This window comes from Vidua macroura, chromosome 24, assembly GCF_024509145.1.
Source record: "Vidua macroura isolate BioBank_ID:100142 chromosome 24, ASM2450914v1, whole genome shotgun sequence".
Taxonomy (NCBI): Eukaryota; Metazoa; Chordata; class Aves; order Passeriformes; family Viduidae; genus Vidua; species Vidua macroura.
In genome coordinates this window covers 3,433,786-3,555,681 of record NC_071594.1, presented here as the reverse complement: position 1 = coordinate 3,555,681, position 121,896 = coordinate 3,433,786, and the positions used below count along the sequence as shown (strand labels likewise).

The 121,896-nt window shown below is 45.5% G+C and overlaps 2 protein-coding genes and 3 long non-coding RNA genes across 8 annotated transcripts; 3 read left to right on the top strand and 2 right to left on the bottom strand.

Moving 5' to 3' along the window:
* The first annotated feature begins 1,087 nt into the window (after window positions 1-1,087).
* On the top strand, window positions 1,088-7,503 carry LOC128818606 (uncharacterized). Its single transcript, XR_008440523.1, has 3 exons — window positions 1,088-1,238; window positions 6,574-6,743; window positions 7,377-7,503. It is a non-coding gene; the product is annotated as an uncharacterized LOC128818606 (long non-coding RNA).
* On the bottom strand, window positions 1,316-26,077 carry TSPAN2 (tetraspanin 2). Of its 2 annotated transcripts, none has more exons than XM_053998083.1 (8): window positions 25,934-26,076; window positions 23,568-23,670; window positions 10,028-10,125; window positions 9,513-9,587; window positions 8,897-8,998; window positions 7,611-7,685; window positions 6,799-6,882; window positions 1,316-5,280 (listed from the first exon to the last, which is right to left on the bottom strand). In XM_053998083.1, the coding sequence occupies exons 1-8, from the start codon at window positions 26,000-26,002 to the stop codon at window positions 5,215-5,217; spliced, it is 672 nt and encodes a 223-aa protein (XP_053854058.1). In that variant the 5' UTR covers window positions 26,003-26,076; the 3' UTR covers window positions 1,316-5,214. The 2 variants fall into 2 exon arrangements, with proteins under 2 accessions (XP_053854058.1, XP_053854059.1); XM_053998084.1 differs by lacking the exon at window positions 1,316-5,280 and adding an exon at window positions 6,549-6,569 and having other exon boundaries at window positions 25,934-26,077.
* A 2,463-nt stretch (window positions 26,078-28,540) lies between these two features.
* LOC128818557 (uncharacterized) lies at window positions 28,541-62,174 on the top strand. 3 transcript variants are annotated; one of them, XR_008440512.1, is made up of 5 exons: window positions 28,541-28,748; window positions 31,023-31,130; window positions 32,203-32,371; window positions 37,952-38,041; window positions 62,024-62,174. It is a non-coding gene; the product is annotated as an uncharacterized LOC128818557 (long non-coding RNA). The 3 variants fall into 3 exon arrangements; XR_008440510.1 differs by lacking the exon at window positions 62,024-62,174 and adding an exon at window positions 42,974-43,152; XR_008440511.1 differs by lacking the exon at window positions 62,024-62,174 and adding an exon at window positions 42,970-43,152.
* On the bottom strand, window positions 55,204-81,619 carry NGF (nerve growth factor). The gene is made up of 3 exons (XM_053997986.1): window positions 81,246-81,619; window positions 59,018-59,145; window positions 55,204-56,060 (listed from the first exon to the last, which is right to left on the bottom strand). The coding sequence occupies exon 3, from the start codon at window positions 56,047-56,049 to the stop codon at window positions 55,333-55,335; it is 717 nt and encodes a 238-aa protein (XP_053853961.1). The 5' UTR covers window positions 56,050-56,060; window positions 59,018-59,145; window positions 81,246-81,619; the 3' UTR covers window positions 55,204-55,332.
* Window positions 72,133-74,442, top strand: LOC128818558 (uncharacterized). The gene is made up of 2 exons (XR_008440513.1): window positions 72,133-72,255; window positions 74,158-74,442. It is a non-coding gene; the product is annotated as an uncharacterized LOC128818558 (long non-coding RNA).
* Window positions 81,620-121,896: the final 40,277 nt, after the last annotated feature.

Sequence of the window (121,896 nt, the reverse complement as noted above, 5' to 3'; positions counted from 1 at the left end):
TTTAAGACCACAGGCTCATTGATAAATCCCTGTTCAGGGGATGACTCCTTCCAGACACGTGTTTGTTACCTTCCACTCATCCTAAGACGGTTTCCACATAACTCAGCGATGGATTTGCAGGCCATCCAAACAGCCTCGCCTCGTGTCCGTACCTCAGTCCGGGTGGGGAGAGCGCAGAACGGGCGGGGGGGGGCCGGGGCTGGAGCCGCGTCTGCTCCCGGCGCTCCCCTCCCGCGGCAGGTGCTCAGAGAAGCAGAAACCCGGACGCATCCACATGTGGAGCACGGAGCAGGAGAAGGAGAAGCAGGAGAAGGAGAAGCAGAAGGAGGCCGCGCTACCCCCGTTCCCCGCGGCGGAAGGAGCGGCCCGCGCTCCGTGCCCGCGGGGCCTGCGGCGACACCCCCGGCCCCCAGGGGGCGCTGTGGCGAGGGCGCTGAGGGGCGGCCCCGCCTGTACCGGCCCGCGGGACAGCGCCGCGGGGAAAGCGGCGTGGGCAGCCTTTGAGGGGGGACTCTGCCCCTCTGCCCCGCTCAGGTGAGACCCCACTGCAGAGCTGCCTCCAGCCCTGGGCGCCCAGCACAGGAAAGGAGCTGGAGCCAGTCCAGAGGACGTACCAGGATGATCAGAGGGATGGAGCAGGGGAGGAAAGGGTAGGAAATTGGAATTGTCCAGTCTGGAGAACTGGAGAAGAGAAACTTCGGGGTGACCTCATTGTAGCCTTCCAGTACCAGAAGTAAGACTACAAGGGGGAATGGCTTCACACAGACAGTAGGTTTAGACTGGATATTAGGAAGACATCCCTCCCTGTGAGGGTGCTGAGGTCCTGGCACAGGGTGCCCAGAGAAGCTGGGGCTGCCCCTGGATCCCTGAAAATGTCCAAGTCCAGGCTGGACAGGGCTTGGAGCAGCCTGGGACAGTGGGAAGAGCTTTAAGGTCCCTTCCCGCCCAGACCATTGTGAGATTGTGGCACCGCCCCGCCTGCAGCGCGAGCAGCCAATGGGGAGCGAGCATTGTCCGCTGTCCCGCCCACAGTGGGCGGGGCCTCACCGGCATGCGGGTCCCTGAGGGGAATTGCGGCGGTGCCGGCTTTGGATCCCGGCGGGTCCTGATCCTGATCCTGGTTCTGATCCTAATCCCGGTCCCAATCCCGGTCCCCAGTCCGGGGCCCGGCCTGCCTGGCTGGCCGAGAGCTGCTCCGTCCATGAGCTGGAGCCCACCCGCTGTCCTGGATGCAGCAGGTGAGGCGGAGGCAGCCCCGGGGTGCCCTCAGGGCCTGGGGGAGCTCTGGCCGCACGGATCGAGTTCTCTCCGGGAGTCGTTTATTCCAGGTTATTTTTATTAGGAAGTTGTTTCAAATTCAAGACACAAAGCCGATAAAACGCCACTTCAGAACACATCATAGGGAAGTGAAAGCTATTTTCAGCCACAGAGTTAAGTTTGTTTTCTTTCAAAGCAAGAGGTAATTCTGCCACAGACTTGGCAGCATGAACCGAAACGCCATTTCTGTCCAAAATCAGAATTTATGCTGTACCATACACATTATCCAGGAAGTGGTTAGTGTTTTGGAGAACCTCGTGGCTGGAGCACCAATAGAGAGGAAAAAGATTGAAAAGCTTTATTTATGTACATTTTCCATGAACAGCATCCGATGCTGTTAATCCATAGCCTGCAAAGGCTGTACAATACAGCATTTGAGGGCTTAAGACAACTAAATTTCCTTTTCAAGACACATGAAACGTGTTTTGTTATAAAACTATCAGTATCAAGACAAGTGAAATATGACTCTTCATTGTGAGGGCTGAGCTTCATCAGCTGCTGTGTGATTTCTGAGAGGTACCAAAACTGGCTGAGGTTTCCCTGTGAAAAAGGAAGCTCCCACTGAAATCAGTAACTTAGAAAAATTAGACAAATGTGAAATGTGAATAAGGATGTTTAGAGACACAGTAAGGGCTTCAACGACTTACATCTTTATGCTGTGGAACAAACTGACAGGAGAACGAGAAAATGTGTGTGATGTGCTTTCAAACTTGAATCACCTGGAGGGATCTGATCTTTTGTCACTTTCCTCTGACACAGGTGCAAGGGACAGGATAAATGGGTATTTTTGCTGCCTGATGTGGCAGTAACTCTGAAAAAATACCTTCAGTTACTAAGATGCAGAGAAAACTGCAATTATATTAAGCACCTCACAACAGCAGGAAACTACAAAGACCTTTATCCCTGGATTCTGTTAAAGGCACTAGTATATGAATAACATTTTGATTTCCAGCTTAATTTATACCAATAACTTAGAGAACTAGACTAGTACCAGGTATTGTCCTGTTCCTGGTATGCAGTGCAAGTATCCCCTAGACCTAAATAACTGCAACCCTAGAGCTTATGCAGGACTGCTCAGAAAATTAATGCTTTCTTTAGAGGAAGAAAAAAACCAAATCACAAACCCAAAACACTTCAGCAGAAAGTTTGGTGGGTCATGTCTGAATTTACAGAAGGTTTTTTTCTACCACTTTTTCCCGTTTTCCTAAGGCACTGGGGTGGTTTTGTATTTCTGGGGGAGTGGAGGGCTGGGGAAGCAACAGCAGGTTCTGCAAGCTGCCTTGGCATTCAGTGCATCTCAAAGCAGGAGTGGGCATCTTCCAACTTACTCAAGACATAATAAATAAAAAGATAAACACTGGTCCTGTCATTACATTCTGGTGCTATGAATTTGAGGAGTGTGTAGACGTGTTTAAAATGCACAGAATACTGTCATTATGAGGGGGAATGTAACGCAAGGAAATTGCTTTATTTGCAATCCATTTCTATCCCTGTAGGACAACAGTCTTGGAACCTGAACCACTGGCTCTGGTGCTATTTTTACTGATTTTCCTGGAAAACTGGCTTGTTCTGAGTGGCAAAAATGACATTCTATAAGAGTTTCTTCTTTCTGCCAGGACTACCTTGGGACAACACACCCCAGCTGGGCACTACCCCATCATCTCTTCAGAGCACAGCCATTGTAGGGACAGTCTCAGGTACACCTGGGAGCCAGGACATTGCTTTGCTGGCTGCTGTGTTAAACTGATTTCTAAGGTTCAGCTTGAGACCCTCATGGATTTGCTGCCACTGCTGTTCTCCCAGCTGAGCCTGTCTTAGGAGCGAGCAGCAGATCAGGGCCTGTTTCCTGTGCTGGTTCTTGCAGAATGAGGTCCCATGCCCTGTTTTTAATTAACATCCATTGCTAATTGCCTGTGACAGAGTGACACAAGCCTCACTCTTTTCTGGTGTGTGATTTCATGTGTCCCTGCCAGTCTAAAACTCAGCCTGGACATGGCTCAGTCAGCAGTGCCTGCCGTGCCCAGCTCTTAGTGCAGTGCCACAGCTCTGGCTGGACGATTGGAAAAGAGAAATCCATGTAAAAGACAGCAGGATGTGTCAATTAAACCAGAGACTTGGAGCAGCAGCACTACCCCAAGTCCTGAAGTGACAGAAAACTGATGGGAATTTGAGTTTCTTTGGGAAATAAGAGATAAAAAATAAATAAGATAAAGGGTGGTATATCCCACACAGACATGTGCACTAAAATACACAGATTTCCTGAAATCCCGTTTTGTTCCACTGTTTTTCAGTGGAACAAGGACCCCATGACTTGTAAATTCCAAGGCTTCTTTGACAATGGTCTACTGGAATGTGTAGTTTAACTGAACTTCTCCCCAGCATGTATGGAACAACTGCATCAGGAATCTGAACTGGTGATCACCAGATATCTGCTGCTAAGGGGGTATAGTTAGCAAAAAGCTGTTCTCTGAAACTGTGAATTATCTTGAGTAAGCCAAAAATTAAGAGATCCTGAGCCTTTGATATAACTTATTTTTCTGGGGACAACCTTTCTCCTTTCTAGGCTGGTTCAAAAGGAACATTCTCTTATGAATAAATATGACAAATAGAAAAATTAAAATATAGGAAAAAACTATGTAAACACAAGCCCTGAGGTATTTCAAGCACACAGTGTAATGTTTATACCTGACAAGCAATCTAAAGGTGCCAGTAAGAAAACTTCATGGCTCTGTAAAAATGTCCCATCTTTCTTTCTTGCCTTCTGCCCCCAGGAAAGGGGCGAGAGGTTGAGGTAAGAGCCCCGTGGAAGCTGTGATAGTCACAGAAACAGAAACTGAGGATTTTAAAGTGCTGTGTGTCTTTTTCTGACCGCTTTCACTCTTTGTTTGGCTTCCACAGGCCAGTTAGATTCTCCAGAGATCTGACAAAGGGGCTGCTTTTCTGGACCTAGGCTCCACTCCTGCACCAGTTCGTAGCCACAGTGAAGCTTTTGGGACAAAAGGGCTGCTGAATGTGGATTTTAGTGGCCCCTTGAACTCACAGTTGGGTTTTTTGGTGTATCTCAGCCTAGCTTGGGAAGCTTAAGCACACTTTGCACTGCAGTTGGTCCCAAATGACTGCTGGTCTTGCCAGCTTCCCACCTCTTTCCCCCTCTTCCTTTAGCCTGGATCTCCTTGGACGTGTTTTCTCCCCCAGAGCTTTCTGCATTTGCATGAAGGGTCCAGTCCTACAAAAAATAAATACCTAGTCTCTGCATGACAGTGAAGTCAGTGGGTCTACTCTTCAAGTTTCCTGGAGCAGGCCCTTAGGCATTAATTGTTTTTTAAAATAAAGTACAATTTTATTAGTTCTGCTCTGTTTGGGCTTTGGAAAATAAAGTCACAACATGGTTCATAGGTCTTACTTTTTACAATGGCATTTGTCCCTCTGCTAATTCTTGGCAAACAGGGGCTTGGTGTGAGAGGATTCTGAGCACTGTGTCCCTGGGGGATGTGCACACACAACATGTTCCATCTGCAGATATTTACCTGGACAGGTACTGCACATCCAGGGACCTGCTCACATCCAGATGTGTTTGTAAGGAAACACATGCATATGCTTACACAAAGTCTATACATGTGTAAACTCTTAATTGCACATATACAAACATTAAAAATCAAATTAGTCTTAGATGCACCTTTGCTCTTTTTTCATTAAAAAGGACATTTTAAACCCCTTTTTTTGTTCACTTCAGTTTTACTGTAACTAATACAATTCACCTGATCACCTAACGGGATATTTTCCTCTCAGTATGTTAAAACACTGATTAAAATGCATTACAATTATTAAATTGGGTAGAAGAGCACTTCTTGTAAGCTTAGTCTGGAACTCCTGGGGCATAGCTGTGCAGTGACAGTTTTAGATCATTTCTCTCATGTTACGGATCGTACAGCACAGAACCATGCTGAATATCATGCCAAAGATCTAGAAGAGAAGGGATGTGATTTAGGGATCCACTTACAAAACAGTTACAAAACAATTTGCATATCAGACAATCTGAAGGTCCCTATGGCAGAGTAGTGACTGCTTCCATCTACAAACCCCAAAACACCAGGCAATGGAGGAGGTTTCACTGATTTTATGGGCTCACACTGGTTTCACTGTTCTTTGTTCTAAATGTCCAGCCAAGCACAACTGCCCCAAATATTCATGTTACTAACATCAATTTAAGTCACATAATAACTGTGACTATTGGTGGTATGCCGGTATTGCACAGGAGTGTTCTGAGTTTTAGAATGCTTCTGCATGGACTATGACACACATTTGAGTAAGAGCAGGGGGTGATTGCAGAGCCCCCGGAGCTGGTGCTGAGCTCTGAATAGTTCCTGTGCTCAAGAGCCAGACTATACATTAAATCTAAACCCCCACTCGTGTCAGGGAACTTGTTCACTAGAGGGAATGATAAAAGCAGAGAACACTGGGTGTTGCCAGAGGTTCTGCTTTCTTGCCACAGGTCAGTTCTTCAAAGCAGCTGCCTCCTGAGGCTGCACTGCTAAGGGTGGGAGATGGGCAGTTTAAGCACTGGGTTCATGTCCCCTCCCCACACATGTCCCTAAGGACGAGCACAGCTGAGCTCTCACAGCCCAGCAAGTGGCAGAAACAAGCACAGAAAAGGTGCACGTGCATTTCTGCTGCTGAAGAGGTTGTGGTCACTTCAGGACCTTCGCTGTGTCTGAGGTGGGGATCCAAGGGGACATGATCCCAGTTCTGGTGTGTCCATGATGTTACTGATCTCTGTCCCACCCCTGCTGTATTTTTGAGTCCCTTCATGTTTCATACAAACCCCAGGATTGTTTAATTTCCACACCATGGTTTCTGTTACCAGCAGAAACTCTTCAGCTGCTTTTCAGTGTCCACATAAATCTGTGAACGTCCTGCTCTTCCCAGCAGCTAAGGGACTGTTTCTTTACTAATATTGTGGCTCCTCATGCTGCTGGTGTCTGACTCTGAAAGAAGTCATGGCACAGACGTGCTGGAAAAAGCTTTGAGCTAAAGCCTGGTGAGCCCCAGCCTGCCGGTCCTGCTGTATCCTTGGGACAGGGTGACATCTATTGGTCACAGTTCTAGTAGGTACTCTCTATTCCTCATGGCAAACTAAGGAATGTATCCTAAAGGATTTAAAGCGTCAGACTGCAGTTGTTTTGCAATGCATTAAATGCTGCTACAGCCTTTTGCTTTTCAGTTTGGTTCATGTGCACTCTGCTCTCCTACGCCTAGAACAAAAGAAGATTACCATTACTTTGGACCCTGTCTAAGGACATAAAATGAACTTGAAAAGCAGTCACACAGCTCTGATGGGGGCAATTCCCAGAGAGAAGACACACTGGAAGCAAGAAGAATTGAGGAATTTCACCAGTTGCTGCAAAATACCTTCCACAAAGCATTGAGTAAGGGACAGGGTACTGGGCTCAAGGAGAGATTGGAGAACATGGATTTACTCACTGTGATGCTAGCAATTGCAATTCCAACAATTCCAACTAAGCGCAGCTGAGTATCAATTACATTCTGAATTTCAACCAGGCAGTTCTGTTAAAAACAAAATTAAAGTATTTTTTATGCCTGGAAATCTAAATTTCAATCAATTCTATCAGCTATTTTCACTGAGCAACAGATAGACGCAAAAATATAGTACAGTCCCCATTCTAATTCTTGCATATAAACCTTGGGTTTTGCTGGACAATTTTCCCAGCATCTTCCCTTTTCTGGGGAGGCATCTGTACCTCTTGCCTGGAGAGGCTGACACATACAAGTAATTTTCTTACACTCAGTTTTCTCCCTAAATTTAAACTCATTTATATAACAGGCCATGCTAAATCAGGAGGTTTGCTGCTTCATTTTGACATTGAACTCACAAGCAGATTCCAGAAAAGACAGAAATTACAGAAATATCTTTCTTAACACCAATGAAGTTTCTAGTCAGGAGGCTCCATGCATGACTAAGGCGGGCACTTGCCAAAATCCACCCTCCATGGGGAATTTGGGGTCCTGTTCTGTTCCCTCCTTCTCCCTTTTCCTTTCAGATGGTGCAATATTGTCTCAGCTACCATGGAATGCAACAAACAAGTGTCATGACTGAGGGCAATATGACCTCCAGCTTAATTCTGCCTCCACTCTTCTCCATTCCATAAGGAATTTCATGCTGGAATTTGCAAGGTAAAAAGAACTTCCTTTCTTTTACTTACAGAATGTCTCCAATTTTACTAAAAAACTGACATGAAGAAGTGATTAGAACAAGCAGGACAGAGGACACTTGCCTTTGGCAGCTGGATGTTCTCTGGACAGGGTAATCCTGTTTGTTGTTCCACATTACCTTTACCACAGCACTGGAGCTGAATGAGAGAGAGATGGAGGATCAAAGAGGGGGAAACCACAGGCTGTTTCATACTGAAAGTCAGTTATTATTTTGTCCTGGTTTAGGGACATACTTTCATACTGAAGGTGAGACAATCAATAACTAAAAAAAGAATCTGTACAGATCAAATAATAACCTTATTCTCTGTATTTAAACTGCTGCTTCTGGTAGAGTTCCAACTGCATGGGACAAAATTCTCAAAAATTAGTTTCAATTGTCTGAGGCCACAGCAAACAGACACATTTGTATTAACAACAATGTCCAGAAGGGATTTTTATTACTGTATTTCATAACAAAGCAAACAAGTGGATTTGGGAAAAGCAGATCCCTGGCTTACAAGAAAACAGGAGTTGTTAAAGGGAAAATGCAGAAAGTTCAAGTATCACATACAGAATTATGGGCAATGCACAAAAACTACATCAGAGAATGCTGGAATTTTATTTCTGACACAACATCGTGCTGGGTTTGGAGACAGTAATAAATCAGAGTTTCAGAGTTTTGTTTTTCCTGTTTGCCTATCTCCCACAAAATGCTTGGAATTCCTCTTTGGGTCAGAAATAAGAGCTATGGGAGAAGGACAAAAGGGTCTGAGGTTGTGAAATGTTTGTTCTAAAGAACGTGGGAATTGCTGTAAGGAGCAACAAAGCTTGGGTTTGCTCTCCATGGGAGGCAGTGTAGATCCAGGATGGACACAAACAGGATTAAAGCAGTCATAGGTTGTAACTCTGATTCAGGCATTCACTTTTTGGGTGGCCTGAACTATGTCACACATGTGCTTTTGGTCTTTCACTGACTTGGTTCAACCACACTGTAGGTCCTGGGACACAGATCATGTTTTCTCTGACAGATGCAGAGGGATGCAGACATTTCTCCCTCTCTCTGCATTTGCGAGTATTTATCTGTGGATTTCAATATCCAGAAGGGCCATAACAGTAATTTCTTCTGCACACAAAGACCAGAAGCATCAGAAATTTCAAAGCCTGGCTAACTGCACTTTCAAATGTAGAGATCCAAAAACTAGAATTCTGGCAGAGCCCTCAGGAAACTCTCAGGGTTGTGAGCCTCTGACTGGATTTTCAGTACATTCAGTTCTATCTTGCCATACCTCAGAGGGAGGAATTCTGGATTCTAATGGGCAGTGTGACAGTGGAGCAGTGGAGGGAGGTGTTAAGGTGGAGGAGTACTCACAGCCACATGGTAGCGATAGATGGTACTGTTGACCTTCCCCACTGGGTTTTTCATGTAGTCCTCATAAGCATCTTCGTAGATTTTCTGGGCTTCCTGTATTGCCTGCAGAAATCAGACTTTCTAAGTGAGTTGCAAATCAGTCTTACCCCTGATCCAAGACTTTCACCTTGTGTTCTCAACCTCCAGAGCAAAAAGTAAAGCCTGGTAAACAGGTATGGTGACTCAAAAGCCAGAAGGGTTTGTGGCCATTCAGAGGGTCAGAGTGTTCATAGGCTCTATTCTGTGCTTTGGTTAAACACTCTTGAGTTGGGCAAGTTCAGTGCTGAAATTTGTTTGCCCTTCTCCCAGGCAATACCCTCTTTTCATACAGCTCCCTTTGATGTTTCCTTCAAGGCTGAACCCCCACACGCCCACTTTTTCTTGAACAGAGGAGACAAAAACTTCATCCTATTCCAAACTTGTGATAACACAAGCTGTCATTGTCTCCAGATAAGAATGTTCAGAGAGTCTTGCAAGGAAAAGTCTCCTGGAGAGTTTTCCTATGGAAGAGCCAGGTCAGTGGGCACTGGAATCCCTAACTACCCCATTATTACATCAGAGGCTGTTTGCTACTTACCACTTTCTTGCCTATGAAGGCAAATACTCCAGCAGTGACCTCACCTGCAAATATCACCAACAGGCAAGCAAAGAACTGCAGAGGAAGGAGAGAATCTCACATGAGTGTAGCTTGTTCATGGGGGCTGCCAGCCAGCCCCTTCTCCTCCCCAGGTGTCAACAGCCCACCCTGAACCAAAGCTCCTGAGGAGGCTCTGCACAGGGCTGCCAAGGCAGATTCCTTGTCACATTCAAACAAAGGGAAAATGGCAAAGATGTGGCTCAGAGGGAACTTCAGGAAAACCAGACAGTAATTCCAGGATACATCACAAGGGACAAGCAAGGGCATCTCTGCACGTATGCCAGCTCTGCAGTAGCATGGTGGCTGCTGAGTCCAGAGAAGCTGGATGAGCCAATAAAAGGACATAAGACCTTCCAGGTGTTGGACTGTAAAGATCTTTCCATTAATGACACCAAGCACTGAATGCTTTGGATGGTTTCCCTGCACAGCCCAGGCCCTGGAAATCTTTTACTCACAGTTCCAATTAAGCACTGGGACTCCCGTGCTGCTCCACAGCACCCGAAAAATCCAACTGCTGACATGATGGCCCCTGCTCCCACCAGTACATAGAGTCCTGTGGAAATCAGAGCCAGGCAACAATTTCAGGAGGTTTCTCTTCCCAAAACCTGCTACCTATTCATCAGCCCCACCCATTTACAGCTATAACAAGGTCTTTGGCTCTCACAAAACTGGTTACACAGAAAAGGTTCTCTGACCATAGGAGGAAAGCAATACTTTCTTCAGAATTCTTGGAGAATTAAATAAGACAATTTGAGATTAGCTCAGTTAGAGCATGGTGCTAAAAAAACAACTTTGCAGGTTTGATTCCTGGATGGACCATGCATTAGGAGTTGGACCTGATGATCCTTGTTGGTCCATCCCTTCCAACTGAGAATAATCTGTGATAAGAATCTGTGACTTCCACCTTCCTGTCCCAGGGACAGCTCAGTGCAGAAAGAACAAGCCCCATACCATCCAGAACCCCCTTACACCTCTGCCATAAGCAATGTAAGGCAAAAAAAAAGCCCAGCTTTGCTAGAAGGCTTATTTCTGGGAAACCTGGGGCTGGAAATGTGCTTTACTGTTCTGCAGTGGGGGAACTGAAAGGAACATGGGAGATGGCAGCATAGCCCCATACAGATCTAGGACCCCAGCTGTAACCTGACACCTAGAAATACTCTTGCTAAACAGGTGTTTTGGTTTTGTTTTTATTTTTTGTATGGGTTTTATCTAGAACAAAAGGAAACCAGAGTACAAAGTTTTTCTTTCCTCACTTGTGAATGTACATTTTTGATCTTTGCTTGGGCAACACTCGGGTTCCTGTGGGGGTCAGCTCCCACCAGACCACAACCACGGGGCTGTGCCTTGGTTCTGGTACCGTGTTGGTGTAATTCTACTCCTTGCCCTGTGCAGGACGTGCAGAAATCTGCCATGCTGAGCCACTGCTGGGGAAAAGAGCTTCATCTTGCTTCTCCTCGTGTCCTTCTGGTGAGGGACAGTGGAGCTGCAGGCAGAGTGCACTAGAGGGCACAGTGAGCCTGGCTCCCAGCCTGGACTACCCAAGCTTCCAATGAGAGCCTTTAGTGTGCTCAGTTACCGGTGCAAACATACTGTAACATCCGACCCAGGGTGAGCAGAGCTGCTGGCGTTTGCTGTTAGCAGGCCTTGTGTAACCTGGACTAGAAGATCCTACAGATGACAGTTTGCAATTGCTAGGAAAATGTAAAACCAGTCAATGTTTGAGTGCAGCGCTTCCATCCAGCTGCTCTGCCTCCATCCAGCTGCTCTGCCTCATTGGTGCAGCCTGCTCGGGGAAGGCAAACTCCTGCCTGCTGCCCATTCACTGCCACATCACCCCTCAGTTTCTGTGTCTATCTCAGTTATTGTGATCCTTCTCCTCCCCTCCCTTCCTCCTTCTGCCCCAGTTCCTGCTGAGAGATACATTCTGATAAATAGCAATAAAACAAGTAATATGGCTTTGCCCTACTAATTGTAATATACACGGTGCTGGGGGGATGCTGTTTGCTGTCTGTGTTGGCAGCTCTTATTCCATGTTTTCTGGATTTTTAATACTCAGCCACCTGTGACTTCCTGGGACTGAGCATTCTTCAGCATTCTGGTACTTGTACATATTCACAGCACTGTTTTTTACTGCTGTACAAAGATATTTATGGCTCAGGGGAGAAAAGTCAGCCAGCCCTAGTGGAAGATGAATTGGAAAAGACAAAAACCCTCGCTCAGGTGCAGAACCTGGTGCTCACCAGCCAAACACCAACACTGCCATTTCCTGGGATCTCCATGGTAACAAACACAGTGTAATTACAAAGATGTTTCCTGGACGTATTCAGTGTGTCACTCCCTACTCCTGTCCCTGTACTTATCAGGCCATTTAGCAAAGATAAATTGGAGTAAGGAGACAGGAAAGGACTCTCTTCCCGTTTCTTTTTGTTATTTGCAGCTAGGAAAGACACAGCTCGGTGAGTCTGGGGGTGAAACCACTTTCAGTAATTTGGATTTGCATTTGTCAGAGGAACAGCCTGAGCATTTCACTCGCATGACTCAGAGCTAAACCACTACCTCAATGAGAACTTCCCTTTTAAGGCGTGTTACAGGAAGAACTCACACCACTCACTAAACAAAAGCTGAGCCCCACAGCAAGCCAGCCAAGAGTTAAAATCCACCTTCTTCCATCTTCTGCTCAGGAGAGTTCATCCCACTTTGTCCTTTCTCAGCCTGGGACTACCACTCGCTGATACCCAGCTATTTCTAGATAGAAAATAATGTTGACACTTAAAATTTCCACAAAAATAAGGATATTTTTACTTTTCTACTATATATACACACATGTAATCTTTCACACAGAAATGAAACTTGTGATTTTGGGGTTGTCCTGAGGCCAGGACTTGGCCTCATTGATCCTTGTGGATCCCTTCCAATTGTGAATATTCCATGAGACACATGAAGAGTAGCTTGAAAAAAACTCAAAAGGGGCCAAATTACTTCTCAGCTTGCAGTGAGAGGTTTCCCAGCACCCACATCCAGGGATGCTCAGTGGAAGATGACTTCCAGGAAGGATGTCTGTCAGAGATGGAAATGTTATAATTTATGGCTTAAACATCTTCAGGAAGGACTTTTGCCTATTGTAGCAAAACTGTATTATAAAAGCTGCAGAGAACACCACCACATCCTGACTAAGGCCCTGCTCATTACTCGAGATAAGACAGAGTGGCTCAGCTCAACGCTGGGGATACATTCCCAGAGGGATCCAGCCCAGCACCTTCGCGGCGGAGACCGCAGCCCCGGGGCTATCAGCGGCCAGGCTCGCACAGAGCCTCGCACCAAAGGGCGGGAGGAGGAGAGGTTTTAGTGTGCGGTGCAAAACCCCCTCTGGTCAGAGGCAGTGAGCAGCCATCCCCCGCTGGGCACAGGAGCCCAGCTGTGCGCCCTGCAGCCCGGGAAAAGCCTGGGCAGCAGAGTATGGCCCCCCAGAGGGGTCCCCAGACCCTGCACATGATGAGACAGATCCAGAGCCTTGCGAGGGACCGTGGCAAACCTGGCCCCCCTCAGGGGGCACGGGGCATTCCCACCAGCCCGAGACATTTATTAATCCACTAACTCTAGACTTTGCGGTGGCAGAGGACGCTCACCACTCAGAGGAGCAGGTGGAGGGGAGACATCGTTGGGACCCTCGGGTGGGTGATATGCTTCTGCCTAACCCCTGCTGTTGGGGTCAGCTGGCGAGACCCCAACAGTGTGAAAGTCCTTTTTCCCCTAGCCTGGCAGCTGAAGAAGAGGTCTGGAATGTGTGAAGTCGAGTTTTCAAGGTTGTTTATTTTTTTTTATCTAAAACTTTCTCTCTCTGACCCACCGAGGTCCGCCTGGTACAGAAGCCACAGCAGTATCTACTGAGTCCCACGTGTCTCTCACATTATAAACTCAAAATTACGTGTACCATGTTTACAGTTCCTGTACCAATATCTCACTTCGATGTTGGACAGTGTGTCCCTATCCTAAACCAACAGAAAAGTGTCACCATCACACCAAGACATGAAGGACAAGAAGAAGGGAAAGAAGGCTAGGACACACCCAGATTCCTCCATCTTGTACCCCTGAATCACATTCTAAAAACCCCAAAATTCTACTTTTCCACCCTGTGTCAATTCACCTATCACACTACTCAAACCCTTTTGGCTTGTAATTCCTCATACAGAGTTGGCAGCCTCTCCCACGGGCTAGAATCGAAGCCACAGGTGTTTTTGACTTCTTGCCAAGGTCCCCGAGCCCCCTGCCAGGGTCTGGAGACAGCCAGGGCAGCCAGAGGGGTGTCCTGGACTCTGACACCCTGCCACTCTCTCCGTGGCCGCACCACCCCCTGCCTTTTTGTTTTCTATTTCTTTCTTTTGTCTTTCTTTCTCTTTGCCTATTTTACTATTAAATAAAATATATCATTTTTTTGGCACCAACATCTAACCTCATTTGGTTTTTATAATGTTCCTTAGTAGATAAGGTAGATTTGGAACATTTGCATCACATTTAGAATATTTCTGGGTTTGATCCGTTTTATTCACAGACTTAATTTTCCTTGCTCTTCTGTGTTTAAATCAGTTTGTAACAATATCAAAGCTGTAGATGCAGAAATATCTTGGATGGTGTAAGTATGTAAGAAGGATCTGGTGTTTCTTTTCCTAGTGGGCTGTACATAGCAACGTTCACCTCATGTTCACCTCAAATTCTTGATAAGAACAGACCTAAATTTAAAGTGAGACTCTCCAGAGAGAAAAAAAAGCAAAGGGTGGCAATGTCTGGCACACAGCCCTTGGAATCCCAGCCCTACCTAGAGCCATGAAGCAATGAGAGCTGTCAGGGCCAGCAGTGCAAATCCAGACATTTGGTGGTTAATATCACACCTTTCCTTCAATAGTATCCAGTGTCAGAAGTACCTCAGCTTCACTAAAACCCATTCCTTCCTAAAAAGCAGGATGGAAAGCCTTAATCAGCTTCTATTCATCAGCACTTCCATTGTAAAGTACAAAGCCTTGGCATGGCCTCCAACTTGGCATCTACAGCACAGCAGGGAAACAAAAAAAAAAAGTCAGTTTATAGCCACAAAATGGAACACGTTTGAAAGCTACAAACTGACACAGAAAATTCACCACAAAGCTCAACATGGCGAAAAGAATTGTGTGAGTCAGGTCAGGGTAGAGAGCTTGTTTTGGTGAGTGGAAAATGATGAGAAGAGTGTCCAGCTGCAGCTTTTTGTGCAGCAGGAGGAAAAAAGCACAAGGTGGAAAGGAAGCAAAGGTTTGTGGCCTTTGTGAATTTTTTCCTCTCACCTCTTGTTGCCTCTGTTCATCTCCTGCAATTCTGCTCTTTGGTCTGTGTGTGCTCACGAAAAGGAGAGAGGGCTGGCACCTAAACTGAGAGCAGGGAATGCAGAGAGCAGGAACTCTGCCGTGGCATCGAGGAGGGCCAAACTGGCCCCAGAGTCAGAGCTCTGCCATCTGTAATTGCCCACTCTTGGAATATTTATTCCACCTGCATTTAGGACCCACAAACAGGTCACTCTCAGCCCCTGAATGCAAAGGGATGAAGAGGCACATTCTAAAGATTAAAAATCCATGTGTAAATCTGACAGAAAATTGGTTGATTTAGGCAGACACAGCCAGTGCACTGATTACTGAGGGGGTTCTGGAGCAAATAGCGGCTTCTTTATAACCACAAAAGGATGAAAAACAACGTGTCATAGGACTGGGGATTTTTGAACAGAGCCTATTCTCTTAACTCTTTTCTTTTCTTTTCGTCTCTTTTTTTTTTTTTTTTTGTGAGGAAATATTGAGGTTTTGGGGTGTGGTTTGTTTTGCTGTGCTGACCCCCCTCCTCCCCGCCCAGTTTTTTTATAGATGTGAAGAGAAATGAAGACTTCTCCTTTTAGCAGTGAGTCAAGTGAGAGAACACCTGATAAAAAATTGATTTCCCTCCTGGCTGTAATGTAGTGAGTGTAAGAGGGGAAGAGGGGAATCCCCTTCTTCTGCCATTGTTTTACTTTGCAAAGACAAATTTGGAAAGCCATAAAGCAGCAGCTTTTCTGTATATTTGAGTTTTTGATTCATCCCACGGGGAAAATCATTCTTTCCTGAAAGGAAAATGTCAAATAGGGGCATTCCCTGTGAAAATTCCAAAAGGAGGGATTCCCATTTTCTAGCAGACTCTGCTTTGCATTACAAAGTGAATTAAATGTTATCTGGCAGTCTCAGAGCATCCTGTGGCTCCCAGTAGTGAAGAATGGTAAATCCACAACTCAGCAGATCTCAGGATCAGCCTCAGTGCTCGTGGCACACAGTCCTTCCCTGAGATACTGTCTCCTCTGGAGATAAGGTCACATCCCTTCTTGGGCTGCACTTGGAGACAGGAGATCTGCAAGTCTGAAAAAACACCTTAAAAAGGATCAAGGGATTCTGTGTGTTATTTCTAAGTGTACAAATTCTCTGTGATTAGCAATGCTACAGAATTCCATCCCTTTAGACCAGATAGAAGGATGGAATTTTATAGCTACTGGCTGTACTATATTTGTATGTATATCAAGAGTGAGAGAAGGATCAGCCTGGGCTGGAAGAGGTGTAATTTCAGATTCTGGAAGAGAACCCACTCCCACAGCTACTTTTGTTTGTTTGTTTGTTTGTTTTTCCCCCAAATCTTACTGAAGGTTTGAGGCACAAATCCTTGCCAAAGAGCAGGAGCAGACAAACACACCCTGTCTCTGTCTGGCTTTATTTCACATGGGTTTCTTGTTTACCTGGCTGCTATGGGCACTTTCCATTTGAAATAATTCTCCTTTTTTTTCCTCTCTTTTGGGCTGAGTAAATAACACTGAACAAACCCCCAACTGTTCCTACTCCACAGAGAGAACAAGCAGCTCTGTTCTGGGGGTGAGGGACCCAGCAACAGCAATGGCAGAGCCCGGGACCCAGACAGGGCTTGAAGGGATTTTCCTGGGGTTGTGTGTTCCTTGCAGCCCAGGAGGCAGATGTCCTCCTCCACGGAAGGACTGAGGCTCTCCAGCCCTTAGGAGAGCACCAAGGAACTTCTAGCACAGACACACTCCTGGAAAATATGAGAAACACACGTAGGAGTTGGAAAAAAAAAACGTCCAGACAGGGACAGTTGTGTGTGTGGCACCAAACTCAGCTCCTGAAACAGGCTTGTTACTAGAAATTTCCATTGTATATTTATTTATAAAATACATTTACAGAACTGGAGAAAAGTTGCAGAGGCCTCTAAAGTGACATGAATTTCTGGAGAAGTGGAACATACCCTCAATTTGAGTATAATGGATATATCTGATTAAGTGTCTGGTGTGAATTCAGCAGAGATTTCGTGGTTAATCTTCCTGGAACCACAAAAGCATTACAGGCACCGGCAGTTTGGAAGCTACTGCTGATGCACAAGTCCTGAATTTCAACTTAAAAGCAGCCTCACTGTAATGTAACATCCTAGTCCAGTTCCTCCCTTTCCCACAGAACACCAGCCCTTGCTACATATCTTGCTCACGTGCATCCCAGAACCCTAAATAATTATGGCCCAGATTCACTCGAGGCAGTGCTCCCAAAGCTGTTCCCAAAGGCTCTGTCAGTGCCTGCCACCCCCACAGACTGCTCTGAACTCAGGTGTCACCAGCACACCTGTGCCAGCTGGAGCTGTCCTACCATGGCTGAACTTCACAGACCCCCGTGGCAAAGGATTCACATGTAATGATGTGAATAGTGTGGGAAAACTTCCTCACTTGGGAGCTGTTCAAAGTGCACGCTGTGGTCAGAAGCACATGGTCAAATGTCTCGGTACTTTTTCTAGTTTTGTTGCACCCATTTTGACTAGATAGAGCATTCAGGACACTGAGTGCACTGGAAATGTACACAATGACATTAAGACTTTTCAGCTGGATTCCCAATTCCTTTCTTCATATTTCCTGACATGTATATGCATGTTTGGCTGCAGTAAGCAAAGCACTTTGTTGTCAGGAGCAATTGATAGTGAGTCTAAGATCATGTTCATGTGTGGTTGTAGCTAATTTAAAGTCTGTCAGTGTTTGTACTGCTTACATTATCTGTTACCACTTGCATCACTTTGTTGATACTGTATTTCTTCTGCCTTTGGAGTACTCGGTCATTTGGTATTCTGAAATCCTCTCGTGATTCTCTGCAATCCTCTCTAGATTAGGACACTGGATAATCCTGTGTGTGCATGAGCCAGCTCAATCCAAACCCACCTGAAGATGTTTTTGAACTGACAAGCCCCAAAAAGGAGCCTGAGGGCTTTTTGGTTGCTGGTTTGGTTTTTTTTTTTTCAGCAGACAAAACACTTTCCTCTCAATGCTTCAAAGTGGACAGTCCAAATGTATTTACAGCTCTGTCAGAGTGAACCACAGCACAGGACATTTCCCTCACAGGATTTGTAATGGGTTATACTGGTTTGCTTGTTATGTAGAAACTGCTTCAGAGTATGTAGAACTCTCTTAAAGAGACTCTGTGTGAAAAAGGAGCCTGAGCAACCCTGGAGTGTGGGGTGCTGCTCCAATAAGAGGAATCATGGAATCATGGAATGGTTTGTGTTAGAAGGCTCCTTAAAGATTATGTAGTCCCAGCTCCCTGTCATGGGACACCATCCACTGTCCCAGGCTGCTCCAAGGCCCATCCAGCCTGGCCTTGGACACTTCCAGGGATCCAGGGGCAGCCACAGCTGCTCTGGGCACCCTGTGCCAGGGCCTCAGCACCCTCTGAGGTTGTACATTAATGTAACCAGCCACATCCTGGGGGCATCCAGGGATGGAAAGTACCTTGATGCCCTTTTCCTTCCCGCAGGACCAGCGGCAGGTTTATCCCCAGTCACCTCCTGCAGGTGGCCCTTTCTAGAGAGCTCCCAGTGTTGCTGTGGTGAGCTCTGGGCTGGGCTGGGCAGCCTGACCAGAACAGGGATCCTGGAGCCTGGGTGCTCCCCGAGGGGCCTCAGGGCACCCCGGGCACTCGGTGCTGGCAGGGCTCAGCAGTCACAGCAGTGCCACCAGTGAGCAGGAACCAGGGTGGCTTCCAGCTGCCTCGAGGAGAAGGAAATGGGGTAACTGTGGGTTCGGCTGCTGCTGTGGGGTGGGACTGGCTGACTTTTACACAGCTACAGCAGGGAGAGGAGGGTGGGAGAAGCCACCCAGGAGGACAATTTAATAGGCAAAAAGCCTAAAGTGCATTATCTTCCTTAAGTGATTAAAGAAAAAAAAGCCTCCTGAACCTCAGCATCTTGCAAATATACAGCAATCACTCTGAGGCAGATGGAGAGATTGTCACATTAGGCTAAATTAGCTTGTTTGGTCAGAATTGCCTTTATTCTTCCCTTTATTCTGCCAGGGGGAATACTAACTCTTAGGAACTGCTGCAAGGATCTGTGATCCACAACAGAAACTGAGGACTTTAGAACAACTTCCATTTTGAGTAAGGTTTTCTCAGGGGGTGGTAGTGGTGGTTTCATATTTTTAAAGCCAATTTCCAGTGCAGCAGCTTCCGTTTTCCACTATCAGCCTTTTCTAAACCACTCTTCCTGGGCGGCAGAAAAGGAGAGCTGCACACAAGATGATAGGAAGAAAGAAATTTCATTGCTTAGGTCTTAAGTACAGACTAAAAGCCTCTCCAACACATGATGGCAGGGTCATTTAATGCTCTTCTTGTGGTTGCTCATCTCTACAGAGTGGCTGCTTTGCCAATAGCTCTCATTTTAAAGGCTAGTAGAGTTTGAGAGGTGGTGGATTAAGCAGAGAAAATCCTGTTGACTAAGGGTATAGTGCTTGACTCCAAAATACATGAATAGAACTTGAACAAAGAGAGGCACAGGAGCAGAGAACTGCAGTTCACATGGATGGAACTCCAGCCAACTCCTGTTTGTATGGGCATCCACTGCTATGGAGAAAAACTACTAATATCCTTCAGCTCCAGACATGACTTCATATCCTAAGGCACGCTCCATCCACGTACCTTTCAAAGCCAGCAGCATCACTCCTGCTCTCACTGACCCCAAGGAAAAGCCACAGTCACCCTAAAACTTTTGTCCACAGCTGTTTTGGCCCTGATGGATGCCTGGACCACAGACTGAATCATGGGACTGAAAGAAAGAGAACAGAACAGAGCATAGGAGGGTTGTGAGCTCTGGCTGTGCAGGAGAAGCAACATTTCAGGGCTGAGAAAGAGCCACCCAGACTGATTTGTTTGCATTCATCAGGTTTTGTTACCATTCCTGAGGGGGTTCGTTGAGTACACACACTTGACTTTTATTGGTGCTGGCAGGGATGGGACCCTCTGCACTTCATTTCTGAGGAATAGAGTTTGTCCTGCTTGTTGCCCTTCGCCCACCAAAAGCAGAGATGGAAGAATGGGGATCTGGAACTGATCCTTAAGAAGTCCCCACGTCAGTTTTTGCTGCACAAGTGCTCTACTTGCACTCAGCAGCACTTCGTCTGTACTACTGTGCTTCAGTTATTCTTAACATTAAGAACAGCAGTACTACAAGGAATTAATTAAGGACCAATTAATTGTGAGACAGCAATGCTGACCCCCTGGCTTCCCACAAGCATCTTACTTCCTTCTGACTGTTGCAGACCTTCATGCCCAGTAAAAAATTTCCCAGTCTTGGTACAGGACTCATCCATAAGGATGAGAAATCCAAGAGAATTTCCTTAATTCCCCAGATCTTTTCTCCATTTGATCAGTGCAGTGTCACTGATCAAATCAGAGAACTCAGATAAAAAGGTATCTGCCAGCTATGGACCTTTGCTGAAATTATCCTTTTTTCTTTCATTTTTTTCTCTCTCAAGTGCAGCTAAGAGAGGAATCTATGAACTCTACCAGAGCTGAACTGCAGCTGAACAGGGAAGCCACAGTTTTGCTTCATCACTTGAAGCACAGGCACAAAAACTGTACTGTGAGATGGAGTAACATAAAAATATATCACACGGTAGAGGGAACTCCAAAAGCTGGGGAGCTACAGGGAGAGGATGTCCAATTTTAGGAGCCTGCTCCAGTGTAAGATATGTCTGGTAAAATGGTTGGAGGCTGCGTGGGTCAAAGTGTTCCAATTCCAACCTTTTCTGTTGTAGGTTTTTCACTGCAAACTGCAGTGGGGAATATGGGTCACCAAACACAAAACCACAAGCAACAGAAAGCGAGGAACACATATGTGCTTGCCCACAGCACTGCTGCCTGTAAGCTGTTCCCCAACCAACAAAAACATCTCAGTGGCTGGAAAAGATGAACAGGCCTGGTTGCCAAGTCATGGCCTGAACTATTCCAGGGGCAGAAAAGACAGCTGGGCTGCTGGTAAAGAACAGAGCTATTTAAGGAGACTCACTCTGGCCTAATGGAAAATGCAAGGATAGAATTATCAATTATTTTACACTAACCCAACATTTCAGATCCAGGAAAAAAACAATCACAAGGAAGCAGAAGAGAGAAGCTGGTTAGATTCGGCTGGCAGCTCAATCCAGGTACAGAAAGAGCAGAATGTACTGCCCTTTAGAAGAAAGAAAATTAACTGTTTTCAGAAGATGGTGATTCTGGAGTGTTTCAGCCTACAAGGCAAACTCCAAATGCACCTGCACGGTTGTTCCAAGCACTGACACAAAGTTGATGTGATCACAGGGCCTTGGGTTATCACAAGGAGCCACAAAAGCCATCAGTGGAACTGAGATAAAGAAATTATTTTTTGATGTATAGCTATATGCTGATATTTTAAGTCATACTGCTGATCTGCTTTCTCTTTCAGCCCTCAGGGCAGCTGCTCCTGCTGTGCTGTACAGTGTTCCATATTAAGAATTCCTATGCAAAACCCTGGCTGCCACCCAGAAGGCATGTTAGAGAGCAAACACACAGAGCCAAATAAACAACAGTCCCAGAGACTCTGAGAAAGGCCCAATACACAACTGCCAAGGGGGACTCCGAGCTGAAATCTCCTCGAGAAGGAAAGCTCTTCAGCATGACCTTCAAATGCAGCTTTGTCTGCTGCAAACCCCACTGTAACTGAACTTCTCCCTGTCCTTTTACCATGGCCTTGCTCCCAGACTGTTCTCAGCACAGCCTCAGCTGTGCCATCAGATGCTCAGGAGTCACAACAGCATTTAGCACGGCTTGTAATGAGGGATGGAGGGCAGCAGAAAACTCTTTGGTTTTCTTTCACAGGAATGCTCTGATCAGTGCCGTTTACAAAAAAGGACAAAAGCTTTGCTTTAGAATTCAGTCCAAAGAGAAAGTTTAAAAGAATTCTGAACATCTCTGTGCCCTGTTCCTTAGCACTTCCTCTCACAGTTACATATTTCAACAGGCAGCTCTATAAATACCTGTGGCAGCCCAAAAGCTGAATGTCATGGTGTCTGATGAAACTTTTACAAGAACATTCCTCAGGACTTCCCAAAATTAACAACTTTGAACAACTTTTGTAATTTCTATTCAGGGCAGAAGCAGACTACATCTTTTGGAGACTTAAATACACATGCACCAAAGAATATCTTGTTTACACCGTGTGTTCTAGGCTGTTCTGGAGTTGTGGTGCTTATTCACAACACAGGATGTAGCACTTTCTGCCTTCCAACAAACCAGCAGCACTTGATTTTGAAAGCCAGAACATCCTTTTGTCTTGTTTGTTCTCCTGGGACAAACACAAGTGGATCAGGCAGGGAAGCATTCCAATCCACAGCACAGGGAATTCAGCAGGTATAAACTGGAACTGGATATGAAGTTGGTCCAATGTGCTACTGTCATAGCAGTTCAGATGTAAGAGAAAAAGTAAATAATACTTCCTGGCTCTCTGTGTCAGTGGAGGTGCTGCAATGTGTTTTACAATAACCCTCAGGTCCCAAACAATGTTTTCATCTGAATGGTTTTATTCAGCCTCACAAAATCCTAGGGGAACATTGCTGGAAATAACATTCTCTCCCATCTATTCCCACGGCTGCACAGCCAGTTCTGTGCCTCTAGCCTGGCTGCAGATGTTAAACAAACCTGGGCCTGGGGCTGTGGTGGATCTCAGTCAAAGCCTCCACTGAGAGCACTGGGGTATTTAAGGTAACTGCACAATCTTGGAGTGACAGGTAACTGCTGGAGGACCCCTCTGATCAACTCCCAGTCCTTCCATCCTGTCAGAGTGCCTTGATGGCCAGGGTAGGACCCGGTATTCACTCACACTTGGCATTTGTAGATGGCAAAAAATGTTGGCATCAATGGGATTTTATTGGGTCCATCTCTAGGGGTGATGTATTAAACAGAAAAAAGTCCAACTTTTCTGGTGTAAGGGTGTGTTACAGTTGCCAGGGACAGAGAGCTGCAGTTGCTGGCAGTCCCAGACAGCTGCTATTTAAGGGTATCTATAAATATGAAGCACAAGTCCCAAAAACCCATCTGGAAATCCCAGGGAGAAAAAAGTTATCTTAAATGCTAAAATTAGATGTGACTAATCCCAGTTCTATGGGCACAGGAACTAGCTGATTCCTGCCCAGGTTGGACAAACAGCTCCTGAGATGACTGAACACCAGGTAGTATCACTTTTTAGCTGTGGAAGGATTTGCTTTGGTACTTTGGTCTCATTGAGGCCTCCACAGGGAGAAGTGCTGAGCAGAATTTTGCTGCTGTCCTGGTTCTGGGAACATTCTGAAAAGACACTTGTTTTGTTGGCTGGCAGCTGCACAGAAAACTCTGGAGGGATATACTGGTGATCCCCACAAGTCTCTGACCTGTCTCACCTTCTATTCTGAGAGTATTAGCACAATTCACTTAGGATATGTGGGGACTGGATCAAATCCAGGAGATTAGTTAGGTCTAAGGAAGTGGATGTCAAGCAGAGAAAGGTCAAAAGCCATCACACACATGGCACACAGCACCACAATGTCCAGTTTTGTGTAGGTCAGCCCAGAAATTGTTGACCAAGGTGTGTCACCTGCCCCAGGATGCAACCAAGGCTGGAGGCTGCCGCCCTCCCAGCATTGTAACTTACCCATGAAGAAAAGTTCCGGGGACTTTTTGTCTGTAGCAAACTCTGCCATGGGCCCACCAAACCGCAGCCACAGCCCGAAGGCAATGACAGCCAGTCCTGCCAGCTGCAACACAAACAGAGCAGTCAGGGCTGCAGCGACAAACACTACAGAGCGTCACAGCAGTGTCTTGGCACCTTGTGCTTTCTTGAAATCCCACAGCTCAGAATTGCACTGTCAGAAGATTCATGCAGCACTTGCCAGGGTCTGATAACAACAAATTCCTGTTACAGTGCAAGGTACTTCTTTCTTTCAGCTCTTCAGTGTAGTGGTGCTTCTGAACTTACTAGTGACTCTAAAAGCTTGTCAGTCATTTAATTATCAAAACTGGGCCTGAATTGTCATGAGAAATGGAGGGGGGCAGGGGACCCCCACCAAAACTAGGAGGTACAAGGATTGTTACTGGGTAGATATCTTGGATCACAGAAATTACAAACCAGTGATAGAAGCTATCAAGTGCAAGGAAAAAATTCCCTTTAATGTGAACAAGACCAGGTCACAAAGGAGTGTCACAGCATGTTGTTTGAGGGGAAAGATCTACAGTCAGAGGTTTCAGCCTCACCACGTGCCAGACAGATCATCAGCCTGCCAGGCAGTGCTGTGTGACCTGGCAGAGAACTCCAGCATCCCTCAGGAGCAGAGCTGTGTGCCCTGCAGGCAGCTCCAGCATCCCTCAGGAGCAGAGCTGTGTCCTGCAGGCAGCTCCAGCATCCCTCAGGAGCAGAGCTGTGTGCCCTGCAGGCAGCTCCAGCATCCCTCAGGAGCAGAGCTGTGTGCCCTGCAGGCAGCTCCAGCATCCCTCAGGAGCAGAGCTGTGTGCCCTGCAGGCAGCTCCAGCATCCCTCAGGAGCAGAGCTGTGCCCTGCAGGCAGCTCCAGCATCCCTCAGGAGCAGAGCTGTGTGCCCTGCAGGCAGCTCCAGCATCCCTCAGGAGCAGAGCTGTGCCCTGCAGGCAGCTCCAGCATCCCTCAGGAGCAGAGCTGTGTGCCCTGCAGGCAGCTCCAGCATCCCTCAGGAGCAGGCACAGTGTCCTGCTGCTGTCCAGGCCCAGAGCCTCAGCCTGTGGCACCTGCACAACCTGGACAAGGCTCACAAACACCTGCTGCTTCCCATGTGGGTGCCAGCTGGGCACGGTGCTCCCCTAACCTGTCCTGCATTCCCTGGCACTTGATCCATTGGCAGAGCTCCACAAGCCAAGAGAGCCGGCAATTGTACAGCTGGAGAGCTCGGGACCACGGCTTTCCTCACAGATGTGTCCTAGCAGAGGGTGAGGGTCACCTGCCACCCTGTCACAGCACGGGGACCTCCCCGTTGGCAGCCTTGGGCTGCCAGGGCCTCTCCAGTCTGTGGAGTGCCCCTGGCAGTTTGGGATGAATGTCCCAGCCAGCTGAGGAGATGGGTCCTTCCATCTCAGCAAAAAGGCAGATAACAAAACACAGTACTTGTCACTTTTGAGAAACAAATAACACAAAGCTTTGTCCTTCTGCTGCCTTGCAGCTGCAGCTGGGCAGCAGTCACACTGCCCCTCCAGCTCGAGCACAGCAGCACTGTGTCCCCGGAGCACGCAGTGCTGTCACCACGAGGAAACAGCCTTTGGTTTAACTGTGCTTCAAGCATAAAGAAGACAAAAGCCCAAAACTGCTTGGTCCAGAGAGGCTGAACAGGATGACTTTGTGGCTTCTTTTAAAAAGACCCCAGTGAATCAGAAGGAAAGAAAAAGACATTTAAGAAGATAACATTGCTGATTGTTTTCTGGAAAGCTGAAGGGAGAACAGAGCATGAGGGAAAGTGAGAGAAGAGAAAGCGTGAATTCAGCAGCATGGAACTGTGAGACTATTGAAAAGGTGCAATGAGGGGAGAATGGACACAGCATTCCCTAAATCTCTCGGGGTGATGCGAGGACTTTGTCTTAGGATGATCTTGTAGCAGCTGTTTGCTCCCTATTTGAAATGACATTAGTATAAAGCACTGTGATGCTGTGAAATGTTCTGCTCACTGCACTGTACTGGGGGAACCTCTGCCAGCCTCCTCCTGCAGCCGCGTGGTTGCCGGGGAAATGATCGCTACTTTAAATGATCCGTTTAGGCAGATGCTGTCTCTGCTCAGCAATGTCATCTTACACCGAGCCGGTGCTTTCCCAGGCAGAGCGGCATCTCCCTAGGAGCGAGCAGAAGCCGGGAGCGCTGCCCGGGCGCTCCCGCAGCCTCAGCTCGGGCAGCCGATCCCGCAGGGCTGCCCGGAGGGAGCCGCGCCCGTGCCACCCGCCCGACCCTCGGCCCCCGCACCCGCAGCAGGTGCCCGGCCCCGCTCCGCCCGGCGCGGCGCTCACCCAGAAGGTCAGGTTGAAGATGAAGAGCAGGATCTTGATGCAGCGCATCCCCCCATAGCCCACGCCCATGGCGGGCGCTCCGGCAGCAGCTCCCGCGGCGCCTCGGCCCGACTCCGGCGGGGCGGCCCCGGGGGCAGGTGCGGGGCCGGGCGGGGCCCGGGCGGATCCGCCGACCTGGGCCCGCCCCGGGGCGGACTTTGTGCCCGGCGCCGTGCCCGGGGGTTCCCGCGGCCGCAGCTGCCCGGGCGGGGCACAGGCGGGGCCGGGCACCGCGTTGGCTCCGTGAAATCCCTCTCGGCGTCCCGTGCGTCTCTGAAAGACGCTCAGATCTTGCAGATGCTGCCCACAAAATTACAGGCAGGATCAAGAATGTGATGTCGTTAAACTTGTCCTGGTTCATAGCCATAGCTAAGAGCCCCTCAAGTTCATTTTCCAGTCATCTATTTGTTCTCTAATTTGACCCAAAATGCTGACTCTGCGGTCAGAATCTTGAAGGGGTTTTTTCAGCTGCTCCTTCGAGGTCTCCAGGATCTCTGAGTCCAAAGTTGCCTGTGGGGCTTTGAGACGGAGCACGAGGTAAGGTTGTGCCTCTGGAAAAGTGGGGTTTCTACGTTAAACTTTTCCTCTCCTTATTTAACAAATAAAACACTTATTTCCTATTTATTTTCGTTTGTGCTCTAGTCATAACTGTAGAGTTATAGCTATTCAGATTATTTTCAGGTTTTGAATAAATTTTCCCTGAGGTGTGTATGGAAACCATGCAAAAATGTGTGGGAAAAGATGTTTGGTGTTGTTATTTCAAATTACACTCATCTAATGACGCAATAATACCAAAGGATGTTGGAGGTGGTTTCCTTTTTCACTCACTTTGCTCTTCATTTTCAGCTGTGTTAAAGCCTGGCCATATTTTGGAAAAATAATTCCAAACAGTTTATTTTAATTGCAATGACAGAGTTTAATTAAGAATATCTTATTCCATTTGCAATGAATTGCAATGAAATACACTTTATTGGTTTAGTTGTTTGGTTTGTTTTTTTTTTTTAAAGAAACATTGAACCTACCTTATAACTCAGTGTAAAACCCCACATTTCCCTTTATTTGCTTCCGTGATGCTCTGTTATATGGTGTTGACCTACCAGGTCCAATGTATTCCTTCTAAAATAACAAAAGCATGAATGCATTTGAATAATCAAAATAACTTCAAGAGAATGAAATGCATCAAACAGTAGCAAAAGTCTTCATTATCCTCTGATACATTTGAAGCAGAGGAAAAACGAGAGAGTGGTTTTGCCTTGGATTGTGATGGCAACAAAAATAAATAGGTTTTTTTAGAAGTCTTTTATTAGGCTTTTCTTTTCTCTAGTAATTTTCATGCTGATTTTCTCTAAAAGTGTAGGAATGAAGCATTCAGCCTTCATAAGTAGTAGGTCTCCTTCCCACATGGTTCTTGCAATGAATTAATCTCAAGGTGCTGCTTTTTAGCACGTGGTTCTTGGCATCTGTCAGAGGCACCTCACAGCTTCCTCCAGCACTGCCCAGGGGTCACACAGGGTTGGGTGCCCGGGGAGCTTCAGGCCGTGTTGGGTGCCCAGGGGCAAAGAGTTGGCAAAAAGTCACTGATGGGGCTTTGCTGGGCTTGGTTTTAGGGCCAGTGAGCTGCAGTGTCTTCATAAACAACTTGGATCAGGACTCAAAGGGATACTGAGAAATTCTGCTGACAACACGAACCTGGGAAGAGCTGTTGACTCCCTTGGAGGCAGAGAGATCTTGATAAATGTGGGGGCTGGGCAATCACCAACCATGTGGAGTTTAACAAGGGCAAGTGCTGAATTCTGCACCTGGAGAGCTGCAGGACCTGGTAACCCTGGATGTGCGGGCAGACTGGGGAGTGAGACTCTGGAAAGCAGTGCTGTGGAAAGGCACCTGGGGTCCTGGCGATGGCAAGTTGGATCTGAGTCAGTGTGCCCCGGAGCCAGGTGGGACATCCATGGCAAGCTGGATCTGAGTCAGTGTGCCCTGGAGCCAGGAGGGACATCCATGGCAAGCTGGATCTGAGTCAGTGTGCCCCGGAGCCAGGAGGGACATCCATGGCAAGCTGGATCTGAGTCAGTGTGCCCTGGAGCCAGGAGGGACATCCATGGCAAGCTGGATCTGAGTCAGTGTGCCCCGGAGCCAGGAGGGACATCCATGGCAAGCTGGATCTGAGTCAGTGTGCCCTGGAGCCAGGAGGGACATCCATGGCAAGTTGGATCTGAGTCAGTGTGCCCTGGAACCAGGAGGGACATCCATGGCAAGCTGGATCTCAGTCAGTGTGCCCCGGAGCCAGGAGGGACATCCCTGTCCTGGGGGCACCAGGCACGGAGGCATCACAGGCTGGGTGAGGGAGGGATTGCCCGGCTCTGCTCTGGGCTGGGGCAGCCTCGCCGCCAGTGCTGGGGTCAGTTTTGGGTGTCACAAAATGAGAAGGATATAAAGTTGCTGGAGCTGTCCAAAGGAGGGACACGAGGGTGGTGAGGGATCTCGAGGGGCCACTCGAGGAGCGGCTGAGGGCACTTGGTTTGTTCAACATGAACGAGCCTGAGGTCAGAGCTCAGCGGGGGCCGCAGCTCCTCCCGAGGGACAGCGGAGGGACAGCTCCGATCTCTGTGAGCAGGGACAGGACCCAGGGAAGGGCTGGAGCTGTGTGAGGGCAGGGTCAGGCTGGAGATCAGGGAAAGGGTGCTGGGCACTGCCCAGGCTCCCCGGGGAACGGGCACGGCCCCGAGGCTGCCAGAGCTCCAGGAGAGTTCGGACAACGCTCCCAGTGATGCACAGGGTGAGATTTAGGGCTGTCTGTGCAGGGCAGGGGTGGATGATCCCTGCGGGCCCCAGGACGCTCCTGGGCTCCGTGGCGGCGCCGCGGTTCCCGCTCGGGCCCTCACGGCGCGGCCGTGCCGCGGGCGGCAGCGCCCCCTGGCGGTTGGGCCGTGCCCGGCGCGTCCCTCACGGCCCGCGGTCAGGGCTCGTCAGGCCCAGGCTCCCGGCTCAGCGAGGGCTCTCTGCGGAGAAGCGCAAAGGTGGGCAGTGCTCTCATTTCGCAGCCTACTCGGAACAAATCAGTATCGTTAAGGGAAGTAGACAGGCATTGAATTGTCAATAGGATTATCAGATTGTGAAGGAGGCATTTGCTTCTTAGACAATTCACAGTGTTATTCCATGAGCTGCTGTAGTTAGTCCTGTTTGCTGGGAAGAGTGACATTTCCATCTGGAACATGTCCAGCTTCAAATTGCATGGATTTTATTGCTTTTTATATTCAAGACCCTTCTGTTATCAAAGTGTCCTTTCCCCTTGGGGTTCTTAGATGAAACAAGCATGTGGTTATTTGTAACAGACTTCAAGTCTGGCAATTTCTTTGCCGTTAGATTTAAATTATGCAGATCCTGGGGCAAAGACTACTTGGTTTTGGTTATTTTCTGATTGCAGACCATGCAAGGAAACTTTTCAGCCAAGTGTTACCCAACTGTACACTAGGTGTTCAGATACTGCTAAACACATGGAATTACTTGTAGTGACAGATGGATAAGAAACTGTCCTTGCTAGAGCAAGTGCTGTTTAATTTCAATTACTAAAAGAAAGCCTGAGTTATTATTCCCATAAATATCATCCTGACTTGAGAATTAAAATATTTTTAAATGTATTTGGGTAAAGGGAGGGGGTGAATGTTACCATTTTCCTTCCAGATCTGACCTACCCTTCCTCTGTTTTTCAGTCTTCCAAATGGTTCTCTGGTAACCTATTAACCTTTCAGATATCAGGAGAGCACAATATTCTTTTTCCTTTCCGGTGTTTGACTGTTTCCTATGTGGTTTACAATTCCAGTTTTATGCTTTATGAACAGCAAAACTAAGAGTGTTTCTTACTCTGCAGAGGATTGTTCAGATTTCATAGAATTAAAGATTAAAATTATAGAATGGTTTGGGTTGGAAGGGACCTTAAAGCTCATTCAGTCCCATCCCTTGCCAAGGGACACCTTCATTCTCCCAGGTTCCTCCAAGCCCCATCCAGCCTGGCCTTGGACACTTCCAGGGAACCAGGGACAGCCACAGCTGCTCTGGGCACCCTGTGCCAGGGTCTCACCACCCTCACAGGGAAGGATTTATCCCCAGTATCCCACCTAACCCTGCCCTGTGCCAGTTTAAAACATTCCCCCTTGTCCTATGTGCTTCCTGTTTCTCAGATGCTTCTGTGCATGATAAACTCAAATTCCTTGTTCAGGGTCCAAAATAAGCCTTCAGAGTAACATCAGCCAGGGAGTGAGGAGGAGCTTCCTTAATAAAAATAATCTTATTCCTTGACTTAAATATTCAATTTACGTGGAACTACAACTGATTTTAAATTCCAAGCAAACAGCCCCAAACCCATACTGGACTCCCATTCTTCCAGGGACAATGAAACTTGCATCATACCTTTGGCATTTGTGTTGCTGTTTCCATTTCCACTGAGTAATTGCCGGAATTCTGGGCCTGGCAGCTCTGTCTCTGTCTCCGAATGCAGCTCAGGAATTGCTCCCTGGAATACAAAGGAGGTCAGAAGGGACTGTATTTCTCCAAGTGTCTGGGCAAATCCTCTGCTCCTTTGTTTCCTTCCATACTTTTATTTTTTTTTTTTTATATATATATATTTACTTGCTTTGCATCAGGCACTTGCATGCTGGGTCAGTCTGCAAAGCTCACACAGGGCTGTTGAGAGCTGCTTGGATGCCCTGGCAAATGCACTGGCCTTGTTTTCTTTTTTCAGGAGTGTTCAGAATATGCTGTGCTTCAAATCCCAGCCTGTCTCTGAAAGCTGCTTCTCAGAAAATGCATTGCAAGGGTGTAAAACCCCAGAATCCTGTCATTCCTACAGCAAGCATTATCTGGATATTATTTCTAGTATCACCCCTTATAGGCCAAGGTGGGAAGGAAGATAGAGGAACACCAAATTTCCTTTTCTGTTGTGTTCCAACAAGCCTTTCCCAGTCCCAGCTTGGCATTTTGAGTCCCCTCCCAGCTCTCCACTAAATAAATGAGAGGGGTTCATCCAATTACCAGTTTTATTCTCTCTCTGCAGATTCCTTCTCCTCTTGGGCCTGGTTTCTCTCTACTCAGGTAGATGTGAGCTGCACAATCCCACTTGGATTCAGCAACTCTTCCTGCTGAGTCCCTCTGCAAGGTGCAGGTGAGTGGTGCCTGACACTTCCCCAGATGATCATTGTGTGTGTGATTTTGGTGGGCAGGAACACAGGATGACCTGTTTGCAGGCTCTTGCAACAGGCACAGCCTGCACAGCCTCTAAGATGTGGGTGTTCCAAAGGAACATCCCCACTAAATCTTCCCCTGCCAAGGGAAGGACGCTTCCATATCATAGTTCAGCATCTCTACCCCGCTCAGGTGAGACCCCACCTGCAGAGCTGCCTCCAGCCCTGGGGGCCCAGCACAGGAGGGACCTGAAGCTGCTGGAGCCAGTCCAGAGGAGGCACCGGGATGATCAGAGGGCTGGAGCAGCTCTGCTGGGAGGAAAGGCTTGAGATTTGGGATTGTTCAGCCTGGGGAAGAGAAGCTTTGGGGTGACCATTTTGTGGCCTTACAGGAGCTGAAGGGCTCCTGAAAGATGGAGAGAGACAAGGTCCTGGAGTGACAGGACAAGAGGAATGGCTTCCCACTGCCAGAGGGCAGGGATGGGTGGGATATTGGGTAGGAATTGTTCCCTGGGAGGGTGGGCAGGCCCTGGCACAGGTGCCCAGAGCAGCTGTGGCTGCCCCTGGATCCCTGGCAGTGCCCAAGGCCAGGTAGGACAGGGCTTGGAGCAACCTGGAATACTGGAAGGTGTTCTTGCCCATGGCATGGGGTTGAATGAGAGGGATATTAAGGTCCTTTCCTGCCCAAACCAGTCTGGGATTCTGTGATGTGGTAAGAGCTGGAGTTGCTGTCCATAGGAAGAGCCCCTTTCACACATTTTTGCTATAGCAATATCCCATTCTCAGCAGTGGAGTTTCCTTGACCAAAACACAGAACTGCTAGAGAGGAACTTTTGTCCCTGGTTAATGTTGCCTCTGGACATGAAGTAGACTTTGAAAAAGCAAGCTTAGTTGTTTTTGCTCCCCATTAATCAGTAGCACATTCTGGGCAGTTGATGTTGATTTATCCATGAACCATCTCTGACAAAATGTAATGAATGCTCATGAAATGTTTTAATTTGGCATCATTTCCCTGGAAGGATTAGAAAACTAAGAAGATGCTTTGTTTCCCAGGAAACCTGGCCTGGAAGATAATAACATGATCTGTCAAACTGTGAAAAACACTAAGGAAAACCAGGTTATCAGAACTGTTGCTCAAGTTTAGTAGAAGGAATTCTGTTACGTGTGAAGACTGAGGTCTTTTTGAGCTAATCTGGCTGTTTGGGTCAGCATGGAAAATGAGGTATGGAACTGATTCCATGGTGACTCACAGGGGGTCTGGGACAGCTGGACAGGGATTAATTCATTTTGCCCAGTCCAAAGAGTCTCTGCTGTGGATTACAGTGGGAGCAGTTCCCAGGAGAAGGAGGTCCCTGCTTGCACGTGGATATTTCTCCTGTATTTACAGCCTTCCCAGTGAGAAGGACTGACACTTTTATCCTCATTCTTACAGACCAAACACCTTGAGACACTGCCTGCTCTCATTGCCCAGTGACAGAGAAAAGGCTTTTTTCCCAGAACTTTTGTGTGTTCATTGCCTCTGGACCCAGGAGGCTTCCACAGGTCCAGGGGACACGTAACACAACCAGTGTGGAGTGGAGATTTTCTGCAGAGATTGGGCCACTGGAGTGATCCCAGAACTATAAGTTCTTGAGTCTGGTCCTAGCTCAGCCCTGTGGTTTGCTCCCATATAATCTGTTGTTCTCTTTAGGGAATTAAAATCTAATACATATAAAAGGGTCTAAGAGTGACTTATTTCATAGTGCTCTGGGACTGTTTATTACAGAAAGCCTATTAAAAAGCTCTGCTAATCTCTGAGCTGTATTCCATCATCTTTTCCAACCTTAATGATTCTAGGAGCTAGAGGAGGATGTGCAGCTTTGCCCTTAGCCTGGAAAGTAGCAACAGCAGAAACCCAGGGAGCTGTACAGAGCTCCAAACACTGCCAGCCATTCCAGGAATACCCCTGGGGCTATCCCCTGGGGGCACGTGGAATTTCATGCAGTCAGCAGGAGGTCCCAAAGGCCCTGACTCACAATCTGCATCACAGGAGGGAACAAGCTGTTGCTGCTGTCTTCACTTGAAAATTGTTTGAGCCAAGTAGGAAAAGGAAACTGCTCTAAAGGGCAATGGAAAAAAAGAAAGTTACTCAAATTCAAAGCTTATGCCTCAGGATCAAGGAAGTTTACTAGACAGGTTTTAAACTGCACATTTCTGTGGTACTTCAAAAATGCATCACGGCTGGAATGTGAAATCAGAGAAGTGAGTGGTGAAACGTGCCACGTCCTCTCTGCTTTCACTTGACTGCCATCGGGGACTGGGCTGATTTGCAACACCATGAGAAATACCAGTTCCACCAGTGAGGTCTGGGAGCCGGGTCAGCTCCCGGGAGGGAGGGATGCGTTGCTGGGTGTGCTCCCTCCTCCCTGGCTGCAGGTCAGAGCTGCGGCCAGCTGGCAGGAGATGAAGATTTCACTGACAGCAGGGGCTGAGTGGCACTTGCAGGATTTGCATCTCCTTGTGGTGGTGGAGGGGGTAGCCGGCAGACAGCAGAAATCCTTAAAGAGAAGTGTCTTCCACGAAACTGCTTTGAGCTGGGAACTGATGGAAGTTTAGGCATTTTTTCAAGTTTCAGTATAAGGACAGCAACAGCAGAGGATGTATGAACTGTAGCAGGTGCTCAGTATCACAGAGCAATTCTCCCTGAAAACCAAGGCAAAGGGAAATCTGAACACGTTTGTGGCCTTTAAGGAGGTAACCCTGTTGGTTAAACAAAAGAAAATAAGGGAACTGAAAAAGCCTAGAAAGCCCATTTATTTTCCTATTTCTCTGAATATTGATGGCTTTCCATCAGGAAAGGCAGCTTTTACAACAAACAGACAAATAACACTATGGAGTCTAAAAGCTTTGTCATAATTAACATTTGGTTATTGTTGTATCTGGGGCACCACCATGCTGCCTACTCTGCCCTTGCTATGAAATGTGATTTTCTCTTGGCACAGAAAAACTGCCTGTGTTGTATCAGAAGAATATTTGGACACAGAATTCAGTTATCTGAGGGAAGTTTTGGTTTCTGATCAAAGAAATCATCACTCCAACATGTTTACTATAAATGGTTTTGTTAATTTTTTGGGAAGATTTCTCTGCTATTTAATCTGTCCTGCAGGCCACAGGATGGCAGGGGCTCCACTCGAGTTAAACTGGTGGCAGCAGTGCCTTTCTCCTGCTCCTCCTCCTCACTGCAGGAGTGAGGAGTCAATTTCTTTGCTTGGCTGCACCTTGAATTCAATGGTTTTAACTCAGCTCCTTCACATGCACCATCAGTGTTGGGGGAACTTTGGGGTCCAGGGCCTCAGCACTGATTAAGTGTAAAATTATCCCTGCAGGCTGAGCTGCTGAGGACAGAATCCCAGTCAGGCTGAGGAGTCCAAAGAGCTTTTCTGAATTCTACCCCAAGTTACTCCTTTGCAAGGACAAAACAGAAGGGAAAGGTCCAAAAAGAGCTTTATTGTGTGACTGGTTTCTTCTCAAATAAACAAAAATGCTGCTGAGTTTTCCATTTTCCATGGAAATTTGCTAGAAAGCAGGGGAACTGAGGAGAGGAGGAACTTTAAAAAATTATGTATCCAAAGCTATTCTTGTGCTATTTATACAAAGCCTTTGCATCTGAAGCTGCATGTTAGAGAGGTACAAAATGTCCTTCCAGAGCAAATGTACTCAGACTAATTCAGACATATTTGGCAACTCATAAAGGTGTTTAACTGTTCATGGATCTGGGTAGAAAAGTCAAGTACTTTTGACTTTAAGACTGAAATCAGATGCTAATAGTGACTGATGTTTATCTCAAGAACCTGCCACTAAGACCAAAATGTCTATTTTTATGCTAAGTCAAATCAACCCATGTCTAAAATCACTATTTATTGCATGTTAACTACAGAAAACTTCACTTAGTTTTATAAACCTTCTCCCCTCCCTCAGTTCCTATTAAACCCTGTAAGAAACAGTCATAAGGACTGTTAAAATATTTGCAGTGTGGAAAACTATTAGCAGGTGTGGAAAGGTAAATCATGGCAGTACCAGGACGCAATTCCTATTTCACATGGATCCCTATTTCAGTCATGAAAGCATCTCATTTTCTGTCCCATTCACATGAGTGCTGCTTTTCTGCTTCTGGCTGGAACACTTGAAGGAAATATATTGATGTGATTGTGGTGTGATGCTGTTTGGGTACAAGAAGAGAAAATTTCCATCAAGGAGAGCTGATCTGAGCACAGCTGCTGCTGCTGCTTGGAAACTTGCCAGTGTTTTAAATAGACTTCTACATTTTCCCAGGTCTAAGAAGTAACAGAAAAGGCTGTTAAGAGTGGAGTAGGATTAAGTGTTTAGGGAAAATTAGAGGAAAGGTATTGGAGTTTTCGTGCCTGGCTGTGAAGGGCAGAGGAGAATTGGAGAAACCCATTTCCAGTGCTCCAATCTGTGTAACCACGAGCCAAGGGACACGACTCTTCCTTTGAAATCATCCCACAGCTCAGCCTGCCCTTATTTCCATTATTCTTACTCTAAATTTTCTTCTTCTGATCTTCTTAAAACAAACATCACTGAATTCCAGCAGGCCAAACTGGGAATGTGCTCCTCCTATTCCTACCCTTACATTCCCAAGCTGTTTCCTTTAGCATTTACTGGCAGCTGCCCATAAAGTGGACAGGCCATGGGTGCTACCAGAACATACATTTATTTCTCTGGCATTTCTTTCAAGTCAGCTCTGAGAATTTCACTACTATGCAAGATGTCTGAAACAATATCAGTCCCCAGCCTGTGCTCTTCCCATCTCCACCTTCAGTCTGGAAAAAACAAACCCATTTGGTGCCTGAGTCTGTTCGCTCACATGGTGCGCACACGACTGCAGCTAAATCAGAATTAGCTAAAACAGGAAGCTTATTTCAAAGCCTGTGCAGCCCAGCCAGGAAAGCTTCCAGAAACATGTGCTCCGAGATGATCTCAGCACGTTCATTATTCAGACTGTGAATAGCTTTAAAAGGGCCAAATTTCTTCGGGTTGAATCAGCTAGGAAAGTAATTCAAATGGAGCAGTAAGGATCGCTTGAGGAGTTCAGGAAATGTTTGTTGGAGCCACTAAAAATGCAGGAGGTAGAAAAATAAAATCGACTTTGATAAATATGTATTAAAAGTTTGGGCTTATAAGAAACTGGAAAAGTAAATAAAAGTACCACATTTTTTTTTGTACAACAGTGATGCTCTAAACCCTTTTATATCAAGAAAAACCATCCAGTAACAGCAACACTCCACAAGCAGATAAATTAGTCATGAAAATATCAGACATGTTGAGTAAATTTTGCTGTTTTGGGGATAAAGTGAAAGTAGCCATAACTCTAATTCAGGAATTTTATTTAAAAAAATCACAATCACTATCAATTTTGCAGTCAACCTGTTTTTCACAGTGGCTTAAGTCATGAAATTCTATGGATCTATAGAAATACTTCAAACCAAAGACAAACCCTCTCATTTCATACCAAAAACTCGGGAAAAGCACAGACTGGATGTTCTGAAACCACACTAGAGGGCACTTGAGCTGCTTCTTGTTGAGTAGATAAAGGTCAGAGTAGTAGGATGCTTATCCAGGAGCAGCAGTGGACTGAATTGAACATGGGAATTATCAGGATTTATCAATATTCAGTTGCTAGAATAATCAGGGATTTCCCCCAACAGCCTAATGGGGAGGAATAGGTGTGAATTTCCAGGTCTAAATTTTGCTTGTAAGTACTGTAAGCAATTAGGAGGAAATAATGTAAAAATTGCTGATTGATTGCAATAGTGTTTTGTCTTTGTACATAGATCAACCACAGAAATGTGGGATGCTTTGGGAGTTTCAAAGAAAATCTAGTTTCAAACAGAGCAAATGTCTGGAGAGCTGAGCTGCTCTTTGCTCCCATTGTAGTAGTCTTGCTCCTGTCCTGTCCCCATTTGGAGTGTGATGCCCTAAAATGATTGATTTTGTGGGAATGGAACCAACAGCACTTGGCAGCCTTTCTGTAAAGTATCCATAATAAACATTGAAGGCTAGGAAGGTAGTGAAGACCCCACTGCTTATAACCCACTTCCAGAGGTTTGGTTAAAAAAAAAAATCAGTATGTTGATCTGGTTCCCAATGTGGAAAACACCCACAGAAGTCTGAGTGTGTTTAGCTGGAGCAAAGGAAACTCAGGGGGAATTTCTGGCTCTGCACAACTCCCAGACAGGAGGGAACAGCCGGGAGTCGGGCTCTGCTCCCAGGGAACAGGGACAGGAGGAGAGGGAACGGCCTCAGGCTGGGCCAGGGGAGGTTTAGATTGGATATTGGGGAAATTTTTTTCACTGAAAGAGTGATCAGACACTGGCACAGCTGCCCAGGGCTGTGGTGGAATCACCTGAAGTGTTCCAAAGTCATGTGGCTGTCACCTGGGGACAGGGGTTAGTGGTGAACACAGCGGTGCTGGGGGAGGGGCTGGACTTGATCATCCTAAAAGGCTTTTCCAGCTGAATGATTCCATGATTCTCTGATCTCTCAGGGATCAAGACCTCCCTGCCTTTGGTCCTGGGCCCCACGTTTCAAGGTCCTGGAGCTCAGAGCAGCTCCTGGGCACCTTCCCTGCCTGTGCAGAGCTCAGGTGGGCTCAGGTGCTGCTGCACAGCCCCAGTGGCATCTCATTTCCTGCAGATGACCATGATGTGTTTGTAAAGCAAACTCTGCTGGAGAACTGGCTGCCTCTGAAGCAGGAGGCACTGGAATGGCTGAGTTTCAAACAATTCTCCTTTTTCCCTGACAGGCACAACCAAACTCCAGCTCTCAGCAGCTTCACTCTGTCATCGCTGAACAAAGCTGCAATTAAATTTCTGGGCAATTTACAGACTTTCTGGTAAGTCAGGTTTCTCATGAAGGACATGGACTCTTTGTATGTACTGTGGAACACCCAGTTGTTTGTGTATCACACTCCTCCCAGTCACAGGGAATTGCTGGCCAGTTTTGTGACCTTTCTGTCTGTGTTTGCTGTTCCTCAGCCTCTCGTCTTTCCCCTTCCTGTGCCCTTGTGAGACCCCACCTGCAGCAGTTCTTAAAAGAACTACAGTTAAATTGCTACCCTACCCCTTCTGCCTTTCAGTACATGTTTCCTCATGAGTATCCAGGCACAGTGGGGGTTTTCCTGCTCCCAGCAGTGAGGTAGGACGTGTTTGTTGACAGGCTGACACGTGCAGCACGTCCTTGCAGCAAGGACAAGCTGTGTGCAGAGGAAAAAGCCTTGGGAGAGCTGGACAAGCCCTCACAGGATCCAGGAGCCACCTCAGACCTCTCTTGCATTCCATTCAAATGCCAGGTGTGCTCTTGTGATGTGGCTCCAGGAGCAAGAAGGCACGGAGTGAGGCAGGAGCACCTCCATCCGTGTTTCCATGAGGAGAGGGGGAGGATGTCTCGTGGCAGATGCTGCCTTTGCTTTTTTGGAGCACTATTGGGTTGTGCTTGGAACCTGTTAATGAGATTAATGCAAAAGCTGAGTGGGATGGAGTGGATGGAGACACAGATCTGGTTTTTACTACTGACATATTGATCTAATCTTCCCATGCTTTCCATGTATATCCTGGATATTTGTGGCATAAGAGCACACCACTAGAAATACTGAGCACCCAAATCCTCCAATTTTTATCACTTTTGTAAAGCTCCTCTTTGAAGTATCTTGAAGGGAATTTTTTGCAGTTTAGTTATAATCAGAATTTAGAGCACATGGGTAATAAAAGGAGTTATTCTGCAGTAACCTCCTGAATGGTAACAGTGCTGTGTACAGGGGAACTTGTCTGTCTAAAAGAGGCACATTCTTTAAAACTGAATAAATTTTACCTCCCTAGGAGGAGATTTCTGTGCCTGAAATAAGAAGAAATTACCTTCCTTCTGCTGGGTGGAGATTTTGTAAATATATTTTGTTGTTGTTGGGTTTTAAAATTAATTTTATGTTGTTTTTTTTAAGCCAATACCATAACTTGAAGTTTTTGGTGAACTCCCTCCTTGCCAAGTGTTTTTGGGTGAAATTGAGAACAGAAATGCAAGTTTAGTGAAATTCTGAGGCTAATGATTTTGTTCTTTAACTTAAATTAGATTGTTTCCATGACAATCCTTCAGTTAATTGCACTTAAGCCACTTAATACCACAGTTTCTTCTGGGCTTCCTGTGCTGATGCATGTGTGGCCTGACAGGAGCTTTCTTAGCAAAACAGCTGAAATTGCATCAGGGAGGACTCAGAATAAGGAAAGGAAAAGAGAAAAGAGCAAGAATAAGAGAACAATGGACAATAAGTGTAGTGTGACCCAAACTGCTGGGATGCACATGGAGCTGGAGGATGAGTTAGGCACAAAGGAAGGAATGAGAGCAAAAACTTCTCCCCTGGGTTCAAAGCTCCTGGTAAAAGCATAGGAGAGACCCTCCAGTTGCTGAGGTCAAACATGGAGGAGATGACTGGGTAGAGATTTAGGATGTTTGGAACTGTCAACTTTCCAATTAAATTACAAAACAGTGCTCTGAACATGGAGAAAGTCCATATCATGCCATATGACTTGATTCAGACAAGAGGTAAATTTTAAAAGTAGCGCATGGGCAGAGTTGGCAACAGATCTGGACTCAGAATTTTGACCTGTTACTGTTACATAAACAATATGGAATTGTTTCTCTAAGCTGTGTGGCTGAAGAAAACAAGATGGATGGGAGTCAAGATCTGTGAGAATTTTCTGGAAGTCAGTCCTTTTCCTTGGATGTTTTTGGTAATATAACCTGCACAAGTTCTCTGTGCTTCTTAGTGCCTTGTCAAGTGAAATTGGGTGATGTTGTGTTGGCCAATATTTTCTTTTACATAACCTGGACAATGTAATGGGAACTCTGTCAGGAATTTATGAATGACAACAAAGCTGTAAAATGCTGCCAGAATGGGGGAGGACAGAACTCAAATTACAAATGACAGATTAGGGAAAACCTCTAAAAGAGTAGCTACAACTTAATCACAGCATAGAAGATCATGGATTAGTGTAGAAATAAACATCATCACGGGAGCAGCATTGGCAGCAAATGGCCAGGTAAGGTCTGCAGTGAGGAACTTGGGAGATGCTGCGAGCTGAGCTGAAAATGTTGCAGGGAAGGAGGCAACCCCTGGTTAATGTGGACAGGTCCCTGTTTGGGGGTGACCATGACAATCAGCACTCACAGCCCCTGTGGGGTTCTGCTCCCCATGAAAGGTGGGGACCACTAGGGGACAATCCAGACCAACTTTCAGCTCTCTGATCCCTCTTGGAGCTGTAAACATGAGATCATTCCAGGAGATCTCCTGCATATGTCCTACATATGTCTCAAGTCTTCACTGTGAACTCTGCAAATACTGCAAAGAATAATATAAAAGCACAGCCCTGATGAGATGATATCAGAATGTAGGAAAAAAGCTTAGAATGTAGGGGAAAAAAATTCCAAGTGACAAAAGCTGGATGAATGTGGAAACTTGCTCCTTCATAGCTTTGTGACTGGAATCCTGCTTTCTATCTTTCTTTGGCTGTCCTGTTTGATTGCTCAGAAATGGGGGAAGTCTAAACCCATTTCCTTGATTCTTACAGTCAGAATCTTAATGTTTTTTTCCCAGCCTTCCCCTGCACTTGCAGGCCAGGTAAGTAACTTCTCACGGATGCTTGGGGTGATTCAGGCTGCCTTGCAAAATTGCTGGTGCTGTTCAAAAGCTGCTGGAAATCACAGGATTTCTGGTGCCTCTGATGTTGGCTTGTATCTGCCTTTCTTCTGTGACTTTCACAGGTCCTTGAGAATTAAGAACTTCTGCTGGAATTGAGGTGGTGTGGGAGGGTCACCATTCCCAAGTCTTTTTTCTTTCCACCCACATCTCTTGGGTGTTTCTCTGCCTGTTGGTCATGTGTCAGTCATGCCCTGTTGCAAACACTTGGGGAGACACAGATTTGTTCTGGCTCAGGATGTTTTAATGCTTTTGAGGTAAAAAAATTACATTTTTACTGTAAAGATAGGATGATCCACCAACCTTTCCTGCTCTGATGACTGCCAGCTTCTCCTGATCCTGCAGAGGGAAGGGCATGGGTAGGGTGGGTTTAGATCAGGTGTTAGGAAGGAATTGTTCCCTGTGAGGGTGGGCAGGCCCTGGCACAGGGTGCCCAGAGCAGCTGTGGCTGCCCCTGGATCCCTGGAATGTCCAAGGCCAGGCTGGACAGGGCTTGGAGCAGCCTGGGACAGTGGAAGGTGTCCCTGCTGATGGCAGGGGTGGCACTGGATGAGCTTTAAGTTCCCTTCCAACCCAAACCATTCTGTGGTTCTACAATTTCATGACCCCATCAATACAATGCTTATTATTGAACATTTAATTTTTTTTTTTTTCTGAGCAGTAACTTCAGCATCTGCTTTTGGTGGCTTCAGTGAATTCTGGGCTGAACTCAGATATCAGGGTACTCTTGGTCCTGTATTCCTGGTGAGATGTCAACCAGTGTCAGGGTTTGCCTGCTTGGAATGACCCTGAAATTCTAAAAGTCCTTTTTCCCCTAGCCCAGCAGCCAAAGAAGAGGTCTGGAATGCTTGAAGTCGAGTTTTCAAGATTGTTTATTTTTTCTTATCTAAAACTTTCTCTCTCTGACCCACCGAGGTCTGCCTAGTACAGAAGCCACAGCAGTCTGCGTGCCCTCTCGTTTACCTTTTATATCAAAAGTTATGTACAGTCTGTTTATAACAATGTACCAATATCTCACATCTATGTTGGACAGTGTGTCCCTATCCTAAACCAACAGAAAAGTGTCACCATCACACCAGGACATGGAGGACAAGAAGAAGGGAAAGAAGGCTAGGACATGCATGCCCAGATTCCTCCATCTTGTACCCCTGAATCACATTCTAAAAACCCCAAAATTCTACTTTTCCACCCTGTGTCAATTCACCTATCACACTACTCAAACCCTTTCACCTTGTAATTCCTCATACAGAGTTGGCAGCCTCTCCCACGGGCTAGAATTGAAGCCACAGGTGTTTTTGACTTCTTGCCAAGGTCCCCGAGCCCCCTGCCAGGGTCTGGAGACAGCCAGGGCAGCCAGAGGGGTGTCCTGGACTCTGACAAACCAACATTTCAATGTGTATTGAGCCCTGCCTGATAAACCTGGCAAATTACAGCTTCCCTATAAACACCACTTTGCATAGCAAATACTTTTCAATCGGTATCATCTGTCTTGCAGGTTTTGTTTCTTCCAGGATAACAAACCCCTCCTCTGTTTGCAAGAGTTTTTGCTCTTTCCAAGAGTTGCAAACTATTTACTGAGGCTACAGCCTCAGTAAAAAGAACCATACGGCTGAGTTCAGATCCTCCAAGGAGGAATATGGCTGGAAGCAGCTCAGGTCTCTGCACTGAGCTGTTAAGAATGAGCTTCCAAGTTTCTAATCAAAAGCTGAAACCAGATGGAAGTAAAATGTGAGGAATAATATGAAAAATATGTTTCTGAGGAGATCAAATGGAAGAAAGAAAATGAAAATGTTCTCAACTGACTGCAGGGTTCCTTCAGAAGCAGCTTTGGAGGTGTCTCCTCGTTTGTCCTACACCTTTATTTTGTCCCTAGCTGCACCCAGGTGAAGCCTGTGGAGCTGGAGTTCCTGCCAGCACTGAGTAGCTCAGGTTTTCTGTGTTACTAAATCAGATTTAGGAACCTAACTGGTTTTCTGTGCTCTCCAAATGCTCTCCCTGCAGTAAGCAGCTGAAATGACAATAATTGTAGGTGCCAGCTCTGCAGGTAAAACTCTGTTCTTGTTTCTTTTTTTGAGGCAGTTAGGATGAATTTCTCTGAAGAGCACGATTTTGAAGGACCTGAAACTTCCTGATCTGAAGATCCAACAATTCAAGAAGGAGAAGGGAAAATAAATAATTAAATCTGTCTGACAAGCAAGATGTGTCCTTATTCAGAGAACAGGAATACCATTCTTTCCTTCTTTGGGGAATACATGAACAGAAAAATGAACCCGGAGACAATAACATAAGAGTGTTGTCAAAGTATTCCAAAAAATAACTGAGACTTGTGCAGATGCCAAGTCTAACTTTGGCTGATTCTCTTTTTTAGGAATGTTGTAGAGCAATTTTCTGAATTCTATTAATATAACAAGCAAACAGACTATGGATGCTCTGGATCTACATTGTGGGAAGTAAAGGTGATTTCTTGGAGATTTTATAGAGGCCAAGAGCCTGCATGCTTTTGAAATGTGAACTTAAATGTTATTTATAAATTAAAAGATGGTTAAAAGTTTAGGGAAGGGAAAGAGGGGCCCAAGGCCTGTGGAATATGCTGGTGATGGTATAGGATGTGTTCAGGCCATAATGAGGGATGATAACAACAATAAAATCTGTTTATTCCAGCCATGGCAGGGAGGATGGAGAGGGGAGGTCTGTCCATGGCTCTGAGTTGATTCCTTTCTGTAGCACCTTGCCTCCTGCTACAGCAGCTCTGTGTGAATGTACATTGCTGTGTCCTTCTGCAAAATTAGGATGGGAGTGAACTCTGAACCTTCCACCACTGAAGTGCATTTGTCTTTCCCAGATGTGGTTTCCCAGGCTCCTGGTAACACTGGGCATCCTCAAGCTCCTTGCAGGGCTGACAGTTTGGGTGGTGAGCTCCAATACAGGAGCCTGAAATGTTTATTTGACTCCTTGCTCATTCCCAGCTCCCCCAGTGTCTTACATTTATAAAGGAAGAGGCTAAACAGAGGCACAGATACTTTTACAGTAATACCAAAATCCTGTTTAGGTGCTAAAAGCAGCTGGCTTTGACAAAGCTAAGGTTTTTGGGTTTGCTGCTGTTGGCTCAGGGGTCCTATATTTCTTATCTCTGTTTTTTTCCTGTTTTCTTTTCCTATGCTGGTAAAATGAACCAAGAGCCTTGAACTTTTCCCCCTCTTTTGGGGACCAGACTCTCCCAAAGGCACCACAAGTCCCAGGTTGAGAGCAGTGGGCTCAGCTTTCCCCTGTTACTGCTCCAAACCAGCCCTCAGCTGGAGCCTGAGCCTCTGTCTGCAGTGTCAGAGCTGTTATGGAGGAGCCCCACCACCTTCTGCTGCTTCCATCACACTGGGAAAATCAATAAAAGAAATTTCACTTTGACCTCTGGCTTAGAGAGGAAGGCAACTTAAACACTAAGAATAAACATAAAATGGAGGAAAATTGAAGCACTACCAAGTCACTCTTACGTATTCTGTTTATCTTTTGCTGTTGATCAGACTCTGCTTGACAAAGGATCTTCTGTGCCTTCACAGCAAAGATGTGAATGAAAGGAACAGGAATTTAACAACACCAGTGAATTAGTTCTTGTAATGTTACCTGTCAGCAGTGGCAGACAAGAAGCTATCTCCAGATGATTTCAATTTCATACATCTTCTATCTTCTAAACAGCTTTAGGTAATATTGCAGCAATCAAAGAGGGTAGGAAAAGCTGAGTAACAGTGTCACCTGAGTCAGGAAATGCATTCCTAAGCATGCTGTCACAATATGACTGCAGGAATGCAGATTTAATGAACTTCTAACAATATATGTGCCAGATTTCCAGGCAGAATTCCTATTTTAGTGTTGTGTGGATGTGTGCAGAAAGTACTCAAAGCAATGTGCTGGAGCAGGGAGGAACAAAAATTAATAAAACTCATTTGAAGTGGCTAAAAAGGCAAGGCTGTGCAGGTTGCAAAGTCTTCATTCAAAGTGAAGGCAAAGGCAAAAATGCCTTTGAGAGTAGAAATATTTTGAATGAGAAGCACAGCCTTGAGTGGAATCTGCAAACTGAATGAGTCCAAACAACTCTCACAGAAGAAGAAAGGGGAAACCAGAAGGAAGGAGACAAAAACCCAAGCAACTCTTGGGAAATGTTGCTCCAAAGTAGTTGATGAGGAGAAATGAGTAGGGGCTTAAATTTTTAAGGCCTCAGAGGCTGGTTAAGCTCTGGCTGGTGCAGCACACTGGAGGTGCTAAGACCATGCTCCTGCTTCCAATTTCATGCTGCATTTGCACTTTCCAGCTCTCAGCCCGACGTGCTCATCTCTCCTGCTGGACCACTGAATTAGGAGTAGCCTTTAGTTAAATATTTCCTAAAGCTCTTGAAACCTAAAATCTAGTGGGTCAGGAGAGAGCTTTTGATACCTTCCTTTCCTGATCTCACCATGTTTCTCCTTCTTTCTGGTTTCCATTTCATGATGTTTGAGTAACACGAGCTGAACCAAATGGTTGGTACTGGAGATCTTAGAATTCCACAGTGGTTTGGGTTGGGAGGGACCTTAAAGCTCATTCAGTTCCAATCCCAACACCTTCCACTATCCCAGGTTGCTCCAACCTGGCCTTGGACACTTCCAGGGATCTCTGGAAGTGAGATCTTCTTTTTTGTTCCAATTCTTATTACTCTTTCTTTTAATTATTATTAATAATTTTTTTATTTATACCCTTTTAATGTTTTAAACCTACTTTACCTTTCTCCTAATCCTATCTCACAACAAAAAATAAGCGTATTAATAATTAACCAACACCAAACCCACCACATTCTTTAAAACATTAGCCAAAATAAATCTCAAAATAAACAAAATCTCAAATTAACAAACCAAAACCACTACACAGGGGCAGCCACAGCTTCTCTGAGCAGCCTGTGCCAGGGCCTCCCCACCCTCCCAGGGAAGAACATGAATCTGGCTGCACATTTGCTGGATGCTCCCATTTTTTTTGCTCCCTAAAACCAGACAGAGCATTCCACAACTCCTCCCTGTGGCACATTTCTCCAGGCCTGGCTGTAACCTTGCCTTCTGTCCTAGGCAGACCACAGGCACATCTCTCAGGAGTGTTCTTTGCTGCAGGACTTTGTCTAAACATTTTCCCACTGGATCTAATCCAGTCTGGGATCGCAACTGTCGTGAGAATGCAACAAATCATTCTGGGAAGTATCTAATTTTGCCCCTATTGGTCAAAGCAATGTTTATGCACAGCCAGAGCCACATGACAGAGGAGAGGGTACTCTTGAACCCTGTTAGCAATGTGTACTAAAAAAATACCAGAGCTCCCAAGTTTTTGTATGAGTAAATGGCAAAACTACTGTTTCCTAGTTTGAACAACTCCTGATTTGAACATCACTGGAAAAAAGCCAGGAAAGCAACTGGAGTCAGCCCAGAAACATTTTTTATCCTTGTGGCTGCTTTATTTAATCAATAAACAAACAAACAAACAAAACTCCTCAACAAACCAACAACAAAACCTTTTCAAAAATGTACTTTTTCTTTGAAAGGGTGTTTTAGGGCTTTACAATGATGCTTGAGATGTGGTACTTACACAGAGACTGCCAGGGAAATGTGGAACATAAAATAAATGCTACAAGTGCATGTGGTTTTGCTCATTTTCAGTCCTGCCTCAAATACATAACTGAGTAAATAAAACATTGTTCAGTTCCTCTGAACAGAAGGAGCTCCTTCACATTTCCCAGGTGTCTGCAAAGGGCCAGCCTTGCAGAGAGCTCTCTTTAGCAGTTTTCCAGTGGAGGGGACTGCAGAGCTCTCACACATCCAGGGCAAATAGCCAAGAAATGGATTATTTCCATGGCTTGCTCTGAGTCCTTGAAGGGGTGGCTTTACCTCCAGGTCTAACTGAGGCTTAGCTGAAAAACAAAGCATTAAATATGTACCTGAGGGGAAGATCTGAGGCAGCTGAGTGACAGAGGCTGTGTCAGGGAAGAGGGAAGCAGCCTGTTCTGCAGGAGCTCTGCAGGGTAAAATGTCTTTGTTCCCCCAGCCACCACTTCATCAGAAACACTAAAACTGGCTGGGGTGCTCCTGCCTCCAGCTGCCATTTCACTTTAGGGTATTGACAGGGAAGATCCTTTGGGAAGGAATAAAACGTGGTTTGAAGGCTCAGATTGATGAAACACCCACCCTGTGCATGGTCACCTCTTGGGGAGAGTCACAGCATCTCCTGGGTGACAATTTGAGAAACAAATGAAGGTTTATGGCACGAGGTGCAAAGCAGGTAAGTGAAATATATTGCAAAAAATAGGAAAAATGGAATGAGAGCTGCTGCTGTTGAGGAGCATTTTAGAAATAATATTAATAAGCAAGATCCTGAGCACACACACACACAAAAAAGTCAGTGAAAATATGAAAATAAAAGATATATAAGAATGGGATGGAGAAAATTGGCTAAACCAAAACAGAAACTGGGCAATGCTGAGAAAGTGACAGTGTGAAATGTTTGTTGAATCACTTTTGATGCTCAAACACAAGATCCTGTTACAACTGGTTAACACAAACCTAGGGCTGGTTGATGGATGGGAAGATAAGTGCTGTATACTTGTCTGAAGAATGATGGGTTGTTATGAACATTAAGAATAAACTATTACAATCAACACCATTATTCAGCCCAGTGCTGAGGGAGCCAGAACAGATCTAGTTTGCAAAAATCACGTTTATTAATTTGATTCTCCCTGTTTGCCCTCACATGGCTTTGATGTTCCAAAGTCAGTGTTTAAGCCTTACTGATGACAGCTGTATTGGGAGTTATTAATCACCAAATGAATCATCTGTTCACTCACATCAGACAATGTCTAAGCAGTTTGATAAAGCTTAAGGTGATTTGAGTTTAGGGAAGATTAGATAAATAATATTTTTTTTCAATTTGTTCCAAATCCGTTGTAAATAAGATAATCTATATCTTAAATTCTCCAAATAAATGTCTGGCTATTTTTAAGCAAATCAGAAAATTAGGACCTGTAATGTCTTTAATACATCGGTGAAATAGAAGCAATTTGTATTTCAAGTGCAGTTTTCAAGAAAGTTTTTGGGTTGGTTATACTTGAGGTGCTGGGGACTCCATCTTGCATTTTCAGAAAGAAAAATCTCTTGGTGTAACTTAATTGGATTGTTCTAAAGTGACAGAGAGTAGATTAGATCGGATATTAGGCAGCTATTCTTCCCTGTGAGGGTGGTGAGGGGCTGGAATGGAATTCCCAGAAGCTGTGGCTGCCCCTGGATCCCTGGCAGTGTCCAAGGCCAGGCTGGATGGGACTTGGAGCAGCCTGGGATAGCGAAGGTGCCCCTGCCATGGCAGGGGGAAGGGGATGGGCCTTAAGGTCCCTTCCAACCCAACCCATTCCATGACTGTATGAAAATGGGGGTTTGTCAGCAGTGCTGAGCTTATACAGGATCTGCTGCTCCTGGAACGTGGGGCCTTAATTTTCACAGTTCCACTCTCCTCCCTGTGCTGGCCGTAGAAATTGCAATCAGAGTAACTGGTTGCACTCAGGGCACAGCAGAAAGCCTTTAACTTCTCCCAGAAGCTTTCCTGCCACCATTCTCCTGGCTCTGAGCTCTCTCCTACTGCAGCAGCATGGTGGAAGCATGGAAACTCCAATAGAAGGTTGTCAAGTGAAAATAACCCACATGTTTGGGTTTTTTTCTCTTTCCCACGTCAGCAATTAGTCACTAATTGTACCAGTCCCTTCAAAGCATAATGAGCTGCATTCTGTGTAGGTCACTGTGCTGATGTGGTCAGGGTGGAGCAAGAAGATGCTGGGAGTTAGACGTGGCTTTTCTGCAGCAGCTCCTGGCCTTGTGGCAAGGAGGGTTTCTGCAGTTCCGTGGCAGAGCTGTGTGTGGCACCTCTGGCCCTGCAGCTGGCACAGAACGCGGCAGGAGCTGCCTGCTGGGGGTGCCTTTGGCGATGGTGGTGGTGCCTGGCTGATCCCTCTGGGCTCACAGCTCGCTGCAGTCACACAGCTGAGCAGTTGTTTGCTTCAGCCTGACAATAACCCTGGCCAAGTTTGTTGTCTTTGGCTTCAGGGATCTGCTTTGGGAGCGCACTTTGAAAGGGAACTTCAAGAACTCTTGACTTCCTAGAACCAGAGGACCGGGCTTCCATCATTCCCCAGTAAACAGTCCCAGTTTAGAACAGCATTTTCCCATTAGATACTGCTTTTCCTGTGCTACTAATCATCTAAATTTATGGATATGATTCCAAAACCTCTTTTTTGCTCTCCTTGTCTATTCTGATTTATAGTCTTGAGAAGTTAATGGAGGACAAGGGACTTTGCATGCAATTTTGCATTCTGGTCACCTTCACTTCTTCATTTTAGTTCATTACAGCTGTTCTGATTCAGAATATTTTTAACAAAGCCTCCAGTTTTACTGTTTGCTAAACAATATTTGTGGCTAAAAATTTCTTATAATTGTTGTCAGTGACGTAAAGGCTTTTAAAAAATTTGTGCAAAAACTGTCTGCTTAGCTTTCTACTACCTTAATAAGAAAATGTTTTCCATGACTTTCTGAAAAGTATTCTGTGTATTCTGAAAAGTATTATTGTGTGAGAAAACAAAATGAAAACTTGGGTTTAACATTTATAGGCTTGATATAGAGGACATTGTCTAGTAAATTGAGTACACTCTCTTGTTATTTCCCTGTTGAGCAGCTCCTTCCTGTGTCCAGCATGTTCCACCCCACTTAAAATGTCAACTCATGGTGTCTAAAGGCTTGGAATGCACATGTTTTTAAAAATCTGGGTTCCAGTCTCTGTAAAGAGCCTAGAACCAGAGCAATCCTTTGCAGCTGGTGACACGACCATTTTTCCTTTCCCTTTTCTTCCTGTGCATCATCAATCCAGAAAGAAAACAAACAGAGCTTGAATGTCACTGCAACAGATCAAACTGAATTTTGGAATGAGTGCTCAGCTTAGTTCCTAAATCAGACAAGTCCTGTTCTAATTAGAACCTGTAATAAGAGGCTCATTATTTATTGCTTAATAGACCTGTCACCAGGGAATTGGGATTGTGCACACTCCTTCCTTCCTGCCACAGCTTAATTTGTTCTCAGACTTGGACTCAGCGCAGTAGAACTGGAATGTACCCAAATCCAATGATTCAAGAGGAAAAAGGGAAACGGAACAAAATCCCCAGAGGACACATCTGATCAGTAACAACAGCAGATGTGTTTTGCACAGAGGTGCCACGAGCATCTGTGTTCATCCCAGGCTGAAGGCATCACCTGGGCCGAGGTTGCGGCAGAGCTTTCCAGCCCTGTGAGTCACTCCTGCACCCATCAGCTTGGATCACAACCCTGGGGGCAAGATCTTGCTAAATGCCTGACAGGGCCCACTGAGTGTGCTGGATTATGGAAATAGAGTCGATAAAAAAAGAGGCAATCCGTGAGTCAGTGTGCTCAGTACAGGCTTGCCTTTTCCAGGCAGAAGGAGCCTTCACACAGGCACTGGAGCCGAGCACCACTTTGCAGAGTGGGTCTGGTGGGGTTTGTGCAGGAACTGCTGGCTAAATTCTGTTTAAAAGCCATGTGTGCCTAAGCAGTGCTTCAAAAGAAAAAGCCATTCGCATTTGAAGCAGCAATCCATTTCACTGACTTAGACATGAGCAGGTTTGGATTGGTTTTATTTTTCTTTTGGTGTAAAGCAAGAAAAATGTTTCCTCCAGAACAGTTTGTCAAAAACACAACAGAATAACCTCCTACTGCATCTCAGCCACTTTAACTGTCAGATTGTAGTGTCCCCATCATTCAGACACCAAAGGTACACAGCAAAACTTGGCAGCTTTGCTGTTCTTCTTCATGTCTCAGAGAGTTTAGGGAAACCCTCCAAAAGCTATGAATTTCTGATTCCCTTGGGAAGTATTTGGTGTTTGAAATCTGGAAGGACAAGAAGGAAAACTCAAAGAGCACTGAGGAAATGCTGAATAGATTTTTGAAGTAAAGAGAATTATTGCAGAACAGTTATCACTGTGAGGATAAGGACTAAATATTTTATCTGGTAATTTGAGGCCAGTGCCTGGGTTCTGCTGTAAAATTGGGCATACAGGAAAGAGTTGATCATCTGATATTCTTTAACACCAACCAAACCAAAGAACATCAATTTTTTTAACAAGATCTTGGTCCTGTCAGGATTCCCTTCTGCTATCTGAAACCAATGGATGATGTCTCCTCGCCAGATTAGAAGCTGGATCATCCTGTCTTGTATTTTCTTAGTTTCAACCCTGTGCCAGGTGTTCTGCTGGAGTGTTTTCTCTATGTATTAAACTGCTGTTCAGTGGTAATCCCATATTTTGTTCTGCTTTGGGCTACATTCAATGTTCCTTAGGTTTTGCTGATTCATTTTCACTTCCCAAAGCAGGGTGATACTGCAGTGTCAATGTAGAATCCTTGATGGTTTTTCTGACCAAGGGATTCAGGATTGAATGTCAGGCCCAATGATTTCTATCAGGCTGGAGATGCCACATCAGAGCATTTGCAGGCACAGAGACACTGACTTCTCCAGAGCACAGAATTCCTCAGGAAAACAGACTGAGAAAAGTGAAAACACACACACAGTGATTCCAACCCTGCAAGTAAATTCCCGAGCGGTTGTAATTGCTCTCCTGAGGTCCTGCTTACTAAGGAAGAGCCGGCAAGGGTGTGGCTGCTGCTTAATTGCATGTTTGAGCAAGGGATTACAGAGTGGAGCAGCAGTGTCATGTAAGGGGTGAAAGGAAACTGGGAGAAATCAGGACTGTTATGTAAACCACCTCTTCTCTGTCAAAGTCAACATTTCCTGTCTGCACTGCAGCTGAAGTGAAAATAATCACCCAGGCCCGATGAAGTGCAGCCTGGTTGCAGGTGTAGGTGTTGGAATGGGCTTTCTGCCATTCCAGGCTTTTGGCATCCCCCCGGCAGCAGGGGTGACTGAGTAACCTGTGGGGTTTCAGATGTGTTGTTGCCACCTCCCACACCCCCCCCAAAAAAAGCCCCACCAAACTAATTACAGCAGTGATTAGAGGATGAGTCCCTTGCGGGGTGATGGAAACTGATTATGATCCATCTCTCTAGAGATTGATCTGTTTTCCTCCAGGCAAAATTTAACCTTCACTCCTTAGTCAGACCTGCTGAGCAGGAGTGAAATTGTGGGTGTCAGGCATGTGGCATTTGGCTAAAGGTGAAACCAGATTGATCTGATTTGCTTTTTAAATACAAGGATCTCACTTTTCTGTCCTCAGATTCTAAAGAGAATTTCAGGTTCTTGAATTAGCAACTATGCAATTCTTCCAATCAAACTGCTTCATAGCAGTCCCTCTAGTTGATCTTTTAGATGAAGTAGCTTTATTTTTTCTTAGCCATAAATGTTTTCAATCCTTATATTTAGAAGCAGGGCTTTAAGAAGAAATGAAGATGCTCCATCTTTAGGGAAGCAGTTGATTATGGTGCATATATATATATATATATATATATATATATATATATATATATATATATAAAATTAAAACTGGTAGACTTTTTAAAGACTGGGAAGAGAATTCAGCACACAGTGAGTAGCACTTGTTCCAAAAGCAGTGGAAAAGTTGAAGGTACCAGAGGAACTCCTGGGAAATGCAGATAGCTGTGAGTGAGCAGCTAGTGTTGAACAAAGTTGGTCTGTAGAGATCCTTCCTCACAGGTTTTTCAGTTATTGTCACCTTACACAAAAAGCTGAGCAGGCCATCAGCTCCGTTCTCCACGCTGAGCTACAGTCTTGATTCATCATACAGATTCTAATGCAGCTTTTACAAGTGAAAGTAAATTATCCGAGTATGATGGTCCTGCCAGCCCTTGGTACAGCAGAAACAAAGCAGATGAGGCTGATTTGGGTGCTTTGGCAGCTTTTGTTTCAGCAGCATGAGTTGAGCTGTGGTGTCACCTGGCCCTTCTGTCCCTCACACCTTCTCCTGCAGTTATGGGTTAGGTTTGATCACCTGAGATTTCGCTCAGAACCCAGCAAGTTCTTGCAGAGCAGTTAAATCCTGCAGTTGTTTTCCTCTTTCCCTAAAGTGACATCAACAAACAGATTTCCCCCTCTGCTCTGCTGTGTGGACTCTTGGTGTGATCTGTAATTAGGGATGGCAGCTCCCAAAATGATTTAATTATGATGGAATCCCAGACTGGTCTGGGCTGGAAGGAACCTTTAGGATCACTTTCTCCCAGCCCCTTGCCATGGGCACGGACACTTTCCACTGTCCCAGGTTGCTCCAAGCCCCATCCGACCTGGCCTTGGACAATTCCAGGGAAGGGGCAGCCACAGCTGCTCTGGGCACCTGTGCCAGGGCCTCACACAGGGAGGAATTTCTCCCCAATATCCCATCTAAATCTACCCTCCTTCAGTTTAAAGCCACCCCCCCTCCATCACCAAGTGTCTGTGTCTAAAGTCCCTCTCCAGGTTTCCTGAGGAAGAAAGGCATCCCTTTTCAGGGCTCTTGTATTTCCTCTGTAAAGGCTTCTGAAGAAATGCCAGGTCGTAAACATGTTTGGAATTGCCAAAGGCATTCAGAAGACACTTTCAATTGCAATTCTCTTATATCAGTGGTAAAATAACCTCATTCTCCACAAACCTAGGAGTCCTGAATGAGCAGTAGCTCCATTTTTCTCTAGTCCCATTGTGTCAGGTCTGGAAAACAGTTCTACAGCAGTGTGTTACCGTGGCTTTAAGGCCACTGAGGGGCAGAGGTGGAAGCCTGCTCCAATTCCATACTTTCCCCTGCCTCAGAACACTGTGTGTCACTGATGTCCCTCCATCCCTCCTGTGATGGTGGCAGGATTCTGCTGCTGTGTCAGAGCACCTGAGACCTCTGTGACTGCACTCAAAGCACCCTGAGCCTTCCTTGCCTCCCCCTGCTCCAGAACAAGTAGTTACTTGGAGGATCAGGACAGCCAGGAGCCTGCCTCCTCCTTGGCCTTTCAGATAAGTGATTATTCGCAAAACTATTGCAAATATGTTGTTCTGGAGAGAGCCATACTTTCTCACTGGGACACTGCTGCCCCACACCATAAAAACTTATCAGAGGGGAGTGAAAAATGGCAGAGCAGTGATGGTCAGGGGTGATGTCTGTGCCCTCCACAGGGCCCTCCACACAGACTGGCACTGTCCCACCAGGAAGCATCTCTTGCCTGGCCTGGGTTAATTCCACTGGCACTGTTTTACCCCAGCACGTTTTCTCTGGAGATTTGCTGCCCTGCTGTGCTGCTTACGTGGAGGAAGCAAAGGTCAGCTCTGCTTTTTGCATTAAAGCAAGGACCGTGCAGGAGGGGAGGCGAGGGTGGCTGTGCCCTCTAGGATTTGGAAAGGACCAAGCTGAAAAACCTTGATGGTATTTGTTTTGAAACAGTTTCTGCAATGGAGAACAGCTGCTCTTCCAAGGGAAACAACGAGAGGATCTGGAGCTTTTGGAGAGTGCAGTGAAACGCCCAGCACAGGCCTGGGGCTCTGCCGGGTATTTCTGGAGGTCGATGTCCCCAACACACAGAAATCTTGAGCACAGGGTTATTTTGGGTCCTTGCTAAAACAGAGCCTCAGTGATTTTTTTTATTGTTTATTTTTGGATTTTAGTCTGTCATGCATGAAAAGACTTGCTCTTATGGCAGGTCCCATTACCAGAACACTGGCTTGAGAAAATTATCAAATTTGGATTATAAGGCACGTGAACTTTTAAAATTTATATAAGTATATTGACATTTGAAATCCCATCACTCTGATATAGTTCTGAAGTAATGAGTTGTAAAATACCATTTTAACACAAAAATACACACTCTGAGATTCTATTCTTGTGCAAACAAATGTTTCAGAATAATTCAGAATGGATTATTTTTGCAATGAAAGTAGCAGTGGGCAATTTTAAAATATGCACTAAAGTTCTTACTTATAAATTGTTCTGGCAACAATGAAGAACTAGTGTTTCTACCAGGACTTCACTAAGATGACTAATTATATATGATTAATACCTTTATGGATAATTAGTAACACTGGAAGCAAGTTTTGGAAGTTCTGTTTCGTTCTCCTGGTATTTGGACAAAAAAAAATTTCAATTGAAAAAAAAGCTACAATAAACTGGCAGGGAAATTTTCTTGTAGAAGAGAGCAATACGTGTGAAAACTGTGTGGAAAATGTTTTCTTTTTGCTGAAACCTTGTTCAACAGCCCAGAGTTGTAGAGGTGAACCATACTAAAACAAACACTCATTTTAAAGAGCTCTGCCAGTAAATAACTTACAAAACACCAAAGGTTTCCAAAAGAGTTTAATAAATAATGAGGTTCTTTCTGTATTGTATAAACTATAAATATACCATGCAGTCCTTTATAACTTAAAATAATTTACAGGCTGAGGTAGGGGGGTCGGAGGGCGCGGGCTCAGGGCCTGGCCGCCTTCCTGCTGAGCACGCAGACGCAGGCGGTGTCGATGCGGATGAACCTCCAGGCCGCCTGCTTGCCCTCCATGGTCAGGGCCTTGACGAAGGTGTGGGTGGTGGTGCAGTACGAGTTCCAGTGCTTGGCGTCGATGCCGCGGCACCCGCCCGACACCGGCTTGGGGTCCCTGCACTTGGTCTCGAAAAAGTACTGCTTAAAGACGTTGTTGTTGATGTTGACCTCGCCCAGCACCGTCACCTCCTTGCCCTTGATGTCGGTGGCCGTGGTTTTGTCCCCGACCCACATGCTGACGCTGTCGCACACCGAGAACTCCCCGCGGTGCAGCACGGGGTGCGTGCTCCTCCTGCTCCTGGCAGTCCTGTTGAGAGCCCCCGTGCTGCTGAGAAATCCCAAATTCCTGCCCTGCCCGGCCACCGGCGGGGGCTCCGTGCTGAACAGCACCCGGGGAGACCGGAAACGCCGCTTCCGAAAGATTTTGGGGTCCACAGTGATGTTTAGAGCTTCTCTCCTGCCGAGGCTCCACGTGGCGTGGCCGTGGGATGTCTGCAGAGCCTCCTGGGCAATGTGGGGTCGGTCGCTCCGGGTACTGAGCAGGGAGTGTTCTGCAGGAAACTCCAGTGGAGCATTGTCCTCTGACTTGGGAGCTGCCTGTGTGCCGATCAAAAAAGCTACAGTCAGAGTGTAGAACAGCATGGGCATTACGTTCTGACCTAGAACGAGAGAGAAGGGCACTGTTACTGTGAGCCAGGCGGGCACAAACCACTGCTGTTCTGGCCATAAATTTATCAGATACCTGGGATCATAAGGATTTCATCAGGTATTCATGTGAGTGCCAGATGTTGTTCTTCCGGAAGAGCTCATTCAGACAGCATCAGTGTTCTTAATAAAGCGAGAACATTAGAAAATAATAGCTAGATTATTATTAATTCCTCTGGTATTTGTCGTTAGAGCACTGTTTATGAAGCACTTGTTTGGTGTTATTAATGTGGAGACCATATGGCGACAGCATGTTCCCAGGAGTCAGATCTCTAGTGAGTTTTGCAGCAACCTTTTTGGCCAGGGCTGGTCTCTTGGCTGCACAGGAGTGAAAGCAGAAGCAGTCCCTTGGCTAAAACAGCTGTCCATTCCCTAAATTTGTCTGCAGAGGTGTTCTTGGGGCTACAGTGGGGGCCACCAAGCCAGCACCTTGTGCCATTATCACACCCTCAGCAGCCACGCTCACCTGCCACGTGGCCAGGCCCCACTGCTGGCTGCCTCAGCAGCCTCCAGCAGCTGCCTGCTCTCCCAGCTGCCCTTTCAGGACACACCACATCACTGAGTTAGGGCAGATAAAGCCCAGGCTCCTTCCTCAAAGAGCTCAGGTATCTGTGTCACAAGGAGAGATGGGATTTTTCCACATTCAAGGGCAAATATGGGAGCACTGTGGATACCAAACTACCTCTGCTTAGATACAGCACAGCTGTGTGGCCAACGTACTGGGAATTCTGGACAGGGAAACACCTGGGTTTTTTTCAGAATGCCACGAGCAAGAACTCCCCAAAAGTCCCTGCAGAACAGATGCAGTGCCAGTGCTGGTCCTCCTTCAATGCAGAGGACAGGGACATCTGTTTGGGTGTGGAAAAGTGCAAGCCAAATGTCTAAACCTTTGCTAAGACCCATTTCATGCTGGAAGATCAGCAGCACCAATACCTCATTGGGCAACTACCATGAGCTGACTAATTCAGCCACATGTTGGGAATGAGAGACATTCAAAAATGCTCTGGAATTGCAGTGAAGGGCAGACATTGTATTTCCTCTGTAAAGACTTAATAAGAAGAGACAGGGTATAAACAGAAAAGCCCGGGTGAGGCTCCTCCCCGTCTCTTTGCCTTGTTTTCCTGACATGTCTCAGCTGGCCCCGAGCTCTGCCGTGGCTGGCCAGCAGGCAGGGAGCCCCAAAGCCACTGGACAAACAGGGTTTTGTACCAGAGGAATCGGGCTCTGCAGTTCCACTGTGATTTCCCAGAATTTCTCTGTGTTTTTTCTGGGTGTGGGTCAATTATGGTTGCAGCTCCCCCTCTCTGTGGAGCTTTCTCAGATTAGAATCCCAAGCAGCACTAAAGGACTCGACCAGGGTGCGCTGCCAGAGCATAATCCTGTGGAAAATGCAGAACAACCCTAAGATGTCCCACAGGATCTCGTATGTCTTATCTCAGACAGGAGCTGAAATGACATAAACAGCAAGGTTTGCACAGGCCTGAGCAAACATTTAAGGAACCAGCAGGAGACACCAAGTGAAGGCAGTGACTGAGGAGGGGAAGCAGAGCCTGCGTGGAGGGGAGGAAGGAAGAGAAAGGCCAAAAGCCGTGTGAGCACTTGTCTGTGCAACTGTTGGGCTGGAGGCATTAGGGACAAAATGATGACGAGGAGAGTCAAATGTTTGTCACAGAGCAAATCCTTACTGTTCCAAGGGCACTTTAATTTGTTTAAAGCAAGGCTGAGAGTTGCTGCTTTCCCACGTGCTGCTCGTGCTGGAGCACTCGTCATCCTCTGTATAAGGAAACAGAGCTGGGTGTAGCTCGGAGCTCGGCTGTGCACCCTCCAGAGAGTAACCCCTTGTTCCACAACCAAACCAAAGTCAGATGGTTCATTACATCTCCCAAGAGTCAGCTTTCCCAACAGAAATGTTAATGGAAGAGGTTTGCAGAACAAAATCCAGGCACAATTTAGCCATGCCAATAGCAGCCTCAGTGTATTGTGTTTATGCATAAACCCCTTTTTTATTATTTCCTTCTATAGGAAAGAGATGCTGCAATGTCAGCAAAGAGCTGGTTCTGGTTTTGTGCTATACAAGATTTGCTGCTCTGAAATGCAGCTACATTTACCTCCCTTCTCTGGGTTTCTTGTGTTGCCCATGCTGAGATTTTTATTTAAGGCCATTAACACAAGAGCAGAAAGACCTTGCCTGCTTGCCTTTTTTCTGTAATTGCCTTGTATTTCTTCTCCTTGTGCTCAATCATTATGTGGAGTGTGGTCCAAACACAGACAGAACATATTTGGGGTACATGGTAACTTTCCTGAAGATTCCAAATGGAATATTTTTTATAGTTAGTGAGTTAGTGGAGAATAGAAAGTGACACATTAAAAAAGTGAACTCAACTTGATGACAACCCAGGCAAGAGAAATTAACATTAAAGAATAGGTGTGCCATGGGCTGTGAGGGTTGTGAACTCTTTTGCTGGCACACAGAAGTATTTTACAGGCTATTTAGGGGAGTTTGGGGTGTCCCTGCCCATGGCAGGGGGTTGGAACAGGATGAGCTTTAAGGTCCCTTCCAACCCAAACCATTTTGGGATTCTGTGATTCTCTCTCCAGACTTTGTCACAGAATTAGTTATTAGAGCCTCTGGTGGTGCTTTCTGGAGATGCTCACAGTGGATGCCTCGTGCAGCCACCTGGACTCGCAGGGCATGTGCAGCTGCCAGTTCCAGTGCTGGGGGTGCACGGGTGTCTGATGGGAACCCTGGGCACAGAGGTTATCACAGGCATTGCAATGCCAAAATTACAGCAGCTGTACTAACCCCACTTCCGTGCAGGGCAAGTGTCATTAACCCTTCCTCTGGAGCAGCTGCAGTGTGAGCCTGGCCACGGGTGCCTCCAGGCTGCTGGGGCAGTGAGTGCTGGCTTACCTCTGCGTGGACTGCACGAAGAACTGCTCCCCCAGCAAGGTCCTTACTTCATCCAGAGCTGAGCCGGGCTGGGCTGCACCTTGCCATGGGGCCCTGCTGCTCCTGCCAGCTGCGTGTGCCGTGGGTCACTAGGGCAGAAGGGTTGGTGTCAATAATCAGCCAGCAAATCAGTGTTCTCAGTGAAGAACATGCCATTCCCCCCTTGGCAGCAGGAGCACAGGGACAAACCCCCTTGGCTTCCTGAGCTGTGCCTTTTCCCTGTCACAGCATCAAGCAGTTCCAGACTTTGCAGAGCAGTACATTTGTAAGACAGGGCTGCGTTTACTCAGCACCTTTACTAGACTGTGGTTATTGATCCACTGCTTCCCACTCCTCTCAGACACCTTCCAGGCTCAGCAAACCCAGGAGTGGGGCAGCAATACCTGATGGCACTGCACAGCAGCCAGGCACAAACCAGGGCTCACGGCCCCAACATCTGTTCTGGGAAGCAAAATTGGTTACAATTAAATTCAGGAGGAGAATCACAGATTGCCATTTATTGGCAGACAATTATCTGATTGTGGGTGATATTTGACAAGAATTGAAGATACAAAACTCACAGGCACATAAAAGCAAATACTTAGGTGTTTGTTGTGTTGCTGCTGTAAGGGCAGCAATGAGTCCAGTCTTAATCACTACATTGGGAATGGTCATCCAGACCCCAGCTAAAGGAAAACCATTCTCCTCTTCACCAATTAAATCCAGCACACTGACACCTTCTCAGCAAAACACATTTTCTGAATGTAAATTCATGGCACTGAATGGGATAGAAATAGTATTTTATTAATCTTATTATTCAATAGCTTATCTGCTCCATTTCATAAGGGAAGTAGGGGTTGTATAAGGTAAATAGGGGTTGGATAAGGTAAATAGGGGTTGGATAAGGTACTCCTTTACTGCAGAAATCCTGCTGCATCAGGCTGAAGTGCATTTGCTAAGGAGAACAAGCTGCTAACCAAAGCATGAATTGGACTCACTTTCCACCTGCACAGTCTGTCAGTGGGAGCACTGGCTGCCAGCAAAGGCAGCCACTGGGTTTGGCTCTTACAACACCCAGGTACAAGTTACTTGATGTTTAAACCTCCAGCTGAGAGCTTCCCAGCCTGTTTCCATCAGTGCAGGGCACAGGAGTCGCCCTGTGACGTGCGCAGTGGTTTGGCCACCCTGCCTTGGTCTGGGCCGTGGCTCAGGCTCTCCCTGGGTGTTGCAGTGTTTGGGAGCTGAGCTGGTTGCACTCATATCAGCGTGTCAGAAAGGTCACACAGAGTTCCAGAATCCAGAGCTTCATGATACAGATGGAGCATGCTGTGTTTTTGCAGGAATGTACTGGTGAAGTAATAACCCTTTCAGTGAACTCTGGAGAGTTGAGTACCAGTAATGATAGAGCTATAATGTGCTGGCCACTGCCAAAAATAATCCAACAACTTTTCCAACTGTTCTGCCACCCTAAGAAAACACTGTTTCAGTTCCAACTGGCTGGTTTTTAACCACAAAAGCATTTATTTTCAGCAGGACTTTTTTTTTTAAAGTTCTTTTACTGTCTTTTTCCCGGATTCCTGGCTGTGGTGGAATCCAGTAAATGATGCAGTGTTATTCAGCATCCGTAGACTATTCCTCTGTTCTACCACGCCCAGACATTCATAAAATATCCTACTGAAGTGAGTCTTTCTTCAGGATTTACCTGTATACAGGATGACAGACCTGGTGGGTAAAAAAATCTCACTTCAATCTTATTTCTTAGTCTCAGCACATGCAGAGTAGAATTAAAGAGTCCCAGACTGGTTTGGGCACAGGGAGCCCAGAGCAGCTGGGGCTGCCCCTGGATCCCTGGAAGTGTTCCAGGCCAGGCTGGATGGGGCTTGGAGCAACCTGGACCAGTGAAGGTGTCCCTGCCATGGCAGGGGTGGAATGAGGTGAGCTTTAAGGTCCCTTCCAACCCAAACCATTCTGGCATTCCAGGATTCCATAATTCTGGAGAGTGGGGAAATGGATCACATCAAAAAGCAAATGGTTCTGTGTCTTGAAAAGTTCTTTGCTTGCAGGACCTCTTAAGTGCAACAAGTGCCAAACAAAATATGTTTAGGGAATTCCCCTTTTGTTAAAGTTACCCACAGAATCGAAGGAAAAATGGACAAACAGGGAATGTTGCCTGGAAAGTTATTAGGAATGAAAATTTAATAAATTTACTAAATTAATTGCTTCCAATAAGAACAGCAGTCAGTGCAGCCTTCTCACTGCACATTGACCAGATGCCATTAAAGCAGCTCCTACCCAGAGAAGAGATAAATTAATGCTCATTTGTCTCAGTCAAACACAGCAAGTAAATTATTTTCTAAATAAAAATAAACATAGTCAATAAATATAAGCATAGAATGTTGTAATCTAAGGCATGATACAATTTGGAATGTTGTTTTCTGTCGTTCTTGAAGTTGTTGGCATATTTTCGGGATATGCAAAAAATAAACAGAACTGCTTGGCTGTCAGTGCAGCAAATGGGATTATGGAGGTCACCAAAATAAGCAACAAGTAGTGAATTAGTTTTGTCTCATTGCTTCTGGTAGTGAGAGAGAAATGAGGGAGGCAGCTGCTGCTGAAGTTGCTGGTAGAGAGAAGGTACCTCTGGCACATCTCTCCTGGAAACATTTTCACCAGTATACGAGTTACAGGAATTAAAATTTAGCAGTAGCAACTCAGGGAAAAGATTTCTGAGCCCTGGGAGGCCTTGAAGGGAATCCTGAAGCCATTATGACTAAGAGCAGTGTCAGAGGCACAGCTTTGCCTTGATCTTAGCTGATGAGCAAGAAAATGGGAATCTCTAAAGGACCCAAGATTTCATTCCTCCATTATATCTGCAGTGACTCAGCCTGTAAATAAGAGGTTTATGAGTGCTGGAGAGCCAGCTGGAAGCTACCTGTGTCTCATACACTTCCTTTTTTTTTCTTTTTTCTTTTTTCCAAATGCCTCCAGCACTGAAATGTTCCTTTGAGGATTTCTAGGGAGAGCAGTAGACTGAGAAAAATTCTGCCCTGCAGCAGGGAGCACCATCGTGTCACCGTGATCCTCCTCGTCATCAGGATGTGCACCCAGCATCTGCCTCCAGAGCTCTGACTCAGCCTTAGCCCAGGTGAAGATAATAACAGGGATGGTTCACAGCCCTCTGAGCCTCTGGGAATTTGGGGTGCTTAAGGGGGAATTGCACCATGAGTCTTAACCCATCCCTGGAGGTGCTCAAGGCCAGGTTGGACGGGCTTGGAGCAACCTGGGACAGTGGGATATTCCTGCCCATGGCAGGGGGTGCAGCCAGATGATCCTCGAGGTCCCTTCCAACCCAAACCATGCTGTGATTCTCTAGGGTGGGGATTCACCAAATCCAAAGCCACTGAGGCTTTGGGAAACACTTCTTAACGTTTATTCTATATTTACTGGGGAATAAGTAATAGAAGTGGCTTATTTGCAAGGGCCTAATTTGATCCCTTCTTTCATCCTGAACCAGTACTTCAATATTTCACTTGCTGGTGTCTCTGTAGAGAAGTCCAAAGTGAGGAAAAGTGTCTTTCCCATCACCTTCATTGATACCCCATTCCCTCAGAGCATTTGGTGCTGAGTGAGGCCATCTGCTGGGAGAGATCCAGCCTGGAGCCACAGCTGGAGGTTTCTGACAGGAGGTGACAGGCCTGGTGACACGGGACAGGCACAGCTCACCTTTAGAAACCTCGCTTTAAAACTCCTGAGTGGTAAAACAAAATCAAAACTTCTAAGAATATAATCATTTGTTTTGCTTCTCAAATTTGTTTTACAGTGTTTGGCATCATGATACTCTGGCCTGTAGAACACGCTCAAGGGAATTCAGAGGCATCAACAGTCATCTAAAATGTGATTCCTTTGGGAAAAACCCCATGATCTTAGGTCAGGGTGGCCATACCAGTAAAGGCTTGTGACAGGATGCAGCCCTTGCTGTGACAGATTGGCTGTTAGTGAGTGTTAAACATGCACAGAGCCACCCTGACAGAGCAGAAAGCTTTATCCTGCTGCAGATAACAAAACCAAACTGACAGTTATTAAATAAAAGATAAAGAAATTGTCTCTGTCAAGATAAAAATCTCTTTAAATAAAGTGAAGGGAAACACATCACTTACAAAACTAGTGGCAAATCTGAAAATAAATGACAGAAAACAGCTTTTGGAGGAGCATGTGAATCTGATTCTCCTGAAGTCAATGACCTTAATGGCATAAAGCTGGTAAATTAAATGAGCTAGAAATAAAAACCCTGGCTAAGAGTAAGTTATAGGAACATACCAGGGTTGTATATCATCCCTATGTTATTATCCAGAAAGCAAATCCTAAAGTCAATGATTGACATGTGATGATTGCTTTGGAACTTTCCATATCGCCTTGGAGCTGAATATATATATTTTACAGGACTCCAGGGTTTCATATATCCTAATTCATAGGCACCAAGGAGTGACTAAAGATCTCAGGCACTGAGAGGAAAACTACTGCAGGATAAGTGGGATAAATCCATCCATATAAAGCTAGATGCCTCCATCCTACCCAGCTGCAGCCAGGATGGGATTGCTGCTCCCTACAATTCCTGTCCAAACACAGCAGGACTCATTCCCTATTGCTGCTTAAAACAGTGAATCCAAAGACCTTCCTGAGGCTTCAGCATGGCTTGCCCTTCTCCCCTCTACACCTCTCCCAGATGGATTTAAATTTGGGAATAGTTGGCTTGCTATATTTGGCCCTGAGGTTTCCAATACAAAATTACCAGGAATGAAAGAACTGGAATTTCAGACTTCACAGCACTACCAGAATCAAACTGGAATTCAGCTGGGAACAGAAAGTATGAGGGCAATCAGACTGTGATGTTACATCCCCTCTTACAGCCAAGAGTAGTTAAGGCAGAAAAATACAATATCTTTAGGGCCAGTAAACCTTTCCAACTAGTGATCTTATTCCAGCTATTCAGAAGGGAATATAAATCCTGATTATTTTCCAAACCCTGATTAATAAGAACCAGCTGAATCCCAGCAGCAATGCTAGCATTTCATTTTTATTCAGGCTCACAATTTTCATTTATATTCTCCTTTTTCACTTTTCTACAACTGCACTAATAAACTTGAACACAGGCGATTTTCAGCAATTGCACGTGTTGTAGTGTAAGGCATGAGTGTAGTGATTCCAAAAATGTGGTAGAAAACAAAAATGAGCTGGGATGTCATGATCACATTCCCAAAGGTAGACTCCATCATCTTCAGTGCTTCTCTGGATCATGCATTTGGAAAAGAACATTATGTAAGGACAAGGAGCAGCCATAAATTATTGCTGTGACTTTTCAGACTTTCCATTCTATTAATTATTTACATCCAAAAGGAATTTTATCTTCTACACATCTTCCAGTGTGTTTATAACTATTTTCAATGACTCAACGATATTTTAATAGGGCAGGAATTCTGAGAAGTTCCAAAGGGAACCTGAAGGGTGTCTGTGCTTGGCAAGTCAGAGTACAGAAGGATGCAGCAAAAGATAGAGTTTTGAGAACTTTAAAATCTCTGTTCTGCTGAACTGAGGGCCTGGCTGCACCTGATAAAAAGTTCTGTAGCTGGAGCAATTCAAACTGATGTGTTGGATATTTTTTTTTCCATTTAAAAAACCCTTAAGGACATAGACAAAAATCTACAAAATTAAATCTTATGACATGGAGGTGCTCTTGTGTTCACTCAGAGTGCTGAGATAGGGAAGAAACAGTCAATACTGGAATGGAATATTGCTTTGCTTGTGCAGGATTTTTCCATCCAGAAATGCCAGGTGGTTTTACAAACACTTAATAAAATGATCCTCCCCACTCACTTATGGTCAGTAGAATTTACTTCTGTAGCATGTGAAGAACCCAGAGAATAACACAGGATTCTTGCCAAGCAGTGGCAATGTTCCTTTTCTCCACTGCCCACCTCCTTTTTGGTTGGTTTTTTTTTTTTTTAATTTCTAGGATATTCTTTCCCATTTTTAAATCTGTTTTACTTTCATGAGGTCTACATGAATTCAATTGCCTTCTTAGGGATTGAATAATGATTGCCCTCTCTTATGATGTATTTTACATTACAATAGGAAAATCATGACAAAAACCCCTAAAATGACACCTTTAGAAATCAAATTCCTTATTTTTATTGCAGCTGGAAATGGATACTGACCCCAGACCAGTCACAGTCATTCTGTGCCCTTCTTATTATAACTCACCAGGCACAGGCATAATACTTTGAACTACAGAAAAATGTTAATATTTTTCCTTAAACCAGCATACCCCAAGGTGAATTTTGTGTACAAAACCCCTGAATCATCGGGCTGTTGCTCATTAGCTGTTTGATTTCTGTATTCTTTGACATATCCTGTACATTTGAGAAGTATATTTCTGTATTTTCTGGACAACTGGACATAAGCTTTGTGTCCTGCTGTACATGAGGGGATCTTCAAGATTTGGGCAGATATTTATCTGTCTGCCCATCTCAAAGCCTGAGTTTTTTTCTGCAGATTGTAAAGGTGTGGTAATGCTCAAACCCTTGTACTCCCACCTGCCTTTCCCTTTTGAAATTGAGTTCAAAACAATTTTTTCAGAATTCCTAAGCACTCCACTACAGAGATGTGAAATACAGTGGGTTTTAAACTGAGCAGATGTAAATAAATAGTGATATAGTCATATATTATAACAATGAAAAATATATTAAATAACAATGTTAGTATTAAATCTAAACTGAGCAAATACCTTAGTTGGGTGCAAGAAAAACTTTCAGCTTTGAAGTTTTTTTGCTACTTGCTGGTGGCTTAAAAATTTAGTTACCAAAGAGGTGGAAAAAAGGGTTTTCTTTCCTTGCACAGCAGGAACCTCTTAGATGTGGTGTAGTTTTGAAATGAGAGGGTAAAACCTCCTAAGAAACAGGGTAGAAATTTCCACAAAAAATCTGGAAACACCACCAAATAAAACAAAGTAAACCACAGAAACACTGAGTTATCAGATTGCAGTGTCATCTTGTAATGTTCTCTGCAAGCACAAGTAGTTCTTGCAGGAGAAATAGGAGTCTCCTGTCATCTAGGGTAGTTTACCAAGAAAAACACGAGGTTTTTACAGTTGCTTAGACCTTTCAGATATTCCTTCTAATGCCATGGCTCATCTGAGCACAATCAGAAGAAGGAAAGAAGCAAAGGGGGTTCCACCTTGCAGCTCCTGCACTCCAGACAACGGTGCTGCATCGTTTTCCATGAAGAGACAGGGCTGGTTTGTAAACTGGGCTGCTGCTGGAATTTTTACCCCTGGGCTTTCATACTTTGTATGCCTGTACTCAGCACTTACTGAGGATTAAAGCCTGCTTTCTGTGGAGGTGTGTTGACACCATGCAAAATGCTCCATACCTACATTTTTCCCCTGTATGTTTTTCTGAGCTCAGTCTGGGAGATCATCTTGAATACTTGGCAGCAGAGTAAACCACTGCAAAGCACAAGTGTTCAGGATGTTTGGGAAACTGATCCTATTTCTTCACATGCTTTTATTTGCCTTATTGTCCTTATTTGTTCATTGTATTTTAGTATCTGCATACCTCAAGTGGTAGAAAAAGAAGAGTGGTTTTACCAGTGTTTGTAATCCATGTGAGTACCAGCTCCTTCTCTCTTTACCAAAACCCTTTTCTGCACCTTTCCTTATGGAGTGGACGGATTAAAAAGCAGCAGGAGAGCGAGACAGCCATCCCTAAAAATCTATTCTCTGGCTCTCTCACTCCTGCCCCTGGTCATGCCTATGTGTTGACATCCTCTGTTTTGTTTCCTCTCCAGCTCCAAGTGCTGCTTCACGTTTCTGACTCCTTTATCTGCAAGGCTCCTGCCTTCTCCTGTCACACATTGAGTCCAGCTGCCTCAGAGCTGCTGCCCCACACAGCCTTCTCTGCAGCACACGTGGGACCTCTTCAGCATCTTGGCTTTCATCTGCTGTGGAAGGTATTTACTCCTTGCTGTGTGATTGTTTTAACTCATTGCTGCATTAACTCACAATGCCAGACAACTGCTGGCAACTCTAAAGAGGGGTGGTAAGAAAATGTGATGGATTCTGTACATTACCAACAAAATATATATTCAGAGAAACTAATCCAAGTAGTGTTTCCTTGGGCTGAGTTAGCACAGAGATTGATTTAGGTGTTACTTCATTCCTATGCTCTGAGAATCTCAGCTCTCCTTCAGCTGCCACCCCACGACCAAACCTGTGAGGCCAGAGAAGCACAGCCCAAACTTCAGCACTCTCAGCATCCCGAGTGTGTCAGGCAGCTGCTGCACAACAAATCTGCTCGTGCTCCCAGAGAGCAGAGACAGTTTGAACTGGGGCCATATTTCAGCTGGGCTGCTGGGCAGGGACCCAGCCAGCAGTGGGGAGTAGGAGTTTTCCATCTTTGTATTATGTCAGAGTCTGAGGGGAGGCAGCTGCTGTGGATGTTTTAAGATAGGAGGTTTTTATTCCCTGCTCAGCCATTTAAGGTGAGATGAAATTTAAGGTGACATTTCAATGTGGGAAGGGGTTTGTTTGTCTGGATCTTGAACCTCTGGAGCCTGACAGCTCTGGAATATCCTCACCTCACACAAAGCTTGAAGGGTGTAACACGCAGAGCAGTGAATGATGCAGCATGCAGGACGTCCTCCCTTGCTGGGAGCCTGCAGCTGTCTCTGGAATAAATGTCTTTGAACAGCTCCCCTGGCCACACAGACCCTCTGTGCAAAAGGACAGCTCAGCAGAAGAGTGTCTGTAAAGGAAAGATCAGATCCTGTCCTGTGCTGTGGGGATCCTTCAAGCACAGAACAGAGAGCAAAGGAGTTTAAATGAAGTTCAGCAACCTTTGCTTAAGAACAGGAAACAGGGAGTTGGACTGACCTGGCAGTCTCAGCAGCTCTTATAAATCTGTGTTTGGCAACTCACTCGTCTGAGGAGGATTTGAAGGGTCTTTACATTTTCTGGCATCATCTGATGGTTTAAAGCATTTTTGCTTCAGTACAAATGATAATGGGAAAGATGCCTCTTTTTCCTTTAAACTGTGCCCTTGAGTGCTTCTACCAAATTTTCTAGAACTCTCTTTGGCCCTGCTCTGAGTCTGGACAGCTCTGAATCCCTGAATTGCAACACAGTGCTATCACTGATAGCATTGGATATCTCTGAACTACTCATACTTCATCTTTCTGTGGGGGTCACTGACTTCCCTGTTATGTGGACTTGGAAATTAGGGAATTCCTATAAAAGTAATCCAGGATTAGAAGATTACTGTTCCTGTGTTTACCAGCATATTATGTTCCTTGCTACCTTTTATTGTATTAGATATTATTTTTTTCCCATTTCCACGGTGAGAACAATCAGTGGATTGAACGTGGGAGCTCTTGGACTGCGAGGACTAAACTGCTGTAATGAGTTTCCTCAACCTACATTCACCAAAACAGACTTGCAGAAGCTGATTAAACAAAACTGTCTCATAGTGCTGTGTCACAGCCTCAGAGAAAATAGGGGGAAGGAGTGAGGGCAGGAGGGGCTTCTGAAACCTGTGGAGTGGTACCTTCATATAGCAAGGAGAAGCTGCAGAACTAAAAGCTTTGTAAATAAAATTTCAAGGCTGCACCTGGTAAGTGAAATACAGCTTGAAGTTCACAGGATCATTAAGGCTGGGAAAAACCTTTAAGATCATTAACACAGCACTGTCATGTCCACCACTAAACGATGTCTCCAAGCACCACATCCACATGTTTTTTGAACATTTCCACGTATTCCACTCCACCAGTGCCCTGGGCAGCCTGTGGCAATGGCTTCAGTGAAGAAATTTTCACTAATGTCCAATCTTCCCCTGGCCCAGCCTGAGGCTGTTCCCTCTCCTCCTGTCCCTGTTCCCTGGAGCAGAGCCCAACCCCCCCCCCAGCTGTCCCCTCCTGGCAGGGAGTTGTGCAGAGCCAGAAATTCCCCCGGAGCCTCCTTTGCTCCAGGCTGAGCCCCTTCCCAGCTCCCTCAGCTCCTCCTGGTGCTGCAGCCCCTTCCCCAGCTCTGTTCCCTTCCCTGGACACGCTCCACTCAGATCATGCCTCTCCCAGTTTGATAAAGAAAAAATGCTGCAGAAAAATGCACGTGTGCTCCTGACAGGACAAGGTGCTGGGAGCCTTTGGTTGGCAGGGAAACCTTCCACCACCCCAGGCTGCTTCAAACCCAGTCCAGCCTGGCTTGGGCACTTCCAGGGATCCAGGGGAAGCCACAGCTGCTCTGGGCACCCTGTGGCAGGACCTGCCCACCCTCCCAGGGAGCAATTCCTAATTCCCAGTATCCCATCCAGCCCTGCCCTCTGGCAGTGGGAAGCCATTCCCCCTTGTCCTGGCACTCCAGGCTGTCCAAAGCCTCTCTCAGAGCCCCTTTAGGTGCTGGAAGGGGCTGTCATGTCTCCCTGGAACCTTCTTTTTTCCAGGCTGAGCATTCTCAGCTCTCCCAGCCTTTCCTTGTAGGAGATGATGTTGATCCCACTACAAAATGGAGCCTGTTATTCAAACCAGAGTGGATAAAAAGTCATGGCCTGCATGGAAGAGAGCTATCTTTGTGCAAGCTTTGATGTTAAAAAATAGTAACTTGAACTCACAGATGTACTGATTACCCTGCTAAAAGAAGACGTGGAATCTCTTCTCAGAATTACAGCATTTTAATTAGAAGAATGTGAGCAAAGCCTTAATCTTGTTAGTAGGGATAGATACGGATGAGGCAGAAACAAAATCCACAGCAACACAGTCCAAACACAAAAAGCTGTCTTGGAGGTTGGTAACAGCACCAGAACTGCTCCCTGCCACTGCTTTTCCTGCAAGACTAAGCTTGACACTGACTAAGTTGGAAGAAATTGCTCTTCTCCCTTGTAGCACTGAGCTACATCACACACAGCTGTTTGAAAAAAAATAGCTGAAATGTAGGAAAGGTACTTCAGATTTACAAACCAAATCCACAGATACTTGATTATTCTCTTTAAAGTTCTTTTGAGCCCTTCTAAATTCTTGTGACATTCAAGGATCAATAAGAATCTCATCTGTAGCTGATTCTGACAGATGTTAATCTTTGCCTTGGCTTTGCAGTCTGCTCGAAATAGTACTTGTTCCTTCATGTCAGGCCTCTGGCAATGCTTACAGAGCCAGGATTACAGTCTCCAGTCAATCCCATTTGTACTGTCATTAACTTTCTAAACTGTTCCCCATAACTGGCAAGCTTTCCATGCTTGGAGATCTACTTAGTGGGAAGCTGGGAGAGTGATGGGTTTTGCCCGTCTGGAATGATTGTGCCTTTAATTGAGATTTGTTTAATTTTGTCATTAAGTCCATTTACATTGTAGGCATTTCACGACCATGATTACACACTGTGACTGTACCCTGGCTGATTTTTTGTGCCATTTACCTATTAAAGAAAGAGAAAAATGCTCTGTGTTTACTTAAGATTTTTACAAGTAGCCTTTGTTTTTTTCTTCCATTAACTTATTTAATAAATTAATCTGATTTTGGGATTGGATAAAAATTGCTCATCTGCAGATTCTGTGCTGTGTTTCTAAGGAAGTGATTAGATTTATTTGGAAAAAAAGAAAAAAGGTGAAGATTCAGTACCTGCTTGTCTGGAAGGAATTGTCAGAACCCATAAACATGGGACTTATGTTTGATTCCAAATTAGGGACAAATCTCAGTCAGAAAGCAACAGGAATGGGAACATTTCTCCTGCAAACAAGGACTTTATGGTGAACAGGAATCCCTGGGTGCAGCATTGCTGTGTGTGTCCCTCAGCCACAGAGGTGTGGGAGGGCTTGGAGCAGCCTGGTCCAGTGAAAAGTGTCCCTGCCCATGGCAGGGGTGGAATGAGATGAGCTTTAAGGTCCCTTCCAGCTCAGACCAGTCTGGGATCTGTAATTCCATGATTCTCTGACAGGTCAGGTGCTGGTTTTTGGTTTTTTTCATCCAGGACTCCAACACTCAGGGGTGCAGGTGACTTTTCCTCTCTCAGAATGTGAGTCAGGGGTGAGCAAAGCTGTGGGAGTTACAACACGAGCTTGATAGTGATCACTCCAGCAGCTGGGGAAGCCAAAGTCTTGCTTCTTAATAGGAGAAAAGAAAGCTGATTAATCAGCTGAGTCATCCTGCTCTGCCTCAGTGCTGGTATGAGTGGCATTCCCTATGGATCAGCCTATTCCGAGGGAAAAGCCAAACCATAATCAAGGCTAATTGACTGAGCTCAATCAAATGTTTCAAAATACCACCCATGAGCTTGACATCAAATAAAAAGCAGGGATATTCCCAGTCAGACAGTTAATTGCTTCCTGAAAACCTGTTCTTTGCAATAATTTGAAGATTTTCCCCAGTGCTCCCTTCTGTTTCCATTTCCTAGGCTTACAGCAGGTTCCAGTGTAATGTACAGATTTACAGACTGGAACAAGACCCTTGCCCTCTCTCATTTCTTCCTTCTGAATGATGCTGCAGTGCTGCCTTGTCTCTGGGACAGAAAATTTGCAGCCTCCAGGAGTCAAAACAACTTTTTAGAAAGTTTTAGAAAGATAAATAATACCAACTTCTTGCAGCTATTAGTACTAGCAGCAAAATTTGCAGTATTTTAGAGTAACGCCAGTAGGTTTTTTAGTCATTATGTTTATAGAATTAATCCCAAAAGGATATTTCTATGGGTTTTGTTTCTTACATCCAGCAGAAATTGTTTCAAAGAGGAGTTGAAATGTCAGACTTTTTACAAGAGTTTGTCTAGTGGAAAATAACGGTGGTGTTTAAACATTTGTCTGGTTCCTGATGTGCCCCAGGTTGGGTGCAGTGATGAAAAATCAGCAGCACATCTGTAAATGAATCATCATTTTCCCTGCACGCACATGGTTGCACAATTTCATCAACTGCTTGCTTTGATGAATATTTAATATTTGTCATGTGTAGCTATCCCATCCCATTGTAATAGCAGAAATTCCAAGCACAATTAACAGCTGAATTTGATGTCACAGTTGATGAGCCACAGTCCTCCTGTGACCCAGGGCAGCAGCACACAGGGTGAGCCGGCCTTCCGTAGTCACCAGTGCTGTCAGGGCTGCAGGTACAGCACCAACATCTGGCTGCAGCCCCTGCAGCTGGATTGGCCATTTCCTCACCTGGCTGAGCGTGCAGAGCAGGTGGGAGGACCTCAGGTGAGGCCCAGCTGTAGAAAGAATCAATATGGAATCCTGGAATGGTTTGGTTGGAAGGGGCTTTAAAGCTCATCCAGCTGCAACCTCGACACCTCCCACTGTCCCAGCTGCTCCAGCCTGGCCTTGGACACTGCCAGGGATCCAGGAGCTGCCACAGCTGCTGTGGGGAATCCATTCCAGCCCCTCCTCACCCTCACAGGGCAGAATTCCTTCCCAATATCCCACCCAAACCTTTCAACCTTCCTGTCCAAGCCAGTGTTTGGGCTTCACAAGGAATCTGGGAATGCTGAGTCCAGAGCTCCTGAACTGCTCCTTCAGCTTCTGGGATCTGCTGGGAAGGCCCTGCTGGGACCCCCAGCTCAGGGGTGGGGGTTTGGCCTTTGCTGTGGGGCACTGGTCACAACAGGGGGTGCAGAATGATTTAATGGGTGTGCTGGAGTTCAAGCAAAGGTTGGGCTTGATGATCTTGGAGGTCTTTTCCAACCTTAATGATTCTGTATTCAATTCCATGATCTTTTTCCCACATAATTGTGATTCTGCCTTGGATTTCACTTAAAAATCCATCACTCTTCTGCAGCAGGACATGAACACAGGTGTCACAGACTTCACGCCTTCTGTAGCTCCACAAAACACATCCAGAAAATTCCCAAATCTGAATTTCCATGGGGGTTGTGCCAATATGAATTAGTACAAATAACCTGATATATTTGAAATTAGCTGTCATTATAACACATAGCCCCATATGTAACCATGTATTTTCCTTGTCAGGATATTTGCTGTGCACCTTGTATTTATTACAGTGTTATTTGTTAATGCTTTTGTGTGGTGAATCAGTTGTCAGGAAGAATCATTGTGGTTACAAAAAAGCAGTTTTATTGTGAACTGGAAGGAAGAGAATATGGATGAGGATGGAGTGGGAGGAGACAGAAGATGACATTTGTAGCCAGATGTGATTTGTAGTATGAAAATATTAAATGCTGTTGAAACGTGGGACTCCACAGATTACTGACATAATTGTGGCAATAGGAATAAATTTTTCTTTGGTTTTTGCCTATTTTTGCTACAATTTTCATCAGATGATGAATACATGACAATTTTACATTGTCTAACACAAAAAATTGCCTTTTTATTCTAGTTTTTAAATAACATATGTCTAGCAGATTTCTAACTGAACCATTTTTAAAAGAAGCCTATTGTGATTGAATTTTGCATCTTTCAACTTTTCTCTGGGGTTTCTTTGCATTAGTATTAGGTTCAAAGCAATAATCAAGGTCTAAGCCTTACAAGATCATTTTTTGCCTGCTCAAAATGAAAACCAGAGGGGAGTTTTGCTGATTAGGTGTGTACTTCATTTCTGTGCACAAGGCCAGAGTTTGAATACATGTCACTTGGAAATGAGCTTTTGCAAATTCAAAGGGAGAGAGATGAACTCCAAATCTTAACTTTAAACCTCACATCAGTTTTCCTGTGGCACTGGAGATATGTTATTTTCACAGAAAGTATTTCCTTTTGCTTTCAAGTGATGGCACAAGCAAGTGCTGAAGACAGAATTCAAATTACTCAAATTCTTTTTAAAATTTGAAATACTGAACAAAGGGGAGAAATTCTGCAGGTCATTAAATGGTTTTCTAATTTCTTTGCTTTCAAAGAGGAGGGAAGCAATGAGAAGGAAAGGGCCACACACTTTTCTGTCTCAGAAGACAGAGAGAAAAGAAATGGTCTGCAGAACAGCCCTGCCCAGCACCAGGAACGTGCACCCAGGGAGAGCTCATGGATCAAACTCCCTCTGATGCTTTGGATTCTGGATGCTTTGCCAAAACCAGAAACTCACACTTTTGGCATAGATAAAGTGTCCTGGAATGTGAGGCTGAGCAGTGACCCTTTGCACTCTCCTCTTTACAGCTTGTGCCTGAGAAAATGATGAGAGGAAGGTTTGGCAGGAGGGACTGGGGCAGGGAGTGTTTGGATCCAGGCAGAACGAAAACGTGGATGTTGAACATACAGAGCACTGAAAACACCAATCATGGAATCCCAGGATGGTTTGGGTGGGAAAGGACCTTAAAGCTCACCCCATTCCACCCCTGCCACGGGCAGGGAAACCTTCCACTGGACCAGGTTGCTCCCCAGTAATGCGGGAAGGGATGGAAAAGATTTTTGACATGGAAAATAAACCCACACCTCACTTCAGTGGCTTGTTCTGTGCTTACTTGTTTCTCTTGACATACTTCGTGTACTTTCTCCTCCCAGGTAAGAAGTGCAGTTGCTGTGATCAGTTTTGCTGAGGGAAATGGATAAAATTGCTAACACTGAGCAGAAACAAGAATAATCAACTTAGTCCTTTTCAGAGAGAACCTTTCAATGTCCTCTCAGCACAGGACGAGGAGGTGAAGGGCTCGTTGTGTCTCACAGGGGCAAATAGAAGATTCTAAGAGCAAGGTGAGCATATTATGGTATAAATAATTCACATAAACAATGTATGGCTGTGGGAATGCACCCACCTCAAACCCCTCGCTGGTCTGGTGCTGGGATATAGAGTATCCCAAAAGGATCATGGAATAATGGGCAGGAAATGATGCATTTGGAAAATGCAGGTTGTGTCATCCACCACGGGGCAAAGCTCTTTGTGAACAAGCACAGGTCTTTTCTTATACCTGACTCATCCAGCACATAAAGTCATCAAAGAAAAAGAATAAAAGCTATGTTTCAAAATAGAGAAACATATATTCTGTGAGCTAGAACTCTTAAACGTATCCTAATCAAAGTATTACTTAGCAATGAGGTTCCTGGCAAATCCCCATCACAAAAATTTCTGAAGAACTCCTTTTGTTAAAAAAAAAAAAGAGGCTGGATCACATATGGTTGTGTCAGGAACAAAATAAAACAGTCAAAGTGAAGCAGTGAACCAGACCAGTAAAAAAACCTGCGTCACCTTTCTACTCACACAACAGGGGGAAATACAAAGTGATTAAAAAATCAAAATAGTAGTTTTTCACCTTGCAAAGCCATACTTGGCAAATAGAAAGTTATCAGACACATAATCTGCTTCCCAGCTGTATTTACACTGGGCTAATTTACTCATTGGAGGTCAGAACTGTCAGAATCAGTGTAATCTTTAAAAATTTCCTGGGCAGTTAACAAGTAAATGAAGGCAATTTTCACTGCATCCTCTTTAAGGCAGCAACATTTCTCATAAATATGGCAGTTCAAAAGAAATGACCAGCCCTGAATTACAAACCAGATTAATTTTATCCATTAGTCATTCATTTAATTAATTTCTTTGATTTTATTCTTGGAGGAGCTTCATGTTTGCATAACATAAATGGTCATTATGGTTTAGTAGGCATCGTGGTGTTTGTCAAAGTGGACCTGATGACCTTGGAGGTCTTTCCCAACCTTAATGATTCCATGATTCTCTGATTTTGTCAGTAATACGTAAACCAAGGCCCCCCCCCCAAAAAAAAAAATTTAAAAAAAATCAAAGAACTGGTTTTAAGTCCTGGTTGTTTTTTTGTCTGTCTTCTGTGCTTGAATCCCAGTTAGGATTTTGATTCCTAACTAGTCAATGGGAGCAGAATCTGAACTTTTATTAGCACATTGTTATGGACCCCATGGGGACAGGAAATTGGATTTTGGAGCCAGGAAGATAAATGAGGGGAAGACATTTTTGGAACCAGTTAATGGTCTGTGTTGATGTTCAGTTTTAGAAAATCCCTGAATAAAAGAAGTCTTCAACTACCTCACGTGGTCTGGTCACTGCAGGTTTGATTTCTGCCACACTGAGGGGGTTTGTGTCAGGGTGTGGTTGGAAAGTCCAGGCCAGGGAGCTCCTCACCTTGGTGCATTGTCACCACCTCTCAGTTTCCTCCAGGAAATGCCACTGTGAAATGTGGAACTCGTATCCATGAGAGCGGACAAGGAGGAATGGCTTTAAACTGAGAGAGGGCAGCGTGAGATGGATCCTGGGGACAAACTCCTCCCTGTGAGGGTGGCAGACCCTGGCACAGGTGCCCAGAGCAGCTGTGGCTGCCCCTGGATCCCTGGCAGTGCCCAAGGCCAGGCTGGATGGGGCTGGCAGCAGCCTGGGACAGTGGAAGGTGTCCCTGCCATGGCAGGGGGTGGGATGGGATGAGTTCCCTTCTCACCCAAAGGATCCTGGGATTTTATGTGATAAAGCAGATCCCAGCAACAGTGTGTGACTGATACATCCTGATTTGGGTCATCTGGTGGTGTCAAGCACTGTCCATGAATTCTCAAAGTATTGTTGGAAATGCAGGAGCCTCAGGGAATAAAGGAGAAAGGTGATAAACAGCTGCCTCCAAGATAAGGAAAAGTCCGAGGTGTTTCATTCAGTGAGCAGTGGCCTGGGGCAGCTCAAAGGATGGCAGAAAAGCCATCAAAATTTCAAACTACCTGCTGCAGTCTTTTGAATTTAGATAATGTGGCAGAGGCCTCCTTGGGGAGTGTTTTTAGGGCCTGATTTCTCCTTGCACTGGGCAGCTCTGAGCTGTGTGCAGGCTCCAAATACTGAGCAGCACTTTGCTGGTTTTCTCCTGCTGTCCAGCCCTGGTGTGATCTCAGTGTCTCTCCCAGGAGCTGTTCTGACTCTGGGTTGCTGGAGCCAGCTCTGGATGTCCTTGGTGACTCCCCAGCTCTCTGCCAACGCACTCAGGTTCTTGGCATCCAGGATTCACTGCTGGCATTGCCATTCTCTGCTGCATTGCTCAGGGAGATGCAGCTCTCAGAGTGAAAGGTTATTGTCAGTGTAATTAATGAGGCATTGCCCTGCTACCTTTTCCTTGAGATTTATTTGTGCATAATATTTTTAGTGGAAGTTGTTAGAAAAGACCTGAGTTCAGTAAAAATTTTCAAATAAGATGCCAGCTCCATATGAAGGCCACATTGAGATGAGATAAAATGGTATTTCCTCATTTCAGTGAATTTCACAAGATGCCCCAGGACTCACAGGCCCTTCTCCACTGCCTCAGCTCAGACACTGATTTGCCTGAGGAGCTGTAAATCTCATCACTGATGTCTTTCTGTAGTGGTAGCATCCATGAACACTGGCCTACACCTAATCCTTGAGCAAACACCAAAATGAAGGATGCTATTTTACTTTTGCCATTCTTTCACCAATGCACTGGCGAGCCACAGTAAATATTACACAGTCTCCTTTTTTGGGGGGGGATAGATCAAGTATTTGACAACTGAAGCACCAAAGAGAGGGAATTAGAACATCAGGTCAGGAATTCTGCCTCCTGCAGCCCCTGGGGGAGACTGGGGAGTGGGGGACACGTGGGGAGCATCTCCTTGGGCAGCTCTCCCACTCGGAGGTCATTCTGGAACCTCAGACTGATGGAAGTGCAGGCAGCAGCTTTGCTCTCAGTGTGCCTGATTGCTCCCTGAACCCTGTGACCTGCAGGGTCCGTGGGAAGGAATTCCACAGCTCCCTTATGCCCAGAGAGAGGAACCACCTTGTTTTGTTTGCCTCGACTTTGCCACCTGCCAGTTTTATTTCCTGCTCCTCGATTTTTGACAACAGCCATTTCCTCTCTACATCTTAAGGACAACTGTGACTATAAATATCTCCTTCACACCCCTGCTCAGCCATCTCTTTTCCAGACTTAGAAATCATAATCTCTGTAGTTTCTCTAAATACAGAAAATGTTCCAGGCTTTCATCACCCTGCACCTTTTCTTGTTTTATTTTATCCTTTTATCCTTGTAACCAGTGACCAGCACCACCAGCAGCACCCAGGATTTGGGGATGGGATGGGTTTATATTGAGGGTCTGAGATCTTCTTTCCCCCAAATTCCATGGCTTTAGTGTTAGTGGCACTGGGCAGACAAGAGTGCACATAACTCACAGTGATTGATACTGTGATCTCTTGGCAACAGCAAAAATGACCTTCCCTTGCTTGACCACATAATTTTTGTGAATAAATTCACATCCACACACACACAAATATTTAATGAATTCTGTGGGGCTGCACAAAGGGTATTGTGGGGAGAGAAAAAGCCACAACACATCCCACAGGACATCTGTCCCTGACCTTTGGTTGGAGAAATGCTCTCAAATGCTTTGGCTTCTGTGACCCTGCCCAGGTCAGACTCAGCACAGGGGGAATTTCCTTCTGGCCAGGGCAGGAATGCAGTTGTAGGAGCGTTGGTGCACGGCCTTTTGCTCCCACAGGATCATGGAATTAAGGTTGAAGAAGACCTCTAAGAAGATTGAATGCACACGTTAACACAGCACCACCAGCTCACCACTGAGCCACGTCCCCAGTGCCACACCTGGGCATTTCTGACCACTTCGGGGTGGTGACTCCAGCACTGCCCTCAGCAGCCTGTCCCAACATCTGGCAACCCTTTCAGGAGAGAAATTTTCCAGAATATCCAACCTGACCCTCCCCTGGCAGAACTTGGGGCCAATTCTTGTCCTCCAGTCTCCACATTCCCTGGAGCACAGCCCGACACCCCCGGCTGTCCCCTCCTGTCAGGAGTTGTGCAGAGCCACAGGGTCCCCCCTGAGCCTCCTTTGCTCCAGGCTGAGCCCCTTCCCAGCTCCCTCAGCCCCTCCTGGTGCTCCAGACCCTTCTCCATCCCTGCTGCCCTGGGACAAGTTTCTTTCTTTCTTTCTTTCGTTCCACGAGATAAATTCAGTGGGAAGAGGTGTTGGCCCTTTCTCTGGGAATAGAATGAGATTTAATAAATATTTCGGTGTAACAAATCCTTTGCCCAAGCAGCTGCCGGCAGAGGTCAGCGTTGCTGTAGCTGGGCTGGAAGGGGTTGAGTTTCCCCAGCTTTTATTGGCCCCACATTTGGGATTGACAAATATTTCTAACCCCACCAATCCAGCGCTCACTGTTGCTGTTAGAGCACTGAATCTTTGGAATGAAACCATCGGGTTTAGTAACCCTTTATATTTTTTTTCCCCCTTTATCAGCAGTTTGTTTGTAAAATGTAGATGAAAAAAATCAAAGATTTCTGTTAACTTCTTAAAATTGCCAGTATTTTTTCCACGTGCCTTTAAGTCAGTAATGCTAATTAGTACATATTCAATATTCTGTTAGTCCTAAAAGCATTTTGTAAGGAAACAGAAAATCAATTAATAGAATCTATGATTAAAGGAACATTTATATGGCCAAAGCCATGGAGCAGTAAGGGAATTTATGGGCTTTATTCTATTGATTGAAACAACCTAGTTTCAATGTGTTCTATTTGATCCCTGTTCTAGACATCCCATTAAATAAAGACATTTTACACTTGAAAATGCTAATCTGAATACGTATTTTAGGTCTTTTTCTGAACTAATTTTTAAATTAATATCCCGTGGTTATTTCATAGGCTGCTCAGTTAGCCTATGAAGTAATTGTTTTTTAGCATGTGGGTTAAAATGATGCTCATTTTGTAGCTCTCTACTGAACTTAAATGAAGACATCTAAAAAGATAATTTCAGACTTTGGTGGGGAAAAGGGGCACTGCTGAGCCACGAGGATGAGGAAATACAGCCACAGTTACTTTCTTTACCACCTTGTTGGGAGGGCCAGATCCCTCCGGGGTGAGTGGCTGGGATTGATCAAGCTGTGAAATCACTGGGACTGCACAGATGTGTCGGGGGGCTCCTCTCCAGACCTGGCTGAGATTTGTTTTCAAATGATTCATATCTATGATTATTAATACATTTAAAGGCCGAGTCTCTCTTATCATACTTGAGAACTCTCCAATATATTCGATTCATTGTTCAAATCCCTTCGTTCCATCCCTGTAACCTCTTGAGGAAGTGCAGAAAATACTGTAACCCTCTGAATTTCAGACAAAACTGCCTGAAATGGCAGCTGACAGGGGGGTTTTAAAAGCCTGTTTTCCAAAATATCTGAACCAGCTCAGAAGTGCCACAAGCAGGAATGCACAGACAAGTCAGCTCCCTCTGTGTTATTGCAGATAATTGTCACATTTTAGTTTGGCTTAGCAAAAAAAGTGCCCCAAAAACTTTATTGTGATACTCTAATGCATGAAAACATCCATAAATTATCTGTCTAACAGCCACAATGCAACTTCCAAGTTGTGACAACTTGGAAAACCAGCCTGACAAGCACGCTCACTTTTGGTGTTTTTCTAAAACTTCTTGGGCTTTATAAGGAGAATTTAAATTGAAGAAAGATCCAAATCACAAACACTTTTTGTTCTCAGCACACAAATTCCTTCTGTCTCCCTGCCTGGGGTCCCTGTTTTTATCTGTGAGCAGTGTCTCAGCTAAAACAGTGTTATCACCAGCTATAAATCAATAAACATTGTCAGCTCCATCCTGTCACTACACACAGGCAGCAGGGAGGTCGTGAGCTTTTCCAAGTGGACATCCCAGAGGATACACGGTCTCTAGTGAAGCACTGCTCTGTCTGCAGCTAAAAGGATCCTGCCTTGGGTCAGTCACGCTTTGATTTAGCAGAATTCCTATTCATTTATATTAGTAAAGAAAAAAGGCCGTTTTTATCTAGACTAGAATTATCACAGGGCGGGGAAAAAAGGAAATAAGAAAGCCTCAATATTCAGAACAAAGCCAGTAAAGAATTTTCATATAGGTGTAACTGCTGTAGAATGCAAATAAAACTAAGTTCCCATATACCTGGATAAAAAGAGTAAGAACACTTGCATTTCCCTGAGATTAAGCTGCTCTCGCTAAAGATGTTTTTCAAGCTTTAAGCTTATCCACAGCTGCCCCGCGAACACCTTCCAGATGTGCGTGCGGCCAAACCTGCCTTTAGCAGATGCGATTTTCGCTTCCACCAAACCACGCCGTGCTTGCAAGCGCCGCTCGCAAGCAGCGAGCGCTCCGTGCCGCACAGACATCCCATCCCATCCCATCCCATCCCATCCCATGCGATGCCATCGCACCCCAGCCGTGTCTCCTCCGGAGCGCAGAGCCGGCGCTGGCCCCGCAGCTGGGCCGTGCGGCGGTGCCGGCTCCCGCAGCGCGGTGCGGGGCTCACTCACCTGAGAGCCGCAGCGCTGCTCGCCGCGGGCTCGCCGCTGCCCGAGGGTGTGCAGGCTGCTCTGCGCTCCGTGGCACCCCTGTCCTCGGCCGCCGTGGCCAGCCCGCAGAGCCATTCACATCGCCGCTGCCGTCGCAGCCTCATTCAGCGCTCGGGGCTCCGCTCTGATTCACGGCGAGCCGGCTCCCTCTGGGTCCTAGCGCTGTGGACGTGTGGGAGCTGCACGGACTCGCAGGAATTCGGCGCTTGGCTCGCTGCCGAGCGCAGGCAGGGATGCACAGATGTGCAGTGAAAGTTTCAAAGCGTGGCTGCTCGTGTGAGCGCGCTCGCAGAACGCCCGGAGAGCCCTCCGGCTCGGCCGCGCCGCTGGCAGCGACTGAATCCCTCTGCGAGGGGGGTTTTGTCCTCTGCCTTTCCACTCTGCATCCTAATCCTTGCCCTCGATTTAAAGATGAGGGCTCCCAGAGGGAAACACCCAGCTCCCTGCTGAATGGGTCCTTGGGAACATCATCTCCAGAGCCCCTTTGCTCGTCTCAGGAGTGTGGAAACAAACCTGTAGGAACACTAATGGTTAACTGGGGAAGGAGTGGACCGGGCTCCCTGCAAAAAAACCGTGCAGTCCCCATTATCAGCTGGCTGTAACTGGGGTCAGCCAAGCACTGGTTTAGAGTAGCAGAGAAATATTTGACCCCGAGTTGAGGCAGAGGAAAAGATTATATAAGAATCCTTCCAACCACAATATTCTGTGTTTAACACGCTTACCTTCAGTAACAAAGAGATATGGAAATGTTTTCCAGCGTGTTTGAGGAGAGAGATTAAGCAGTTTACAAGGGAACTGCAGTGGGATTTAGGCAATACAAACAATTTAGGCAATTTAAATAAAATTTAGGCAATACAGGAAAGAAATGTAAAAAATTAAAACTTTGTAATATATATATATAAAAGGCAATTTGGCTAAAAACTGCTCTCAAAAAAGTTGGCAGCTCTGTTGAGGATTATGAAGCAGCCCCTTAGAATTTCTTAGTTCTTGTTCTGGCACAGTGGAACCTTTGTGATTACACAGACACAAGGAAAAAAAAATTAAAAGCAGATCACTGCATTTTATCTAAGTGGAAGTAATCAAACACTTTTTGATTCCATCCAGGAGAGGGCAGCCAGCTGGAGAGACTGGTCCTTAAATCCTTTGGGAAAGATGTGTGGAAGGCACTGTGTAAAGGAGAAGAGCAAGGAGGCAGAGAAGCCTTGAGATAATCAAGTTCTCTGCCACGGGGATGTGCTGCTTTCTGAACCTGGAGCACTCATATCCTCATGTTTCATTAGCACCAGCAGAAAAACCTTCAATTCCTTCCCCACAGAGCCAAAGTGCCTTCAGTGCTAGATTGATTCTTGGAGGTGATGTGTGTTTAAAATTGCCTGGAATATCCTTTAGGAAATTTGCAGCGCAAAATGCTTGATGTGACTGCTGAAATTGCCTTTCCCATTTGCCAGGATTATGCAGATTGCTTTGTTTTTCTCCAAGAAAAATGCTTCTGCACATGGTGGCAGTCACAGGCCAAAGTGTGTCTTCATTTACACAGGGAGAGTTTCTTCAGATGTAAACCTTGACTTGGGGATTTGGAACCTCAGGGTCCATGGCAGAGCTGCTAGGCTGTGCCAGTGCTGAGCATTTCTCTGGCCTCATTTGGACAGCCCCAGATTAGGACTTTGTGCTGGATAATTGGAAAGAGTCTTAGAGCCCATTGTGACTGCAGCAAACAGCATCAGATGAGAGCTATAAAATGATAGGATTTTTCTTTTCTTCACATAAAAGTTAGTGCACACTTGTGTTGAGCATCTCTAAGAGTATTTCTTGGCAGGAACTGCCTGTTTTTTCTTAAAATTGTGTTCTAAGAAAACTGCCTGGTTTTTCTTAAAAGCTCATTTGGACACAGTAATCAACAGTACATTGTGTTTGTACTTAATCTGTATCACCAGCACTAATTTCTCTCTTGAAGAAATCCTCCTCTTGTCCCACATTCTCGTCCCTCCTGAGCTCACCCCAGCAGGCTGATGTTAGCAGGGTTCTTCTCACCCCTGGGAAGAAGCAGGAGCTTGTCTGCTTTTTCTGACGTTCCCATGTCACCCAAACAAACACCAGTTCAGCTTATGGAGAAGGTGTGGCAGGAGGAATGTCTGATCCCAGGGCATTGTTGTGCTCAGAGGTGAATCCTCCTCCCTCAGCAGTGGTTGGAGGCACAGATTTAAGGAGGAAAGCCTGGTTCAACCCCTCCATGACCTGAGGGTTCTCTTGCTTTGGCAGGTCACTGGTGCCAGGTGGGGGATTGCAATGTTAGACTGAGTAAGGAAAGGATCTGGAGTCCGAGAGGCAGCTGGATAAAGAGTCTTGTGAGCACAGGATGAATGAATCCTAATTACTGGTTTGCATCCAGTTATTTCTCTGCTTCTACTACAGTCTAAAGTCTCCCATGATCTCTTGGATGAGCTTCTTCTGTGAGAAGCTGTGGCTGCTCCAGCCCTGGAAGTGTCCAGGGCCAGGATGGACAGGGATTGGAGCAGCCTGGGACAGTGGAAGGTGTCCCTGCCATGGCAGGGGGTGGAACAGGATGAGCTTTGAAGTCCCTTCCAACTCAAAATCTTACACGGTTCTGTGGATTCCTCCTGGAATCTGTGCCCTTTGTACTGCTGAAAGTCTTAGACAAGACATTTGAGAAGAAGTGTCTGTGTTCTTTTGGTTTAGAAGAAACAGCCTTCGAGGAAAAATGTTGCTTTTGATGAATCCTCATTTATTTCTGAAATCTTTGTGGGTTTGGAAGCAACGTGGGCGAGTACAGCTGCTGTTCATAAAGTCTTGGCACTTTAGAGAGGTGTCAGGTCACTGAGAAAGGGACCCACAGAGCATCAAACAGTTTTCAGAGGTCCTGTAAAAGTATAAAGGGATGGCATGAGCTTAACAAGTTTTATTTTCTTCAGAGACACTTATTTTAATGTGTGTGTGCATTACATTCAATACTTCCTTGTAATGCTAAGTCTTTACATGAGAAAAGATGTATCACAAGCAACCCTCCTCCCCTGCCTGTCCTGGGGGTGCTTTGATGTGAGGGTGAGGAAGACATAAACAGCTGAAATTAAACACTCAGAGTGGAAGATGGTGTCTGTTTTACCTGAAAGAATATTCAGCTTTTACACTTCTACATTTGCAGGAAGCAGAACATTGTTAACTTGTGTAAACATGTCTGAGAGCTGTTCTCAGGGCTGAAGTGAGTGGAAAGAGATCACAGAATCCCAGACTGGTTTGGGTTGGAAGGGACCTTAAAGCTCATCCACTCCACCCCTGCCATGGCAGGGACACCTTCCACTGTCCCAGGTTGCTCCCAGCCCCATCCAGCCTGGCCTTGGGCACTGCCAGGGATCCAGGGGCAGCCACAGCTGCTCTGGGCACCCTGTGCCAGGGCCTGCCCACCCTCACAGGAAACAATTCCTGCCCAATATCCCATCCATCCCTGTTCTCTGGCAGTGGGAAGCCATTCCCTATGTCCTGTCCCTCCCTCCCTTGTCCCCAGTCCCTCTCCAGCTCTCCTGGAGCCCCTTTGGGCACTGGAAGGGGCTCTCAGGTCTGCCTGGAGCCTTCTCCTGTCCAAGTGAGCACCCCCAGCTCTCCCAGCCTGGCTCCATAGGAGATATTCAACTTTTACAGCTCAGCTGGAGGAAGCTCACCCATGTTTGGCTGAGTAGAAGTTAATCAAGAGGTTGGAAGGAATGAGCACAATGCAAATTCTCTCCTTGTGTTTGTTACAGAAAATTAAAAATTTGATAGAGGAATTGGGGGTCTGATCTGATAGAGGAACTGAGGGCCTGATCTGAGAGGAATTTAGGGTCTGATGTGATAGAAGAACTGAGGGCCTGTTTTGCCTTTGGGGGTTTGTGCAGCACCACTGTGGGGTTGTGTGTGGGGGAGACGTTTCCAGAAGAAAGCAGAAGCTCACTCATGGGTCATGAATAAATGGGTCAGACAAACAAGTTCATTGCTGATTTACTGCAGGGCTCAGTCTCCTGTAAATATTTTCTTAACTGTCTCTGCCTCATGGCTTCACAGCTGAGTCGATACCACATGGGGAATGGGCAGCTTGGGCATGTTGGAAAATCGATGGGAACACGATGAATTCCAATAGCCTGCAATCCAAACCGAGCAGGGACAGCCACTCATCTGTGCTACATTGCTGAAGTGATTTGCACTCATCCTTTCTTTCTCTTTCGCTTGGTTCTGCACTGAACAGGAGAAAGAAACCCTTTGACTCTAAATGAAAACATCTCAAAAGCCTGGGCTGACTAAAATGTCTGGTGATGGTTCAAGTGCTGTTACAGACAGGACATAATTGTAGTGGCAGTGACATATAGACAGAGCTCTGAGAAAAACTTCACATTCTGCTTCAGACCCTGCACACATTTGGCCTGACAGTTGTTTGAAGAGATAACAACCATTTTTTTTCTGGAATGCGCAGGCTTGCAGGCAATACATGCTTTATTTAATATATGCTTTTACTAATGGCTCTAAAATGAAAGAGAGTGGGTTGAGATTAGATATTAGGATGAAATTCTCTCTGAGGGTGGGCAGGCCCTGGCACAGCGTGCCCAGAGCAGCTGTGGCTGCCCCTGCAGTGTCCAAGACCAGACTGGATGGGGCTTGGAGCACCTTGGGATAGTGAAGGTGTCCCTGCCCATGGCAGAGTTGGAATGAGATGGCATTTGAGGCTCTTTGCAACCCAAACCATTTGATGATTCTATGATTAATTATCCTCTATTCATTGGCAGAGAGGATCAAATGAGAGCATATATGCTATTTAAAATATTAGAGGAATTATGGATTTTGAGAATCAGCATTCAGATATTTATTCTGTGCTCTTCCGTGAGAGGATGAATATTTTTAAGAAATTCTGCTTAGTAGGTGCAAAGTTTTTCCCCAGGACTGAGCTTTTTGCGCTTGGCTGAGCCAGACTTGGGTGGAAGTCTGAGTTCTCCTTGGAAACCATTGTTTGTCAGAGTTTGCTGATGCTGGATTTTGTTTGAGGTCTCTCTCCTTGGACAGAAGCTGCTCTGATGGATTTTTAGGAGGAAAACACCTGCTCTGGTGTACCTTTCACATTCATCTCCTTGACAGAGGCTTTTAAAGAGCCAGCAAAAAAAAAAAAAATTCCTCCCTGGTTCTGGGGTTGGGTATTTTTGCCTGGTTCTGTGCTGCCAACACTGTGCCAGCATTAATCCTTCAAACACCCACAGTCTGACAGGGGGATCCTGTTTTGGGGGGTGCCAGCACTGCCAGAGAAGCTCAGCAGCTCAAGGACTCACTCCCCCAATGGCAGCATGAAATGGGACCGTTCTGGGGGAGGTCTGCACGCTCACAGAATTCACAGAATTCACAGAATTCACAGAATCACCAGGTTGGAATCACCTCCAACCAAGATCATCGAGTCCAGCCCAGCCCCAACACCTCAACTGAACCCTGGCACCCAGTGCCACATCCAGGCTTTGTTAAACACACCCAGGGGTGGTGACTCCACCACCTCCCCAGGCAGCCATTCCAGAACTTTATCACTCTTTCTGTGAAAAACTTTTTCCCAACATCCAACCTAAATTTCCCTTGGCACAGCTTGAGGCTGTGTCCTCGTGTCCTGTCAGCTGCTGCTCCTCCTGCTTCTGGACAGTGGCACCACAATTCCAGATCCCCTGAGAATCCTTGGCTTCAGCATCCCTCCTCCCCTTGCTGCAGAGGATTTGGAAACAGAGGGGAGCATCACTGGCCTAGGGTGACTCCTCCCTGCTCTGATGGATGAAATGGGCCTCGTGCTTCCCCTCCCTGCTCCCCAGTGCTCTCCCAGCCCCGTGGCAGAGCCGTGCCTGCCCAAGCCTGGCACAGCCCAGCTGACACAGTGGGAATGCTTCTCCTGCAGGACCCTGCTTTGCTCATGACCTCTGGCAGTTGGCAGCTGCTTCAGGGATTTTCTATCTGCAGGGGATGAGCATTAAAATCTGATCCTTTTTGCCCCGTTAGCAGGCAGATGACATGATCACAGTACAATTCCTCCTCCTTTCAGGCTGGAGCCTCGTGTGCAGCAGCACTGGGGCCACAGCTGTGGGAGCAGGTTGTGCTTGTTCTCCAGGGATGCTTCCATGGCCCTGGACAGCAAATCCATGTACACAACACCACAGGAACTGTGGCCAGTGGGCCAAAGATTCTCCCACAGAAGTATCTGGTTTTTTCAGAGTGCCCCAAAACATTCCAGAGTGCCCCTTGACCTCCTGCTGTAGAACAGACCCCACGAGAGAACTTGCTGCTGTCAGAGAATGTTGCTTTGTTGCTTAAATCTTGTGGAGGGGGTGGGACAAACACTTTGGCATTTGAGTTGCTGGTATATAATTTTTTAAGGGTGAAATTAGAGTTTTCATGAAACACCTTTTCCACTCTTTGGTCTGAACATGGTCTTTTTCTACGAACACTCTACTTAAAGCTTCCTTCTCAGGCACTGGTTTTCCTGGAAGTTTTTAAGAAAACTTTTGTGGAAAGGAGACAGAAATAATAACTAGCAAAAGGTCACCAAGCTGTGGAATTGAGGTAAAAAAAAGGTAATTTGGCAGAGTTAGCAATTACTGTGAGATAACAGGAATTACCTGGCTGCTTTAAAGTTCATCCAGGATTTGTCCAGGCTCTGCTACCAGGACAGGCTTTACCATAAATCAGCCAATTTCTTCAAACATTTCTGCCCTGTAAAAGATTTCCAGCTACCTGTGCTTTACCATAAATCAGCGAACATGAGAGAGGCCACACTTTGGGGAGAGCCCCAGATTGCCCCCCAGTCATTCAAGATTTAATTTCCTTAGGTTGAATTCCAACTTTGTAAAAGAATCCCATCTGCAGGATTCTCCCTGGCCAGCCCTTCTCTGTGTTTCCAAGAAGGAGCACACTTAGGAATTGCTGTAAAACATGGCTCTCTGTTCCTAGCACTGTTGCAGGGCAGTAATTAAAACCAGCACTGTTATTCACTCTTTACATACCAATGCCTGGAAGCTGAGCTCTGTGGCTCTGTGAGAAATAGACTGGCTTGGTTTGGCTTGGAGTTTCAGTTGGATTACTATTATTATTATTATTTTATTATTATCATTTATTTTATTTTGTTATTGTTGTCATTTGTTACCATTATTATTTGTTATTTTATTTGTTTATTTCTTACCATTATTATTTGCTTTTTGTGACATTATTATTTGTATTATTTATTATTGTTACTACTACTCGTATTTCTTTAGAGACAGAAAAAAATTTTAGTGACTACAGCAGATTTAAAAGAATAAAAAATGCACTTTGTGCCCGGAAGTGACAGCTGGAGGTAAGATTTACTCACAGTCACTGCAGGAGGGATGTTGAAGGCACACCCCTACCCTAATTCCATTTATATCTGGATGAACCTGTTGTCCATGAACTTGTGTGCCTGAGGCACTGTTTGCTTCCAAGCCTTTTCTGGCAGCAATACCAAAAGTTCTGCAGCCTCTCTGTCAATACTTGTGCATTTCTGAGCTGCTGGCAGTGAGTGCCCCCAGGTTTCAGCAGTGCCAGGGTTCTTGAGCAGCTCTTCCACCCCATCTCACCATCACCTTCACCACCTGCAGACCTTCCCCGTGTCCTGCCTCACTTCCCTCCCCAGCCCCAGCCTCACAAGGCAGCTGTTTCATCTCTTTAATCTCTTTACATGCCCTTTTGAGAGCCTTTCTCACTGCCTGTGTCCTTCCAGAGCCTGGAGCTGCACATGGACCTGGTGGTGGATGCAGAGAGGTGCCCCAAGGCTTGTGCAGGTGATTTCTGAGCCTCACGTATTTCCTGATTCATTTGCAAGCAGTGACGACATCCAGTAGAACCATTTTTATGTGCACAGCATCAAGCCATCTGTTGCACTAAATATTCATTAAAAAAACCCAAGGAATCCCTTCTCCATGTGGAGAAATCCTTTTCCATGCTGCAGGAGTGTATTCCAGCTCGCTGGGGCCTGTTTGCAAGTCCCTACAAGCTGATCACCCCTGCTGCTGTGCTGTCCTTTGTTCTTGTCACAGGCCAACTGTAATTTCAAAATTATTTTAATTTCAAAATTAATTTCAAAATTATTTTCGAAGTTAATTTAATTAAGAAGGAAAAAGTGCTTGAAGAGGCCTCCCCTGTGTGGGGACAGCCAGGTGTGTTAAACTGACTGAGGGAAACAGCCCAGAGCTGGACACCCCAGTTCAGTGGGAAATGTCTCTTCTCTGCACTGGATTTTATTTGTGGAATAGAGCAGTGCCACTGCTTTGTGAGGCTGATCCCTTGTTTTTCTGGTGGTTTAAATTCTGCAGATACTGTAAAAGCTTTCCTGCTCTCACAGGAGTGAGGTCAGACCCAGCTGCAGTTTTTCTTTAGGCATGTGGGTCCTGTCCTAGCCTGGACACGAGTCCAGCCTACCAAACACCTCTCACCTGGCTCAGAGAAGCTGGGTCAGTCTCTTTTGGAGGGAACCCATTTTTTTAGGGTGGTCATCACTAGTGAAATCACCTTTCTGTCACTAAGGATGAGAATATCAGAGTTATGAAAGTTGTCCTGGCATTTGTAAATGTTCTCTCCCTCAGTGTGGGTCTGACCCAGGCTCCTGCACTCAGCTCTCATCCTTCCAGCACTACCTGGGCAGGTACAGGGGATGCAGGAGGGAGTCCTGCTGTGAAATTAGGAATGTAAACTTAACCTCAGTCTTGGAGGGAGATGCATTTGACAATTTACCCATCCCTGGAAGTGTCCAAGGCCAGGTTGGACAGGACTTGGAGCGTCCTGGTCTAGCGCAAGGTGTGGAGCAAGATGAGCTTTAAAGTCCTTTCCAACCCAGACCATTCCATGATTTTTTGATTCTGTTGGGCGTGGGACATTTTAAAGTAGCTGAAAAAATGTGCCCAGTTGGAGGGACCCTGCCCTGACACCAGGGACTCAAAGGATGGACTTGTCCTTCATCATCTCTCTGTCCAGCATTTGCTTATCTTTATTGATAAACCTTAATGAGGCTTTGGGGAAGGTTGAAAAGAAGTGCAAATAATCACTTTTAAAGCAAAGCTCAAGAAGTATTTAATATCCTACTCATCTTCCAGGACCTGACTCTGTATTGTATAACAATAGAGGTAATGAAAGTGTAAAACGCTGCGGCTCCCTGCCAATGTTACAACTTGTTTTTACTACTAAAAAAGGCAGTAAACTGGGAGGGCACATCCACCAGTGAATTGCTTTGCACTTGCCCTGTTTCTTACACTTGCTTTCTACACTTCTTCTGGGCTCTGCTGGAGGCAGAACTCCAGGCCAGAACAACCTTTGGGCTGAGCCAGTGTGGGAGTGCTCAGTGTGTTCAGCTGTGTTTTGCAGGAAAAGGCAAAATTCTGCCTGTGTGAATTATTCTGATTTGAAAACTGAATGAAAACAAAGCTTTTCAGTTTTGCTGGGAGGAGAACTAGGCACGGAGTGAGCCCCTGGTAGGGCTGTCACACTCACACACCAGGTTTTTATTTCAGTATCACACACTTTGTCTCATCTTCACTGTGATTTCCACCTCTGGAGTGCTGGTAAATAGTCTGCAAGATAAAATCCCTCAATTATCAGCAGTGAAGTGAAGGGCTCAGGCAACTTTTATGTATCCTGGGCTTCCTTGGCCTGTGAGCTGACCTGGGACCACAAGGACTGGGGGACACTGGGGAACACAGAACTTTAAGGAGAAATAGTGGAACAGCTGGAGATGTGGGATGCTACAGAGATGGGGTGGAGTGGTGAGAGGCCAGGTGAGGTGGGGAGGAGGCCACCAGGACCCAGCCAGAAATAATAGTGTATTTATAGTGTTTTCAATGGAATTATAGTGTTTTCAACAGGCTTGTAGGAAAAGGGAGAATTTTGGGATAAAGAAGATAACTTTTTATGGTTTTTGCCAAGCCATTGTAGTGGATCAAGCCTTGCAAACAGGAACAGCTTTGCATTTCAGGGACACTTGGCCACAGCCTCCCAGGGTGTCCTGAGGAGCCGCTGTGGCATTGTCACCAGACCTGCTGTGACATGAAAGTCCACCTGTGACAGTCAGCCACCCCCCAATGCAGGTTTAAGACATGCAGCTACAGCATGAGTTGGAAGTGCTCTTTGCATGCACAGAGGGAATCCAAACCAATTTGGGTTTGAGGAGAGCAGGGTTTACTCCAGGACACAACGCAGCGTTTGCAGATCATTGGACAGCTCACTCTCGTACAGATCATGCCTTTTTATGGGGACATTCCAGCTCCAAAGAAAGCAAATTCTTCTCAAACACATTGTCTTAGTTAAACTTTTAATATGTTTTGATATTGCCAGCAGCAGCTTTATATAATTCAGTTGTGTAGAAAACAAAACTCACTCTCTGCTCTTGAGGTATGGAAGCCCATGGACAGAGGGGATGGGTTGGCACTGTGGGATTTGCAGTGGTTCATGCCTGGAATCAATGGGTTAATAAACTTCCAGCACTGCCTCGGGACTGGGAAGTACAGAATGTTCTGGAAGCAGGGGGAGAGGGTGAGGGTTTGGCCAGCTCACCTTGAGCCCAGGTTATAGATGGCAGGAAAAGCCCCATTAGACCAAACCAGTTACGGACTGGGTTTCTGATCCCCAAACCAGTTACAGACTGGGCTTCTGATCCCCAAACCCATTACAGACTGGGCTTGTGGTCCCCAAACCCATTACAGACTGGGCTTCTGATCCCCACACCAGTTACTGACTGGTGTTCTGATCCCCAAACCAGTTACTAATTCAGGTTCTGATCCCCAAATCAGTTACTAATTGGTGCTCTGACCCCAAACCAGTTACTAACTGGGGTTCTGCTCCCCAAACCAATTACTGCTTCTAACCTGGAGATCAATACTATTCCCTCCTTCCTTACTGCACTGCACATCTCCCAAACATCAAGAAGATAAGACTGGAGCAGTCATTGCCATAAAAAGTTGTTTGGATGGTGCCACTGCTCAGAGTTTCTGGAGGCTCTCCCTCATCTCCAGAGCTCTGGGAGCCTGGCAGTGCCAGGCGGGCACCACGGGGACGTGCAGCTCCTGGGGGGGAGCATCACGCCTGGCTCCTGCCTGGCTGCCCACCATCTGCTGAAGGCTTGGCTCTGCAGGAGCTCCTGCCATGCTGCTGTGCCTTGGCCCCCTTCTCCTTGCTGTTCTGGGATTCCTTGGAAGCACAGAACCACGTTTTGTCCTGAAGCTGTTCCTCGTTATGCACCAAGGGACAGTTAGTATTTTGGGTTGTTCTCTTTGTACTGTTCTTTTCAGGAAAGCAAAGACAATTTTATGTTGCATTTGTCACTCCACAAGCCTTTCCAAAATCTGGGTCATTCCAAATTCAAGCTGTGACATGGGTAAAGTAATTCTGCTTGGGAATTAACCTGGAAATTTTAAGTGTTACTACATTAAGGGCAGAACTCACACTTGGAAATCTCAGGTTATACATATGCTTTATGTTTTCCTGTAAAGAACAATACTCATGAGTTCTGGAAGTCCAGGGGAACTTAAAAGATACTCAAAGAATGCCTCCCTTATTCTTTGAGTCTAATACTGTCTTTATACATGCAGCTCTTTTGTGGAACCCGAGTCATTTTACAACATTGTGGCCAGTGGGAAAAGTTGTGTTGTGCATGTGCTTTTCCTTTTTCCATCCTGGATTTTCTGTTTCCACGTGGCCTGTGGGTTCCTCTGCCACTTGAGCACAGCAGAGTGTCCTTTGGGGCTGGAACCAGGCTTTGAGTCAGCTCTGCTAATGAGGAAGGGGCATCCATTCCCTGAGCTTTGCTTGGGATGCCAGGGAATAAGGAGGTGTTGAAATTACCATCCACAATCTTGGCTGTAAGTGTGCAAAGAAATCATCACCCATGTCTATAAATCTTATCTTAAGTTCTTAAGGGCCTTATCCAGGTAAAGCAGAAGGAAAGAGGGATCCAGGAGTTGTCCTCAAGGTGATACAAAAATCAGTGACTTGTCTGAAGCAGGGGCCAGGCAGGACATGGAAAGACTGCCCAGTGCTGCAGTGGAAGGGAAGTGCTCATCTCTATTTTTAAATTACTCCCTTTCTTTTAGAATTATGTTCAACACTGTGATGCCTGTGGATGTCCAGCAGTTGAATTATTAGCACTTAGAGCACTGATGAGAGCCAGCAAACCGAGCTGGAGCATGGCTGGCAAAGGAGGTATTTGTGTAAGAGGTGACTGACAGCAACTTGTCCCCATCTGCTAAATTTCTTCTGTGACTTCTGTGTCAAAAGTGAGTTCTTCAAAACCTCCAGCTCCCTCAATTTTTTAACCTGCTTGCTGGGAACAAGAAAATGTTTCTTTCCCAGCATTCTCCTTTTCACATTGGCCTTGTTGCAAGCAAGAGCTGAGTGAAAAGGAGAAAAACCCAAACCAGAACAACAACAAAAAAACCCCCAACACAACCTTCATTCCAGAGTCCAATTTGCAATGAGAATCTTTGAGTCTATTTTTGTCCAATTCCATTTGGACAAAATTCAAGAATTTGATTTTTCCCATTGCTTTACTTTGTACTCTGGTTGACTCGGAAAGCATGGGCTGAAACCAATGCTGAACCACAAAATTCAATTAAACACAGGGAGTAAGCAGGGAGGAGAAATCAATGGGTGGATTAGTCCATCAGCTGCTGTTCCCATGATCTTCTTATCTTATCCTGCACTACGAGAAGAACTGTTGGGAAGTGGAGTCGTTCTAAAATCAGCTCAGGCTGCTGTGTCCTCTCAGCACAGAGCAGAAAATTGGATCAATAGCCTGAGCCTATTCCTCTCTGCTTTCCTTCTAAACAGCTGGACTGCCAAATCCAGCCAGAGAATGGAGGCTAATCTGGGGTTTAATCCTCTGCTTTCCCACTATGAAGTTAAACAACAGAGCCTGAAACAAGCAGAAATCAGTACAGACTCCAAGCCAGGCTGCTTAGGGTTTACATATATTTATAATTTTTAAATATCTTTTTTAACATATTTTGCTGCTGTTCTTGCATCTAGCAACTGCATCAGACATTTGGAACAGAAATGTTTATTGAATTATTGAATTACCTGTGGGTCTATCAAAAAAGAAAAGCTAAGGCAGGAGGGAAATGTTCTAAAATGAGAATATTTAATTTTTAATTTGTTCCTACTTCTATCATATATTTCATGTTTTATGTAGAACATAATAGGAGCACTTCAGAAGTTTTACATCAAAGGTCCTTGATACGAAGGAGAAGAGAACAGAAAGGAGCAAACACATTCTTGACCTTGTATGAGCTGCTTCAAAAACTGCCAATTATGACCTTTTCCAAACTTAATGATTCTATAATTGATACCTGGACTTCTGCTTAAATAGACAAAGGAAAAGAGCAAAATATACTCTTTTTTATTCTTTCTCTTTTACTCACTAGCAATATTAGATTAGTTTGCTGATGGAAAACTGTGTAAGCCTGAATGGGGAGTCCTGATTCATGGAATGGCTGGAAAACAGGAGGGAAAAGGGATTGGTGCTGGTTTCCTTCAGATAACTCACTGCAAGGGATCTGCTCTGTGCACACAGCAACCCCCACGTGGCTCTGGTGATGGACAAACTGGGACATCCCACTGCAGGAAAGGCAGTCCAGCACATCCACGCACCTGCAGTGATTGGAACACCCAGTTTGGGGTCACACAGGGCCAGTTCAGTCCCTACTCACAGCTTGGTCTCATTGAAAATTGGGTCTTTTTGGCTGGGTTAGGTGGCAGATAGAAATGTTTTGGTGTTGATGTGGGAGGGGTGATGGAAACGCAACAGGATGGGCTTTAAGGTCCCTTTCAACCCAAACCATTCCATGGCTCCTCCAGCAGAGTCTCTGCTGGAACTTTATCACCGTGGAAAGAGCAAGTTTGGAATGTGCTGTTCAGGTGGCAGGCACAAGCTGCTGGTGTTGATGTGGGAGTTGATATTTGGGTGCAGGATGACCTGCAGCCTTGTGTAAGGATGGACTTTACTGTGTCCTCACAGGGAATCACAGAATCAGGAAGGATCCCAGAGTGCTTTGGGTTGGAAGGATTTTAAAGATCATCCTGTTCTGCCTGGTAAAGCAGTGCCATGAAGTGATAATTGGTGCCTCTGGAAAGTGGCTGCTTATGTTGGTGCTGAAAACCAGTGGGTCCCACTGGGAACTTCTATAGGAAAGAACCAGCAAGGAGAGGCAATTCAGAGTCTGAGTTTCTGAAGTGAGCAGCTCCCTCTGGCACCAGCAGAGTCCAAAGGCATCTCTGGGAGAGTTCTCAGATGGGACTTTCCCCACGTTCTCTGGGAAGAGCTTCCTGGCATTCGGAGTTCTTTTGTGCTGGGAAGAGATGTGCTGAGCTGGGGCATTTCTCTGCCTTCAGCTTTGGATGGAAATGTGTTTCTATCAGGAGTCCCAGCTCTGCACTGATCTCTCAGGCTGTGCTCTCCAGCACCCAAATCTCACCTGGTCTAGTGAGAGCCATCCCTGCCCATGGTGGAACCAGTCCAGGGTTCTCCAGATGTTTTTCTGCTGGAACTTTTCTCATTGTGGAAAGAGCAGGTGTTTGGAATGTGCTGCTCCAGTTCCAGCAAGAGAAGTAAAAAGCAGAAGTATCACAGCAAACTCCAGCTACAGCATGGGGTGTCAGAAATAAATCTCATCACAGAATCACAGAATCATAGAATCCTGGATGGTTTGGCCTGGAAGGGACCTTTAATATCATCCAGCCTCACCCCTGCCATGGAAGGGACACCTTCCACTGCCCCAGGCTGCTCCAAGCCCCATCCAGCCTGGCCTTGGACATTGCCAGGGATCCAGGGGCAGCCCCAGCTTCTCTGAGCACCCCATGCCAGTGGGAGCAACATCCCTGTCTGCTGCCAGAAATGGACAACCAACATTGCTCTGGGTGGTTTGAATGTTTTCTTGAACGTTCCTCCAAGAATATCTCGTCTCTCTTAAGCACCTCCAAGCACCCATAAACACATCTTCCTTTCTGCACTTCCCTCAGTGTATTTATTTTTGCAGCAGGGAGGGGGAGATGGAAAATCCCCTGAGCAGTAGCCACAGAAGCTGATCCACCACTGAGCAGGCACATGGCCAAGTGGATGCATGGGCATACATGCAGACAGCCCAAAGGACAGATGTATCAAATCAGATTTATGAGGTCAGTTTTCCCAGCCAATAAAGCCCAGATTGCTGTCTGCCCCATTATAACCTTCCTGTGTTTAAATGGATGTGAAACAGATAATCCAGCCTTTGGCGGGAACAGCACTGATAAAACACAAACATTATTTCTGTAGCCACATAAGATTATTTTTCCTATTCAGCAGAAAGTATTGGCTTGAAGATTGTTAAAGAGGTCAGAGTATTTTTATACTGGTTCTATGTGAATAAAAATGTTCTCAGTCTGAGAGAAGGATCAGAGGATGTGTATTAATTATTATTATGATACAGTAGAGTACAGCAGGAAGGGATTGAATATCTTGGTGTGATGAGACCTGTCCTGAGCAAACCTGTATAACTAATAGCTGCTCCTCAAATCCCAAATAAAATGGTTCTGAGCCCCGGGCCAGGCTGGTGTTTCCCTCAGGTTGAAGGTTGTACCTGTCGAAGTGGTTGTCCTATGAATGGGACAGGACTTTGAGAACATTCCATCCCACCATTTACAATTATTATTGATCACGTTATTTCCCCAAACCTATAAACTGAATGCAAATGTCCCATTAGGATGGTGGTCTACTCATTATCTCCAGGATAACTGCCTGAAAAAGTTGCATTTTTCTTTTTATTTTCAGTAAAACAAAGCAATTTTCCATTCTATAAGATCCCTTCTCTCAGCAAACAAACCTAAATTGGTTCAATATTGTTTGAATCTCTATTTACTTATCCTATGGGAAAGAAATGTAAATTAAGATATGAACATTACATGCAAGACACTTCAAGAAGATATCGAAATTGTACAGTAAAAATAGCTTTCTGATGGGAATATATTAAATAACATTGAACATAAAGACTCATTGGCAGTGTCATTTGCCAGCTGCAAAAACAGTATTGGGATGGGAAACATGCTAGAAAGAAGCAGGCACTTGGGAAGAACACATTAGTAAAAATGCTATTTTTATTTAAAGTTCTATACAGTCAAAGTTCATCTTCCAATGTTTTCTAAGGATTAGGCTTTCAGTGACATTGAAACTTTTGGCCCAAACATTCCTGGAATCACATTGTCCTCTCTAGAACGGGATGAGGAGACACGAATGCATTATATTAAAACTTAGTCTTGTGAATTTCATAAACTGCTTTTTCCCCTCCTCATATTCTTTGTTCCTCCTTGCAAAGCAGTGCCATGAAGTGATAATTGGTGGCCCTGGAAAGTGGCTGCTTATGTTGGTGCTGAAAACCAGTGGGTCCCACTGGGAACTTCTATAGGAAAGAACCAGCAAGGAGAGGCAATTCAGAGTCTGAGTTTCTGAAGTGAGCAGCTCCCTCTGGCACCAGCAGAGTCCAAAGGCATCTCTGGGAGAGTTCTCAGATGGGACTTTCCCCGCGTTCTCTGGGAAGAGCTTCCTGGCATTCGGAGTTCTTTTGTGCTGGGAAGAGATGTGCTGAGCTGGGGCATTTCTCTGCCTTCAGCTTTGGATGGAAATGTGTTTCTATCAGGAGTCCCAGCTCTGCACTGATCTCTCAGGCTGTGCTCTCCAGCACCCAAATCTCACCTGGTCTAGTGAGAGCCATCCCTGCCCATGGTGGAACCAGTCCAGGGTTCTCCAGATGTTTTTCTGCTGGAACTTTTCTCATTGTGGAAAGAGCAGGTGTTTGGAATGTGCTGCTCCAGTTCCAGCAAGAGAAGTAAAAAGCAGAAGTGTCACAGCAAACTCCAGCTACAGCATGGGGTGTTAGAAATAAATTTTACCATAGAATCACAGAATCCCAGACTGGTCTGGGTTGGAAGGGACAATAATGATCACCCAGCCTCACCCCTGCCATGGCAGGGACACCTCCCACTAGCCCAGGTTGCTCCAAGCCCTGTCCAACCTGGCCTGGGACACTTCCAGGGATGGAGCAGCCACAGCTGCTCTGAGCACCCTGTGCCCACCCTCACAGAGAACAATTCCTTCCTAATATCTCATCTAAATCTTCCTCTTTTAGTTTAAAACTCTTCCCCCTTGTTCTGTTACTGTCTTACGCAGCTGGGGAAGAATCAGACAGAAATTGTGTGTGAGGAGGTGGCTGCACCCCAGAGGAGAGACAGCTTTTGTCCTTTGGCTCTTGGGGTTGCAGTTACTCCATTCGTTTTTCTGATGCAAATGCTAAGCACATGGTGAAGATCACTTCAGACTTCTGGCCTTTTCCACTTTCTTATTCCCCTTCCTCAGCTGAATGGGGGAGGTGGTTATGGAACTGCCAACAAAGCCTGTGAGGACCAGATAACAATGAGGTGATAGCACACAAATGTCAGCCTCCTTTAATCCCAGGACAGTCACCCGGATGTGTTTACAGCAGATAATCTAAACACAAACACAGCATTCTAATCTCTGCCCTGGTGACTCACCAACAATATTAACCTCAAGGCAAAAGATCAGCATCTGTTCCAGAGCTGTTCCAGACTCTTTGGAAGGTGTTGCTTTTACTTTCACCACAATTGCAATGCTTCTCAGCATTCAAGGGTCCCTCGGAATTCTTAGAAGTGAGAACAGCCAGCAGTGGAAAACACGAAGGAATTTCAGATCCAGTCAGAGCAATTAAGGAATTCTTCCCCCAGAGGGTGTTGGGCACTGCCCAGGTTGCCCAGGGAATGGGCACAGCCCCGAGGCTGCCAGAGCTCCTGGAGAGTTTGGACAGCGCTCCAGGGATGCCCAGGGTGGGATTTGGGGTGTCTGAGTTGGACTCGATGATCCTTGTGGGTCCCTTCCAGCTCAGGATATTCTGTGGTGACGAAGTTAAGGATATAATCCTGATGTACAGCACTCCCTGGTTTTCTTTGGATGTTTTCTCTTGGGGAAAGGAGAAGTCTGTGCTCTAGAGTACACCTGTGGCCCTTCAAAACTGTTTAGACTGACGTGTAAGTGCCTGGTTATTATCACAGCTGCTGGAGTCTATTTCTTTTCCATCTTTTTATCCTTGGTGAAGTGGTTCCATGGCCTGCAGCTCTCCAGACACACCAAGTGTGGACTTTTCTTCCTTTTTGTGAAGTTTGGCTGCTTGTTGGTACACGGTGATGAGCCAAGGGAATTCTGCAGGGTCTTCCCAGTGGAGAAACAAAGACTGATCACTGCTGATAAAGCTGGAACTCAGCAAGGAAAAACCAAGTCAAGTGCCATTTCTGAGGAGTCAATACCTGAGGAACAGTGATTTTCCTTCTGCAAAATTAAGCTCCAGAGCAGCAGCAATCACCAGGTTCAACTTTTAATAGGCTGCTATGTTTGAAATTATGATAATGGGATATTATTTGGTGTTATGACATTATAGCCATCTAGCATTAAAAAATAATTCCCTATAGCCATTCCCTGGAAAAGAAGGCTAAGATTCATTGACTGCCACTAAGAGATGAGAACATGTAGCTCCTGAAATATTGCCAGATGATCAATATAATTTTTATTCTCACATTGTGTCTTTTTTCACCTTTATTTCTCATTGGATTTCAAACCTCAGAATTTAAATATCCCAGGGTGGTTAATCTGTAGCCTCAGAGAATTAATGCCAGACAATAAGTTCTCCAAAGAGGGATAAAGAAACCCAAATTCAGTCAATTGGGAGGAGGGAAACGTGACTGAATGACACAAAAAAGGAGCTAAATGTTCATTCAAATACCAACCAAAACCACGGCAGAAAGTTCTCAGACCAAGGCTCCCACAGGACATGGACACACAACTATAAAATAAATACTGAAGAATATGGGACATAAAGAAATTATATAAAAAAAAAAACTTAATGCTGCCAAAAATATCACCTCCCATCCAGCCCAGATAAAAGGTGACATTTGTACATGGCCTCTTGCATTCAAAGACTTCTACAGAGAGCCAGACCCTGAGTGCAGGAACCAGAGGTCGAAGTTTGGTCACCTAAATTTAAAACAGTGATGTGGAAAAACCTCTGTGTATCTACTGCACTCCCATCAGCTGTCATCCTGCTCTTTTATTTCCAAGTTAATTAATTAACTGGAAGAGATCCCTGGAGATGCAGCAGATTTGGAAGGGCTGAGCCCTGTGGTGCCTTGAGCCACGGGGTCTGAATGGAAGGGGCACAATCCCTGCTCTGGGGGCCTCATTCCCTGTGTTATTTGGTATATTCCAGCTCCTAAACGTGGCTCAGAATTCCACAGCTGAGATCAACCACGGAAAACTTCAGTGTTTCCATCATTAATTTAAAGTTGTCTGGAAAGATTTAAAATTATGACATATAGAATTTGGTCAACTAGGATTATTGACATCAGCTGAGAGACAAAATGTTCTGGAAATCATTGACAACATTGGTAAATTTTAGTATCACTGTTTATTATTAATCGAGTTGTTTAAGGATTTAAGTGCCTTATAAAAATATGGGTAAAATTTATAGCATAAAATTGAAGTTGACAATTGTTACGTATTCTGTTTTCCTGACAGAATCTAAAAGCAGCGAAGGCGGAGGAGCTCCACAACTCCTCTTCATTGTCCTGTCCTGTTCTCCTCTCTTCCCCTTCCCCTCTGCCACGGAACAGCAGCTGCAGCCCCAGGCTGTGGGGAATCCAAGTGCTTTTCTCTGCAGAGCCCCTGTTAGCTTCTACTTACTGACAACTGTAAAATCAGCTACCTCCAGGAAAAATGATTCCTTCGTCTCCCTGACTCTAGCAGGATGTTCACTATTTGTTCTAGTGGTGACAAAGCAATCTACTGCTAAGGTATGGTTTTTTTTCATGTTTTAAGGGACCTTCAAATAAATTTTCACTTGTCCTTGGTGTGATGTCTCCAGGAACTGATCTAATTCTGGTGACAGGTGAACTGTACCTGCATAGCTAGAAATATTTAATGCTGTTCTGTGAACTCAAACCACAGACAGCAGTAATGCCCCTCTTCTTAAAGTGGTCAAACAGAAGTTCTGTAAGGAACTGTAGAAATTGAAACTACAACAAATCTGGGTTGAGTGAACACTCCTCTCTTTTCCTCCTCTTCAGCCTGCTCAGAATTCCTCATTTTCAGTAACCCAGCACTGCCAAGGCCACCACATCCCCACATGACTTTTAAATCCCCCCGGGGATGGTGACTCCAGCACTGCCCTGGGCAGCTGTGCCAGGGCTGGGCAACCCCGGTGAAGAAATATTCCCCTACTTCCATCCTGACCCTGCCCTGGCCATTTCCTCTCTCCTGTCCCTGTTCCCTGGCCCCACCTGGCTGTCCCCTCCTGTCAGGGAGTTGTGCAGGGCCAGAAGCTCCCCCTGAGCCTCCTGAAATATTTCCACTCTTTGAGTGGTTTCACTTAAAAGGAAACAAATAAAAATGTGAAACTCTCTAGTCTGAAACAATCTGAAAAATCACAGCGATGCATTTCAGAAAGGCAATTTCTGTGCTGGGCTGTCCTGGTCCAGGAGAGGAAATTCCTTATGGATCTTTTAGAAGGTAGGAAGAAAAATGGGATTAAAGAGTTGATTTCCAGGAGGTCCTGGGGTCTCAACCCGGGCTCGTGGTATTCAGAAGTGATTAGGAGTGGGAACATAGCAAGGAGACTTTGTTTTCATGATGGGCTCAGGTCTTCAAACTCCCTGAGGAATTGCAGGAGGATGTGATTACGTTTTCTGTCAAATGCAATGAAAGGTAAAGGTCAGTGTAGGGATGTGAAGTGATGCACCAGGGTTGCATTTTTTTTAAAAAAAACAACAAAAACGAACAAAAACACCTTCAAAAACCTAATTTTGCACTAAGAGTAATTGACACTGAGCTGACTGCTCAGAATCAGGAAAATTACATTTGGATGATTTGTTTTTAATTGGTCTCTAACGTGAGGTGACACGAAGAATAAATTCTGTCCCTGTGGAAATTGCCTGGGCACATGTGCAGGTATTGCACTGCTCCAGGGGGAGGGGAGTGGAGATGGGAAAGGTTTGAACAAGGGTGAGGAGCACAGTGAAGGGGATACAGCTGTTTGTCATGCAGAAGGAGAGGAATATATGGAATTCTTTAGATGGAAAAGAGTAAAATAATGGGGGAAAGGAGTAAAATAATGGGGAAATCAGTAAAATAATGGGAAAGGGAGTAAAATAATGGGGAAAATGAGTAAAATAATGGGAAAATTAGTAAAATAATGGGGGAAGGAGTAAAATAATGGGGGAAAGAGTAAAATAATGGGTGAAAGGGGTAAAATAATGGGGAAAATGAGTAAAATAATGGGGAAAGGAGTAAAATAATGGGAAAAGGAGTAAAATAATGGGGAAAGGAGTAAAATAATGGGAAAAGGAGTCAAAAATATGGCAAGTGGGAGAGATTTGATGGAACTGAGTCCTGAGAGCCATGGCAAAGGTGATGCTGTGTGCTTTTACAGCATGGGAAGCAGGGGGCAACAAAATCCACTCTGAGAAAAGAGGATGGATGACTGTTCTTCCTGTTGCTGTAGAATGTTGTGAACGTGGGAAATTTCTGTAGATCTGGGGGAAAATGAACACATCCCTGGGAAGGAAACCCAGGAAGGACCAGTGCTGACTTCTGACTTGAGAAACCCCTAAAATGCAACTTTCTGAGGAAGACAGAATACTCTGGAGCCCTTTAATACCTGTGTGTCCTAATCTTATACACTTCCATGTCCTTTAGATGATTGTAGGGAAGATATTTAATTAAGAGGGAAGATATTTAATTAAACACTCTTTGATCTGATCCACTGCTTGTATGAAGGTAGCTTGTGTTAAATATTTGTTACATTTATCTGCCTCTGTGTAATATGGAATTATTGAGAAAGGAAGCCAAGTTTTGAGTTTTGAAGTTTTTACATTGACCAAGACAGTTGAGAGTGGACATTTTCTTTCTACTCCTTTTTTTTTTTTTTTTTTTTACCTCTACAGAGGGTTGAGTGGAGGAGGGAAACCTGCTTTTATGTCAGTTATTTACCATGCATGGTTTTTTACTCTTCAATTCTGGACAAACACAGCACTTAAAGCACTTGCCTACCTGAGATACCTTAATATCTTAGAGTGTCCATGTAAGCACAAAAAACAGTAAAAGGGTACAGAAAAATAGTGGATAGTTACTGTAATATAAAGATTTATAAAGGTGAGAGAGTAGTTTTTGCATTCTGTTCTGATTCTGGTGATTCCATTTATGTGTTCTGTAATGTATTACAAACATAATACAGTATATTTTTAATATATATAGCAATATATTATAGGTTATGTGTATTTTTATATCTATTTCTATAATGATTTTCTTTTTTCTGGGTGAGGCTGTTTGTCTTATGGCTTAGTTTTAGGTATCCCTGCATGGAACAGGTCACGATGATTCTTATGGGTCCCTCCTAATTTGAGATATTTTATGATTACTTAAGGAAAAATATCATGACTTGTGTGGGGTCACAGCTCAGAGAAGATTTTTGTTATGGCCTTGCTGAGCTTTCATCAGGCACTTTGAGCCCAGGCTGTTCCCTCCTGGCGTGAGCTGGGATCCACTGGGCGCTGTGGCTTTTGCCCTGTGTCACCCACATTCCTGCAGGAAAATCCTGTAATTTCAGATTTCTGTGCACATAAAAGAGCACAGGTCTGGTGAAGAGCAGCCGAGGGAGCTGGGAAGGGGCTCAGCCTGGAGAAAAGGAGGCTCAGGGGGAATTTCTGGCTCTGCACAACTCCTGCCAGGAGGGGACAGCCGGGGGGGATTTGGGATCTTATCCCAGGGAACAGGGACAGGAGGAGAGGGAACGGTCTTGGGCTGTGCTGGGGAGGCTCAGGGTGGATATTGGGGGAAATTTCTCCACTGCAAGGGCTGCCAAGGGCTGGACTGGGCTGCCCAGGGCACCAGCCCTGGAAGTGTTTGGAAACAGCGTGTGGCACATGGTGGCCTTGGCAGTGCTGCAGTAATGGTTGGACTCCATGACCTCAGAGGGCTTTTCCCACCTAAATGATTCCATGATTCCATGGTTCTGCCCTCACTGCCCCCAGCAGCCAGAAGGACAGAGGCTTGTTAAGGCCAGCACCAGCACAGAAGAGCTTTTGGAGCACACAAAAGAGATGCTCAGGGTGTGGAGGCTGGGAATCAGCTGGAATAACAGCACCTCTGTGGTGGTGGGGCAGCAGCTGCCAAACCTTCCAGGGCTTTTGTGCTGATTCTGTTTTCCCCATCCAAAACACACCTGGAGCTCCCTGGGAGCAGCTGCTCTCCCTCTGGCTGATGCAGGGTCAGCTTCTGCACTATGTGGGACAAAATCTCCCAAAACCTCTCATCCTCCCAAAATCTTCCCAGTCCTCGCATTTTCCCAGAGCAGGACAGGAGCTGGAAGTGGTCACAAAAACTGGACAAACTGTTTGGTAGCTTTCACCTAAAACCTCTAATCATAACCCAACAACTATTGACCTGAACTTCAAAACATTACTGTAATGCAGCTGGTTATTTGTAATATCTGATTTTTAGTTTATTGGAAATACCTGGGGTTTAGTTCATTGGAATATCTGATTTTTAATTTATTGGGCTATTCTCCATATTTATTATTTCACCTTGCTGTGGTGACTTAGGATAAAAACAAGACTATAATAACCAGAGTTTTCTCTAAGAAACCATATAGTTATCACAAACCTTCAAAGAGCCTTAAGTAACAGTCATAAGTCCAAAAATATTTGGAAAAATTACTCCATTACTGGAATGCCAGTCAGGTTTGTGGGAGCAGTGGGGATGAGAGGATCTGGACACTTGTGAAGTGCCGCTGTTCCTCAGCTCAAACATGATTTTCTTGCTCCATGAATCACAGGCCAGGGCTTGGCTCTGCTCCTACCCCTCGACAGCTCCTTCCCAGCGCTGCCTGAGCGTGTCTGGGCATTCCCACTGTGCTGTGGGAAGCCCTCAGTGAGGGACAGACACTCTCTGCACTCACTCTTCCCTGCTTTCCATCCCCCGTTGCTCTGAGGAGTGGTTTGGTGCGAGAGAGTAAGAGTGTCCCTGGAGAAGATGTCTAATTTTGCTCCCTGGGCGAGCTGAAGCTTTTCCAGAGCAGGCTGTGGGCTGCTCCGGGTGGAGGAGGGCTGGGAAAGGTCAGGGATCCCATCCTGGCTCCTTTTTCAGCAGCTTTGCTGGTAAAACCCCACAGACGTTCTCGTGGGCTCTCTGCTTGCTGCGGCAGACAGATCATTTCCCCCTCTAGATTTATAAAACTGTTTGGGGTTGTGGCATCCTCAGGACCCAGGAGCAGCCAGGATCTGTGGAAATAGCTGGGAAAACTGCAGAAACACAAAGTGAGTGAGTGAAGGGTGCTGGGTTGGTCCAAGCAGTGCCAGTCCCAGCTGCTCTCCCCAAGCTCCCTGGGCAGAAATCTCGCCTGGCTGCTGCAGGCAGAACCTTGAACAATCTATACTTGGAAGGCAAAATGCGGGAAATTTCAGTCCTCCAACTCCAAAACATTCCGATTTTTTTCTATTTGGTTTTTAAAAATAATATTGTGTCCTTTTTGGGCACACATAAATATAGTGATGCTCCTTCTGTGTCTCATGTATTCCGGCAAACAAGCTGTCAGATTGCCTAAGTGGATGGTATATGTGGCAGGAGATTTATGAAACTGTTCCATCATGCTTCTAAATAAATTAAAAAACGTCATGGCTTTTGGAAATCAAAGCTTTCAGAGCAGTGTTGTGGTTTTTGTTGCTCTAAATTAGTGAGATGAAGCATTTCATTCGAAAAGTTCCCTCCTCTGACAATTGTCGGGGAGTTCACACGAATGGAGCTTTTCATTTTCGTGGAGAAAACCCAAATTGTGTAAGTGATGTCATCTATTTTCATACTCTGTTTAGACAGCCTTGCAGACTACAAAGGACATTTTTCTGGACTGTGGATCTGAGTTTTCTGAGGGAAAATATCAGATATCTGCGAGGAAATGTTAGGGTTTGGTGACCCTCTGCCCAGACACACCCCTGGGGCATCTGTGAGAATGGAGCACCCAGGAACCCCTCGTTTGCAGTGCAAGGTTAAAACACACCAAGTTGAGCTTCATATCCCAGCATTTTTTATGGAAAGTGGAAACAGATGGACTAGACAAAGGCACAGTAATCATGTGTCTAACACTAACCAGAGGGAAGAAACCAAAGCCGCTATTCCCACATTGGTGTTTGCTTCTAGAAGATGTTCCTGCACTTCAACATTTGTTTAAAAACCTGAACAAGCCCATGGATATCTCCTGGCTGCTGGCCTGACAGGGAATTCCAGAGGGATGGCCCTGCAGAAGGGCGAGGGGCTGGTGGGGGATTAGGAAAGGCAGGATGATTCCTTAGTCTGAAGCAAAATCTTTGCTTAAAGCAGGAAAAGGAACCCCAAGTAACTGACTATGAGAGTGAGCACAAGCCTGGATAATCAGAAAATAACAATAATTTTGTCCAAGACTTTACATGCTAGAGAGGAAATTTAGTAGTGCCTTACTTGGTAAATTCAAGGAACAGGTGACAACATTCTGCACAGGTCTCTGTTGACACAGAAATATCTTTAAAAAGCTCACAGAGATGTCAAAACCCGAAATACCAAATTATAGTAAATAATTAATAAATAATACCAAATTGCATTAAAGAAATATAGTAAATATAGTAAAGAAATAAATAAAGTAAAATAGTAAATAAAGTTGTATTAAAGAAATAAATTGTATTAAGAAATATAGTAAATACAGTAAATAAATAAATAAAGTAAAACAGTAAATAAAGTATATAAATAGTATATAAAGTATATAAATATAGTAAATAAATATAGTAAAAACAATAATACCCAAAAATGTTTGTAACTGAGAATCAGTGAATGAATTACAGTAACCCTTAAACAGTAAAGCCAAATGACAAAAATCCCAAAACTTTGTTGTTGAAGGAAATACTTTTTTGGCACATGCAAGGTATGCATCACAAATCAATGGTTTTGAAAAAGTCCAGCTAGAACTGCTTTGTTTTACTAAAGTATTTGCTTTTCCCATCCTATGGAATTCCATTATTCTGTTAATATCTGAGCCTGGGTTTTGTTTCAGAGGATTTCTTTTGCTTTCACCACCTGTTTCTACTGCTCATCCCTGTGAGTGAGACTTTTCTTCATCTAAAATATTTCCTGAGAACAGTTCATTGCTTTGTACCAGTTGGGTAGTGACACAACAATTTAATAATTTGTATTGATTAAATAATCACTAAAATCAAACCCAGAAATTAACCAAAGCTTTCCATCCTTCTTTTATTGTCTCTTTTAATTTTTTTTTCTTAACTGTGCCATATTCTACATCTTATTATTGCTCAGCATTTCCATATATTTGGATTTCTTCTGACCAGGAGCTGTTTGATTTGACAGATTCTGTATTTGCAGCATCAAAATATGTTGCTATGGAAAAAGTTACGAGTTCTAATTAAAAATGTAGAGGTCACAAGTTTCCCAGAACCAGCAGGGCATAGATCCTAGGAGAAAAGAATCACAACATAAAAAATCCAGAGATATGTCATTCTGCAGCTTTCCAGATCTGAAAAGGGAACAGCAAGCGTTCAGGACAAAACACGAGGCTGAAATTCATTCAGATGCTAACTTCTCCCTTCCCACTGGCACAGGCTGCTCCTGGAATTCCTGCAGAGCACTGAGATTTGAAATGTCCTCCTAATGCAACTGAAACTGAGGAGAAATTCGATGGGAATTAGTAAAGAGAAATCAGACCTGCCAGGTCATCCTTTCAACTCCAATACCAATACTGAATTAATTTTCATGTTGTGGTGCTGAGGTTTTGATGAACTACCTGTGTCCATCAGAGTGGCCCAAAGTGCCTGATGAAAGCTCAGCAAGCTTCTGGGCTGTGACCCCACACAAGACATAATATTTTTCCTTAAATAATCATAAAATATCTCAAATTAGTATGGACCCATAAGGATAATCACATCCAACTTCCTGTTCCTGTCCTGAGCCTTTGGAAGATCATCATGTTGGAGAACACTCTCAGGCACAGGGTGGGGTTTTGGGGTTGTGCTGTGCAGGGCCAGGAGCTGAACTGGATCATCCTTGTGGGTCTGTTCCTGCTCAGGATATTCTGTGATTTTAGCTTTGCTGTGATTTTAGCTTTGATTTCCCTTCAATACCTTGAGCTGTTTAACTGTTTACCATTTCCCCTCTTATAAACTGTTATTTCTAAACAATTTTTGTGGCTTTCCTCTCCTTTTGCTCCAGTTCAGCCAAACTAAGAACCACCAGTGCAAGCACAGCCATGGCTCTGAGCCGCCCCCACCTGTGACAGGGTGTGCCCACACAATTCCTCAGTATCTGAATTGATCAATAGATCAATATCTGCATCAGAACACAGGATTTCAGATCAGCTCAGCTGTACCAAACCTCTGCTCTGGAAGGAACATACCTGCTCTGTGCTAGGTTGGCCATTTCTGCAATATTATGGTAAATGAAACAGTTAAAATATCAAATCATAGAAAATCCCAAATTGGAAGGGACTCAGAAGGCTCATCAAAATCCAATACTTCTCCTCAAAATGTATTTACCTTCTAATCTTTTGACAGTGTTGGAGCTCTCAGAGCTCCCACTGCAGTAATTTTTTATTTTTAAATGACAAATATTGTACAAATATCTTCCAGTTTGTGTCCCCTGGCCTGCAGTAGCAGGGCACAGCAGATTTTCTCCCTGTTGGGGAGGAAACTGCAGTTTTCTGCAGAGAGAACTCTGCAGTTCAGGGAAGTGGTGCTGCTGCACCCAGAGCCAAGGGATCCCCAAGGGATCCCCAGCTCCTCTCTGAGAGCTGCTCAGTTTCTGTCTTGGGGAAAAGGGAAGCCTGATGATGGCTCCTGCTCCTCAGTTCTGCTTCTGGATAGGAAAAAAACCAAACATTTCCTCACAGATATTTGATATTTTCCCACAGAAAACACAGAGCCACGTTCCAGAAAATGTATTTTTGTGAGGGTGGGCAGGCCCTGGCACAGGGTGCCCAGAGCAGCTGTGGCTGCCCCTGGATCCCTGGCAGTGCCCAGGGCCAGGCTGGACAGGGCTTGGAGGAACCTGGGAGAGTGGAAGGTGTCCCTGCCACGGCAGGGGTGGGATGGGATGGGATGGGATGGGATGGGATGGGATGGGATGGGATGGGATGGGATGGGATGGGATGGGATGGGATAGGATGGGTCAGCCTTTAAAGTCCTTCCAACCCAATTCAGTCTGGGATTCTGGGACTCTGTAATTCTGGGATTCTATAATTCCATGTTTTGATGACCCACATGTGAACCTTGTTCACCCACATGTGAATTCCATGTTCACCCACATGTGAACCTTGTTCACCCACATGTGAACCTTGGCTCAAGGTTTCAGTTCTCTGCTAAAGGTCCCACCAAAGGTGCAGCACAAGGCTCACCCTTGCAGTTTAATGCATTTGCAGATCTAGAATTGTTTTCTCCCAGTTCCTGCAAGAATTCCAGAGTCAGTTCATTGCCAGGGTTATTTATAGTTCTCTATCATGGCTGTGGCCCCAGGCCACATCCCTTAAACTGAGGAGACAGGCAGTCAAGTGCAACACCAGAACATGGAACTGAGTTTGTTGTTGGCACAACTACAGAGACCAGCACTGGATCCTGTGTTTCAAAGCCTGTGTGCACCATTTTACTCTAATTAAAGATGCTATCATTGATAAAACAACAATAGATATCCACCTCACCCTTTTTAGGGGGTTTTAAACCACTATATCTGATGAGGATGAGGGCTAAATGCCTTCCTGAGGGCTCACAATTGCTGATCTGTAGTTTTGTAAATGTAGACAATGCCATTCTGCTGTATTTAATGAGTCTTGTTTATAGTTCTGGAGTCTATAAACTGAGCTAATTACCATGAAAAATTCCAGGCAGCTGCCTTGAAACTGTTTTACCAGTTTTCCCTTTTGCCCTGCTTTGGTTTTTAATAAGGTAAGAACTTTTCAGATATTTACAGACAATATTCAGGACTGGGATCCATATTTAATGTTTTTCTGTTGAACTACAGCAAGGTCAGCTCTTAAATTCCTTGCTCTAAATCTAAGCCAAAGTAGATGAGAAACTGTGTGAATTCAGATGGCAGCTCCAAGGGCAACTTTGCTTTGAGAAGGTACAAACTTTACCCATTTCTATATTATTCATTTTAATAAGCGCATTAATTGAGCTCATAATTTAAAAATACTTCCAATATTATATATGGTACCCTATGATATGGTATAAAACCGTTCAATATAATATGATTTGATTACTTAATATGTTATATTCAATATATAGAATCAATAATTTACCTTTGTTCTAATTTTAATATACAATGTGAAATAATTGCTATATAACTCATATTTGAGACAGAAAATAGTGAAGTATCCATTTTTGTGTGCAGACAGCACAGCTCTGTTTTCTGTCATAAAGCAAAAAAGCCCCAACATACTGCAGTTATTTTATATACTTCTATTTCCATGCTCCCATGTTAATTTGGAGGTATTTTTAGTGCTATCCTGGCTTTCCTATAAATTTATTTTTAAAAAAATATAATATATTTAAATTTATTTTTAAAAAATCAAGACACTCTGAAAGAGCAAAAGAGAAGCTCTGCACATCTTTCCCTGAGTGGAGTCCCCTGAAAAATTTCTCAGCCCTGCAGATTTCTGAAAGGCAAGAAGCCAGAGTGAAACTGTTGGGAAGAGCATGGAGTAACAGGAAAGGCTCCGTAAAGTGATTTTGGACTAAAAATTCTGATTCAGGGTGTTGCTAAGTGCAAACAGAAATATTTCTCTGTTGGTTGCCAAACAAGCGGAAGACTTTGGGAGTTTCTTTTCAGCACTTGGAGCTCTGAACAAGGCGGTGGGAGGGGATTCTGCAGGGCCTGGCAGGGCCTGGGTCCCTCACGGGGCTGGGTTTAACCCCTTTGGGTTTCTCCAGGGGGTACAAAACCAGCTTCAAAACAGCCCCAAATCAGCTCCAAACCAGCTCCAAAATCAGCCCCAAACCAGGCCCAAAACAGGCCCCAAACCAGGCCCAAACCAGGCCCAAACCTGCTGCAAAACAACTCCAAAACAGCCCCAAAACAGCCTCAGAAACTGTCCCAAACCAGCTTCAAATCCGCCTCAAAACCAGCCCCCAAACCAGCCCCAAACCAGGCCCAAACCAGCCCCAAGCCAGCCCCTAAACAGGTCCAAAACAGCCCCAAACCAGCTCCAAACATGCCCCAAAACACCCCCAAACCAGCCCCAAACCAGCTCCAAACATGCCCCAAAACAGCCCCAAACCAGCCATAAATCAGCTCCAAACCTGCCCCAAAACATCCCCAAACTTCCCCCAAAACAGCTCCAAACCTCTCCCAAACCTCTCCCAAACTAGCCTCAAACCAGCTCCAAACCTTCCCCAAAACAGCCCCAAAACAGCTCCAAACCTGTCCCAAAACAGCCCCAAACCTGTCCCAAAACAGCTCCAAATGAACCCCAAAACAGCCCCAACCTGCCCCAAAACAACCCCAAACCAGCTCCAAACCAGCTCCAAACCTCCCCAAAACAGCTCCAAACCTCCCCAAACCTGCCCCAAAACAGCCCCAAACCTGCCCCAAAACAGCCCCAAACCTGCCCCAAACCTGCCCCAAAACAGCCCCAAACCTGCCCCAAAACAGCTCCAAACCTCCCCAAACCTGCCCCAAAACAGCCCCAAACCTGCCCCAAAACAGCCCCAAACCTGCCCCAAAACAGCCCCAACCTGCCCCAAAACAACCCCAAACCAGCTCCAAACCAGCTCCAAACCTCCCCAAACCTGCCCCAAAACAGCCCCAAACCTGCCCCAAAACAGCCCCAAACCTGCCCCAAACCTGCCCCAAAACAGCTCCAAACCTCCCCAAACCTGCCCCAAAACAGCCCCAAACCTGCCCCAAAACAGCCCCAAACCTGCCCCAAAACAGCTCCAAACCTCCCCAAACCTGCCCCAAATCTACCCCAAACCAGCTCCAAACCTCCCCAAGACAGCCCCAAACCAGCCTCAAAAACAGGCCCCAAACAGCCTTAAAACCAGCCCCAAATCTGCCCCAAACCAGCCCCAAACCAGCCCCAAACCAGCCCCAAACCTGCCCCAAACCAGCAGCCTCATAATTGGGACCCACTTTATTCAAGGCCCAGGACATTGTGAGGTGCTGGGCAAGGCCTTCTGCCTTCTGAGAGCCACTGGGATATGAACTGAAATTAAAATAAAATACAAATTCACTTGGTGAGGATTCCATGGGAAGGTTTTCACGGCAGAGTCAGGCCGAGGATGTTTCTCACGCGCCCTGATGATTTCACTTAATGAAGACAATTATGTGAAAAAGTTTTTTGTGTGATTATAGGATGAAAAAAAAATCCATGGAGTCATTAAAAAAAAAAAAAAATCAGAACAAGCCATATAAGGCACAGAGAATTCTGTGCTGCTGACTCGGGCCAGGCTGGGGACCAGCACTTAAAGGAAAAGGGCCCTTAGAACAGCAGCATTCCTTCCCTTTGGGCTTCCCTGACCCAGCTTTGGCACTGATCTGTCCCTGCTCCTCTCATGAGTATTTTTACTGTGTGTTCTAAGGCCTGTTATGGATTTTAACAGGTTTTTTGAAGCCCCTGAGGCTGGGGTGTATATATATATATACCTAAGTATTTAATACATATTATTATACATTAAATATATATATATATATATTTATATTTTTATAGTTGTATTTTTACTGTGTGTTCTAAGGCCTGTTATGGATTTTAACAGGTTTTTTGAAGCCACTGAGGCTGGGATGTGTATATATATATATATATATATATATATATATATATATATAAATATATATATAAAATACATATTATTATACATTAAATATATTTTTTATATTTTATATTTGTATTTTTACTATGTGTTCTAAGGCCTGTTATGGATTTTAACAGGTTTTTTGAAGCCCCTGAGGCTGGGGTGTGTATATATATATATATATATTTATATGTGTGTTTTATATATTTATATTTTATTTTTATATTTATATATATGCTATGCTGTCATCTCCACTTAAACTGCCTAAATAAATGAGATAATATTTAAGCCATATGCTCAAAACCCTCTGCCAATAGGTGCTGAATGGCTCTGGTTGCCCCTCACAGCTGCACCTGGAAGGAGCAGGCACTGCTGGAGGCTCTGCTCTTGGAAAAGGGGCTGGAAAATTAATTTAAAACTCATTTAGTCAGGATAGCAGGCTGCTCTGGGTGGTGGGTTTGCACCTGGACAGCCCTGGAAGGGGCACTGATTCCAGGTAGGGACTTTGAAAGGTTAATGATAGCTAGGGTGAGTTTTTAATATTAAACTATTCAGTATTAAAGCTTCCTGGGCATTTTTTTTTTTACCTTATTAACATAGTGAGGACTTGGGCACAGACTGTTGCCAGTAGATCTCGTGCTCCTCTGCTGAGGAAGGACTCTGGAACATGGGTTTATTTGAAGAGTGTTCTTAAAATGCTGCCGTTCTCCCAGAGCCATGCTGGTTTTGGCCTGGAGAACTGGATCTGTGGGAGACACTTGGCCTTCCTGCTGGAATGTGTGCCTGGGAGGGTGAACCGTGGAGAGCAGCTGTGAGAGCTCCATCAGCAGCTAGAGAAGGTGCTGGGTGAATTATGAGCAATGTGTGGTGAGGAGAATCCTGGGCTTGGGAGAAGCTGGCTGAGCGCAGGGAACAGGGAGCATGGAAGAGCTGGGGTTTGTGGGACTGTGCTCAAAGGAGAGGGGTGTTCAACATCTGTGACATCCTGGAATCCCAGACTGGTTTGGGTTGGAAGGGACCTTAAGGCTCATCCATTCCACCCCTGCCATGGCAGGGACACCTTCCACTGTCCCAGGTTGCTCCCAGCCCCATCCAGCCTGGCCTTGGGCACTGCCAGGGATCCAGGGGCAGCCACAGCTGCTCTGGGCACCCTGTGCCAGGGCCTCAGCACCCTCCCAGGGAACAATTCCTGCCCAATATCCCATCCATCCCTGCCCTCTGGCAGTGGGAAGCCATTCCCTGTATCCTGTCCCTCCCTCCCTTGTCCCCAGTCCTTCTCCAGCTCTCCTGGAGCCCCTTTGGGCACTGGAAGGGGCTCTGAGCTCTCTCTGGAGCCTTTTCTTCACGTGAGCACCCCCAGCTCTCCCAGCATTTCCTCGTGGGGAGGTGTCCATCCTTGGGCGGAGCTCTGGCTGGATGAAGGGACACACACACGGATTTATACCCAGCAGGAAGGTTCCTCCTCTTGCTCTGTTCATTGCCCCACTTGCAGCCATCCCAGGGGGGCTCTTCCAGCCTCTCCATGGCTTTGTGCCTTGCTCAGAGCACGGAGCAGCACATGGAACTGACAGCAGGGGCAGGCTTTGGATCGATCCCCACACTCCTGCCAGGGGCTACTGCCAGGGCAAGGGCTGGAAATAAAACCCAGGAAATTCCTTATCCGCTGTGCATCCTACAGGAATCTTAGTTAAATATGTTGATATTAAATAAGTCTTTACCAAGCTTTAAGCACAAAAACCTGCTGATGCAGAGCTGTAGCCAAACCCCATTTTTGGTTGTAATCCATGAGTCAATTCACTATTGTCAGTCTATGGATTGGGTATGACTTGCCAAAAATAACTTTCAAAGCAGGTCACCATGAGAGATGGGTTTTTCCAGAGGCTGTGCTGATGGTCTGTGTCCATTGTGAATTTATAGACTGTAAGTTCATCACAATTTGAGGCTAATTAAGCTGTCTTTTCGCTGTGCTCTTAAATACTTTCCCACCTGAGGCTTTTCCCCTGAGCTGGTGACCAGTGCTTTACAAACACCCACTTTGAACAAACTCTGCACTTGCTGGGTCCATGGGCTGTGCTCAGATCAGTTGAGTGGAAAAAGCAATTTAGCTTTGTATTTGCTGTCTGCTGCTCCAGTGTGCAGCAGCCAGGCTGACCTCCTCAAAACCCCCAGTTTGCTTAAATTTGATCAATAATTTGGGATTAACCAGCATGCTAATCTTTGTATTCTGAGCTAGGTACAATTTAAATGTGCATTTTTCACCAATGAGAACAGCAGCTTTTGCATTGCAGTGCTCAAGCTCTTTATTCTGCCAGTGACATTTCCCCTTTGTCATCATTCCCTATAGGAAATCCTGAATAAATATGAGTTTACAAGTGCAGTTAACAAAGGACACAGACCAGTTTACCAGTGCACTCTCACAGTAACAATAAATTCCCAAAATCCCATTGCTTTCTGTAAGTCTAACCCTGGTTGAAATAAACACTACATGAAGTAGTTTAGCTGCAGTGTTTCATAAATATGTCAGAGCCAAATCTCATGCACTAAATGTATTCAGTACCTGTGATCCTGGTTTTCATCAGTGCCAGTTCAGCATAATGTCATCATTTACAGCAAGAAACAAGAGATTTTGGGTTGTTGAGGGTTTTTTTGGGTTTTTTTGGGGTTTTTTTTTTAATGTAACATCTCAAAAAACTGCATGTAGTTACTGCCACAGAAATAATGGGGGAACTTAAACACCTCCTACAAACATACTGGACTGGAAAATTGAAACCAAAGGGAAGTTTATTTATTACAGTGAGCTTGTAAAGGAAATTTCTTGTATCTCTTATAAAACTCAGCAAGGTTTATTGCAAGGCTTAGCCATGAGGATCCCTACTACTGTGCACGTGTGTATTTGGGAACAAGAAGTGAAGTTCCTTGCACCATGACCCAGTTGGGCAGGTGAGTTCCTGCTCTTGCAGGCTTTAGAAGCACATTTATAGGCCAGTGCAGTGTTCTCAGTGAGGTAAAATCTCATCCCTGTCTGCTTGATCAGTGCAACAAACAGGAACTGCTCATTCCCAGGTGAGAAACACTTTTCACACACAGAAATAATTTTGGACGCAGAAGTCCCAAATGTTCATCTCAGTAAGCAATGTGTGTTGTTTGAATGCCTGATACTTGGGAAAAGAAACAAGAAGTCACCCCCTTTCAGGCACTTTTGTATTTTGTTGTATTTTGGTTTGTTTTGTTATCACTCTCCAGTTGCTGGAGGTAAGATGAGAGAGAAAATAAATTCTGTCCTGTTACCAGTTTCTGTTTGCAGTTAAAATAACTGTCCTGTTACCAATAAAATTTTAAAAACACACAGGTGGAGAATTTGCTGCTTTTGGAGCTGGTACAGCAGGTCTCTGAGTGAACATGCAGTAGAAACAGCAGTGATCAGTGAATTCCACAAAGGTGGGTTTGAAGAAACATTCGAGATTTTATAGCAGCTGAAATATAAATAAAGGAGAAAAGCAAATGTCTGAGGGTGAGTCAGCCAAGAGGCGAATGCACTTTTACACAACACATTTTAAATCTGAGGCTCCATTCCACCCACTCTTTGAAATAAAGAGTGAACTCACTGCCCTGCACCTGAGGAGCCACCAGCTCGCTGAGGAAAATTCTATCAATGAGTGTTCTGAAGTGGATTTGCCACAGAACAAGGCAGTGAGACATTTTCATTTATCTCCCCACCATGTGGGGGGTTTTCAGGGGAGGGAAGCACACAGAGCTGCCCCAGAAATAGGCAGGTGTCCCCAACACCACAGGTGTCCCCAGCTCACTGGAGGTCATTTGGGGGGCGATGCTTTGGGACCCCGTGTCCTCCCAGGCTTTTCAGGAACAGCCATAAACAAAGCTTGGAGTTTGTGTTTCCCTTCCAAAAATTGGGTGGGGAAAGATGATTTTTTCCCTTACTTTTTGTGAAAAAGGATGGGGTTTTCCCATACTTTTTTCCCCAAAATCCCGTATTTTCAGCCTTTCTCCTCGCAGCATCCCCAATCCCATTTTTCCAGCCTTTCTCCCAGACCAGGCCTGGCAGGGATGGGGTTGCCGTGACCTCCCCCAGCTGTGATCTGGCCCGAGCTCTTCCCGTTCCCTCTGCAGCCGAAATAAAGAGGAAAAGGAGCTCTGGAAACACAACCTGAGAGGCTGCAGGGCTTGGAAAAGCCTCTCTGTGTCTGACTCGTGCAGAAGAGCAGCCTTTGGGGCAGAGGGAGCTTTTGGGGATGAGGGGAGGGATTCAGGATCCTGGTGGGAGCAGAGTGGGGAAGGGAGACCCTTTGCTCTTGCAGGAGTTTCCTGGAGCTGAAGGTACCTGAATTCTTCCTTCCAGCTGTTTGCAACAGCAGCATCCAAGGGCAGGAATGCACAATTCCATCTGCTCAGTTCCAGCCAGTTTGATTCGTCTCCGTGGATGCCAAACTCCTTTTTGAAAGAGTAAATGCATTATTTAAACATAAGCAATGCCACTCACTCCTACAGAGCAAAATAAAGATGAAAATATCCTTTGCACCCTTTCAAGTTAAGTGGAATTGCAGCAGTGCTGTGTGTGAGTGCCCTGGGCAGCAGAGGATCACACAGCAGCCCCCAGGCTGCCACACAAGGCTGCCTTTTGTCTTGGCTTTGAGTCCTCCATGGATTTCCAGCAGAATCAGCCTCCTGAAAGCACCCAGCAGAGCAAATTCTGTGTTCTGGGATGTGCAGCTCAACCTGTGCAGAGGGAAAGTAAATAACTTGGGTTGAGCAGCAGGACTGATGGATGGGAATTGGAATTGCTCCTCAGGAATCGCCAGCCTGGGGACTGGGTCTGACAGAACAACACTCCAGGGAATTTTTGAGGTGGGTTCTGCCCTTTGAGGGGCCTAGCCCAGTTGGTTTGGAGCACACAGAAGTCATGGAATTAAAAATATTACAGAGAATCACATAATAGAATCACAGACTGGTTTGGGCTGAAAGGGACTGTAAACGCACCAGCAGCTTCAAGAATGACACTAAGAAAGAAAACAACATTCCAAAATCATGCCTTAGATTACAACATCCTCTGGTTATGTTTATTGACTATGTTTGTTTTTATTTATAAAGTAATTTACTTGCTGTGTTTGACTGAGACAAATGAGCATTAATTTATCTTTTCTCTGGGTAGGAGCTGCTTTAATGGCATCTGGTCAATGTGCAGTGAGAAGGCTGCACTGACTGCTGTTCTTATTGGAAGCAATTAATTTATTAAATTTATTAAATTTTCATTCTAATGAAAATTGCTTATCCTAATAGCTTTCCATGCAACATTCCCCGTTTGTCCATTTTACCTTGGATTCTGTGGGTAATTTTAATAAAAAAGAAACTAAACTTATTTTGTTTGGTGCTTGTTGCACTTAGAGGTCCTGCAAGCAAAGAACTTTTCAAGACACAGAACCATTTACTTTTTGATGTGACCCATTTCCCCACTCCCCAGATCATGGAATCCCAGACTGGTTTGGGTTGGAAGGGACCTTAAAGCTCATCCAGTGCCACCCCTGCCATGGCAGGGACACCTTCCACTGTCCCAGGCTGCTCCCAGCCCCATCCAGCCTGGCCTTGGGCACTGCCAGGGATCCAGGGGCAGCCACAGCTGCTCTGGGCACCCTGTGCCAGGGCCTGCCCGCCCTCACAGGGAACAATTCCTTCCCAATATCCCATCCAGCCCTGCCCTCTGGCAGTGGGAAGCCATTCCCTGTATCCTGTCCCTCCCTCCCTTGTCCCCAGTCCCTCTCCAGCTCTCCTGGAGCCCCTTTGGGCACTGGAAGGGGCTCTCAGGTCTGCCTGGAGCCTTCTCCTGTCCAAGTGAGCACCCCCAGCTCTCCCAGCCTGGCTCCATAGGAGATATTCAACTTTTACAGCTCAGCTGGAGGAAGCTCACCCATGTTTGGCTGAGTAGAAGTTAATCAAGAGGTTGGAAGGAATGAGCACAATGCAAATTCTCTCCTTGTGTTTGTTACAGAAAATTAAAAATTTGATAGAGGAATTGGGGGTCTGTTCTGATGGAGGAATTGGGGGTCTGATCTGATGGAGGAATTGGGGGTCTGATCTGAGAGGAATTGGGGGTCTGATCTGATGGAGGAATTGGGGGTTGGAGGAATTGGGAGTCTGATCTGATGGAGGAATTGGGGGTTGGAGGAATTGGGGGTCTGATCTGATGGAGGAATTGGGGGTTGGAGGAATTGGGGGTCTGATCTGATGGAGGAATTGGGGGTCTGTTCTGATGGAGGAACTGAGAGTCTCTTTGATAGAGGAACTGAGGGCCTGTTTTGCCTTTGGGGGTTTGTGCAGCACCACTGTGGGGTTGTGTGTGGGGGAGACGTTTCCAGAAGAAAGCAGAAGCTCACTTATGGGTCATGAATAAATGGGTCAGACAAACAAGTTCATTGCTGATTTACTGCAGGGCTCAGTCTCCTGGAAGGGGGCTCTGAGGTCTCCTGGTGTCCAGGTGAACAGCCCCAGCTCTCCCAGGCTGGCTCCAGCCCTGGGATGAGCTGACCCCAGTGCTCCAGCAGGGAATGCTGCTCCTGTCCTGCCCTCAGCCCGCTCTGGAGCTCTGCAGGAGAAACTCTTGAGTTCAGACTGAGCTGAACCCGTCTGTGCCACCTGTGGAAGGTCCTGTGAGCCCAGAGAGGGTTTGTGACAGCCCCTGTGTGCTCTGGGGGCGTCCCCAGGGTGTGGTGACAGCTGGGGTCAGGGCTGCTCCAGCCTGGCAGAGCAAAGCCAGCTGTGAACACTCCATGCAGGCAATTCCATGGGGATAATGTGCTCCAAAGGGCTCCCGTGCCTCCGTTCAGTGCTGTCCACAGGCCTGCAAAATGTCATTTTATCTTCCTGACTCCTTCTCCCTGCCCTCATGAATGAGGCACTCTCCCTGTTTCCCTCAATGAAGGCTTTGTCTTGGTCTTCAACATTCAGCACAAGGTTTTTGATGATCAGTATGAAAAACGTGGAGTTTTCTCCTCAGGCTGCCAGCAGAGGAATATTGCTGACTGAGGATGGAGCTGAGAGGTGGAGAGCACTTGGATAAAACTGCTGGATTTTCCCTCCACGTGTGTCCCACCAGGAATGCTTTATAAATGTTTTTTTATAATGATTATTTATAATATTTATAAAGATTATTCTGATATTCTGTGTAAGACTTGAGGACTTTTCAGTGTCCTTTTGGATGCTCGAGACTGTTGTACTGCATACAAAGTGCATTTAACTGCTCAACTCTGTCCTTGGTAATTCAGAGAAACTCAGGAAGAGAAACACTTGCTCAAGGGGCTTCAGTAAATTTTCCTCTAAAATTTGTCACAAATGCATTTCTTGATAATAAGATAAATAACATGGGTGACTGTTTTCAGTCTACACTGATGTGCTCAGATGTTTAATTTCCTGTGAATATGGGCCCTTGAGAAAATAAAACACAGAGATAAGAGGCTTTTTTTTTTTTTTTTTACTTTCTCCTGCACCATGGATTCAGTCTCAGGGTGGGGGAGGGCAAAGAACCTTTTGATGATAAATTATTGAAATGAAAACTCACAAATTCACTAAAGGAAGGGTCACTGTAAGAAGAAATAAGGGCTGTCTAAGCAATGCTTGTGTCTCTGATGTGTTTTTATGAGATAAGGGAGCTATTCCTAGCAGAATACAAAGACTTCTCCATGTAAAAGAAGAGGGAAGCACTGGAGGCAGCAGAGGCATCCTCAGCACAGCAGGTGTCAGGATCCCTGAATGATGAGAACACAGGAACAGGTGGGAAAACAGTGTTTGGGCAGTGGTTGGATGGAAGCAGATTGTTGGGGAGAAAAATCTCAGAAGAGGGAGTTCAGGGGATAAGAGGAGCTTTAGACATGAGGAAACCTCTCCTATTTCCCGATTATCTCCAGCCTAACTGCAGAATGAATAATTTCTTCACACCTCTCTCCTGCCCAGGTGTTACTGCAGATGGCAAAGAGAGCTTGGAAGGGCACAGCAGGACTGTGAGCAGCCTGCTTTAACTTCCAGAGACACTTCAAAACAAATAAAAGAATGCTACATTTCTCTTTGCTCCCCACACCTTCTCCCCTCAGCTGGAGTTCAGGGCTCTCCAAAAGAAAAGTGTTCTCACCCATCATCCCAGCCCCTCACAGTAACTGAGCAGGGAAAACGAATCATCTGCACTGCCACAGAGCTAGGAAATATTTTCTAAATTGTATCACAGCAGAACAAAAAGCTTCCTTGAGCTGTAGGGTCTAGGAGAAAGGAGGTTATATATGGCATTAATTTTCTATTCTCTAATGGAAACCATTGTCTGACTTTGCCACAGCCGTGGTTTTCTAATGGTTGGGAGTAATTTGCCCAGATTAATGCTCTCTGTTCAATCCATTTAATGTGACTTAATTTCATAACACTACAGGCTTTATCAGTAGTCAGAGTAACCCCTGCAAAACCCCAGCAGGCAAAAATGCCTGTCGAGTTTAGCTGTTGAGGCTGGATGGTGCTGCCGGGTGAAAAATGAAGGAATTGTTTGGAGGGAAAGGACCATCAGAAAACCCCTGGCTCTGCCCGAATTCTTTGTGTTCCATCAGATGTGTTCTTGGGTCACAGCTCGGCTTGATCTTCACGTTGGTCACAATGTGGGGTTTGTGTCTGAGCTCTGTCAGACTGCCCCAAGCCTGAGCTGCACAGATCATAAATCAGTGAC

What these genes read in the sequence shown, in the direction of transcription:
- NGF (XM_053997986.1), bottom strand. Translation starts at nt 56,049, where the DNA reads ATGCCCATGCTGTTCTACACTCTGACTGTAGCTTTTTTGATCGGCACA.
- TSPAN2 (XM_053998083.1), bottom strand. Translation starts at nt 26,002, where the DNA reads ATGGGCGTGGGCTATGGGGGGATGCGCTGCATCAAGATCCTGCTCTTC. An exon ending in TCTTCAACCTGACCTTCTGG is followed by an intron (nt 23,671 to 25,933) that starts GTGAGCGCCGCG and finishes TTTGTGTTGCAG; the next exon opens with CTGGCAGGACTGGCTGTCAT. An exon ending in AGAACATCCAGCTGCCAAAG is followed by an intron (nt 6,883 to 7,610) that starts GCAAGTGTCCTC and finishes TGTTTTTAACAG; the next exon opens with AACTGCCTGGTTGAAATTCA.